The following is a 121896-nucleotide window of genomic DNA, read 5'->3' as shown; positions in this document are numbered from 1 at the left end:
GTTGAGCATGTGTTTACATTGTGTGTTGCCATGGTTGAGCATGTGTCTACGTTGTGTGTTGCCGTGGTTGAGCATGTGTCTACATTGTGTGTTGCCATGGTTGAGCATGTGTCTACATTGTGTGTTGCCATGGCTGAGCATGTGTCTACATTGTGTGTTGTAATGGTTGAGCATGTGTCTACGATGTTTGTTGCTTTGTATACATATAATGCCAACTCATAATGTCTTTAATATAAGACTTTTAATGCACATAAATGTATAACTATTATGCCGTTTGGTGACATTTTCCATTGTTCGTATGGACATCTGATATAATTCCACCATGGATGTCTCAAAAGGATGGGTCGTTTGCATTGTAAGGCCACCAATGGTATCTGGCGTCAACACAAGTCATAATCCTCCCAGAAGCCCTACATGGGTGTTGGGACCCTTGCTGCCAGGTAGGCCTTGATTCTGTCATTGGACCTGACGTTGTTCATGACCGCCTTGACATTGGGGTACTTGTCAATAATATCATCTGCTACCCTCCCGTCAAGGGTATCGTAGAGAACAAGGTCGCCGAGGCTCAACTGAAAGAATTCGTCAAAATAAATATTTGCACTCTGTTTCAGCAATGGATTAAACAGGAGGCGATGTCCGAAATTGAACGAAAATGCTATTCAGGAATGTAGAAAGAAATGCATTGAGTACTACATGTAACTGTACATAATCGAGTCTGGACCAGACAATCCAGTGATTGACATCATGAGCATCGATCCATGCAATTGGAATCGATGACATGCATCAACCAAGTCAGCAAGCCTGACCACCCGATCCCGCTAGTCGCCTGTTACGGCAAGCATGGGTTGCTGAAGACCTATTCTACCCCGGGTGTTGCACATTTGCGCATAATGTCATAGAGGTAAATATGAAAACTTGAACCTAATGAGCAAATTGTTTCGCTGCGACAAGTCGGTGAAATAAGCAGGGGTCTCTGACCTTTGGAAAATGGACAGACTTCAGGAACATGCAGAAAAAAGCTTCCAAAAGCCATCCATGAAGATATGAGTACACTAAAGAAGGGTGCCTTGTGGCACTGAGAACTGTATGTAAGAATATTGTGGTGGCTCTTTCATTTTCCGATCGTATTTTGAAGTGACGGATAGGAAAAAGTCATGCCATATCAGTTTCGGTACAATTATGTTAATACTTCCGGTTTTCTAACGTCCATTGTACAGAGTACTGTCCCGTTCTGTAATTACTGTACTGTATGAGACACTATAAATGTTCTCTGGGTCAAACTTCTTCGCCTGCCTCTACAGTGATGTGAAATACATAATTGGTAATTAATATTATACTGACATGGATATTAACTTGAAATTATAACATACCGTCTCCCCAATGCAATATCCTTTACCCTTGGCTGACAATATCTTCTCGAGGTTTCCGACAAATCTTGGTTTTGTTTTTTCTTTCAGGTTCTGTGTCATGTTTGCCTATAAAATAACATATGCATTCGTTTATATTGACATTCTGGCGAGTTGAACGCCACCTGCAACTATTCTTCTCTTAAATCATGGCGTGTCAGCCAAATGTAGGAGGAGTCCCATTGCCATGTGATATATGTCATATACATGGACGTTTACCACTAATATTACGACCGTCTCCTTGGTCTAGTGGATAGAGCATCTGCCCGGAGAGCGGAAGGTCGGGGTTCGATCCCTGTCCGCGTCATACTAAAAGACGTTAAGATATGAGTTTTTGTTGTAACCCTGCCTTGTGCTCGGCATTAAGGGGACTATATCAAGGAGCTGGTCGAGTCTGGGCCAGTATACTGTGTGTGAGTGGGGTATTCATGTTAAACAGCGGCACGGCATCTCAGTTTGATAGCACTATAAAATCGGCATCAGTGCGGATTTGTGCAAGGAGCCACACACACATACATACACGTCGCAATAATCGTGCAATAATCTTGAAAGCGACGTTATACCATTTCACCTCAGCTCACTTTTCACCCACGTTAAACTCCATTTCAGCTTAACTTCACCTTCCTTTAGTAAACAATGATAACAGACCAAGCATTATAATCAGAGCGACATGTATCTCCTTGCGGTGGGGGTAGCCTAGTGGTTAAAGCGTTCGATCGTCACGCCGAAGACCCGGGTACGATTCCAACATGGGTACATTGTGTGAAGCTCATTTCTGGTGTCAACCACCGTGATATTGCTGGAATATTGCTAAAAGCGACGTAAAACCATAATCATTCACTCCTTACAGTGTATAAGACTTGGAACAAATTGCAACAGAATTTATTTCACCACAATGCATTTCTACAAGGTCCCATGAACAACATACTAAAAGTACCAAGCAATCCTTGTTTGGGAAATATGTCTAATTTGCATAATCCAATATGGCTACCAATTATCAATATATATATATCTTCCATGTTTGAGATGAGGTTCAATCTTTTGATGAAAAAAGGCATGTGTTGTGAAATAGCCATATTCTGTTTCTAAAAAGATATGAACTATAACTGAACGTTTTCGACTTTGGATCCTTCTACAAGAGATTGCTGGATAGACATGAAATATCAATACACTGTTGGTCTCTGTTGACATATTTGAGTAATTGGAACTTCTACATTGGGGTAAAAAGACCCAAGGATGCATGGCGAATACTCAGTCATTTGTATAAATCCAATATAACCACCACATATCAATGTTTATCTCGTAAATGACATGTTTTGACAAGTCTAAATATCAATATTGATTCTTATTGCCTGTATCTACCATGACAATAAACACTATAATAAAAACTTGTTTTCTTTAATATAAATACCAGTTGGAAAAACAGTGTGTCGGCATGAGGTCCTCTCAGAATTAATCCAAACCAGTTGTGTCACAAGTAGTCGATGAATCATCTCCCCTGAAGTTCATTAGCGGAAATCCAATATTACCAGCAAATTCCAATATTTGATTTTTTGTTTATTTGTTTAAAGCTGCATTCAGCAATATTCCACCGATATGACGCCGGTCTGTAAATAATCGAGTCAAAACCAGATAATCCAGTGATTGACATCATGAGCAACGATCCACGCAAATGGGATACGATGACATGCATCAACCGGGTCAGCTAGCTTGGCCACCCGATCCCGTAAGTCGCCGTTTACGGCAAGCATGGGTTGCTGAAGACCTATTCTACCCCGTATCTTCACGGGTATTTGAATATAAAACTCAAAAATGCTCATTCAGTTACATGATGGGTGATTCATGATCATTAGTACGTGATGGACAATGGAACAACTGTCAAAGTGAATGCTGTAGCTTGAGGTTGCAGGCTCATTATGTACATGTACCTCGATAGTCTCAACAGGTTTGTCATCCTCTGAGAAGTCTGGCAACTGTTTATTGGTACAGCTTGTACCATGGTATTCCCCGCACACAACACTGCAAGTGAGACCATATTTCCGGCAAGTGCATCTTCGTATGTTACAGTCTTTTTTGAAATTACATCAGATGATGTCCTGAAGTGCTGAAGGTGCTGCAGGCTGATCTGAATGATAGATGGATGTTCCTTACCAATACAGACAGATCACCCTGCAGCACCTACAGCACTCCCGGACATCATCTCTTGTAATTACAAATGAGACTGTAAATTAAAACCAGAAGAAGCACTTGCAAAACATATGGCCTCATGTAAGTGTTGTGTGCGGCGAATGCGATGGTACAAGCTGATGATGGCAAACCCGTGGAGACTTTCGAGATATAATGACCCTGCAACATCTAGGTACAGCATTCACCGTGACAACTGTGCTATTATTCTTCAAGTAATAATGTTCATAAATCACACAATCAAGTAACTGAATGAGCAGTGGATCAAACATTTTCAGATTTATTTTCAAATATTGGTTATATTGGACTTCCACAATTGAAATACAAGGAAATAACTAACCAACTACTTGTGAAACAACTGGTTTTTCGGTAAATTCTGAGAGGACCTCATGTTGACATACTTGTTTCCAACATGAATGAAAACAAAACTTGTTACAGTGTTTATTGTCATGGTAATAAGTAGATACAGACACTAACAAGCAATATTGATATATACATTCGCCAAAACATGTCATTTATATGTGCTGGTTATATTGGATTTATGCAAATGATTGAGTATTCTACATGCATCCTTGGGTCTGTTTACCCTAATGTAGAACTTCTAAGTACTCAAATATGTCATCAGAGACCATCAGTGTATTGATATTTCATGTCTATCCAGCAATCTCTTGTCATATCACACTGTTTTAGAGTTAAAGAATCCACAGTCTAAATTCATATTAAAGAAACTTGGCGGCCATCTTGAAATTGGCGGCTATCTTGAATTTTTGTAGATTTATCCAAAGTCGAAAACGTTCAGTAATTGTGAATACCTTTTTAGAAACACAATATGGCTAGTTCGCAACACAACACATGCAAATTAGACATATTTCCCAAACTGGGATTGCTTGGGACTTTTAGTATGTTGTTCTTGGGACCTTGTAGAAATGCATTGTGGTGAAATAAATTCTGTTGCAATTTGTATCTAGTGAAACCTTATTTTGCCCGGACTATTATTAACGTCATATTAATATAAACCATCAAGCTCTGCTGATTGAGCTTTGTCTTACATTTGGATCTGTATAGTACTCTCACCTTCCTTTCTTTATCCTGTTCGAAGAATTCTCTGACCATTTCTGTGAAGAGGTCATTGCACATGCCGGTGATCTGGTCTATTTCGTACTCTTCTTGGTTGGTAGAGCCATAAAAGCCTATATTGGGGTAGGAAGAAAGAACAGTTTAACCTCCATCATCCATCATCCACCCGATTAACGTAAGACCTGCATCATTTCGGGATTTGTGTCCCAATAAGGATGACAAACGACAATACCAAGAATGCATCTAACTAATCACTTAAAACGAGCACACAGTACATGGAATATATTCAAATTCTCCAAGGAACGAATGACATCAAATGTTCTTCAGATCCTGATTCGTTTAGAGCCAAAGACGTTACGACAAGGATTTACCCTTCCCATTTCACTTTTTTTAGTGTTAAAAGTACACTTTTAGGTATTACCAAATTCTTTGGCAAGGAATTTAGCGATAGCCAAACTCTCTGTGTACACCTTGCCATCGATTGTCAGCACAGGCATCTGGCCAAAAGGAGTTTCTGAAACATATTTACAAAAGTATAACATCAGCAGAGATTTCTATTGAACATAAAAAGGATTTGTCACTTTTATTAAAATTGTAGGCAACCATAATCTAAAGATCTTTTGTTGAAATTACGAGATATGCGAGATTACGAGATATGCTCGCCATAAAGAGTATATGAAACACGCGGAAACATGTATTTTAACGTTTTTCATAAACTACGGTTATAACGAACCTAAAGGACCACTACTTTTAGTTCGTTATAACCGTAGTTCCTTCTGAGCATATGTACAGCATATATACAGCAAATGGACGGGACCAAAACCACAGTTCGTTATATCCGTCAGTTCATTATAAACGTAGTTTATTGTTATATCTTTACTCATGTCCCTGCCATATGTACATTTTAAGACTAAAAAAATGTATATTAATGGGGTTTTCATATAGAACCCTAATTATGCCGGGATTTGGGGCGCAGGTTCCCAGCAACCTATGCATGTTGTAAGAGGCGACTAAATGGTTTGACTGGCCAGACTAAATGACTTGGTGGATGCATGTCATCATTTCCCAATTGCGTGGATCGATGCTCATGATGTCATTATACCGGATTGTCTGATCCAGAGTCGGTTATTTACAGAGCGCCGTCATTTCGCTGAAATATTACTGAGTGCCGCGGTGGTTATTTTAAGACAAAACAGTGAAACATTTATTTTAATGATTTTGCATAATGTAACCCTACCCTACTGATGTCCCTGTCACGTGGACATTTTAGGACTAAACACAGAAACATGTATTTTAATGTTTTTGCATAATGTAACCCAACCCTACTGATGTCCCTGTCACGTGGACATTTTAGGACTAAACACAGAAACATGTATTTTAATGTTTTTGCATAATGTAACCCAACCCTACTGATGTCCCTGTCACGTGGACATTTTAGGACCAAACACAGAAACATGTATTTTAATGTTTTTGGCAGGATAGGCTCACCTTTTCGCGAACACCTGGTGTCATCCCTATTTGACATCGATTCATAAACACATGCCCATGATATATTCGGAATATTACAATTTACGCAACTTTTGCAGAGATTTCTTATGAATATGGAAAGGGGTTTGTCGCTTTTTGCATATAGCCCTACCCTTATGATGGATATTGTAAGACTCCACACAGAAACATGTATTTTGATGTTTCTGCATAAAATAAACCCACCTGACTTATGTCCCTTCACATTGATATTGTTGTTAGACACTAGTAATATACAGTCAAATGCATGTACCAACCATGTAATCTGGATGATGGCACCAGATGTGACCGTTAATGTGTTTGTCAAATTTCAGCTGGTAAAAGAACACTCATGAATGAGTCACGACATTCGCAGTTCACATCATCTATAGCCAATGGACTATGCTGTAACACGTGTTAGTGGCAGTATATAAGGGATTTTACAACTTGAATGGAATTTACAGACAGACAGACAGATTATATTTCAGTAATGTAAGGACACAGGCCCGTAATACACACCAGAAGGGTTTTATTGGCATTCCCGAGCATTCTGGTTTATTAGGACTTGGTTCAATATTTTTCAGAAGTTCAACAATATTGTTCACAGTTATTAATTACACAGGAGATCAACAGAATAAAAGTTACAAAAGTATTGCGAATATATCAATTTTTGCACTATACACAAGCAGTGCAGTAATCTTCGATAAACAGTTTGATGTAATATAAGATGAAAAACGTTTCTGCCGTTCAAATTAAAAAATATTTTGACGACATTTTGTATGCACATTGCCTTCCATGATAACATGTTGATTTGGTTGTAAAATTAAACTCAACAGTGGTTTGGTGGGTTGACGTTTGGGTGGACCACACACACACACGCACGCAGGCACGCAGGCACACACGCACACACGCACGCACGCACGCACGTACTTGCCGTAGAGATTCATCAGATTTACAGACCATTATTTATCTACTGTATAATGTTATTCAGAAAGTCAGACGTTCATGAAAAAAAATGTTTACAGTAATACAGTATTGAATTATCACTGTATATGTTCATCTCGTGTTCGGCTGTATATGTTCATCTCGTATTCAGCAGTGTATTTTCATCTCATATTCAGCTGTCTATGTTCATATTGTATTCGCCTGTATATGGGAATAACGTATATTAAACGATGTTCCAAGAACAGCAGCTTTAAGATGCTAATGCAGAAAGGTGTTCACAACGAGTACAGGCGCCCGACGGGAACTGCAGCAGTATTACCACAGGCACGAGGCGTGTCGATACAAGCACACAATCCAGGAATGTGTAGTATGTCGATAGCCGCAGTGGCCTGATATCTCCCAGAACTTTGGCCACAAACACTGACCGTAACTGGACACCAGCATAAGCTTTAGCCGGTACAGATTTGATAGATTTGAGAGCCACCCGAACAGATACCCGAGAGAGAGAGTTGCTCCCAAGAATGTACGGCGTTATCTCTGTATATTTGATAATAGATTAATTATCAATTATAGAATTATAAAGCGCATCTTATCCAAATACTATCTGCCCAAGAGAGTTTTAAGACCAGTCAAAAGGTTGAGGATTGATTGTATAAATAGATGAGTTCATTGCGGAGAGATATATTGCTGTGTCAAAAAAGTCATTAGTGAAGCAAACGTATTTTAATAGACAGGTTGGGTAGCCTAGTGGTTAGCGTCGACTCGTCGTCTAGTCGAAGACCTTGGTTCGATTACCAACCTGGGTACACCGTAAGACGCCTTTTGTGGTGTCCACGACCGATATGTTCGTGAAATATTGCCAACAGCGGCGTCACATTTCACTGACTCGCTATTTGGCGCATGCCATGATGCAAACAGGTTATTCAATCGTTTATTTGCGAAATCGTAGCTGTGTAACTATAAACGTCAACGTCAGAGATCAACCAGTCTAGATTGTCCACCGAAATAGATTCCACTGGGCATAACAGGCAAATAGGGGTGAAAATTTGGAATGGATCACTGAAAATCAGTGATGACGTGCAGCTGTTCTCTGTGGAATCTGGCCCTCATCACGGACACGACATGAATAAGATTCAGAACATAACAAAGAAACCAGACTCACTCGGTTTTTCGGCCGGCCATGTTTCATGTGTGACTCTCTTGTCTTCAAAATCCTGCCCTTTCAGGGTGAACAAGAGTCGAATGATCTCCGCCCGACCCCTCCCATTGAAGTAAAGAAGCGAGTAGGAAGCCATGGTTGACTCGACTTGCAGCGCAGAATGAGGCAGCGGACTGTACAGCTGCGCGTGTGTGTGTGGATATATATCTATAAACTGCGGCTGTGGGCAGGTTTGTTTGGAGGTAATCAACGTCGCTCTAGATGACGACTGGTGCGGAAAGGCTTATTTTTAGAGAAAAGGAAAATGAAGTTGTGTAGTGTCGGTGGTGGTGGTAGTTGTGACGGTGGTGGTGGTGGTAGTGGTCCTAGTAGTAGCAGGGGCAGCTGTGGTCGTACTAGTGATGTGGCGGTGATATTCTGATCTGGGTAGTAGTAGTAGTAGTGATAGTGGTAGTAGTAATGACAGTGAAAATGACAGTAGTATCAGTAGAATTCCTGGTAGTAGTAGTAGCAACATTTGTGGTTGTTGTTGTAGTCGTAGGAGGAGGAGAAGTATTAGGAGTAGTACTAGTGGTGGCGGTTGAAATTGGAGGAGTAGTAGTAGTGAGTGAGTGAGTTGGGTTTAACGCCGCTTTTAACAGTATTCCAGTTATATCACGGCGTGTCAACTTAATGTGGGAGGAAAGCCCGAAGTGATGCAGGTCTCAGACGTTTCCCACTTCGGTGAAACCCACGAGCACGGGTATGGTGCTGACAAACCTAGAAACATAATCGTGGCGAACCGGAATTCGAACCCACAATCATAGGTTTCTGGCGTGCCCAAGGGACGCAACTCTGCACAGCGAATCGCGGCGCCTTAGACGACGGAGCCAGCCGTGCCCCCTCATATTTAGATCTCACTACGAATGTTATTATAAGACTGCCAGAGGAAAGGCGTGCAAAAGCGTTTTCTTGTATACCTGAATTGAAATCCTATGGTTTCCGCCTTTTCGCGGCGCCTTTGACGACTGGGACACCCGTGCCCCCGAGTAGTAGTAGTAGTAGTAGTAGTAGTAGTAGTAGTAGTAGTAGTAGTCAGTGAATTGGGTTTCACGGCGCTTTGATCAACATTTCAGTAACACGACAGCTTACTAAGGGATGAAAGCAAGTCTTAGACGTTCACTACTTTGATAACATCCACCAGCAAGGGTTTATGGTGCTGACAAACAAGCCATCATTATCAAAGCGAATCTGCGTTTCGAATCCAGAATAACCGACAGATGTTTTGGCTGGCAACATCAAAACTTATTAATCATTTAATTCGTATAAATCGTGATTTTTGTTTTGTAACTTAATTCATTCATTGTTTTATCTAAACTCGGCAAGTACATCCTTACCTATCCCTACGGAAATACATACATGAATTTGTTTCTCATAAACACGGAATTGCCAGCTGATATCTGATATACCAGACAATCTAACATCGTTATATTCATATCTATGCTGTGTCAGACATACTACGCGATTGCGTGTATGGTGTCGATATAATCATAGAAATAGTATACAGCAGAGGCAATGTTACCAATTATTTGCATGAAGATTAAGCAGTTACATCAAGGTAACCTTAGTCTAGATTTCTTAGTCTAGATCAAAATGTATCTAATCACCGCCATGGTGGTAATTATCAGCCCAAATCTCATCAGCAGTAGAGCCTTCATCATCGTCGTCGTCATCATCATCATCATCATTATCATCATCATCATTGCCATCACTTTGTTCCTCATCATGTGTCCGTGCATGTGAAGAGTCTGGACCAAACGAATACGGTTGATAGTTGAAGCTTTGCTGTGTATAGAGGAATATTGTCAGTAGGACTACATACTTTGATCTTAAACCATTCACGTAAGTGAATATTGTTTAATGACGCAATCAGCAATATTACAGCTTCAGGCACGTAAGTGATCGAGTCTGGACCAAAGGAATACGGTTGATAACCTGAGCGACGACCCATGTTGTTGGGGGTCGAAACTTGTTTTGAAGGTAACTTAAGATTTGTCAGTTGTTTTTTAACTGGTACGAACACATCATCCGGCGATATTCTTCTCTGAAGCCAGTTGTATCAAATGAAAACAAAACAGCCCAAGAACAGGTAAATAAATTAGTGATATTGAATATCTTTGGTACATGAACGTTTGGCATAAGTTTTACAATGCCATGATCAAACAGTAAGGATAATTTTTCATTTATCAAAGCAGGTATTCACTTGAAAATTGGATTTTTACTAAATGATTTCAATCTTGATCAAAAACGTTACAAGGTTAAAAACAGTCGCCAAACACAAATATGATACCCGTATCAAATACATTTGTTTTGTCCGCCAGTTTATAAATAAATATACTTCTGCTGCATGGTTAAGCATAAACACATTTACATGAATTCATTTATCATTTATCTTTTGAAATAATTTAATAACATAGGTGTTTCGGGTCGTTTGGCCAACCACTTCGAGATTCTGTCATTAGTGCGGACCTTTTGTATGTTTGCTTGAACCAATGGGAAGCTACCTAACACGTCGGGCTTCACTCGATTATCCAGAGCATCGAACGTCGCGACATCAGCAAACCCAAGCTGAAAAGAAAGTTTGTTTAATATATTTATATAATACTTGTACTATTATTTTGTGATCGGTAACCATCCGTTATCCAAATAACATATTATATCCATAGCACTTAGAAGGGGTACGTACAAGTGAAACCTAAAGTGGAGGAATACTAGACCACACACACACACACACACACACACACACACACACACACACACACACACGCACGCACGCACGCACGCACGCACGCTCGCGCGCGCGCGCAAGGGACATGAACTCTTTCCTAAGTTTGCAAACGTCTAATGACTATCAATATATTAACTAGCAACGGACTAATATTTGGCGACATTTGTTGTCTTTTTTTACAGCATTGAAAAGGTTATGGTTTGACTGCTCAATACTCGGGAAATATCGAAAAATGCTAAACGTCAAGGCCAGAGAATAAGCGGTCCCGATTGTCCGTCAAACAACCATTTAGGTGTAAAATGGCAAAATAATGGTGAAAATGGATGATAGAAAAAAAGTGATGACACCAGGTGTTCGCGAAAAGGGTAATCATGTCCTGCCTTGCTGGAAGCACCCACCTTTCACACCATTTCCGTTTCAAGTTGGTTGTTTGGTTGGTTTGTTGATTAATGCCGCACTGAGCATAGTTCCAGCTATATGACGGCGGTCTGTAAATAATCGAGTATGGACCAGACAATACAGTGATTGATATCATGAGCATCGATCCACGCAATTGGGATCGATGACCGTGGATCAACCAAGTCAGCGAGCCTGACCACCCGATCCCGTTAGTCGCCTTTTACGACAAGCATAGTAGCCTTTTACGGCAAGCATGGGTTGCTGAAGACCTATTCTAGCCCGGATCTTCACGGGTCCTCGGAAATATTGGGGAAAATTGCCGTCCTTGCGCACTGTCACACAATATTTGTCACCAGACAGTTCTACCACGGATCGGCAAAGACTTATGGCGGTGTGTTTACATGGCTGTTGAAATCTGAAGAGTGCTTAACGGTTGGACGTACAAAGATAATTCATTATCGCTGTCACATTAAAGTGTTAGCTTAATCGTGTTAATGGTGTTTGCCACTTTGCTGCGACCAAGGATCATGATAAGACTAAACCGTTTACCTTATTTCCAACATAGAAGCCGGTTTTGTTGTTTTTCAGGATCTTTTCCAAGAACCCCAAATACCGAGGGAGGTTTACCTCGTTTTCTTTCAATATTTCCGCCTGAATAAAGAACACGATACACAATGTAACAAAATACAATTTGGCTTGTTGTAGCCATGACGTGTATGAATGATGGTACTCTCTTTAGGGAAGCATTAAATTATAAATATGTTCTTAAATTAAATTATTCTCAACCGGATTTTACTCGATGCCCCCATTTAACAGTTGGAATGAATGATATGATATATAAGTATAAGCAAACATCTTCGTTAAGAAGTCATCGCAATATTTCGTGATTCTATCTCAACTGGCTACGACTTTAGTTGTAAAAAGGCTTGCTCGTCACGTTATATTTATACACAATTCTAGGTACTCATATCTCTGTGTTCGCACACATGTGTATGCGTTTGTATATGTGCCTGAGTGCATGTCTATGCGTGTGTATATGTGCTTGAGTGCATGTATATGCGTGTGTATATGTGCTTGAGTGCACGTATATGCGTGTGTATATGTGCTTGAGTGCATATATATGCGTGTATATGTGCTTGGGTGAAAGGGGGCTCCTTTGGAATAAGGGTTACCTTTCTCGCTTCGTTTGGCTCTCTCATTGCAGGTGTCAGTTGTGGAAATATGTCCCCGAGAATCCCTATCACCTGGTCGACCTCCAGTATCTCAATGTTGGTTTTGCCGTGGAAACCTGAAGACAAGGAGGGTAACATCAACGATGGGAATGCACACTGTTCATGATTGAGTAGATTAATGACTCCCCGCTATTTCAGTTTTATCACGGCTGTCAGTTTAATGATTGAGGAAAGCCTGTTACGAATCTTTTTTGATGAATAAGTTGCACCATTGCGATCGAGGATTGATATATTATGTTGACAGAATACTATCCTGGCGCTGCTGTAGTACGTACCGAATTGCCTGGCGAGGAAAGCCCCCAAAGCAATACTCTGGCCATACTGCTTGCCATCGACCTCCAGCGCTGGCAGGACTCCAAGCGCAAACCCTTAAAGGAAACATATGGTATTATATACACTGGGGAAAATGGACAAACTTTTACAAATATTTTATCACGTTACATGCCACAAAGTAAGAATTGGAAATTGTGTTGTTGTTTTGTTGTTTAACGCCTCTCTCTCAGCAATATTCTAGCTATATGACGGTCTGTAAATAATCGAGTCTGGACCAGACAATCCAGTGGTTGATATCATGAACATCCATCCACGCAATTGGGATCGATGACATGCATCAACCAAGGCAGCGAGCCTCACCACCCGATCACGTTAGTCGCCTCTTTCGACAAACATAGTTGCCTTTTACGGCAAGCATGGGTTGCTGAAGAACGATTCTACCCCCGGCTCTTCACTGGTCTGGAAATTGTGAAATAAGTGAATATTACAACTCACGGACCACGTTCCATTATCTTTAGACTGCCAAGGGTCAACCCGATAACGCATATCGGACAGGACCAGCATCTCTCATTGTGCTGGTCAGATACAAACAAATGTAAGCCGTTATTTATCTATCTGTATCTACAGATGGCATACTGGCTACTGTTAGGCTAATATGTACTAAACTTCACTCATCAACACCTTTATCATCAATGCTTCGGTCAAACTAAATCATGTAATTATGTCCAGATAGCGTCACTAAAGTTAACAATAACAACTTTATCGTTGGTTTAACCTGTCAATGAGATTACCTGTAGTAGCTAGAATAGGTATAAATACGGACGACAGACAGTCACAGATCTATGGCTGTCTGAAAGCTGACTGTTTATTCACTCAGGTCTTGTGTTGTTGTGTGGGTTGGTCGTGAACAGTGGCACCTCTGTAAGCGAGCTGATTCCCAACTCTCGTTTTAATAGTATCAAACACTAAATGCCATTGAGTGTGTGATTGAAGCATCTTTACGCCAACTATCTGTAAAAGATGTAAACAGCAATGTCACAGTGAGGGTGTGCTGGATTCCGATGTCATTTCTCAATCACAATATTTTTAAAAACCGTTGCATCTGGCGTGAAGACATTAATATCGTATTTATTATACATATTCAGTTGTGATTTGTATTGGCCAGAGATCCTGGCATTGTACAAGGCATTTGGTTTCCATGGAGCCATGTGGCGTCTTCCAATGTTCGATGACGTCATCGCATTTCCGAGTGAATTCGTGTCTGAATCCCAATTACTTCAGAACTCATTGGAATGAGTGCTTCGGATATTTTTTATACAGTTATTTACAATGGAGATTATACATTATACATTATGCCCGGATATTATAGATTTCGAAACCTCCGGCACAAGGCGTCGGTTTCTAAAGAAATCTACGGGTGTTAACTTGCACCTTAAAATAATTCTAATAAAACATAATTATGTCCTAAACATAAACCTGTATGAATCATATGGTAGGTATGTTATGTTGGTGTACTCAATAGTCAGCAATGTTCCAGCTATTTCAGGACTATAAATATTCAGGTCTGGGGCAGACAAAGCAGTGGTGATATTACGCAATGACACCTGCAGTCAGGGTAGAATCTGAAACGTCAACGCCAGAGGACAACCAATGTCGACCATCCTCCAAAACAGACTCCACGGGGTAGGAAAGTCAAAATTGCACTGAAAACCATATGAATAGATCACTGAAAACAAGCAATAACTGCAGGCGCTCGCGAAAAGGGTAAGCACGTCCTGTCCTACCAGCAGCACCCACCACTCATATTTTTTGGATAAAATAGTTAGTTTTTGTCTTTTGCCCGACGGGACGACACCTGTCATAACACAGCGGCTTTCAGACAACCAGACAATCAAGTGATGTACCAGAAAATCTATTGAAAAGATAGCGCATTAATGATTTTTTTAAACTAAAATCTTTTGAATTACGTCCGTGGTTTACAAATGCAGTGATTCTGCTGACTGTAAATAAAGTATCACGTTAAAGAAATAAATCTGTTAGATTTTTTTTAAATATCTCGGCTCAAACATTTTTGTAGTTGACTCAGTATAACTGATAAAAGCTACTGTGTTTGTGGTGAAACTCGTGGACCTCAGTCTACCAGCAGAATCGTCGACACAGTTCAAGTAAACATGAAACGTCTACCCCTGAGAATAACAAGTCTTAACCATCCGCCGAAATATCGGTCACGATTCAATCAAGTCATTGACCTGATCATCGATCCTATCTGTCCCCTCTTCAAGCAATAGTGTGCAATTGGCCCCTTCTTAACCCAGGTCCCCATACAGTTTGGAGATATTCTTCGTCCCATGCTTTCCCGTAGCTTGAATATTGCTGAGTGCGACGTTAAACAACAAATTCCATATACATAACAGAATTGAACAAGCTTACTTTTTAATGCCTTGATCTTAGCTTGCGAAAGCCAACAATCTGCACACACTTACCAATTTCCAAACACTGAGGATTTTGGAATCGAACCCGGGTCTGTGGCGTAGCAAGCTAAGGCTTTAACCATAAGGCCACCTAACTGTCCGCCAATATTCAGCATAACACCCTACCTGGTTTCTCTTTGGCCCTGTTTTCCTTCTTCATTCGTACGTCTTCATATTCCTGCCCTGCGGGCGTTAAAGTACGTTAACCTGTATTTCGGCATCTTGAATGAACCTTCTTCCCAGAGTTCGTAGACAGACACCGCTCTGCTGAGTCACTTATCCCCTGACAGTATTGACCAAGGGAAATTGCAATGCAAGCATGGTACAGATCGCGTACATTAGCCAAACCAGGAGAAGCCTTGCTTGGTCACGGTGTGTTTATTCCCTGAATCTATGGCAAACATGGTTATGAACGATGAAAGTGCAATTTTCGTATTATTGGAAGTATTACGGGTGAAAGCCCGTCTGTTGGTTCCATGTGTTTACATTGACGGGGAAAGCCTGGAAAACGAGGAATGGCGTTGGAAACTTCGAGTAAGGAAACCCTTACACAGGGTGTGTGTTCATCGTCAATACCACGTGCTTAGAGTTCGGCCTATGTAGATGTGTACTAATATTCTTCATATAAATGGTAGTATTCTACATTTATGTAATAGTTTTTTAATATATATTCTGTATATACAGATATGTTCCAGTGTTCTGTACATGAATGATACCATTCTTCATAGATATGCAAGAGTGTTCCAATATGAATGGTAACATTCTACACAGGAATGGCGTTGGAAAACTTCGAGCAAGGAAACCCTTACACAGGGTGTGTGTTCATCGTAAATACTACGTGCTTAGAATATGAATGGTAACATTCTACACATATATGTACTAGTATTACACATATTAATGGTATCATTCTACACATATACGTAACAGTGTTGTAATATAAATATTAACATTCTACACAGATATGTACTAGTATTCTGATATGAATCATAACATTCTACACAGATATGTACTAGTATTCTAATATGAATAATAACATTCTAAACAGGTATGTACTAGTATTCTTTATGTGAATGGTAGTTTTCTTTGGATATATACGAGAGTTCTACATATATAAATGGTATAATTCTTCAGAAATGTATTAGTGTTTTTTACAGTGGTGGTACGTGGTCCTGTGCACAGCTCACAGATCACACATCAGGTGAAATTAAACAACGTCGGTCGCGGGGAATAGTTGGATTGCTGACTGTGTTCTGCCTTGACTCTTCTTGAGAGCTTCTCGGGCTTAAGTCATGGTGTGTCTCTTTAGGCAGGGGACTTTGTTCGAAATATGCCTCTGTTCACGCAGCAGTGAATTGGGTGCCCGGCAGGATTAGGTGGCATTGTGACTGTTAACCTGCTAGTACCTGACAAGGCAGCTTGTGTTCTATCTATACTCCCCAGGGAGCTGAGATAAAAATCGGCTGCACACTGATCCAATGACCGGGCTGAAAATGTTATATAGCTTTGAGCATGTACCTTGTGTCTGGAGCCAAGGCAATACAAATACACACATTATTATAAACTGGTGTTCTGCATATGAATAGCAGTATTAGATAGATATATGACGATGTTCAACATATTTGATAGCTGTCGAATACATGTGTATACCAGTGTTCTACGTATGTAATATAGCGGTCTACTTGTACATGTACATGTTTTGCATTCGTGTTTGATTTTACATTTTCATTTATTACGAAACACATGTAAGTGTTATACAAAAATATTCTATTAGTAATTTATTAAAATGTCAAGTTTCTGTAAGTCAGTGAATTTATTCCGTTGCGTCGCTGTTTCTAAAAAAAATCGCCAAACATGAGTACGGCTGTACATTGAACGAGCGCGGATGTAACGTGAGCTGAGATTAAATGGTTTTTAATGTCGCGTTCAAGATCATTGCACTTGTGTAGCGACGCATGTGTGTGTGTATATGTATGTGTTTGTATGTGCGAGGCTGCTTGTAAACAAGTCCGTACTCAAGCCGGTTTTATAGTGCTAGCCCACCGAGATACCCTGCCGCAGTTTAACATGAATACCATACTCAGACACAGTATAACGACCAGGCTTTGTTTTATCCCCATCTGAGCGCCAGGCAGGGCAACAACAAAAGCATCTTTTGACGTCTTTTGTTACGACACGTCCAGGGATCGAAACACCGACCTATCTCTCCGGGCACGGCCGGAACAAGAGTTAAAAAGAATAAACCCTAGTTTGGAATATATTTATTGAACGATTTACAAAAAATACAAAGTACAAAACGATAAGTCACAATTTGTGGAATACAATGTATCGCGTTATTTGTCATTCGTGCAGTTTGGTATCTTTAGTAACATGCATGGATATTCAATCACAAGAAGTTATATGTCTATGACTAGCCGCTGATGTTGCCATCAATATTCAAATATCTCTGCATATCTTCAGTGGTGTCTCTTCACTCTGCCTTGTGGTAATGTGCAATGGAAGGCACACACGAGCTAACGATCTCTATATCTTAATCGAAAGGTGTCGGAGCTCTTGATGCCAGGTATGCCTTTATTCTCTCATTAGACCTGACTTTGTCCATGATGGCTTTGACAGTGGGAAACTTGTTCATGGTGGCATCGTCCGTCTTGCCGTCGATTGTATCAAAGATGATGAGGTCCCCGAGACTCAACTGAAAGAGTAAAAATGTCAATAGAGATGTAAATTGATAAATTGGGTTGTCATAGAGAGATATTTATCATGAGCAAGACGTATTACATTTCGAAATATATCAAATGTATTTTTATGTTTCAATAATGAGTAATACGCAACGGAGTGATTGAGTTGGGTTTAACGCCGCTTTTAACAGTATTCCAGTCATATAACGGCGTGTAAGCTTAATGTGGTTGGAAAGCCCGAAGTGATGCAGGTCTCAGACGTTTACCATATTGGTAAAACCCACGAGCACGGGTATGGTGCTGACAAACCTAGAAAATTAATCGGGGCGAAGTGGGATTCGAACCCAAAATCATAGGTTTCTGGCGTGCCCAAGGGACGCAACTCTGTACAGCAAATCGCGGCGCCTTATACGACCGGGCCACACGTGCCCCAATACGCAACGGACATAAACGCGAATATAATGTTGTTGGAAGCTGTTTGTGGTATGTTAATGGCATTATTAATCATCATCGTCATCGTTTTAATCGTTAGTCGTCTACAAAACAGACATGTCTGCTTGTAAGCTCACCTTATTCCCAACGCAGAAGCCCGTTCCTTCAGGTGGCGCTAACTGCTCAAGGTTACTCATGAATTTTGGTATCACGTTTTCTCTAAGACTCTTTTTAAGTTGTGCCTAAAACAAAAATAGTAATACATTAACACCGTCACTAAAAGATAACAAGAATTGTATTAATACTAGTAATCTTTCATTTGATAAAGGAACATTATTGTGTTCTGTGTTATAATAAAAGTGCGTGTGCGTGTGGTGTGGTTGTGGTTGTGGTGGGTGGGTGGATGGATGGTGTGGGTGGGTGTTTGTATGTCTGTGTGTAGTGTGGTGTGGCGTGTGTGTGTGCGTGTGCGTATAGTGTGTGTGTGGTTTGTGTGTGTGGTGTGTGTGTGTGTTTGTATGTCTGTGTGTAGTGTGGTGTGGCGTGTGTGTGTGTGGTTTGTGTGTGTGGTGTGTGTGTGTGTTTGTATGTCTGTGTGTGGTGTGGCGTGTGCTGTGTGTGCGTGCGTGCGTGCGTGCGTGCGTGTGTGCGTGTGTGTGTGTGTTAGTCCGAACGTATGTCGGGGATATTGTGCTAGCGCACTGGGATACCTTGCCGCAGTTTAACAAACCACTCAGACAAAATTTACTGACTCCGAGCGACCAGACCATGTTTTATCCCCTTAAAGCCGAGCGCCAGGCAGGGTAACAAAAACTACCATCTTTAAACATCATTTGGTATGCCGCGGGCAGGGGATCGAACCAACGACCTTCCTCTCTCCGGACAGATGCTCTATCCACTACACCACGGAGGTTATCTGTTCCCGGAATTAACTCTGAATGATAGCCTTTAATGTACAGTACACCTTGAGCCAATCTTGCGGAAACCTATGTGACCTCCAGGGGCGGCGGGGTAGCCTAGTGGTTAAAGCGTTCGCTCGTCAGGCCGAAGACCCGGGTTCGATTCCCCACATGGGTACAATGTGTGAAGCCCATTTCTGGTGTCCGTCGCCGTGATATTGCTGGAATATTGCTAAAATCGGCGCACACACATACTCACTCACTCACTCACTCACTTTGTGGACCAAACCTTCTTGTCTTTGTCCTGCTCATGAAATATCTTGCTTCCTTCTGCGGACACGCCACTGCTAAGGCTTATAACTCGGTCAATCTCATACTCTTCCTGGCTGTTTGATCCCATCAAGCCTGCAAGGATAAGAAGCTCCAACCTTTGGTGTCTACATTTCACAACTTTTGGCGGAAACCATAGGTTAGGATTAAGGTATACAAGAAAACGCTTTTGCACGTATTTCCTCTGGCAGCAAATCTTATAATGAAATTCGTAGTGAGATCTAAATATGAGGGGGCACGGGTGGCCCAGTCCTCTAAGGCACCGCAATCGCTGTGCAGAGTTGCGTCCCTTGGGCACGCCAGAAACATATGATTTTGGTTTCGAATCCCGGTTCGCCCCGATTATGTTTCTAGGTTTGTCAGCACCATACCCGTGCTCGTGGGTTTCACCGAAGAGGTAAACGTCTGAGACCTGCATCACTTCGGGCTTTCCTCCCACATTAAGCTGACACGCCGTGATATAACTGGAATACTGTTAAAAACCCAACTCATTCACTCATTCTAAATATGAGTTGATGAAAACACTCGGGAGGTTGATAATAATGGATACGGATCATAAAGCCTAATATTTACCCAATTCTCTGGCGAGGAATCTGTTGATAGCCGTGTATTCAGTGTAATCCTTCCCATCGACTGTCAGAACTGGGAGTTGTCCGAACGGTGTATCTTAAAGGAATTAATGATCAAATGTTCCAATACTTTGTCTATTTAACATTCCTAGGATATATGGAACTGATTTTGAATTAAGTATGTCATTGAATAAAAAACACTTGTATTTGAATATTTACAATCAGTAACGCTTCTTACCAACAATGGATGTTTAAGAAGAAATATTTTAAAATGGATATTAATAAGTAATAACTAACTTTATCCTATTATAGATAGTGTTATGCAGTAAACCAATCCCATAAACTAAATCATGAACCGATAGATATGCAAATGAGGTCGCCTGGCACGAACTACTTTCAAGCTTCATGTATGAATACGATGGCATCTTTTTCAATAAACTATTTACAAACGCTCACAATTATGCTTAAGATAGGGGTTTCCCAGTGTCTCGCTCAAACATGGAGACAGACATGGCTGCAAGTCATTTGGCACTATATGATAAATTGGGCGGTTCACTCAGATATGTATTCATACGTGGTATCTGAATCTACTTCATTGAGCAAAATTTCTTCTTAAACATCCATACATGTAAGAATGACAGATAATAAAGAGATACTTTTTCTCGAGTCTCCGTATCGTAAATATCATATATTAGAAATAACAATATTTATCATATAATGGGTAGGTTTCTCGGCAGGATAAAGCCAACGGATAAAAACGATATCCGTTGGGGTCATATGCGGATAGAGATGCAAATATCAAAGGTCAAGTAGGGACTACTTTCACTGTTTATAAACAAACATGGCGTCGCCCTCATCATTCGGTCGATCGAGTCAGAATTAACCATCGGGAATCTGGATAAACTACAGGGATAATTGCTATCATTATCGACTAACACATCACTTACCCTGTGACGTAATAAATATTAATGCGCGCATTCCAGAAAAACTCGCAATGTTTCGGTTATGTATGTGAGAGAGGGAAAGCGATTTTGAAGCACAGAATTAAAGAATGACATTATATGATAAAGAGGTTATCACGCTTGTGTGTTTGGGGATGGTAAATATCCTGTATTAGGAATAAACACTATGTATTTAGCTCGCCAAGGCTCGCTAAATACAATGTTTATTCCTAATGCAGGATATTTACCATCCCCAAACACACTCGCGTGATAACCTCTATGTATTATGCTGGCATTATGCAATTTAATATACCCAATACATGATACACAGGACATTCAAAAACAAACTCAGCTTTTAATTTCTATCTCTGCATCCTCCACTGTGAAACCTCACACTTACTGCTATTGTTCTGTGAGACTTATCTGCATGTCTGTTATGTTTTATAGCTAACACTCTGAATCACAGTCACATGTAATCTCATGGCTGATTTTTTACACTGACGATCGCAACAAAGATGGCATGTTGTGACCGATTTGTAACATAGGTATTGGAACTCTGGTAATTGTAATTTCACAGTATGTTATGATTGATTTGTAACACTTGTAATTGTAATCTCACAGTATGTTATGATTGATTTGTAACACTTGTAATTGTAATCTCACAGTATGTTATGATTGATTTGTAACACTTGTAATTGTAATCTCACAGTATGTTATGATTGATTTGTAACACTTGGAATCGTAATAACACAAAATGTTAGGATTGATTTGTAACACTGGTAATTGTAATATCGGAGTATGTTATGATTGATTTGTAACACTGGTAATTGTAATCTCACAGTATGTTATGATTGATTTGTAACACTTGGAATCGTAATAACACAAAATGTTAGGATTGATTTGTAACACTGGTAATTGTAATATCGGAGAATGTTAGGATTGATTTGTGACACAGGTACTTGTAATCTCACAGTATCGTATGATTAATTGTTTGATAGGCATTACTTAGTTGACGGATGACAAAGTAGACACAATTTATGGATAGCAACCTCTTTAATACTGTAAAGGCGACGTTTCGGTATAGATCCTTATACCATTGTCTTGTTATCCATAAATTGTGTGTACTTTGTTATGGTATGATCGATGGTAATTGAAATCTCACAGTATGTTATGATTGATTTATAAAACTGGTGATTGAAATCTCACAGTATGTTATGATTGATTTATAACACTGGTAATTGTAATCTCACAGTATGTTATGATTGATTTATAACACTGGTAATTGAAATCTCAAAGTATGTTTTGATTGATTTATAACACTGGTAATTGTAATCTCACAGTATGTTATGATTGATTTATAATATTGGTAATTGAAATCTCACAGTATGTTATGATTGATTTATAACACTGGTGATTGAAATCTCACAGTATGTTATGATTGATTTATAACACTGGTAATTGTAATCTCACAGTATGTTATGATTGATTTATAACACTGGTAATTGAAATCTCACAGTATGTTTTGATTGATTTATAACACTCACAGTATGTTATGATTGATTTATATGATTTATTGGTTACCATGACGTCACAATCAAATGACATCACTAATGGCTCTGCTACTGAAGTTGTAAGTGGTAATTTTGCACTTAAGACACTGCTTATTACTGTCTACAATCTGAAAATGTTGGAAGATTGATGTTTTTATGGTAAATAAAAACCTCGGCAAACCTCGGAGATTTTCCACTTTTATCAAACTGTGTTGATATGTTTGACATCAAAAGACAATTGGGTGAGATTCTCTATTTATAACACTGGTAATTTTAATATCACAGTATGTTATGATTGATTTGTAATACTGGTACTTGTTATCTCACAGTATCGTATGAGTAATAGTTTGATAGGCATTACTTAGTTGACGGATGACAAAGTAGACACTATTTATGGATAGCAACTTCTTTAATACTGCAAAGGCGACGTTTTGGTATAGATCCTTATACCATTGTCCTGCTTGACAAGATTCTAATGTATACAGCACCGCGTCAATGGGCATTTGGTGCGCTTTGAAACGCCTTTTGACGGCACATGTCTGCATAAACGATTAAAAGCGCTAAACTTGCTGCCCGAACCAACAGCGGGACCATTTTTTTCATTACCTACAAGAGTTTCCTCCCTTCATTATTCATTGTGGGGCAATTGAGTGCAAATGCTGAACGATATCGATATCCACAGCGCATATCACATATATGGAGGCATAACGAATGAAATCTTACTTGGCTTCTCTGCTGGCCATGTTTCAAATGTATATAATTTGTCTTCGAACTCCTGTCCTTTTGCTACGAACAGGAGCCGGATTATCTCTGCTCTGAAGTGGCGCAAGACATACACAGGCATTGTCACAGGTGGGTTTTTTCCTACACACGTCGGGGCTACACTGGCTACACTATGGTGGGATCATTGGGCAGCGGCCGACCGGGTTGTGTTTGTTATATTTACACAATGCTGAGTCTGCAGTAGGTCAAGAGCATCTGGAACATCTGAAACCGCTGTAAGCCAAAACAGTATTTTGAAATACTCTTAAAACGCCATATAGGTGTGGGGTGAAATTTGGATTTGTCGTCGCGTTCAAGATCATTGCACTTGTATAGTGACGTGTGTGTGTGTCTGTTTGTACTAGTCTGGACTGATGCTGGTTTGATAGTGCTATGCCGCTGTTTAATTTGGGTTCCCCCACGCCGATATTTTGAACGCAGGTCAACTGACACGTACATGAACACAGGTCAACTCGCACATACATGAACACAGGTCAACACACACATACATGAACACAGGTCAACACACGCATACATGAACACAGGTCAACTCGCACATACATGAACACAGGTCAACACACACATACATGAACACAGGTCAACACACGCATACATGAACACAGGTCAACTCGCACGTACATGAACACAGGTCAACTCACACGTACATGGACACAGGTCAACTCGCACGTACATGAACACAGGTCAACACACACATACATGAACACAGGTCAACTCGCACGTACATGAACACAGGTCAACTCGCACGTACATGAACACAGGTCAACTCACACGTACATGAACACAGGTCAACTCATGAACACAGGTCAACTCACACGTACATGAACACAGGTCAACTCACACGTACATGAACACATATTTGACTAATAGTTTAATATATTTTTTCAACTTCACTTGAAAGGGATTGGTAAACAGGCCTAACTGGCTTATGTAAATACCGCTCCCTGTTACATAATAACATTGACATATTTATGTTAACATCAAAACTTTAAGGTCAAGAAACAATACAAATTACATAATAAGAAGACCACTCATGTTACCAACACTACAATCATATGCGTATCAGCTTAACATATATTACACTCAATGTACAAACCTACAACTATTTTCTACAACATCGTGGACAGACATAACTAATTATGTTGTGGTTTACATCTCTTATTTCCATACAATATTGTTTTCAGATCAAAACCCGTTATGTAGTAGAACATGGTGCTTATTTGACTAATGTTTATGTCAATTGAATTCAAATTCTAGCGAATGGTTTTCGTTAAATCACTACCAGCCTTAAGGCAAGGCTTATTTGTTTGTTTGTTTAACGCCGCGCTCAGCAATATTACAGCTCTATGACGGCGGACTGTAAGTAATAAAATTTGGAGGCCAGACAATCCAGTGATTGACATCATAAGCATCAATCCACGCAATTGGGATACGATGACATGCATCAACCAAGTCAGGGAGCCTGACCACCAGATCCCGTTAGTCGCCTCTTACGACGAGCACAGTATACTTTTACGTCAAGCATGGGTTGCTGAAGATTTATTCTAGCCAGGATCTTCACAGGTCCCTTAAGGCAAGGTACACACTGTAGCCAAGGTGTAGCGATCGATGAGGGCCTGACTAAGCAGTTTCTGTATTGATCAGTCAGTCGTGTGCGGCTGATTACTGTTTCCAATCCAACGGGATACCCTCTGTTTCCAATCGATCACGGTACTTGCAGGTAGTACACTGCAACGATCGTGATGAAGGAGTTGCCCATTAAACAGGCCATTTGTAATTTCTCTCAGCTTAGACATGTATTATTCAGCATTGAACTGGATTATACTGTTATCTCAACGAAGCAGGCCTTTTCAAGTATTACCATCCTCGACTAACATAATTTCAATATGAAAAACAGAAATAACAAGTGAAGAGGGTATACATTTTCATCTTGTGTAAGTCGTGAGACGAGACATCTAGTTTCTGAAATGAACATATCTTACAGGGAAACCAGTTGTTAAATTTACTTAATAAAAAATATAATAAAAAGGAGCCCTGAGACTCTCTTCATTTTCAGATACTGAAACTGCAGTAATCTAGACTTGCCAAACATATCCTGAGACTTACATAGCCACATGACTCATGGACACATGAAGGACATTGACCGTAAGAGTGACCATGTGTGTATGTGAATTTGTGCTCTGTGGCATAACGGGGTACGGGGGAGGAGAGGGGGGTTGCATTCGACTGAGGTGTTTTAATTCACTGCAGAGTTACGTCCGTTAGCATTGTCCAAGTCGTCTGAAGCGTCGAAAGGCGTGGCAGAAACCTGGCAGTGGGTTCGAATCCCAGATTAGCCCCGATACGGTTTCTTGGTACGTCAGCACCATACCGTGCTCGTGGGTTCCCCAAAGTGGTAAATGTCTGAGGCCTGCATCACTTCGTCGTACGTATATTCTCCTCCCACGTTAAGCTGACATACCGTTATATGTCAGCTGCTGTCGCATTCTGTTTGTTTGTTTGTTGTTTAACGCCGAAATCAGCAATATTCCAGCTATAGGACGGCGGTCTGTAAATAATCGAGTCTGAACCAGACAATCCAGTCATTGACATCATAAGCATGGACCTGCACAATTGGAATACGATGACATGCATCAACCGAGTCAGCGAACCACACCACCCGATCCCGTTAGTCGCCTCTTACGACATGTATGGGTTGCTGAAGGCCAATTCTAACCCGAATCTTGACGGGTCTGTCTGTAGTATTCTGACTGATGTCGTATCAGTGGTATCAACAGCGATTCATTAACGCATGCTTTAGATATAATTGGAATTGTACGATGGACTTGTACATGTAGCTTTTGTCGCTTCTGTATACATATTTGGATGCATCTGTTGACCTCGCAGCAGCACGCTATACCTTTCCTGATTTTAGCCGGTGTATCCTGCCTCAATAATGATGGACGGCGCTCGGGATGAAACATTTATTCAAGAAGACAAACATTACAGCATATACTCCTCAATGTTTGCTCAAGTTTTGGCGATATAAGAAAAGTAACTAACAAATGAAGATGACTAATTATATAACAAATGACACAATGACTGTGTAACCCGTATATGACATCATGATGAACGGACAAAAGCATGCATTCAAGGGCACAATGTGCAAGAGATGCTTCGTGTTTATGTGGAATTGTGACGAAATCGTTGCACATCATTATCAGAGAGCACAACAACATTTGCTACTGAGTATTGCAACACCTCAATGCACTTATGCTCCCTCTACGTCAAAGACGTCGTTTGAGGACCGAATAGTTGGTTAGATGCATATGCATCCTTGAACTTTGGTCAACACAACGTCACGCTGCAAACGTCAGCAAGGTATGGAATCTATTTCAGACGTCTGCATCAGCTACCCAACGGCATGCAATTGGTCGACATCTCTCCAACAATGGGAAGACAGGTTTCTCCTGATTGCAGTGGGACGTCATCACTTCGTGACTGCCACCACACCCAGAAATGATCTGCCGAACCCCAGGGGCGTTAACGTTTCTTCTAAGACAGTGCGTAAGTCTCCATGAGGCTAATCTTCTGTCATTTGAATCCCACTGCCCCGACAACACAGGCAGGCACGTTTGGATTTGCCTGAAGATCACGTCAATTGGAAGACCACGACTGATGAATCGAAATACTGTCTGGCCCGATTGTGGCGTAGACAAGGAGAAAGATTTCAGGATCCCAACATAGCCGAATATGATCGCTATGGAGGCGGCTGAATAATGATTACGGGAGAGATCAGTAGACCTGAAAGAACTGATCTCCATGCAGGGGGCACGATGACATGTGTGCGCTACAGGGATGACATTCTGGAAGTATACTGGAGACCGTATGCTGGTGCAGTCGGACCGGATGTCATCCTCATGGACAATACCACACGACCTCATCTTGCCATGGTCGTTGCCCACGTAGAGCAAGAGACCATTGTCCGCATGGAGTGGTCAGCCCGGTCACCAGGCCTCACCCCTATCGATCACATATGGAACGAGCTGCAGCTGGCCCTCTGACGACGCCCAGGCCTTCCGACAACTCTGCAGGAACTCAGCAATGGTCTTATTGAAGAGTGGGAAATCTTCCCCTGGCAACGATCCAGACACTTATTGGGGTTATGGGACGACGGTGCCAGGCTGTGATCGCATCACGTGGATCACATACGCTCTTCTGAGAGTTGTTTTACCTTTCAGTTCAGGTCAGATACTCTCATTTTGACGGGTGATCTGAATGATTATTGGTCAAATGTTGGCATTGTGTGGCACATGACAACGTTCATTAAACATGTCTTCACGTAATATTGTCTTTGGATATTTCAACAGGCACACTATGGCGTATTACCTTTTAAAGTGGTGATCCATAGGACACTTGAGAAGTATAGTTGTAATTAAAGAAGGCCAACACAAGACGAAGAAAACAAATTGCATGTTTGATCATAATACACTTTATGACCATGCATATATTACTACATGGTAATATACACGGCTACTACAATCAAGTTAAATATGTTTTTGAATTCAACATTAAGTCTTATATCATATTGACATTCAATACCAAATGTCTTCCTTATCCTATCGGTGAGATAAGCGGGCAATGTCAACGACACCTGTGAACTATTAAATTCATTGTTGACATCGGGAAAGTAACAACCCGAACAAGTAAAATATAAACTTTACACATAAATATGAACTAAACCAAATACATGTACACTGTAAACCATTCAACAATGTTATAACCGTGGATTTACACAATTACAACCTTCTAAATTTACTACCCTAAATAAAAATTATGCCAGCATTTACATTACTTCATTAACATGCCTTTTAAAATACACGTTAATTATACACATTAGCAGACAGAGCAATGAATATACCTCAAACCTGAGACAAACTGCTCACAAGAACCCAGTTCAATTGTAATGAACTATAGAGCTCACAATGTGACCACAGCAGAAACACCATCGAAGACTGGCGAACAAATGAAAGTGCCCATTGGGAGCGCAAAGCTGAGTGACAAGAGGACTACTCTGCCGAACTATATATTCACTCTACCAACCAATCCCAATGAAATCTTGAAGTGCTTGTAAAAAAAAGAAGCTGGGTGTGTTCATGAGATACACTTCACTACCAGAAACAGAACGAAGGTTGTGTTTTATGAGATCTGTTCAACGTTGAGCACCTGGTTGACTGAACATGAAAAGAATAAAACAACAACGAAACAAATTGGCTGCTTGTTTGTTTTTTAACTCTGCTACATGATTACCTTCTAGCTCATGAGATCCGAGGTCTAAGCTTCTGTATGTCTAGATCTAAGCTCCTGTGAGTCTTGACAAAATGGATGTCTATATTTGTTTATGTCACGGACCATAATAGGAATAAAAGCGACAAAACTCTTTCCGTATTCATCAGAAATCTCTGTCAAAAACAGAGTCGATTGTACGATTCCGACTATATCATGAGCATGTGTTTATGACTCACTATCAAATAGTGATGATACCAGGTGTTCGCAAAAAGATGCGCGTATCTTTCCCCGCCGATGCCACTCGTCAAAAACACATGCAAAGGCAAGTCAATTGTTCACATGAAAAAACATGGAAACATATGGTACAAATTAAGTCAAAATAGGGAATTGCATCGGTCATCATTTTTGTCACTGATGTGTCCCGTTTGGAAATATCCTCCACATAAAACCACGTTGTCAACCATAAAACTCTTTGAAAGCTTCACTGAGGCCATGAATGTTGTAACCTTTATCAAACAGCTTCTGAGCAAGACTTGTATGGCGTTCTTTGAAATCCTGGCAGAAAGTACATGCTCTACCCTACTTGCCCCCTAACTCGTACCCTTAGCCCTGAAGTGTGACCATTCCATGACATCCAAGGGTAGTGATTCTGTGCTTCAGGATCGACATCCCATGTGTTTATATACAGTAACTGGCATACACTTAGCATACATCATAGATGACAGTTGGGACCTGGATATTACTTAAACTCCTTTGGAATAAAGGTTAAGTGACATTATTATTGTTCAAGATCATTGTATTGTGCCTGTGTGTGTGCGGTTCAGAACATAGGTCAGCGTCTCAAACCAGCCTTGTTTATAAGAGTTTTATTCAAGCATTGCTCTATTTAATTCTGACCCACTCGTTCACAGTTGTTAGGAATTGTCTGTGGTAGCTATTTATTTTTAGATTTTCATCCAAATTGTCTTAAAAGTGAGAGGGAAGGCAAGTTGCAATATATTTTTATTTGTTTTAAAAAAACTAGATGTTTAAAGTATTTGTGAACATTAAATGTCGACTGATATGGTTAACGCGAAGCATGAATGTTTGGTAGGAATACGTATATGAATATTATGACTGTATTTCATAAGTAAAGAAAGAGTGTTAGTGAGTTGGGTTTAACGCCTCTTTGAACATTATCTTGCACGCGAAGTTAAACCCCAAATAATTGATGTATTATAGCCCTATCTATAATTATAACCAGTGGGTCAAATAACAAGCTCTCGAATGTGTTGAATACGATCGGGTGACACACCTGAAAAACAAATAAAACATGTCAATTCTGTGTTTGAGTTTACACGGTAAATCACTCGTCACGATGACTTGTTCCTTTCCACAAGCGGGTGACTTTTGTCACGTACCCATGACGGAGATAGTGCCCAAATAAATGCACGCCTACCCACGAGTGTCTCCAAACAGCGCATGACCTCCACAGCGTGTGCCCACCTTGATTATGAATCTATGGTGTGTGATGTCGTTCGAATACTAGAACGGCCCCAGTTGTAAACCAGTCAACTGCTCTGTCCCTCTTAATTCAGAGAAGAGAATTCAGATGCAGTTAATATTTAAAAGTGAGTGAATGCTATTTAACGCCGCAATCGAACAAAAATGTGTGTGATGTCGCTCGAATACTAGACCGGCCCCAGTTGTAAACCTGTCAACTGCGCTGTCCCTCTGAATACAGAGAAGAGAATTCAGATGCTGTTAATATTTAAAAGTGAGTGAATGCTATTTAACGCCGCAATCGGAAAAATTCTAGTTGTAATTTTATCTGGATCGTCAATAGCCTACTAACAGAATGTTGCTAACGGGTAGGGATGCAACAACTGATTGAGTTAAGGATGCATTGCAATAGCTAAGCTCATAGTGTAATATAGTGACGACATGTTGAAACAACATTACTACATCTATACAATACTATTGGTGATATAAAAAGATTTCAAGGGAAGTGGGATAGCTTAGTGGTGAAGCGTTGCATGATGACACCGAAGAAACAGGTTCGTTTCCCGTATGGCTACAATTTCAATTGACAATTACCCATTTAATCAACCGATAGTGGCTACATGTCATAGGCTATTAAATTCAAATATTAGTATGTAAGAAAATAATAATATTCACGTGATTTGTTAACCTCAACTATTCTAAATTATTTCAAACTCAAGCCCGAGAACATTTAATTCTATTTATTACACAGCTTAACAGCAGTCTCCTGCTTTGACATACATGCGTGTATTGATTCTCTCTTCCGTACATGTACACCGGCGGTGTTTACCTTGTTTTCATTAAAACTGCAGAGTCATCAGCGTTCATGACTCAGCATGGTTACCTCGAGATCTTAGTTGCGAGGGAAACAGTATCTGTCAATACTCTCAAACATGTCCGAGTCATGGAAACAGACGCGCCTTGTGTCCTTGGGATCAATAATAATCTAAAAGTACTTTCCTAAAAGTACAATTTATGGAATTTAAATTATCCAATATGACTTGCATTTAATGTAATAATATGCTTAGCACGTTTGTTGGGGTGAGAAAAACAATGAGATTTGTTTGTTTGCATGTTTGGGATGGATCAATAAAGAGTGAATCGTCGCTTTTAACTGTATTCCAGTTATATCACAGTGTGTCAGCTTGACGTGGGAGAAAATGATGCATGCAGACGTTAAACCAACGTGCTCTGGGTGGTGCACATCTAGAAACATAATCAGGCCGAATGAGAGATTCGAAATCACTGTCAAGTGAACAGTCAATTGTGCGTCGAATTATCGGTTGTATGGTCCGGGTAATTTCCTTTAATCTTCATCATTGCTTGAATGGAATCGGATGTGTCGAATCTTCGGTTATCTCGAACTCCAGTGCCTATTGCTTTCACCAAAGTTGTACAGGCCTTACATTAGCATCACTGCGAACATTCACTCCCCACGAACATAAATACATCCTTTTACTCATGTCTACGCCCGTTGTTTAATTGTCAATTGAGATTACCATTTTCAACTGGTTTAAAGGGTAGGTACAGAAATTGTTAAATAATAAGTTCAAATTGCACTATATTTTACAGTGATTTTAGATTATTGTCTGAGGAAAGGTACCAAGCGTGTCTTGGTTATGCCCATGAGCTGTTGGATATATTCTCTTCAAACAACGAAACGCAATTCGGATATGTTTGGCCATAAAAGCAAATTTAGCGGACAAAGAGATGCAAAATGGAGAGGTTAAATGTGTTATAATGTCAGTGACAAATTTCCCGGATCAAAATGCTCACAACAAGGACATGCAAACCATTAGTCGGGAAACACGTACGATTCGGAAAAACGCACCCAGTGCATTAACAAAATGGCCATGGAGCTGCACACACTGCAAGGGTTAACACGTGATAGGCAAATCTCCGGACGACCAAGAGTAACCATCCCCGCCCAAGATCGCTACATCCGACTGTGCCACCTACATGAAACGACGACCACAGCCAACCGCATCCCAAATACCCGGACTGCGCAGAATCTCCGACCAGACCGTACGAAACCGTTTAAGAGCAGCAGGTTAACGAGCAAGACGTCTTGTTCGACGCGTCATATTGAGTTGACAACATCGTCAACAACGACTGCATTGGTGTCGTCAACACAGGGTATGGCCTCAACTGCGATGGGGAGATGTCTGGTTCAGAGACGAATCAAGATTTCTCCGTCGAGGGCTGGAAGAGCACGGGTCTACACACGTCGGGAGAACGTTACGCCGGAAACTGCGTAAAGGAAGTGGACAGGTTTGGTGGGGGTAGCGTAATGATGTGGGCGGCTATCTCTCATCATGGCAGGACAGGTTTGGTCCATATCCAGGGCAATCTTACGGCTCAACGATACATCAACGGAATTCTCCTACCGCACATCCTCCTAATTGCAGCCAACGGCAACGGTGTATTCCAGCAGGACAACGCTCGACCGCATACATCACGGATCACAAGAGCCCGACTACACAACAACAACGTTGATGTTCTCCCCTGGCCCTCCAGATCCCCGGATTTGAACCCGATAGAGCACCTGTGGGATATATTGGATAGACGGCTACGCCGTCAACCACAATCCCAGACGTTGAGGCAGTTGGCTTTTGCGTTGCAGGCCGAGTTGGCTACCATTCCCCTGGATATGATTCGCATACTCGTCTATTCCATGGGCAGGAGTTGTCGGGCCGCTATCGATTCCTAACGGGGGACATACGCGTTATTGATGGTAGCTGACCTTCACCTTGGACTCTTCCTATGTACCGATAACTGAGATGACTACAATCGCCAAGTTTTCTCTCCCCCACATTTTGGCTCAATTCCTCGTATAAATGTATTTCCTACCTCACACAAATCTGGTTTTGCGTTTCTTTTTTTTAAGAGTATACTTAAACTTAACTTAAACTAAAGACTAATCGGTTGCGCCTCTTTAGACATGTTTACACAGTCCTCTTCTGTAGACATGCGGCTGTTGTCATAAACAGACGTTTTGCATGTCATAGTTTACCCGTGTCGCCGTTCAAAACTCTAATCAATATTAACAACACGCCACGAGGAACCGATATCGAAAACGTCTAGCTGTATTTGTCAACGATCACGTGGTTTGTTCACTGGGTGACAGAGCACTTTTGCTCCTGCGTTTATATAGAGTTGCAAAACACCACCCGCATGCACACAGAGAAGCGTGGTAACTCAAATTTGATTAAGCAGACAATATGGCTACCAAGTACAAGCTGACCTATTTTGATTTCAAGGCGAGAGGAGAGCTGACCAGACTGATGTTTGCCCTGGGTGGTCAGAAGTTTGAAGATTACAGATTCCCACGTGAAGATTGGCCAAAAGAAAAGTCAAGTGAGTTTGAGTTGAATCCCGTCCATTATATAACAACCTTCTCGTTGGTCTGAATCAAAGACATTTCATTCGTTGCCTGTGCATGAGACACTATCAAAGTTCTGACAGGTTCATTCCTTTCTATAAACAAAAAAAAACATGGGGTCGAATCACAACCTAGATTCTACCACAAGAGTACTCATGGGTTTCACCACAGAAGTAATTTTCTGGGACTCACATCACTGATAAAACTTAAATACTTAAATACTAAACTCACTCACTTGCTATATCCTGAAATGTGCATCTCTACTTATCGAGACTGACACAAATTTACTGTGTCACTGGCTTCGCTTCAGTTGACTGCTGCTAATGGTTGACTGCTTCAATAAGTTGACCACTTCTATTTTGTATACAGCTTCTATTTAGTTGATTACTTCTATTCAGTTGACTGCTTCTATTTCGTTGATTGCTTCTATTTAGTTAACTCCTACCCATTTAGTTTACTGTTGCTATTTAGTTGATTACTTCTATTTAGTTGGCTGATTCTATTTAGTTGATTGCTCCTGTTTAGTTTACTGTTGCTATTCATTTGACTGCTTCTATTTAGTTGGCTGATTCTATTTAGTTGATTGCTCCTGTTTAGTTTACTGTTGCTATTTATTTGACTGCTTCTATTTAGTTGACTGCTTCTATTTAGTTGGCTGATTCTATTTAGTTTACTGTTGCTATTTATTTGACTACTTCTATTTAGTTGACTGCTTCTACTCAGATGATCAGTTCTATTCAGCTCCAGTCGACTGGTTAGTTTTAGTTGACTACTTCTACACCCATTATACACCCATTATACTAGCCCTACAGATTCCTTGGATGAGGTCGGCTGGCCTGTGACGAGTTGGGTTTTACGCCGCTTTTAACAGTATTCCAGTCATATCACGGCGTGCCAGCTTAATGTGGGAGGAAAGCCCGAAGTGATGCAGGTCTCAGACGTTTACCACTTCGGTGAAACTCACGAGCACGGGTATGGTGCTGACAAACCTAGAAACATACCACATGATTAAGAATTGAATTATATACCATAAATATCATGTATAATATCCACAAATATGTGTATGTAAGACGCATTTGCAACATGAATTAAGAGTTTTTCTCAATGTGCTGGTTTTCCGGCTGTGTTTCAGAAACTCCATTTGGCTGGATTCCCGTCCTGACTTTCAATGGGAAGTCCTACTGTGATAGCATGGGAATAGCCAAGTTCGTGGCCAGGGAGTTTGGTATGTTCATAGCAAGAGAGAGGATAAGTTATGATTGGTGTACTCCTCACTGTTTGTTTGTTTGTTTGGTTTAACGTCGAACTTAGCAATATTACAGCTTTGTGACGACGGTCTGTAAATAATCGAGTCTGGACCAGACAATCCAGTGGTTGACATCATGATCATCGATCCTCGCAGTTGGGATACGATGACGTCCATCAACCAAGTAGGCGAGCCTGACCACCCGATCCCGTTAGTCGCCTTTTACGGCAAGCATAGGTTGCTGAAGACCAATTCTACGGGCGCCGTACTTTAATGCGCACAGAGGTCACTCTAAAGCTGTGACAAATGAAGTAACTGAAGACAGATACAGATATGTCAGTTGATCCAAAAAAACGAAACAATGTTCCCATATCGCAAGCAATTTTACCTCCACACTCCTGAAACTGCAAAATTAATGTAAAAAAGGGCAACAAACACGTATTTTTTTATGCAGATTGTGTGTGGCGGGTGTTGCCAGTAGAGCAGGACATGCTTACCCTTTTCGCAAACACCTGGTGTCGTCACTGATTTTCAGTGATCCATTCCTATAGTTTTCACCTTATACGCCCAATGGAATCTGTTTCAGCAGATAATTGAGACTGATTATTCTCTGTCGTTGACGTTTGTTGTATATTATGATTGTAGTCTTATCTAGGGATTACCGATGACACCAGGGAGTATAGATCATCTCATATTTCAGGTAATGGTGGCGAGACTAGTCTTCAGATGTTGGAGATTGACCAGGTGACAGGAATCGTTGTGGACACACTAGCTGCACTCAGCAAACTCCTTTTCGCAGAAGAATCCAAAAAGGTACTTCGTTTTGACATCAAAGTAGTTATGTACTGAGTTCATATGCATATTTATGTTCCATTTGTTCAATGTACTGTAAACTACGGTTATAACACTGCAAACACGAAAACGTCGGTTTTTTTCGTATATGGTCATTGGACGGAAAAACGACTAAAAATTCATTAAAATTGATTAATTGGTCAGCGTCTAGAAAGTGTCCAGAAAAGGGTCGAGTTTTTCAAGCGTAAAATGGACGGAAAAACGATGCTTTTTGCTCCGCCTTGTACAACTGTTAACGGCCAATCAGATGGCGCTGGTCCCCCGACGCACGTGATACTCAAGGCTTCCTTTCGGAAGCTTTAGGTTTCGTATTTCTGGCATGCCTTGCTCTAGTATCTGTCGCGCGCAGTGCAGCGAGATTTGCTGATAAGCTAGTTTTAGGATATGTAATATGTTAATGGAATTCAGACACGCGCCAAGAAGTCAAACCAAACAATGTTACTAAGTTTATTGTGGTAACGGCTATGTACAGTTACCCTATCGGATAATGGGTTGTGTTTCATTTGGTTATAACAATAACTAATTTTTTAATTTGAAGTTTACAAGATATACGACTTGGACGCGAGGTCGGTCACATGACGTTCTTCACGTGACTGTATTCTTGAAAAGGCGCAAACACTGACTACTTCCACATTCCTGGGGAAAACCCTTGGAATTTCCTGGTACGAATTCATACAGAAGCGTGGTTGCAAGCCAATTTAAGGATACCCTCGCTACAAACCATCCCAGAGAGAAAAAACACGAAAAAAAAATCCAAACTGTCGCAGTGACAATTTACAGAAATCTATGAATTTACCTTAGTATCTATTTGACACATCTTCACAATCATCTTTCAATGATCGGCCAATTGATCAGTGATGCCAAAGGCTTGAAATAGCCACAGGTTAATTAAAAACTTCGGAAATATCTCCCGACACGTTTATCGTGTCGGCCATTTTGACGTATTGTACTTGATGTAAATGTATTACAACGCTCTGTCATTGTAATTGACTTACTGAGGTAATTCTGTAAAAGATCTTCTCATCTAATGAGGATATTGTTTGGAATATATTTCTTGTAAATATACTAAAACATATGTTCCTCGCTTTGGGGGAACTATTTTATTCCGGGGTGGCCCATTAAATCTAGTAGTAAGTCAAGGCACCATGCGTGATCTGTTATTTTATGTGTTTAAATTACGATTTGGGGCGTTAATAAAATACACTGACGCAAGTATATTCTATTCAAATCAATTGGATAATTGAATATGCTTTCTTTTACATATTACATAACATCACTGCACAAAATATGAACAGTTGCAGTAACACACTACGGTAATCGCATTAAACATCTTTTTTAACTGTACAGTATTTCAGTATTTCAGTTATATCATGGTGTATCAGACTGATGTGGGATAAAAATCCGAAGTGGTTCAGGTAATCCAATGGGTGTTCGGGAAAAGGTGAGCGTATCCTGCCACACAAGTGGCACCCGTCACAAACACATGCAAGGACAAGTCAAATGTTCACCTGAACAAAGCACGGAAACACACAATGATGCCCGTCCTCACTTTTACCGAGCATGTAAATTATTTTGTCCGTCAAAAACATGGACGAGTATAAACAATATCTTCATTCACGTAATACATGTCATACATTTGACAAAATGTGTATTGACTCGGAGCTTTATTGTTAATCACAGCGTATGCAGTTGAACTCATCACCCGCCCCATTATTGATAACCCTTGATTGAAGATCTATGCAACACTCTATCTTTTAACTGGCATGTCAGACTTCTATTTCATAACTCAGTTTTATTTGCACGGATTACTATGGAAGGGACATTGTCTCGTTGTCGCATTGTCGCATTGACGCCTTTACAAAAACAAGCAAAACGTGTCAAAATTAACAAAAGCGCGACAATTGGCCATTTGTCGCATTGTCGCGTGTTCGCATTGTCGCTCTTTGATAATCCTTTTCTTTATTTTACAAAAGGGCGACGATGCCGTAACGCGACATTTTCAAGGTCAAAATATGTCTCGTTGTCGCATTGTCGCCCCATCCCAAATGTGTATAAAAGGCGTAAAGTTCAGTTATTGTTACAGTTAGGAAGTTCAACCTGATAAATGTACGTCTTGAAATGAAAACACAAGTCCGTCCGCGAGTCCATAACGTTTTATTGTGAGCTCGTCTCTAAAAGTGCTTAGTGTTCAACTCCCAGTTCCAAACACGTAGTACCTCCTCAATAATCCACATACCTCCAGTGCAGTGGTCTTCCGGAAGATCTTACTCTTGACCGTATTAGACAACTGACGAGTGCACGCCTGACCTGTGACCTCGTTGCAACCCTCGTGATGTGTTTGCCGAAGGGAGAGGTGTAGGAAGAGTGTGCTCCAGCCCAGCGCAGAGCTCGCGACACACGACATACTGAATGTTGTATACAGTGTATTGCAGTTGATATACTGTATACTGCATGTGATACTTATTTGCGGAAATTTCAAGATTCAAGATTCAATTTGCATATATTTCACTGGAATACTGCTGAGAGCGGCATTAAAACAAATTGTTTTCATAATGGAGCGCTGCAGTCATTTAAAATAGAACCGTTTACATATGTACATGTAGTACCAACTCACTCTATTTGTTTCGAATATTCAGCAGAAAATATATTATTAACCAGGCCTTTGGGAAAAGATATCAGATTTTTATAAGCAACCACATAGGGATGATAAAGGACCCCTCGCTGATTAGGTTCTTGTTTACTTAGGAGCAGAGTTGGCCATGTTAGATGATATAACCAAAATCCGGGAGCTCCGGCGGGGGTCAAACTGGTCTTGTTAGTGTATGGTATGAGCTGTGACGTTGACCCAAGAGAATAAAGTAAAACATGAGACCAACTCAAGTCTATAATGATTGGGAAAGTCTAGATTTCCACAGCTCTAGCCTGAAATTAAGAATTGTTCTATGCTCTTGTATTGTTTTCATTTTGTAGACATGGATGGACCAACCAGGAAAGAAATTGATGGAATATTAATATCACATGTTACAACTGATCCAGTTAAATTCATCACACAATAATAAATTAGTATTTGACATTACGGCATTTGATTATTAGGGCATGATCATGTACATGTTCACTGTAGTAATGTACACACCAGTCAACTTGATTATAATTTTTATCAAAGTGTAGCGCGGCATCAACGATTACTTTATGATATCCTCACTTGTCATCGATGTATTGACATCGAACAATGGACGGCAATTCGAAATTCTTATAAATAGCTTCAATAGGGACAGCGCCGGTGTCAGTACAATTTTCCTAGTTAAAATAAGTATCTACAAAATATAATCTGAAGTCGACAAGAACAATATTTTTTTATTAATGCTTACTTTCATGGATAGAATTAAGGCAATCTAGGCTTGCCAAATCGTTCTAGACTTGAGCTGGATTCCTTTTAAATTTATTCTGTATGGTCTGGGAGACGAACGGGCGTCAGTATCGCATGGAGAACTGGGGCAGCCTTAATCAGTGTAATCGGATATGTTGTGGAGTTTCGGTTTTGGGCTGTTTGCTGAATATATAGAATTGCGAGTTATGTATACTCTGTATTCTTTCGTCATGGTAGCATATATATTTTCTATGTTGCTTTTTGAATTATCCACAAATAATAAGAACTACAATGTAAACCTCTCTCTGGAGATATACAATAATACTACTGAAGGGCATATCTGAAAAATGGGACTTCTCGACAAATATTTCTTTCTTAAATACTACCCGTTACAGGCATTCTGATCATTATATCATACTTTGTACAGTTTAAAAGTCAAATAATGGCAAATTGTGTATCTTTCTACATTTTGAATTAATTATATTTTCTGAAATAAAACTTTAGCATCAGATAGTGATATACACGAATATGATCTTATTTTAATATATTCTTGTGAGTAGGTAACGAGAGATCTAGGCAACTCACTAACGTAGCCATTTATGAAAAATGAAATATTAAAAGTTTAGGGGTTTGAACATGCACATTGAATGACAGGGAAGAAAGCAACGCAATGATTAAATTATGAATCAAATTATGTTATAAATATAACAGAATATTTAGAAAATATAAGTTTAATTTCTCTTTGTTGGAAGGTGTTTAATAATTATATAGATTTTGTTTGATTGTTTGTTGTTTAACGCCGCACTCAGCAATATACCAGCTATATGACGGTGGTTCGTAAATAATCCAGTCTGGACCAAACAATTTAGTTATTAGCATCAAGAGCACAGATCTACGCATTTGGGATACGATGACATGCATCAACCAAGTCAGCGAGCCAAGTCGCCTTCGTACAAGCATGGGTTGTTGAATGCCTATTCTAACCCGGATCTTCACGGGTATTTTTTTAAATAATAAGGTACAATGAAATTCTGTATATGTCCATAATAAGTGTGTATAAGTTGATGGATAATATGTCCATACACGCCAAGTAAATGGTATATGCATTAATTTAAATGCAAATGATTCAATGATGAGTTCTTTCACAAGTCCATATTTCAAGACATGTATTTGATATTCATAATAACTCCACAAAAGCTACACAATGGCAACAAAACGGTACCAGCATCACAGATACCAATAATACATGAGATACATATAATTACTATAAAGTTAAAACATGTATCTAAATAGAAAATTAGAAGGATAGACTTCCGACATTTTTCGTATTTTGTTTTCGTTTGGAGAGAGAAGTTGTGATTGGTATCTGATGGGTGCAAACAGGTGTTCCCTTCCGCCCAGGCCTTGCGGCAGTGCTATAGCCCAAAATGAAACAAGCCTTGTTCAACAGGTTCAGACTGAAATTTCCATCCCACTTGGGCTCCTTTGAAATTTAAATTATAGTTTCTCGTGTCGATATGTGTCAGAAGAAATGAAATATTACAGCACTGGTGAATAGGTTATATGCGCATGTCAGCGTCGATCCTATAATATCCTTTTATGCAAAATACATATATACTGATGAATTAAGGTAGTAATACTACGCAAATATATGTCCAGATGCATACATCAGTATCATCTCGTGATCTTAATTCGTGCTTTGAGTCCTTTTTCTACCGGAGATTCTGGGGTGTTACATCACACCAGAAAGCCAGGTCCAAATTCAAGTCATAATTTCATGGTCCGTCTTGTATGTTGGAAACCAATATCGCAATATGGCTAAATATTGCTGAACGTGGTATTAACCCGATTACTCACATAATTATTCCACTTTCTACAGTCATCTACGAACACTATCTTTAAGGAAGTATATCTGTATCATCCAAATGTCCATACATATATGTCCACATTTATATGTATAAAGCAAGTCGTCCTGCACTCTTCCTTAAAAGATAAATGTTAAGTATTTCCTCTGTATAGATTTTTTTAATGTAATATCGTTTCAATGTAATGCTGATGCAGTAAACGTACCACAGACCTAATGCTAGAATAACATCTAATTTCTGAAATGAACATATTTTACAGAAAAAAACCAGTTGTTTAAACAATAGTTATAAAATATAAGAACAAGGAGCCAAGAGCCAAATATTGGGCTGTGTTGGACATATTTGTTTCGGGGTCTTATGACAGACAAACCTGATGCCTTTAAGTATAAAGATAAGTAAGTATAGATGTTGTACATATTCAAATATGTTCGTGATTAACCAAACCTTGAAAAATATTGAAAGATGAGTGGTAACTATTTATGCCATTATTTCAAATTAGAATGAGAGCACTTCTGGAAAGCATGGTACTTTAATATACGTATCTTGTTAACCCGATATTGTTTTTTAAGTAAGAGCAGCATGTATATCGAAAGTACAGGTTTGGTGCGTGACTTATCACACAGTACTTTCAGAAAGTGCGCATATTCTGTGCATCGGCAATAAATAACATAAGACGATTCATACGGGTAAATACGATTTACTTCAGAACTTGTATAGATTATTTAAGGTTAGGGGGAAATGTATGTAATTAACAGAACTTTGGCCGGGTTTGAAGGATTTGGGTCCTGGCTTGGGCTTTGTGTTGGACGTGTAGACGGCATTTCAAGGTTTGACGTATCAATGACAAAAATGATGTCAGATGCAATTCTCTGCCTTTTCGGGTGAACAATTGGCTTGCCTTTGGATGTGTTTATGGCGGGTGCCACTAGTGGATCGGAATGAGCTCGCGTTTTTGCGAGCATCCAATGTCATCATTTATTATGATGAATCATGAAACATGCTCCTGATGTTGTCGCAATGGTGCAGTTGGCGCTACTTTTGGCAAGGGTTTCTCATGATAATGGAAATGCTTATGTTGCTTTTGTTGACCGATACACATGAAAAGATATAATGTTAGTGTATATGGTCATGTAATTAAGAAACAAACGACGAGTGGGAGTTGTTTATTGTACGATAAACAACGCCAGAGACATGTTTATTTCTATATGAGATATCAACATTACGTACAGCCTCTTTGAGGGTGTTAAATTAGGAAAAAATACACGCTTTACAATATTTACCCGTACTTAAATAATGATGATTCCTTGAATAGAATCCGACAGCGGCCATGCTAGATAAATCCATTTTAGGATTTGAGTTTGGTCCCGCATATTCTCACAATTTTCTCGTCAATCATCTGTACCTTTTCTCCCAATAACAATTGTCATATCACTCTCACTTTCGGATTCTCCAGCAACATCGCGTAGCTATCATATATCATCAAATGCCAATTTCTAATTGCTTTATCATGATGTATCCGTGTCATGTAGCAATAACATACACAAATATCGTTGACTTCGACGTTGAATAGTGTCATGAAATATGCTTATCCTCTTGTTGGCAATATTTCTGGTTGATAAATCTAACATATTCTTACTTTAAGAATAGCGACTATACATTATTATATCCCTTATCAGGTCTCTGTAACATTTGCAAAATGATACAAATATAAAAATACAACTGAACCTAAATCTAATGTTTTAATATCCTTACGTTGCTGAGTGCAGCATTAAACAACAAACAAACAAAACATAATATCTTTAAGAATTATGTTAACAATTCCGATGCTAAAAATAATCTCACAATCTCCATACCTCTTTCTCTCTATGAAAACATAATAACTTTTTTTTAATAATCTGAAGGAATAATAATGGCAATACTATCATAATTATCATCATTATTTATGTTACTTATCCTCAAGTGAAGTAGTCCTCCACACTATACATTCAGTGAAGAAGCCCATGAACATATGAACTATGTAACATACATTCATGGAAATTAGATGAACAGTTGAAGTTAGCAAATGATATTATTCGGTCGAACGTCTATCAGCCATCTATTCTATTCATGAAGAACATTTCACGTGGGACCAACAGAGGGAATTATGACTATCGACTTGCTAATTATTTTTTTATATTAATGCCAGCTCAAACGATCTATTGGCTTGATTTATTGTTATGGTATCCACAAAATAAGTAGGATCCGATTTTGTCCGTTTTTGTTGAAATAAAACTGAATTATATTTGCTGTTTACATATCAAAGTTTGCCAAATTGTTACAAAATGTTTGCCCACAGCAAGGCTACGTATCCCCAACATATTGTACTAGGGACAGTATCACTGGACTGAGGGAGGGCGGTATTCCTCCTTGTGGGTCACCTGCTTGGCAATATGGGACGGGAAATCTGCAGGGGGTGAGGGCAGTTAAGTTGATGGTACAGACAGATAAGAGAGATCATTTTACAAATGTGAAACCTCAGTCCACAAAGGAAGAGGCGAAAGCTGAAACTTGGTGAGGTTTACAGAACAAAGGCAGTTATTTCTAGTTTCTTACTGACTCTCGAAGATACATTTAATAAAACAATTAATGCGTGTGTGTGTGTGTGTGTGTGTGTGTGTGTGTGTGTGTGTGTGTGTGTGTGAATTGTACACCATAAAAATGGCTACGTATGTGGTTGGGGTAGATATGTTAAAAGCCCGGCCAGTATGACCTTTGAGTCACTACAGTTTCAGTCATTAAAATGCGTAAAACAGTATTTGAGTGAAAGAAAACACTATAAGTTAGTGAAACAAAAGATTCACATTCTTCTTTCCCCACCATTATGTCCACGTCAGCCAGCATGGATCCATGCGCATGCTTTCATACATAATCCATCCTCCCACCATTCCCCAACATCCATCGAACTATAACTATATCCGCCCTCATGTATCGGTATTCGTGCTTTCATACATACATACACCCCCCTACCATTCCCCTACATCCATAGCAGTATAACTATGACTATAACCGCCTTCGTGCATCCGCACTTATGTTCACGTTGCATTGCATATGCATCGAATTACACGTTTAAAATATCGTAAATATTTTACACCATGTCCATATTATATATCAGCAAACATAGAGTATTATAACGCAATAGATTTCATCCGTCAAAACATCACAGAAAGAGGGGCAGCCTGGAATTTTACAATGGCATCTGAATACACTAAGACGTTCAACTGGTCAGGAGGTGAGACTTGCGGAAGATTACGGTAAACTTCAGTTACAGATCTCCATTACGAATATCGAAGTATGAATAAAGATCACAGCTTGCTATGACGTGTACTTCATTCCTGCAGAATTAGCAATGTCCTTAGCTCTAAATTGTATGTCTAAATGCTTATGTAGACAAGGACCCAAATGTATATAGGCATGACCATATTATATTCTACGCAAATATCACCACATTTAAAAAGAAAGCTAGATTGAGTCTTTGAAGGGCATTAAGAACTGATACACACAAGGAAAAATATTTATGGATGTCAACGGAGGAACACTGCGTTTCGGAATATATACTTTCTCCTTCATCAGGTGAATATTATTAAATGCTATGAGGCAGAGAACATATATTTGTACCTGTAAGAACAACAAAAGTAAAAAGATAGCAAAGAAGGGAACGCAACAAGGGAAGCCAACAGATAACTGGCGCTGATTTACCCGCCTTCCGTTTGCCCATTGTCCATTTCCCATTACCAATCATTCATAAGTTAAGTTTTGGCTTTAATTTGTCCATTGATAATCAACCATCAACGTCTATTATCTCCACCCTAAAAATATGTAGTGTACTGAGAAAGTGGTATCCAAATATAATATGTGTTACTGTTGACAACTTTCTTAAAGGCATTGTTGGTTCAAAGCTTTCGGCCATAGAAGCCGTGCCATTTTTCTCTTGTCAGAGGAGAACACAAAGTATACGTCATCTGGACTACCATTTTTGGTTCGGTGGCTGGGTTAGATCGCCAACTTTGTGTTCTGGCGATTGGGTGCCCCACTCACAGTGTGGGTTCAAATCCCGGACGGGACTCAACCCAAGAAAGTACGAGAATCTGTACTTTACTCCGAAAGTGTTATCCCATTTATAACATTTGTTGTCAAGAAAGCACAATAAATGTATATTCGGCTTTGGATAGGTAATGATATCACAGACATATACGGATATTGATGATGACTTGGAGGAGCTTCGTAGCGCACGTCTTCTCAATTCAGGGATTGGTAAATCCAAATATGTGTGTGCGCGTGCGTGCGTGCGTGCGTGCGTGCGTAAATGTGGGCCTGTTGGATGTTACATAAAACATTCATCTTGAGCGTGATGGTAGTTCGAGTTGGATAAGCATGTTAACTATATGATCTTCTTTAGGCAGAGAATGCCGCGCATGAATGTATTGATGAAATTCCTAGGTACATGGGGCCTTTTCGTCCCCAGGAATACCCACAGTGGAGACTTCAATGGGGATAGGGTGAACACAATATGCTGCCTGGTAGATTGTGTGTCATCAGACCGGACAACGTTGGTCTTTGACTGATTGTGGCGTAAAACACACTTATTCATTTACTTATATCGGAAATTGAATGTTTATCTTAATTGTTATTGTTGAACATGTAATATATTTTTATAAAGTTTATCTTATAAAGTTGTAAGCTTCTTCACAACCGTGTAACTATGAATTGACTTTATTGGGTAATCAAAAAAGAGAAAGGACCTAAAATAGCCAAATTTCATACGATTTCACTTGTCCACCATCTTGGATGCAAGGCGAAAACATTTCAGCGCGTTTGAAGCCACTGAGAATGCCCCCTGCAGAGTTGGACGAACATTCTGCGGTGGCGCGGCTGAGTTGACTAGAGGCTATCAGCAGTATTTACTGTCCAGGTTATTTAGGTCCGTTGTTTGTGTGTGTGTTTGTGTTTGTGTGTGTGTGCGTGTGTGTGTGTACGTGTTTGCGTGCGTGCGTGTGTGGGGTGGGGGCGTGGGGGTGAGATGGGGGGAATAGATGATATATTTAGCAACAAGTAAGGTCATCTTGAGTGGGAGGGTATTCGCAGATGGATTAGCATATGAACTATGGTTCTCTTTAGGCAGAAAATGAGGATCCACGATGTTCGACCTGGTAGAAGTGTGTTATCAAACCTCACAGCATTGTTTTTTTGACTGACTGTAGCGTCAAAACAAACTCATTCATTTACTTGAACTGAATGTTCATCTTAATTGTTATGGATAGTCACGGAGCCATGATCCAGAAAACAGGGTGTCATTAGATAGAAATAAACTAAGTAATAATAGGATTACCAGAAAAACGGGGTTTTACACACAAGCCAATAAACTTCGCTCATTAACACCAGATTAAGTCAGTACAAGATTGAAAACTGCCCCATAATTATGTATGACATGCTTGTCGGGTATTGCTACATATATATGTGAAAACACAGTTATTAAAATGAAGAGCAAAACTGATGAAAGTTACCAATAAACGTGTATAACTGTTATATCGTCACTGCAAAAATAATGATTGTTTGTCTTTAGTATTAACATTCAAATACGTTATATCTGTATTAGCGATATTGTCTTCGTTCCCCCGTGATTCAATCGTTAGCCGTACTATCTCGTAGTATAATAAATTGAATTTCTGAAGACATCACGATACAGTTTTTACGATGCATCACGTCTGCACTAGCGCTTGATAACAGCCTTGTGTTTGGGTGTTTCAGTGGTTTAAATTGCTGCTCTTGATATTGTTGATTAAACTTTGATACTATGAACAATATAATGTTATGTGAGAGGTTGACTTTAGAACGGTAACATACTAATAGTATATAGGATGACATAAACAGAACAATGAGAAGTTCGTCCAGATTAGTGTATAGGCAACATTTAATAATTAAAATAATTACATTCAACAACTCCCCTTTTAAGTCATTTTTCCTGACTTATAAGTAAATGCAAGAACAATCGGCCGGAATACATTGTATAGTTCTTGTCCACTTCTATATGACTATATAGCATACAATAAGCTATCGGGTCCCGTTTAGATCGGTTTGGGTGGCAGCCTAGATAGCCATAGAATAGTTTCATCTTGGAATCTCCCATATCACTGGGGATCCTCTTCAATTTAAATGGAGTTACTTGTTACGATTCCGAACCTTCACGTGACTGTGTTTATGAATCATTGTCAAATAGTGGTGACATTAAATCTAGGAAACAATACGCGAAATCGTGCATGCACAGAACGGAAATTTGGTCAAGGCATTAAGTAATCAGCATGCACAGAACGATTGATTTCAGTACTTCCGCTTAGCGCTTCGAGTGCAGCGTCAAACGCGGGCCTGTAATCTAACACGCGAGGACTGACCAATGAAATCTGAGAAGTAGAAATACCGGTAGACGCTGTTGCTTGATTGACAATGTCAATCAAGAAAGGGAGGAGCTTAACGGTATCGTTCTCTCCCAGTAAATTCCGATGTCAAATAACGACGTTATTTGGACGGAAAAACGATGGTTTGAAAACGTCCAAATAACGTCGTTTTTCCGTCCAATGACCATATACGGAAAAAAACGACGTTTTCGTGTTTGCAGTGTAACGAACTGAAACGGACCTCTAATTTCAGTTCGTTATAACCGTTGTTTATTATAAACATATAGAGCACATGAACAGCAAATGGTCGGGACAAAACAAATAAGTTCGTCATATCCGTCAGTTCGTTTTACGCGTGTTCGTTTTAAGCTTAGTTTACCGTATGTGCGTGTCCATAAGCCTGTGTACAGGACAGTGCGTAGGATTGGCCTTCAAGTTTAAGTCCGGTTAACATAGAGTGCAAAAGTCATTTAAGAAATACAGTTGTTTAATTTGGCTGCAGACTGACCCAATACGTTTTAAAACATAAGCATTTTATATGAATAAGAAACTTCAAATTCGAATTCCGAGTGGCAATTTCTTTTAGTCGGAATCGTATAATGGATTTTTTATGATTATGAAAATGTTTTTTTGTCGCTTTCTTACACAATAATAGTGAAATATCTCGAAAAATATTGACGTGTGGCTGATCTGCATTTACAAATGGTTCCTTGTGTGCACACCTTGATCAATCTGTAACCATTGTAGTCAATAACATAATTATTATGAACACAACAGTTATAAAAAAATGCATGTGATTAAAGTTTGGCATTAAGTATATTAGCATCTAATTACCTAAATTAATTTTATCTGAATTATCCACCTATAATTAAGTTCAGTAATGTGCATCAGATCTTATTGATTGTTTTACTGACAGGCTGAGGTGCACAAGCAATCGTACGAGGAGACGTTTCCAAAGTATCTGCAGGCCCTGGAGAAGATTCTGACTGAAAACGGCACAGGGTTTTTCGTGGGCAAGAAGGTATGTTGTACACAACGGCAAGGGTTTTACCTGGGCAAGAAGATGTGTTGGACACAAGTGCAAGGGTTTTACGTGGGCAAGAAGGTATGTTGGACACAACTGCAAGGGTTTTACGTGCATAAATTTGCAATTGATGTGCTGCTGGAGTACGCCACGCACTACCTTCCTTATGTGACGAGTTCATCGGTATCTTGAGATGAAGTTGGAGCAAGTGGGTTTCGCTCATGTGGCGTTAGAAAGTGTTCTGAAAATACAAGAAGACCTACTCGCCAACTAGGCATGGATGTCTACACAGTTGGTGCTCTCCCAAAGAATATCACCATTCGCATAGTAGCCGAATTTCTTTTGCACCTCAGACTGGTCACGGAATTCAAGCAGGGTACTATAGAGAGTTAAAGATTTTACTTTGCCTATGTTCTACAATATGTGGACGCTATATGGGTACTCATCAAGTTTTAAATCAACTCATGAGAGACCCGTGAAGAACCGGGGTAGAATAGCTCTTCAGCAACCCATGCTTGCTGTAAAAGGCGACTAAGCTTGTCGTATGAGGCCTCTAACGGGATCGGTGGTCAGGCTCGCTGACTTGGTTGATGCATGTCATCGATCTCAATTGCTTGGATCGATGTGCGTGATGTCAATCACTGGATTGTCTGGCCTAGATTCGATTATTTTACAGACCGCCGTCATATAGCTTGAATACTGCTGAGTGTGGCGTTAAACAAACAAACAAACAAACAAACAAACAACTCATGAGAGCCTTCCAACTTGAGGACATCAAGACCCTTGCATCTTTCCTAAACGGAACCTGTCCATAGACCTATCCGCATTACTGAACGCTTGAACCAGTTATTGAAGTTAGGCTCCTTCAAGTCTCAAGGAAAATAGATTTCCTTCTTGCCATGGCAACAACGGTGCACTAGATGCCTGATCCTACCCTGCCCTCTGGTGTACTCTGGCTATGCTGTAATAGATGTAGACATGGTGGTTTCACTGACATGAAGTTGATAAGAACACTTCAAAAGATGGGGTTAAAAGATGCTACTGCCGACATAGGGAATATGGAATGAATGAGTATCTGCTACAGTCAAAAGTATAAATCTACTGCAAGAAATCGAATCAGGGAAGACAAACATGTGGTTGATAACATGAACAACCAACTAGGTCACACTTCATAACATCCTGGTTAAGTCGGCTATTTTAGCAGAAATATAATAATGTGGATAAGAAAATAATGTTAATACGAATGAAATGCTACATGTTTTCATATACCACAACATGATGTTTATAAAATACCAATATGATCTCTGACGAGAAACTTTGAGATGAATGACCGCTTACATCTTGTTTCAATGTTACAGATCACTGTTGCCGATGTTGCCGTGTTCGATTCCATTTCTGAAAGGATTGAGGACAGCCTATTGTCCAAGTACCCCAAAATTAAGGCTAACCTGAAGACAGTGGCAGCAAATGATAGGATAAAGGCATATATTGCAACGAGGAAACAGACGAAATTTTAACAAATATCGCAATATCTGCACCCTCGTTGTAAGGCTGGACTACGATCGTACTTTTCTCCATAAGGTCATCTTTTCATAAACAAAACATTTTTTAAAAAAAGAAAGAAATAACACGTCATGTTTTGCTAAACGTCCAAACACACTACAATCGATTTCTTATCGCGATCGACGCGATCCAACGTGTTGAAAATTATTACGGAGCCTGTTTTGATGCATCGCAAATGTTGCATGGGGAGTTCTATTCATTCAGATTTTTTCAAATAAGGCACCGTCTCCAAGTGACGTGCCCAGCTTTCTGGGTGTATAAATGGTATATTTACCGTTCTGTGTGATATTAGTCTGTCTCCCAGACCTTAGATATTAAATATAGAAAAGAACCCAACTCAAGTCGAGAATAGGTTTGCAATTCTAAATTGATTCAGCTCTAAATTGCCTAAAATTAAACATTTTTCTGTTTTTGGCTCCATTTGTTTTTTATTTTAAAGATATTATATTTATAAAAAAGATAACTTAATTTCGGGACTAAATGTTAGTCTAGTGTGATATATGTGATACTGATATCAACTGTCATGGATTATATTGTCACGTAAATAGTTTATACATTTTTCCTACTGTATAAGTATTTTCTCTTTTAAGATGAAAGTTTTCTTTTTCTTCTACTGTGACAGTTCTTGTTATGTCCCTTTCACCGTAAACGTGTGCGACTTCAAATATAGTCTGTGTCAGAAATCGCTGTTCATTACGTACGCATGACACTGAATGAACGGGCGTTGTGTGAATCTGGCCTACAGCACGCTCAAGGTTACACTAGGGGCATCACCTTGAGGAAAAGATATGATAGACCAGCATCATTCTCAAATCACTTGTGCATCAGTAAATCGCACCCTCCGATGAGGATGCTGTAACCTGGGGTGTGTGATTTGTCATAAAGTGAATATGCTATTTTTATCACTGATCATGCACATATGTTTTGTTGCAAATGAAAAACATGAAATAAAATGTGTTGTATAAAACATATGCTTTTGTTTTATTGACAAGAGACTGAATATAATTTATTGCATTTAAAAGGGTGTGGGTTTTCTGATATTTTTGTTGTTGTTGTTGTTGTTGTTTAACGCCGCACTCAGCAATATTTAAGCTATATGAAGGCGGTCTGTAAATAATCGAGTCTGGAGCAGACAATCCAGTGATTGATATCATGAGCATCGATCAACGCAATTGAGATCGATGACATGCATCAACCAAGTCAGCGAGCCTGACCACCCGATCCCGTTAGTCGCCTCTTACGACAAGCATAGTCACCTTTTACCGCAAGCATGGGTTGCTGAAGACATATTCTACCCCGGATCTTCACTGGTCTTTTCAGCTGGTCTGGATTCGAATCCACAACTAACCCCAATCATAAACCTTAGTTTGACAATTGCACACCAAAACTGTTGTTGAAAGCGGCGTTACACCCATCCCACTCACTCACATTTACTGATTATACACTGTTTAGTGTCAGGTTATTGCACTTATAGAGCGACGTGCATGCGTGTGTGCGTGTTTGCGTGCGTGCGTGCGTGCGTGCGTGCGTTCCGGCTTAAATTTCAACTGACGATCTCATGCAGGTCCTAACTGGCAAACATTGGGTTTTTTTCTATTATCATCACCACCTATCATCAAAAAACATTAAAAAATATATTTTAATAAAGTGTGAGATCATATACACAACTTCCAAGTTTAGAGGCAGATGGGATTAATCTCGGTATCCCATCATATACTAGAGTATACAATACGCCCCTGACACAGCTCAGTAAAAGGCTTTATTTGTTTGTTTGTTTATTGTTTAACGCAGCTCAGCAATATTACAGCTATATGACGGCGGTCTATAAATAATCGAATCTGGACAAGTCAATCCAGTGATTGACATCATGAGCATCGATCCACGCAATTGGGATACGATGACATGCATCAACCAAGTCAGCGAGCCTGACCACCCGATCCCGCTAGTCGCTATTTACGGCAAACATGGGTTGCTGAAGACCTCTTCTACCCCGGATCTTCAACGGTCCGCAATATAAGTACACACATTTTATTTATTTATGTTGAATCCTCAAATGTGGGGGATGGGGTGGGGTGGGGTGGGGTGGGGTGGGTTGGTGGCGTTGCACGTGGTGGTATTTGTGAGGTGGGGATCTTTTAGCAAGTAATATTTACAAACATATAACCGAGCTGACTTTTTCCATACAGCAGCCGCAACGAGGCTGTGTCTATTTATAACCGTTCACGCACTGATACAATCATGTGACTTCTGCTCGCGCCAGACGAGCAACACGTTTTCCCGCGAGAATAGACGAACAGGGTGCAAGCTGTGTCTCAGGTCAGAAGATTCTGTTGTGCGAACGACGCTCGTGTGTAAACCCAAAATATGCCTACATACCGATACAGATACTTCAACGCAAGAGGACTAGGCGAGGTATCGCGTCTGTTGTTCGCGATTGCAGGAAAAGACTACGAGGATGTGAGGTTTACCTCTGAAACATGGCCGGCGGAGAAGCCAAGTAGGTTACTTGTGTTGTCGTTATGAAATACCATGCATCACTCATTTGAACTTTGGGAGCAGATTCACCTTATGCTGTTTTTTAGGTTCATTGCTACTCAGAAACAATTTTATTATTTCTTGACAATTTTACTTTGGTATTATTTTATTTGTATAATCCCTGCTAAATTGCTGGTATTAATAATGAGACAAGAATATGGAACGGCTAAGATTTATCGCAGTAAAATGCATTAGATATCGTTTAATTTGAATAACATTCTGACTTTTGTTTAAGAATTTATTAGTTAAACATTTTGCTTAATCGAAAATTTGGATTCGAGATGTTGCTCGTAGAATTCTAGTTACACTTTTTGCTATTCGTGTTAATTGTATAATTTTGAGATTTTGCATTCCTTTGGGCATGTGAATATGTAAGGAAATGATAATTTGGATATGGTTAAAGCTGCTTGTACAAATGCGCATGACAAAGATCCTAAAAAATAACTTCAAGAACAACTCTGCGTAACTACACTACTCAAAATAAGTTGAGGACCACCCGACCCTTTCTTATTAGTATAGTTCATCTGACATGCCTTGACAAATTAACTATAGTAATATGAAAGAATTAGGGTGATCCTTAACTTATTTTTGGTAGTATACATAGTCTTTCCTTTAAGCTTGCTCGCTTGTATTTCTAAATACTGATCGCATGAAAACACCCGAAACATTAACTATACTGCAGTCACTTCTCAAAAGTACTGTGTTTTGCTTGTTGTAATTTGAGGTGAGGTGGGGTGAAATGGGGTTTAACATCGCGTCCAAGATTTTTGCACTTATATAGCGACGTGCATGCGCGCGCGTGCGCGTGTGTGTGCGGCTGCTTGTATCTGTCCGGACTGATGCCGATTTTATAGTGGTAACACATGTACACTGACATACCATGCCGTAGTTTAACATGAATACCCCACTCAGACACAGTATACTGACTCCGAGCCGACCAGTCCTTGTTTTAGCCCCTTAATGCCGAGCGCCAGACAACAAATACCATCTATTTAACGTATTTTGTTATGACGCGGCCGGGGATCGAACACAGACCTTCCGCTCTCCGGACGGCTGCTCTACCACCAGACATCGGAGGCGGTCTATTGTAATTGAGACATACATTTCTGTTCTCGGACATGTGACAGAATTTGGGCAGCACACGAACAGATGCAAATTAGTTGTCACCTCAAACAGCATTTTTATGCAAAAATGATTTTTATAAATGTCTACTCATTCAATTAAAAAAAATATCCAGGCCATAAATATATCAACTACTCAAAGAAAAACATATTTAACCAATGAACATGCGTATTAGTACAAACGCAATAGCTCAAAAGTGTATCTGGAAAATGGACTCTTGTTTAATGTCGACCCCTTAATTTACAGATACACCACTGGGACAGGTGCCAGTTCTGGAAATTGACGGGAAGCCCTTCTCTCAGAGCAGCGCTATTTCAAGATACCTTGCCAGGACTTTTGGTAAGGATGGTTCATGAAATAATAATATTTTCATAACCACATCTCCAACTTTTAAATGCCGCTCAAAGATCTTGGTGTGCCAAGCCGTAGGAAAACCGACGCTTGGACGGTATTACCATTTAATAAATTACTTGTTTAAACAATTATATCCCCTCGTACAAAGCCTAGTGGCAATGGGATTGTTAGTTGACACAGGATGTATGACAGTATCGCGAACATACGTCCGTCCGTCTTGTTTCGCTTCCGGAGCATTAATTTATAAACAGTTCAGTTGTTCCTCTTGAAAGTTATGTGTATGCAAATCGGGCAGCTCAGTGCTGAATTGGTGATTTTTCCTATGGAGGAAGGTTTGAAATGTTTATATTTCGCGTTTCCAAGGCCAAAAGTTGAACTTAGTGTATGAAACGGAGAATAACTCATATTTTTAAGCATTTCGACCCGTGGAGATCCGGGCTAGAAATGGTCTTCAGCAACCCCTTGCTGTAAAAGGTGACTAACGGATTCGGATGGTCAGGCTCGCTGACTTGGTTGATGCATATCATCGTATCCCAATAGCGTGGATCGATGCTCATGATATCAATCACTTGATTGTCTGGTCCAGACTCGATTGTTTACAGACCGCCGTCATATGTTTGTTTGTTGTTAAACGCCGCACTCAGCAATATTCCAGCTTTATGACGGCGGTCTGTAAATAATCGAGTCTGGACCAGACAATCCAGTGAATAATATCATGAGCATCGATCCACGTAATTGGGATACGATGACCATCCGATCCCGTTGGTCGCCCCTACGACAATAAGGCTGGAATATTGTTGAGTGCGGCGTTAAACAAAACAACAACAAAATAAGCATTTCAATATTTGATTGTTAGACTTCATCTATGCATACGGTATGAGCTGTACTGGTGCATTTATTTTTCACGTTTTTTATATGTTTTTGCATGGCAACAGCTGCTGTGGTCAAATGCTGAAATGGTTTCCTAAGTATAAGTGTTAAACATTATATTGTATACGACACACGTCAAGTGACGTGATACATCACTGTTGGGAATCCAGGTTAAAATAAATCCCCAGCAGCTGTACTTCATTTTGGGTTGAGGCAGCGCTTGGAATGAACACTCGATGACTAATAGGTTCATTATCGCGTGAACTTGCCCGTTGAGACTGCATTCACTATACGGCAGTAATTTTATGCTTATGAACATCCGACCCGTGAAGATCTGGGGTAGAATAGGTCTTCAGCAACCCATGCTTGCCGTAAAAGGGACTATGCTTGTCGTAAGAGGCGACTAACGGGATCGTTTGGTCAGGCTCGCTGACTTTGTTGATGAATGTCATCGATCCCAATTGCGTTGATCGATGCTCATGATATTAATCACTGGATTGTCTGGCCCAGACTCGATTATTACAGACCGCCGTCATATGGCTGGAATATTGCTGAGTGTGGCGTTAAACAACAAATCAACCAACCAATTATGCACGTCCTGCTCTTCTCTACACACTCCAACCTAAATTTGGCGTCTCAGGCGCTGCAATTCTCCGTGCATGCCAGAAACCTATGGTTGTGGGTTCGAGTTCCTGTTCGCCCCGATTATGTTTGTTCTAGGTTTGGCTCGTTGATTTCCCCAGTGTCGTCTAAGACCTGCATCACTCCGGGCTTTCCTCCCACATTAAACTGACACACTGTGATATAACTGGATCACAGCTGCGTTCAACCCAGCTCACTTGCATGCAATGTATATTTAGTCATGAAAATAATGTACCTATTTGTGACGTAGGGCCGATGTAATCGGTTTGAGAATTCCATTCATGTCATATTTTTTCACGAAAGATAAGGTCTTCACCAAGTGCTTGTCTGCATAGATTTCGTCATGTAGAAAGTACTTATTTCGTGCATCGACCTTTGTATTGTTACGTAATTGTTGGTGTATTTATTTCTGGCTGCTGTTTATGTCAAATTCACAGAAAATGTATGCGACTTCACATAGGTGTGTCCTAGAAATCGCAAGTCATTACGCACGGCGCCAAGTTAACCACCGTAGCATGTATCCAGCGACAATGAAGGGGTTTAGACTGTCATAGTGGTAAATTGTTTGTGAAACGTGTATCCTGGGTGTAGGAAGTTTTTGTGGAAGTAGAGCTACAAGACTTACCTGAGTATATGTGGAATAAACATCATCATCATCATCATCATGTCCCAATCTATGGCGGTAACAGCTGTAAGCACCAATATGCGCCACATCAGATCTGCAAATCTCATACGTATTGCATTGAACATGTTTTAATATTACGCGCAAAAATCAATGTCACCAACAATGTATTCATTTCAAAATCCAATGACAATTGCGTGAGTAGGTTGGGTTAGGCTAAGTCGTGACCGGTGTTAAGCCGCTTTCAACTCAGACAAGGAAATTGCCAACCTGGTGATAGCAATTTCAAAGCGCCAACTTACTTCCTAAAGTTAATTTTGATTAGTATGATTACCTTTTCAATAATACTTAGGTACAATATGTGAAGTTCATTTTCAGGTCCCCCGCCATAATATTGCTGGAATATTGCTAAAAGCGGTGTAAGACCCGACTCTCTCACTTCAATATGATGACTGAGGGGCGGTCGGGTAGCCTAGTGGTTAAAGCGTTCGATCGTCACGCCGAAGACCCGGGTTCGATTCCCGACATGGGTACAATTTGTGAAGCCCATTTCTGGTGTCCCCCGCCGTGATATTGCTGGAATATTGCTAAAAGCGGCGTAAAACCATACTCACTAACTGCAAAGCTACAAATAGTGCACTACACCTTGTAAGTGAGTGAGTGAATTGGGCACGGTGGTCCAGTTGTCTAAAGCGCTGCATTTCGCTGTGCAGAGTTGCGTCCCTTGAACACGCCAGGAACATGATCGTGGGTTCGAATCCCGGTTCGCCCCGATTGTTTCTATGTGTGTCAGTACCATACCCGTGCTCGTGGGTTTCACCGAAGTGGTAAACGACCGAGACCTGTATCACCTGGGGCTTTCCTCCCGCATATGGCTGACACGCCGTTATATAACTGAAATGATGTTCAAAGCGGTTTTTAACCCAACTCATTCACTCAAAAGTTCGGGGCTGTTCGGGGATTAAAGCGTCCACTCGTCACGCCGAAGACCCGGGTTCGATTCCCCTGATGGGTACGATGTGTGAAGCCTATTTCTGGTGTCCCCTGCAGTGATATTGCTGGAATATGGCTAAAAGCGGCGTAAAACCATACTCACTAACTGCAAAGCTACAAATAGTGCACTACACCTTGTGAGTGAGTGAATTGTGTTTAACGCCGCTTTTAACAGTATTCCAGTTATGTCACGGCGTGTCAGCTTAATGTGGGAGGAAAGCCCGAAGTGATGCAGGTCTCAGACGTTTACCACTTCGGTGAAACCCACGAGCACGGGTATGGTGCTGACAAACCTAGAAACATAATCGGGGCGAACCGGGATTCGAACCCACAATCATAGGTTTCTGGCGTACCCAAGGGATGCAACTCTGCACAGGTAATCGCAGCGCCTTAGACGACTGGGCCACCCGTGCCCCCACACCTTGTAAGACTATGGTTGGATGTTTTCAGGGTACTATGGCAAGGATGACATGCAAGCCCTTGAGGTGGACCAGGTTCTGGGTATCGGCCAAGACGTCATGACGGACTTGATCAAGTCTGTCTATGAGAAGGATGAATCTAGGAAGGTAAGGATACCGTCTAATCAATAGATACGCACGCATTTCTCTCTGGAAGGAGGAACCAAATAATAATGTTGGAACCTAAAACCAATATTTTTTCAGAAGAACCAACTGTCCAGTCCAGCGAACTGAAAATGAATTTGATATTTCTCCATTCTTTTTCGGGCCCATCCAAGTCCTTTCAAAAATATCAAATCATCGGTCCCTATGTCGTAATGGTGGGGAATATGTAAATACGGATGGCCCAGTCCTTTAAGATGCCGCAATGCGCTTGCAGAGGTGCCATGTTTCAGCACCATACCCGTGCTCATGGGTTTCACCAAAGCGGTAAACGTCCAAGACCTGTATCACTTCGGGATTTCCTCCCACATTAAACCGACACCGTCATATAAGTGGACCACTGTTCAAAGCGGCGTTAAACCAAACTCACTCACTGTGGTCTTGGGTTCGAATGCCTCATTCACCCAGATAGAGCTTTGGTTTGTTAGCACCATAAGTGCTCATTTGCTTCTTCAAATGGTAAACGTTAAAGGAATGCGTCAATCGGGCTTTACTCCCTTAACTTGACACGCTATCATATAGCTAAAATAGTGTTCAAAGCAACATTAAACCACATTACAACTGAGTTGAGTTTGTTTTGAATGTCCACGGCCTGAAGGGGCATGGGTGGCCGCGACTAAGGCGCCGCAATTTGCTGTGCAGAGTTGCGTCCCTTCGGCACGCCCGAAACCTGCGATTGTGGGTTCGAGTCCCGGTTCGCCCCGATTATGTTTCTAGGTTTGTCAGCACCATACCCGTGCTCGTGGTTTTTACCGAAGTGGTAAAAGTCTGAGACCTACATGACTTCGGGCTTTCCTCCCACATTAAGCTGACTCGCCCTGATACAACTGGAATACTGTTAAAAGCGGCGTTGAACCCAATTCGCTCAATCACTCACTCACTTACTCACTATACGGCCTGACCAGTGTTGGTGTATGTTCTGCTGCAGGCAGAGTGCGCCAAGGCAAACAAGGAAGTGAAGTTTCCTGTATACATGGGAATGTTTGAGAAACTTCTGAAGAATAACAAGGAAACTGGTTTCTTTGTTGGAGAATCGGTAAGATAGTATTTACTCAATAATGATGATAATAATGATTGTGATGATGCTTTTTATGTCGGCCAAAACTCTATAATTGTGTTTGCGAAACCACCATTACCGCGATCAGTGTTCACTCGATTTTCATTCTCAGCTCCCAGGGGAGTATACAAAGATGGGTATTGTTGCCACCACGTAGCCACCATCTGTCAACCAGCCCTGCATCCATTTAGCTCTCTGTCACTTCAATACGACAAAAATAGTATTCATGACAATTTTCCATAAATAAATGTATATCACCATATATGAAAAAAGGGATGGGTATTAATACATATATCGTCACAAACTATGTTCCCCATGCTTGTGGTTAGTGGCCACTGAATGGGGATCGGGTGGTCAAGCTCTGTGACCTGGTTAATTGCGTGTCATCGTCCATCGTACCCGAGTAGACTAGTTTGTCGGTCACAGATGTGATATTGCGGACTGTAGCGTTAAACAACATTCACGCGCCTCCATTATTTCTGGGCCTCGACAGGCGCCTTAATTCGCTATGTAGATCTGTGTCCCTTCGCCACGCCACAAACCTGTGATTGTTGGTTCGAAACCCGGTTCGTCGCCATTATGTGAGACCTGCATCACTTCGGGCTTTCCTCTCACATTAAGCTGAAACGCCGTGATATAACTGGAAAACTGTTAAAAGTTGCGTTAAAACCAACCCAACCCGTGAAGATCCCTGAAAATATATAGCGGTCTAATATTCACTCAGTCCGACATACGCATAAGACAGGTATTACTCAGAGGCGCCAGATTATTAATTTTATTACCCAGAGGGTTAGAAATAACCGAGTTAAAAATCGTATGTGTACTTGTGCAATATCACTTCAGGCGCACCAGTGTATTGTTTACGTCACCCGAGTGGCAACGTTGGCGTCATTCGAGTCTTATTGTGACGTAAGGTCGGAATGACGTCGTTTGGTTAAATCAGTATGTGTGCGTTGCAAAGCGCCAATCGATGCAAGCTTGCAAGCTGTGTACAGCGATTCGCCTTACAACTTTCGCTTCGTTCTCAAACCAAAATGGCGACTGAATTTGACAGCGGAACACGAAATTCTTGACTGGATCAACGAGGAAATGAACAAATGCAGCTAACACCCCATCATCCTCTGTCTGCCCCACATCTTCAAAGTAGTCATAAATTTCATCAGTTCGTCATCGAGCCTCTTCTATTACGTTCTTCATTACGTCAAGGCAACCAAGCGGTAGTTGCGCCGCCATTTTGGAAGAGTGCGCAAGCTCTTCGAACTGTTGCAGACCCCGGGATGAGCGATTAGTTTGCTTTCTCTAAGCGATTCGTGGCTTGCAACGCGTCCTTTGACACACATGCTCGTATAAAAGTCTCTCTGCATATGCTTGGTATTGATGAGTTGTAAATTTTATTTTCAGATCACTCTGGCCGACCTGTATGTGTTTGACCTCTACGAGAAGATCAAGTCTATGGTGACGCTTGATGATTACCCCCTGTTCAAGAAGTGCATTGACCATGTCGGCAGCAACGAAAAAATCAAGGCCTGGGTTGAGAAACGGCCCGTAACAGAAAACTAAATCGTTTCTTAAACGTTGTCAGGCCAAGCACGTCTGCTACGAATACTGTGGGCATAGTTAAAGATATGAAATTATTCCGTTGTCCATTATCCTGTTAAAATGTGCATGATGTGATGTATTTGTTGCAGCTTTCAACGGTTTGTTTGTTGCAGCTTTGTTTGTTTGTGGTTGACAGTCATCTACACTTTATTTTCTCAATTATTTTACAATGTGGGGCGGCCAGGTAGCCTATGGTTAAAGCGTTCGATCGTCACGCCGAAGACCCGGGTTCGATTCCCGACATGGGTACAATGTGTGAAGCCCATTTCTGGTGTCACACGCCGTGATATTGCTGGAACCTTGCTAAAAGCGGCGTAAAACCATACTCACTAACTATTTTTCAATGTATGGACACAGTTGAATATTAAAATGATTATCACTTGGTTCGATTTGTACATTTATTGAAATAGTAGGGTTAAATAGTTCGTTAAGATAATCCACCTATTTCACAATGTCCTATATCATTAAAATCAGCTCTTAGTTCTCGCTATCGCTGAACAAGATCTGAGGACATCCCATTAGGGGTGAGACCCGTGAAGATTCCGGGTAAGAAAAAGTCTTTAGCAACCCATGCTTGCTGTAAAAAGCGACTATGCTTGTCGTAAAAGGCGACTAACGGGATCGGGTGGTCAGGCTCGCTGACTTGGTTGATGCATGTTATCGATCCCAATTGCGTGGATCGATGCTCATGACGTCAATCACTAGATTGTCTGGTCCAGACTCGATTATTTACAGACCGCCGTCATGTAGCTGGAATATTGCTGAGTGCGGCGTTAAACAACAAACCTACAAACCAACTAACCCGTGGACAAGTCGCAAACATTCTATATTGTCGCCCTCATTCCAACGGTTCACGAGTCCTGTCAGGACCCCCTAGGGATTGCGAGGTAGAATAAATCTCTGCTACCAAAAGTTTGTCATTTGAAATGACAGGTGGTTATTTTGTGGGACATTGCTCCCGCTATTGGTTTGCCTGGTCCAGACGCGATCACTTTCAGGTCGCTTGGATGTAACGTTAAAATTGCTACCTGCGGCCTTAAACAATATTCAGTGTTATTTCCATATATCATCCGCACACTTGCACGTGTCAAGGAATACGTTTCTCTAGTTTATGCAAAAATAAAATACGTTGGTAACATTTAACAGTTTCGCGAGTTAATATATATCCCTGTCCAACATCCGCTCTTTTAAACGTTAAACGACACAACTGATGTTTGAAACTTCATACATAGAACATGGCTGCCAGCGGTATAGATACAATACCCGTCCTTATAGCGGGGATAGGAGTGAGTTAGTCGATACTAACACTTTTTTCGCACCGGACACCAGCCATGGACTTCACAAATTGTACTCATATAGAAATTCGAACCAAGGTCTTCAGTATGAGAAACGTAAATTTCCCCACCGACTTGTTGCAAGATATAAGTTAACTCAACTTTTGGTTAACGAGTTAAAACATGCCAAGGTGTACTTGATAGAAATATGGGCATATCTGTTTGTTTTCAAGCCGCTCGCATCGCCGGCACAAGTGTGTCTCTGATATACAGTTACGCGGTGAACATGTATTTATTCAACATATTATTATCTTTTAGAAACACAGAAATTAAACAAAACCCGTTTATCATATTTTGCCTGTTTAAAGTGTGTTGATGTTTTATAAGGCTGAAGATGGACCCCAATTGGCTTTCTGGAGATTTTGAATTCTTTTATTTATATTTTGAATGCCTACATATCAAATTCCAACTCCGCCAGGCAATTAGTGACCCTTCGCACAAGTTATGAAGCACTGCCTGGTTGTATTCCCTCCCAACATTAGAGGTAAGGCAGTTTGGTGGGAAAGAAAGTTGAAGTCTGTCTGGGTGGCATCCAACTAGCTATATATGTCTGTATGGCATCCAACTACCTATGTCTGTATGGCATCCAACTACCTATGTATGTATGGTGTCAAACTAGCTATGTCTGTATGGCATCCAACTAGCTATGTCTGTATGGCATCCAACTACCTATGTCTGTATGGCATCCAACTATCTATGTCTGTATGGCATCAAACTAGCTATGTCTGTATGGCATCCATCCAACTACCTATGTCTGTATGGCATCCAACTATCTATGTCTGTATGGCATCCAACTAGCTTTGTCTGTATGGCATCCAACTACCTATGTCTGTATGGCATCCAACTACATATGTCTGTATGACATCCATCCAACTACTTATGTCTGTATGGCATCCAACTCCATATGTCCGTATGGCATCCAACTACCTATGTCTGTATGGCATCCAACTACCTATGTCTGTATTGCATCCATCCAACTAGCTATGTCTGTATGGCATCCAACTATCTATGTCTGTATGGCATCCAACTAGCTATGTCTGTATTGCATCCATCCAACTACCTATGTCTGTATGGCATCCAACTAGCTATGTCTGTATGGCATCCAACTAGCTATGTCTGTATGGCATCCAACTAGCTTTGTCTGTATGGCATCCAACTACCTATGTTTGTATGGCATCCAGCTACCTTTGTCTGTATGGCATCCATCCAACTACCTATGTCTGTATGGCATCCATCCAACTACTTATGTCTGTATGGCATCCAACTCTATATGTCCGTATGTCATCCAACTACCTATGTCAGTATGGCATCCAACTACCTGTCTGTATTGCATCCATCCAACTACCTATGTCTGTATTGCATCCAACTACCTATGTCTGCATGGCATCCAACTATCTGTCTGTATGGCATCCAACTCCCTATGTAGGTATGGCATCCAACTACCTATGTCTGTATGGCATCCAACTACCTATGTCTGTATGGCATCCAACTACCTATGTCTGTATGGCATCCAACTCCCTATGTCTGTATGGCATCCAACTCCCTATGTATGTATGGCATCCAACTACCTATGTCTGTATGGCATCCAACTACCTATGTCTGTATGGCATCCATCAAACTTCCTATGTCTTTATTGCATCCAACTACCTATGTCTGTATTGCATCCATCCAACTACCTATGTCTATGGCATCCAACTACCTATGTCTGTATGGCATCCAACTACCTATGTCTGTATGGCATCCATCCAACTACTTATGTCTGTATGGCATCCAACTCCATATGTCCGTATGTCATCCAACTACCTATGTCTGTATGGCATCCAACTACCTATGTCTGTATTGCATCCAACTACCTATGTCTGTATTGCATCCATCCAACTACCTATGTCTGTATGGCATCCAACTACCTATGTCTGTATGGCATCCATCAAACTACCTATGTCTTTATTGCATCCAACTTCCTATGTCTGTATGGCATCCAACTACCTATCTCTGTATGGCATCCAACTCCCTATGTATGTATGGCATCCAACTACCTATGTCTGTATGGCATCCATCAAACTACCTATGTCTGTAAGGCATCCAACTACCTATGTCTGTATGGCATCCATCCAACTACTTATGTCTGTATGGCATCCAACTCCATATGTCCGTATGTCATCCAACTACCTATGTCTGTATGGCATCCAACTACCTATGTCTGTATTGCATCCATCCAACTACCTATGTCTATGGCATCAAACTACCTATGTCTGTATGGCATCCAACTATCTATGTATGTATAGCATCCAACTAGCTATGTCTGTATGGCATCCAACTATCTATGTCTGTATGGCATCCAACTAGCTATGTCTGTATGGCATCCAACTAGCTATGTCTTTATGGCATCCAACTACCTATGTCTTTATGGCATCCATCCAACTACCTATGTCTGTATGGCATCCAACTACCTATGTCTGTATGGCATCCAACTACCTTTGTCTGTATTGCATCCAACTACCTATGTCTGCATGGCATCCAACTATCTGTCTGTATGGCATCCAACTCCCTATGTAGGTATGGCATCCAACTACCTATGTCTGTATGGCATCCAACTACCTATGTCTGTATGGCATCCAACTACCTATGTCTGTATGGCATCCAACTCCCTATGTCTGTATGGCATCCAACTCCCTATGTATGTATGGCATCCAACTACCTATGTCTGTATGGCATCCAACTACCTATGTCTGTATTGCATCCATCAAACTTCCTATGTCTTTATTGCATCCAACTACCTATGTCTGTATTGCATCCATCCAACTACCTATGTCTATGGCATCCAACTACCTATGTCTGTATGGCATCCAACTACCTATGTCTGTATGGCATCCAACTACTTATGTCTGTATTGCATCCAACTACCTATGTCTGTATTGCATCCATCCAACTACCTATGTCTGTATGGCATCCAACTACCTATGTCTGTATGGCATCCATCAAACTACCTATGTCTTTATTGCATCCAACTTCCTATGTCTGTATGGCATCCAACTACCTATCTCTGTATGGCATCCAACTACCTATCTCTGTATGGCATCCAACTACCTATGTCTGTATGGCATCCATCAAACTACCTATGTCTGTAAGGCATCCAACTACCTATGTCTGTATGGCATCCATCCAACTACTTATGTCTGTATGGCATCCAACTCCATATGTCCGTATGTCATCCAACTACCTATGTCTGTATGGCATCCAACTACCTATGTCTGTATTGCATCCATCCAACTACCTATGTCTATGGCATCAAACTACCTATGTCTGTATGGCATCCAACTATCTATGTATGTATAGCATCCAACTAGCTATGTCTGTATGGCATCCAACTATCTATGTCTGTATGGCATCCAACTAGCTATGTCTGTATGGCATCCAACTAGCTATGTCTTTATGGCATCCAACTACCTATGTCTTTATGGCATCCATCCAACTACCTATGTCTGTATGGCATCCAACTACCTATGTCTGTATGGCATCCAACTACCTTTGTCTGTATGGCATCCAACTACCTATGTCTGTATGGCATCCAACTACCTATGTATGTATGGCATCCAACTACCTATGTCTGTATGGCATCCAACTACCTATGTCTGTATGGTATCCAACTACCTATGTCTGTATGGCATCCAACTACCTATGTCTGTATTGCATCCAACTACCTATGTCTGTATTGCATCCATCCAACTACCTATGTCTGTATGGCATCCAACTACCTATGTCTGTATGGCATCCATCAAACTACCTATGTCTTTATTGCATCCAACTTCCTATGTCTGTATGGCATCCAACTACCTATCTCTGTATGGCATCCAACTACCTATCTCTGTATGGCATCCAACTACCTATGTCTGTATGGCATCCATCAAACTACCTATGTCTGTAAGGCATCCAACTACCTATGTCTGTATGGCATCCATCCAACTACTTATGTCTGTATGGCATCCAACTCCATATGTCCGTATGTCATCCAACTAGCTATGTCTGTATGGCAACCAACTATCTATGTCTGTATGGCATCCAACTAGCTATGTCTGTATTGCATCCATCCAACTACCTATGTCTGTATGGCATCCAACTATCTATGTATGTATAGCATCCAACTAGCTATGTCTGTATGGCATCCAACTATCTATGTCTGTATGGCATCCAACTAGCTATGTCTGTATGGCATCCAACTAGCTATGTCTTTATGGCATCCAACTACCTATGTCTTTATGGCATCCATCCAACTACCTATGTCTGTATGGCATCCAACTACCTATGTCTGTATGGCATCCAACTACCTTTGTCTGTATGGCATCCAACTACTTATGTCTGTATGGCATCCAACTACCTATGTATGTATGGCATCCAACTACCTATGTCTGTATGGCATCCAACTACCTATGTCTGTATGGTATCCAACTACCTATGTCTGTATGGCATCCAACTACCTATGTCTGTAAGGCATCCAACTACCTATGTCTGTATGCCATCCAACTATCTATGTCTGTATGGCATCCAACTACCTATGTCTGTATGGCATCCGACTACCTATGTCTGTATGGCATCAAACTACCTATATCTGTATGGCGTCTAACTACCTATGTCTGTATGGCGTCTAACTACCTATGTCTGTATGGCATGAGGTTTGTTGTGTACACTGATAGGTGTGTGAACCTATAGACCACGATTCACTGTGCAGAGTTGCGTCCCTTGGGCACGCCAGTAACCTATGATTGTGGGTTCGAATCACGGGTCGCCCCGATTACGTTTCTAGGTTTGTCAGCACCCTACCCGTGCTGGTAATCGTTTGAGACCTGCATCATTTCGGGCTTTCCTCCCACATTAAGCTGACACGCCGCGTTATAACTGGAATACTGTTAAAAGCGGCGTTAAACCAAACTATCTCACTCACTCACCCGATTCTTTCCTGTCTCTATTGTTAATCTGTCATGGGGTGACATATATAATAGTAATATAAAAGAATCGGGTAATCCTTAACATTCTTTTAGTCGTATATATGTCCGTTGGCAGAGATCCTTCTTTTTTTTGTATCAATAAAGGTGTTTTTTACCTCCGGGTTGGAGTAATAACCGGTTTCGGTGGATGGTGTTTACCATAACATTTGTAACCGAGAGTTACGCATTGGCGTAGGTTAAAACGCGAAGTCACGGTGACGGCCCATTCAGTTGTGGAAATTTCCATTTACACCCAGAGCCACTGACCTTTCAAACATTTCAGCAATGTGAAGTAGGTCAGGCGAGGGGGCTCAATGACAACACACTCATGTCACTATCTTTGTTCGGGTGGATTGTCGCGGTCTGCGGGCGGAGTTTCGTCCTAAGCCCCGGGGTTTATAGAAATAAGGGGTCACGGGTAGCCCAGTCGTCTTAGGCGCCGCACTTCGCTGTAAAAAGTTGCGTCCCTTTTCTGTGTCATGATCCTGTGATCGTGGGGTCGATTCCTGGATTTGCACAAATTATGATCATTGGTTGCATGGTTAGCGTCTTGCATATGGAATACTGTAAGGGACATTCTCGCGATCTCGACCTTTGGAAACAGCTAAATATGCGAGATTGCGAGAATGTCCCTTACAGTATTCCATACTTGCATGTACCCCTGCTCGTGGGATTATCAAAGTGGTATAAGTATATATTGTCCCTGAAATGCTTCAAAAAATATGTTGAAAAAATAGAGATTGCCTCTGAGCTTATGAGCACAATGAGTGTACGAGATGCATGTTTGTTTCTCTCCAAGTGCTATGTTAATTTTGTGTCAAAATCTGCAAGTTTGTAGAAATATTACCAACTGTGGGAACTCGATTACGATACGTTCTACAGAATGCATCAGTCTTACATAACCCGACCATACTAAACCAGACTTTCAGTCAGGTGAGCTAAAATACAATGTGAACATTATACATGTTATATATATCAGTCACTCGAATTTTAATTTGTATTGTCAAATGTAACATTTATGTCCAAATTCGAATCCTGCTTTGAATAAAAGCCACAAAACCCTTTCCGCAATCCACTGCACGATTCCGACTGGGAGCATAAGCATGTGTTTTTGAAACAGTCAAATAGTGATGGTACCAGGTGTCTTGTGCACGTACCCGCTCCACATATTCAATCTGTCCAGAAATAAAAACAGGTCTCTACTCCAGATAAACAACGGTACATGAATGACATGGGTCGGAATATTCTGGTCCATATATACGCACCACCAAAAGAAACGCGAATACCATACATTTTGGTTAATATACGAAGAATTACTGATATTCAAGAGATGTTAGATTGGTTCGACGCACAAGCGAACATACTGTTATGTTGCATGGACTGACGCTCATTAACGCATCACATGGGACGTCATAGACCCATGACTCGAGATACACCATTTGTCTCGTGCAGGATTAGCGTGTAAAGTTTGGAAATCACGTGCAGCACCTCGTGATAAGATTAAAGACACGCTGTGGTAACACTTGACTGAATGTTAGTTTTGTCATTAAGGTGAGGTGAAATTGGGTTCAACGTCGCGTCCAAGATTATTGCACTGTTTAGCGACGTGCATGCACGCGTGTGTGCTTGTGCTTGTGCTTGTGCTTGTGCTTGCATATACTAGTCCGGACTAATGCCGATTTATAGTGCTAGCTCACTGAGATACCATGGCGCAGTTTAACATGAATACCCCACTCAGTCACAGTATACTGACTCCGAGCCAACTAGTCCTTGTTTTAGCCCCTTTCTGCCGAGCGCCAGACAGGGTAACAACAAGTACCATCTTTAAACATCTTTTGGTATGACGCGGCCGGGGATCGAACCTGTCATTTAGTGTCACACATGGGAAACATCTTCTTAACGTACATATTTCTCTACGTGTTCTATGGGTCGCGTTTCTTTTGGCGGTGCGTATATACGGCCCAGAATATTCCGACCCATGTCGTTCATTCATAAATGTACTATGAGGCATGCGTGACGGAACACTTGCTTTGCCAGACTCCACGCTGTTGAAAAGAAAATAGCTAAAAGTGCTGAGTCATGGGGATTAGATCACAGTTAGGTTTGAGACAGTACATGCTCGAAGCTGCCAAGCACTTTTAGTACGCTGGATTCGGGGGTATAAACTGCTGGACATAGATAAGGGAACGCTTAGTTTTAGCCGCCGTAAAATGTATGCTGTCATAGGTTCCCAGCCTTGCCTACCAAATACTTGTTGGAAACAATGCACACAAACACATCTCAACATTTAATCCTGACGTGTGTTGAATTTGTATGCGCGCTATTACAAGTGTACTGTCAGTAAATCTTATTTCCCTATATGTTTCACTGTTCCCTTATTCGTTTCCATCAGTATATTTAGAGGATATTCGGGAGTCAGAAGTGTGGTACGCGGTACGCAAATAAAATCGTATTTGGTATATCTAGGTACTTATAGCAAACTTGTATTATGGACAAGCTGTAAATGGGCCAAGTTGCCCGAACACCTGTAAAACGTTTAATGATCAATCAATCAAACAGATTCAACATTGAAAGAAATCGTAGTGACCAAGGTCGGCTTAACCTCGATTATCCAGCTATATTTAATCCCCATGTTATTGTAAATAATGGGGTTATATGTGTCATAAACAATGAAGTACTTACACACTGGTTAAACGGGAATGGGGATTTGAGTTTCTTTAATCCGCAAATTTCATCACATCAGTTGGGTGTGGGTATCGATAAGATGCAATGTGCGACTGACTCATCCCACTTGCTCTGAATAGCCTCCATCAGGTGACAGCTGGCTTTTTATCACCTTGCGCAATCCAGAGTGGTGTCCCAGATCTTGGCCCATGTCAACTGTGGCTGCGGTTCGCTATATGTGCCGCTTGTATTAACTGAACCTCGGTGTATTGTGCGAAAAGTTCTTTACCCCGAGTACGGAGTGCAGTGGTGGAGTCGTATGTTTGGGATAGTTGTATGGTTTCTTTTGTGGAATATTGCTGATTCATTCACGTCTTAATCTTTTATAGTGTGTGTGTGTGATGAAATACTGTGATATATTTGACTACGATTAGCCTACATGTAGCTGGTTCAGTGAGGATGTGGTTGTGATAGCAACTCCATACATATACCATTGTTATTTGTTTAACGCTGCAATATCGCATCTCTTTGCCGGCGGTCTGTAAGTAATCGTTTCTGGCCAAGACAATCAAATGATTGACAGCATGAAGATCCATCTAAGCAATTGGGATATGATTACATGCATCAACAAAGTCCCTGACTTAAAGATAAGCAGATCAATACATAACAAATGGAACATTTCTTTTCTCGTGACCTGACACATTTGACATTTTAACTGTCGGCACCACTCGTGAAATATGAACTTTGTCAATTCACTCGCTCAGATAAACATGTAATTTGACCCAAACTAAAGGTCAAATAATCTCTACATATTAAAGCAACGGTTAGCGACATTTGATATTTCCATATTCGTTTTACACCACCATTGGAATAAATAAGTAAACATCATATTTTGATAAGAATCTGAATATAGGTCGGCTGATTGTCCCATTAAAAATACGCACAACTGCAAAATATCGCCGTCTGTCGATGCTTTAACGCGATCGCACTAACACTTATGCCTGGATAGTGTAGTTCAGGGGTTTCTCCCGAGTGTACTCTTCAGTCTTCAAGTAGGACAGGGTATTCAGTGACTCGACACTTTTGTCGGTATGAATGACAGAAGGCATGTCCCTATCGGTACAAGGGTCAAGGCTACACGGTATCTTTCCTCAGTGACGCGACGTTCTCGTTGTACAGGTCAAGTTGGCCTTGGCAGACACTATTGGCAAACTAAACATAATGCGAGAGTACTTTCCAACATGATTTTTGTTATTCGGTTACTTAGATAAAGAGGATTTCTTCAATTGTATTTGATAATTGGTTGGTTGGTTTGTTTGTTTGTTGTTTTACGCCGCACTCAGCAATATTCCAGCTATATGACGGCGGTCTGTAAACAATCGTACCCATTGTACCCATGTGGGGAATCGAACCCGGGTCTTCGGCGTGACGAGCGAACGCTTTAACCAGTAGGCTACCCTACCCCCCAATTATTGTGGAATGATATCTTACGTGGCGTATTAAGGGTTTTGAACAAATAGTTAGTCAACTTTCTAGTCCTATTGATACACAACGCGTTATGAATATTGGGTTTTGATTTAAACATAAATTTATTCACATAATGCGAAAATGTTTCGCTACAAGTTATGAATACAGAACCATGCCCGTCGATTGTCATATGTCCAGACGTTCAGGGGAATAGTAGAGTACAATGTGTATGGACAAGGCAGTTTGATAAGACTTATGGGTTGAACTGTTAACTGCGGGAAACAGCCAGTCTTCGTCGTATTCCAGCAAGAGTTACTTCCCGTGGTTAATTGATTAAATAAACGGACATCAGTTTATTCTGCACAAGGAAAGGTGAAAAAAAAGTACATGGTACGTCCTAAAGTTGGAAATTATTGCAGTTACTTGTATAAATTTACCTTTTTACAAGAAGAAAGTGTTCATTTTTCAGAATGGAGATTCGTTATTTGTAATCAGGATGGGGCTTTTGTTCGTTTTATTGTATTATCTTAAAATTATATCTTGTACGTTCATCGCAGGAAACACGTTTAGTCATCTTCCAAGGGCAAGGGAGATAACTCGCGTCAAGGTAGGTTTTAGTCATTTAAGTCCCTTACCTCGGGAAGCGTGAGTGAGTTGGGTTTAACACCGCATTTAACAATATTCCAGTTATATCACTGTGTGGTGATAGAGGGAGGGTCCAAGTGATGAAAGTCTCAGACGTTTACCACTTTGGTGAAACCTACGAGCATTGGTATATGGTGCTGACAAACCTAGAAACATAATCGGGGCGAACCGGGATTCGAACCCACAATCATAGGTGTCAGCTGCAGGTGTGCCCAAGGGAGGCAACAGCGAATTGCGGCGCTTTGGGCGACTTGGCCAACCGTCAACAAGATAGTTTGTCATATAATGGGGAGGTTTCTATGCAGGAGAAAGCCAAAGAATAAATACGGTATCCTGTTGGGACATTTTTGGATACATACATATGTAATAAGAGGTCAGGTAGGTACTTTCAGAATTTACAAACATGGCGTCGCCCTTGTCTCTTGGCGATCGAGTCAGAATTGACCATCGGGGATCAAATTACTGGGATAATTGGTATCATTATCATAATAATAGTCTAAGATGCCTAAAACAATTGTCTAACGGATCCTAAACAAGTGTCTAACGGGATCGGGTGGTCAGGCTCGCTGACTTGGTTGATGTATGTCAGCGTATCCCAATTATCATGATGTCAATCATTGGAGTGTCCAGTCCAGACTCGATTATTTACAGACCACCGTCTACTGACTCCCAAACCTGAGTCTGAGACCTGCATCACTTCAGGCTTTCCTCCCACAGTAAGCTGACACGCCGTGATATATCGGCGTAAAACCCAACTCACTCACTTGGGTGTACTAGAAACCTTTGATGCAACGTGATGCCGCATTGCCACATTAGTTTTATTTAAGATATATAATCGGCATATCTTTAAAAAAAATATTGACTCGTTTTCCTCCTCAAAAAGATTTATTCTTTGCTTTAACTACGTGACGAGGTCGCCATATTCCCTGTGCACAACCTTGAACTAGATCTACGCTCCCCGCATAAGGCCTACGTGATTTATCTCGGTGCAGTTAAACTTAACAGAAAACAAACTATCTAGGTCGATATGTAGGCTCATCACATGTATAATATTTGAAAAGTACACTAGTACTTGATCAGTTCACATGATTAATGTCGTGGCGCCTTTGTTGATCAAGGTGAATTTCTGTTTCATTTCAACTACCATGTATTAGTAAGGGAGAGGTTGAGTGTTTGTCCGTTATAGAGGTGTGTGCGTGTGCGTGTGTGTGCGCGTGCGTGCGCGCGACGTTGTGCGTGTTATGATGTTTGTTTGTTGTTTACGCCGCAATCAGCAATATTCCAGCTATATAACGGGGGTCTGTAAGAAATCGAGTCTGGATCAGACAATCCAGTGATTGACATCATGAGCATCGATCCACGCAAAAGGGATCGATGACATGCATCAACCAAGTCAGCGAGCCTGACCTGTAGACCTATCCTACCCCGGATCTTCACAGGTCGTATGTTTTGAGATGAGGTTGGAGGGGGTGGGGGCATGAAAACATGCAGTGCCGTAGCCAGCCGGGGGGCAGGGAGGGCAGTTGCCCCCCCCCCCCCCCCCCCACCCCCCCCCCACCCCACCCACCCTAGATGTTTTTATAGAAAACAGTTTAATAAATATTTGAACAAATATTCTCCCCCCCCCCCCCCCCCCCGTCAAAAAAAGTTAACTTGACATGTCAGTGAAAAAAGGGGGATGTCGCCAAAATTATTTAGGGGTCGGGGTGGGGCATGAAATATTGGCAGAACTTTCCATCTTTTCAAATAAGAAAATCCTGAATTTGGATGTCATTTAGGGACTGATATTTTATTAAAGTGTAGGGGTGGTGTGCTAATCGCGAGTGGTGTCATGAAATATGTTTAAATGTATGTGTGCGTGCGTGCGTTGATGAAAATTGTAACTGAACAAGGGAGAGGTTGTCAGCTAAACACGATATGTCCCATGACCAATCTCATCAAACTGGTTGCAGCGATGATCCCGGTAGGCCGGGTAAGGTTGGTGTCACGCGCTGGGAAAACGCTTGATGAAACTTCTCAAGCTCCTCACAGCGATATCCCGTTCGCAGAATTCTCTATACTATCGCTGCCACTAGTCAAAACTTCCCACTGTGATAGGTGGCCACAACCATGCTTGGAGTTGAACTCGCAACCGAATGACCGTTATGTTTACAAACAGGTGACGACTGTCGTGACGCCGAATACACTCACCCCTGCTAAAATACTTTCTTTGTTTGTCAAAGACATAAACAAAAGTATGAAAGTTACTACACTTGGGGTTAGAGGGCAGATTTCAAGATTCTTGTAATGGCCGCGCCCACAATGGTGGCAGCGATGTTACCGAGAGTGTAACGAAGGTGTCACGCGCTGGGAAGGAGCAGGGAAAATTCCAGCCTGCGACATAGTCCACTTGTAAACTGGGCCCCGTCTCTCAGATCGCAAGTTGACCACGCGCATAGGGAGCCGAAAACCAGTGCATATGTACACTGGTTCCATTGTTGGTACGAGTCACAAGCTTTGCGCTTTTATTAGTTTAGGTAGACAGGAGCCCAGTGAAGTATAGAGAGCTCCGCGAACGGACTATCGCTGTGAGGAGCTTGATGCAAATTCTGATTGGTGGTCTTTTTCTCAGCTGAGAAACATGCGACAGAGGTCCAAAGACGTAGAGTAAATACAGTTATAATAGCAGCCATGGCAGCAGAACACCCTTATATACCAGAAGACCTGAAATTACCTCACTATCGTCCGAACGACAAAGGGGTCGTTGAACTCCTGTCAGTATTCTTCGGTGTCGTCGGAGTGTTTATAGTTTTGACATGGGTTTATTCTGGAACAACGAAAAATCCGAGGTTTACATTCACACAGCGTTTAGTGTTATGTTGGTTTGTGCTCTGTGGTCTAATCCACACTTTCCTGGAAGGATACTTCGGTGTATTCCATGACGTTCTTGCTGGCGATATGTCCTTCCTCGGTCAACTGTGTAAGTACGGTCAAAGGGAGGTAATTTGTAGAATTTGGGAAGAGTTGTCTCCTCTTATCACGAATTATGATTTTGTCAACACATATGTATCATACATGTATTATGTTTGTTTAGAGGGTTTTTTTTACTAATCTCATCTACAAGAAATGAAATATGTGTTTAATCCAAGAAATATTATTAATTAGTATGTTTTCATACATATTTTTCATTGGGACATGAAAAACGATGAGTCAAGTCATACAAATGAAACTTAAACTTGGGTGCTGACACTTCAAGAAATACCACGTTATGTACTATGAATGCAAAATATCTAAACAATGGTTGATATATTGTCATATTGTGATAAGTATTTATACTGTGTATATGATGGTTAATTGAATTATTACATCAACAATGCTTTTTTGTTTCAGGGAAAGAGTACAGCATGGGTGACAGTAGATATATGAGGTTTGTTTGTTTGTATGTTTGTTTGTATGTTTGTTTGTTGTTTAACGCCGTATTCCAGCTATATAACGGCGGTCTGTAAATAATTGAGTCTGGACCAGACAATCCAGTGATTGACATCATGACCATCGATCCACACAATAGGGATAGGATGACATGCATCAACCAAGTCAGCAAGCCTAACCACCCGATCCCGTAAGTCGCCTCTTACGACAAGAATAGTCGACTTTTACGGCAAGCATAGGTTGCTGAAGACCTATTCCAGCCCGGATCTTCACGGGTCCCCTATTTTGAACTTACACACACACAAAATGTTCAAGAAAATATTTTGTATGTCTTATTGAAGTGAAAAATATTACATCATCAGCATTACATCCAACACCCTCACCCCAACTTCTCAGAGTTGACAGTCCATCTACCTGTCTGGATCTAATGTGAAGTTTAAGGAGTGATTAAACATCCTCACAATTAAAGTTTTAGCTCTGTGGGGAAAGGTGAGCTACTGTACCTCTGGGTTTGGTACCTATAGTTTTGAGGCCTGTATAACCATGATTACATGTTTTAATGGTTGTCAAGGGGCCACGGGTGGCCCAGTCTTCTTAGGCGCCGCGATTCACTGTGCAGGGTTGCGTCCCTTGGGCATGCCAGAAACCTATGATTAGGGGTTCGAATCCTGGTTCGCCCCAATTATGTTTCTAGGTTTGTGCGCACCATACCCGTGCTCGTGGGTTTAACCGAAGTGGTAAACGTCTGAGACCTGCATCACTGCGGGCTTTCTTCCACATTAAGCTGAAACGCCGTGATATAACTGAAATACTGAGAGTTAAAAAGCGGTGTTAAATCCAACTCACTCATGGTTGTCACACATTTGTTTTTTCAGTTCTGATGCATTCGTGGTGAGCATGGAGAGAATCACAGCCTTCGTTGACGGACCTCTGAGTTTTGTGACGGTGTTGCTGTACTTCCGGAACAGTCCCTACCGCTACATCATCCAACTCGTGGTCTCCCTGTGCCAACTGTATGGAGACACTCTGTACTTCATGACGGAAATATTTGAAGGCTTCTCCCATGGCTATATGTTCCATCCCCAGTATTTTTGGTTCTATTTTGTGACCATGAATATGTTTTGGATTGTTATACCCTCGTGTCTAATATGCCAGTCCTGCTACAAACTCGCCAAATCCCAAGCTCAAGTGGATAAGCTGAAAGCCAGTGAATACAAGGCAGCTATGGCTAGGCATGATAAGAAGAAGAAGCGATAATGTTAATGAATATAGGTTGTTTCTGTGTGTGCATATAGGGGCTCAACTCTGAGATCTGTTACTGATCTTGGACAAGGCAGCGTTTGTATGAACCATGGTATTGTGTATCCATATGTCACTCTTACTTTGAGGGGGCTCAGTCTTGTGTGTCCATATGTCACTCTTACTGTGAGGGGGGCTCAGTCTTGTGTGTCCATATGTCACTCTTACCATGCTTACTGTGAGGGGGCACTGGTGGCCCAGTCTTGTGTGTCCATATGCCACTCTTACTTTGAGGGGGGCTCAGTCTTGTGTGTCCATATGTCACTCTTACTTTGATGAGGGCACTGGTAACTCAGCAATTCACTGTGCAGAGAAACCTATGAGTGTTGGTTCGTTTACCAGATAATGTTTCTTGAACAATACCCATGCTCGTGGGTTTCACCAAAGTGAAAACGTCTGAGACCTGCAACACTTTGGGATATCCTCAAGCATTCAGCTGTCAGTATTAAACCCAACTCACTCACACCTACTTTGAGTTAGACTTTTTTTGGTTTGTCCAATTTTTGTTTTATATCAAGATCTTTCATCTGTGTACAATACAGTTGGCAGACATTGGTAGATTTTGCAATATCACTATGTAACTGTTATGATTATGATGATGTTGTAGTTTGGTTCAGGATAAAGTAACTTGTCATTTATGAATTCTTAAAAAGGACCAAATGAAATCTTATGATGTCAAGTAGTCTCCCTGAATCTTGAGAATAAATAAAACAATGAATCCGACTAAAGTCCAGAATAATTTGTCAAGTCTAGATTGCCTTAGCCTGAAATTATGCTTTTTCTGGGCTCCATTTGGATTTTATATTTTATTTTGTAGATATGTTTTTAAGTAAAATAACCTTATTTTTGTAACCATGGTAACTAAATGTTAGTATAGGTGCCAAGAAGTATTTTTGTTTATTAGTATTAAGCACAAATGTTTTTATTTTTTATATTTTGTTCAAGTTTTGCAATATAAATGATAAATAATTACTTCTGACATTAATGAGTTAATCTTGTTCCATGACAATTCTGTAGAAGCTATTTATCTGTATAAGTCAATCCACACATATATTTTCAATTTGGGATTTCTAGTGGATCTGAAGTCCATTGATAGATGAATGACTCTTTGCCATATCATGTTTATGCATAGTCTTACATATGCCTCAGTATCCTCAGCAACATTTTGTGCACCAGGTACAATGTTTTGTTTGTCTTTGTCTCTACAATGTGGTGACCAATTTAACTGACTGTTTTTCTTAGTTGTTGAGGGGGCACAGGTGGCCCAGTGGTCTGAGGCGGCGTGATTCGCTGTGCAGAGTTGCGTCCCTTGGGCATGCCAGAAACCTATGATTGTGGGTTCGAATCCCGGTTTGCCCCGATTATGTTTCTAGGTTTGTCAGCACTATACCCGTGCTTGTGGGTTTCACCAAGGTGGTAAACGTCTGCGACCTGCATCACTTTGGCTTTCCTTAAGCTGACACACCGCGATATAACTGGAATAATCTTAAAAGCGGCGTTAAACCAAACTCACTCACTTAGATGTTGAGCCCCTGTTGTTTATCCATACAATTACAGTAAATGTATACTGGATTGTTTAATCATTATAGGATACACACACAGTTACCTCATCTGTTTTTGTTTTGTTTCTTTAGAGTCACATTAAAACCAAATAAATATATAATTGAAATAAATGAAAGGAATTACTCCTTAAGTTCATTGCATACCCAAAACATTATTTAGCAGTCCTGTGAAGTATCTGTTTTAGGGACTGCCAACACGTTTTATGAGTGTAGGAATTCTCTGAGATTTATTCAGGTTTGTTATTCTGTGTTAACCTGAAAATAATTCCTAAACACAGGGATGGAAATAAGCTATCCTGGACCAGTTTTGTTAATGTTAAAGGTATCCTAAGGGCTGGTAGAATTTCAAACATTTTAGAGAGTACTGCTACATGGTATTACTATACCGGCTATAGTCTGTTGCAATATCGTACCGATGAAATGCAAATTAGATATAAATCCAAAAGTAACGATTCGTCTTAAATGGCATGAAAGTTTTTTATTTGTCCATACTTGATATACTCCATTGTGTGTTTTTACGATATCAAAATATTGATTTGTATTTATCATGCAATGTTTTCAATACATTTCAAACTTTAATTGATGATTGATAATTGTCATAATTTAATGTTTAATTTATAGAAATAAAAGTGTATTTATTAACTTTGGTGTCTGATTGTAGTCATGTATATATGTTATTTGTTTGTTTTAATGCCACATTCAGTAATATTCCAGCTGTATGACAGAGGTCTGTATATAATGGAGTCTGGACCAGACAATCCAATGATGAACATCATGGGGATCAATCTATGCAATTGGGATATGATGACAGCAACCCAGTGGCTGCCTACCCAATCCAGTTAGCCTCCTCTTATGACAAGCATCTGACCCAGATCTTCACTGGTGTATTATTTGTTAAATATCAGCTATTGGCTTAGTATTTCATCCAAAACAAAATACAAACTCATGACTTGAAAAATAAGGTAAATAATTTATTGAATATTTTGCATAAATAACATGTACATATTTGTGTACAACGCAAATGAGCTTGCACACTTTAGCCCATCCTTGAGTTTCTGAGGATAGTCTTATCTCCATGTTCAGTGAGCCAGATCATCAGAACACAACAAGGCATCTGGTCGAAAATGGCCACTCTTCCCGGACTACGTTCTCATATAGGCTTATAAGATTGATTGGAGATAAAATGCCTGGCATTTGTGTTTTCACTTTGCAATGTTGTGTCCAGATGATGAAGGCTTTCAACAGAAACACATGAAGACAAAACAAGGATGACTTGAGCCTTGAGAGACACCATGTGGACAGTGATAATGAAGAAACATTCACAGGATCAGTACGGGTGGAAACTGAACAGGCTAACTGTACTGTCTAGATACAATACTAGCTTAGTAACTGGTCATTTGTTATAGGGAGAGATTGGTTGGCTAAATGCCCTCCTCAATCAAAAATCAGCCCTATTTAATGGTTAGGTGAAGTGTGTGTTTTGGGTGTGTGTGTGTGTGGTTGGGGTTGGGGGGTGAGAGAGAGAGAATGGTCTTAAGACTGTACCACCTCCGTGGTCTAGAGGTAGAGCGTCCGCCCGGAGAGCGAAGGCCCTGGGTTCGATCCCCGGCCATGTCAAACCAAAAGACGTTAAATTGCTCAGAGTCAGTATACTGTGTTTGAGTCGGGTATTCATGTTCAACTGCGGCATGATATCTCAGTGGGCTAGCACTATAAATCGGCATTAGTCTTGACTAGTACAAGCAGCCACACACACGCGCTATATAAGTGCAATAATCTTGAATGCGACATTATACATAATTTCACCTCACCACTGTTAGGACTGTTTCGGGGGCACGGGTGGCCCAGTCGTCCGGGGCGCCCCGATTCGCTGTGCAGAGTTGCGTCCCTTCAGACGTGCCAGAAACATGACTGGGGTTCGAGTCCAAATTCACCCCGATTATGTTTCTAGGTTGGTCAGCACCATACCTGTGCTCGTGGGTTTCACCAAAGTGGTAAACGTCTTGAGACCTGCATCACTTCGGGCTTTCCTCTCACATTAAGCTGACACGCCGCGATATAACTGTAAAACTGTTAAAAGCGGCGTTAAACCCCACTCACTCACTCACTCACTAGGACTGTATCCTATTTTGCTGCCCCAATACACACCTTTATGTAACATTTTTTTTTTTTTTTTTTTCATGCCCCCACCATCAATTATAAATTGCCTGTCCCTAAATAAAGTTCAAAGAACTGTCATTTTTTCATGCCTGCCACCCCTTGTTGTGATAAACAGTGCCAACCCTCCCTCTCTTTCAGTGTCTTATTGTCATGACCCCCTCACATCCACACCCTCTCCATAATAGATGACCAGTCGCTTCATCTGCCCTAATGAACCACCAACATTAGAAGTCGTCAACTTTTCCATTAGAGAAACTAATTTCTGCATTGACAATATTTAATAATTGTACTTTTTCAATTCAGTTTTCCATCTAATAATTATTTTTTATATGTATACTAAATCTTCAATGCAATATGTTTGTGTTTCCCAGGGAAATAGTCTGTCACAAAGCCATAACAACAGTGCAGAGAAAAACAAACAAAAACATAATATATCTACAAGGATATACATGAACAAGATGAATAATTTACAAGTATATCATAATATACAAGATGTAAGGTCGACTGACCAACAATGAGATATCTAGTTTCAAGGCTCTCCATTGAGTTTAAGGCAAGTGATAATGTGTCAGCTTGATGGATGTATGTAGTAGTCATGTATTTCATCCTTCAGAATAACTTCAGAAGGGACATTTGATGGGAATCAAAGGGGCTATTTCACATCAACCTCATATAAGACAAGGACAAGAAAAAGATCTGTAGCTAGTTATCGGCAGTCAGTAACTTTCTTATCGTTCTCCAATCATGCTTACCCTTTTCGTGAACACCTGGTGTCATCGCTGATTTTCAGTGATCGACTCATAATTTTCACCGCAATTTTGCCTCAATCTCATTAAAATCAGACCTCAGTTCTCGATTCCGCTAAACAAAGATCTGAGGACATCCCATTAGGGGACTGAATCCATACAATCTAGACCATCTATTAGCCATTCCCGAATGTTCTTTTGATCAGGTTTCAAATCTGTAATCGAGAATTTGGCAAAATATGTTTCGAAGCGTAGTCGCCAATTTGAAATTAGTGCCGTAAAGCACAAGAAAGCTGCCTTCTGATTGGTCATTCCATTGGTCAGTCAAAGTTTGCGCAAGGTGAGTCTGACGTGACCCGTAATGGAATGTCCTCAGATCTTTGTTTAGCGGTAGCAAGAACTAAGATCTGATTTTAATGAGATTGATTTTGCCTTGTATGCCCATTAGAATCTGTTTTGTCGGATAATCAAGACTGGTACTTGTCTGGTTGACGTTTTGACGTTTTATTTTTACATTCTATGAGTGAGTGAGTCCTGACAAACATCATGGACACTCTGACATCATGGACATCATAGTTTTGTTTGGAGCCCAATTTGAATGACACAGGGATACAAAATAGCTGTCAAATCACATGACACTCATTAGCCAGAGAAAGTAAGTGATAGTGAGTGAGTAAGTGAGTGAGTTTGATGCCGTTGTTAACAGTATTCCAGTTATGTCATAGCATCTCAGCTTAATGTGGGAGGAAAGCCCGAAGTGATGCAGGTCAAGTGAAACTCAAGATGCTGCATCTGGCGACATTTATGAAAGCTGTTTCATCGCTTAGTTTAACCTATCTTAAATTCACAAATCTTTACAAATTACTGTTACTTTAATTAGCTACAAGATGACTTCTCTTCAAATGCTTACAATATAACTGAACAGAATTCATTGACATCGCTTTGAAGATAGATCTGATTTCAATCATCATATTTACCACAAATGATGAATTAATTGGTTGTGGTCTAGTAATAATAGTGGTCCCAGTGACCCAGTTGCAGCATTGCCTCCCTTGGGCACGCCAGGAACATGTGATAGTGGGTTTGAATCCCGGTTCGCCCTGAATATGTTACTAGGTCTGTCAGCACCATACCCATGCTTGTGGGTTTCACCAACGTGAAAAACATCTGAGACCTGCATCACTTTGGGCTTTTCTCCACATTAAGCTGACATGCTGTTATATAACAGGAATACTTTTCAAAGCGGGGATACGGGTGGCCAAGTTGTCGCGATTCTCTGTGAAGAGTGCTGCCCTTGGGCACGCAAGAGACCTATGATTGGGAGTTCAAATCCCAGTTCGTCCCAATTATGTTTCTAGGTTTGTCAGCACCATACCCGTGCTCGTGGGTTTCACCTAAGTGGTAAATGTCTGAGACATCACTTCGGGCTTTCCTCCCACATTAAGCTGACATGCATTGATATAACTGGAATACTGTTAAAAGCGGCGTTAAACCCAACTCACTCACTTACTCCCTGTTCAAAGCAGTGTTATACCCAACTCACTTTATTAATAATAGACTCTACTACCGAACACAGGTCTCGTCATCCTGTCAAACATTATACATTTCTGACCATTTATATCAGACCTTGATTAAGATTGCTACCAACATGATCATATATTTCTGTAGAAATATCAATAATGTTCGTGAACATGATGCAAACCTTGAATACTGGAAGATTGGAAATAATATTGCATATATGATTTTAAGAATTTGTGACGTGTTCTAAGGGGAGGTAACTAGTTCTATCGGCTAGGGTATTAGTGTAAGGACTGTTATGGAGTGTACACAGAGGTCTAACACTAAATGCAAGATCTTTCTCACGGTGAAGGAAAAAACTACAACTTGTGAAATTACCTGAGGTTTCTGTGTCAATTTGGGGGCACTGGTGGCCCAGTCGTCTAAGGCGCCGCGATTCGCTGTGCAGAGTTGTGTCCCTTGGGCACACAAGAAACCTATGATTGAGGGTTCGAATCCCGATTGCCTCGATTATGTTTCTAGGTTTGTCAGAACCATACCCATGCTCATGGGTTTCACCGAAGTGGTAAACGTCTGAAACCTGCATCACTTCGGGCTTTCCTCCAACATTAAGCTGACACGCCACGATATAACTGGAATAATGTTAAAAGGGGCGTTAAACCAAACTCACTCACTCACTCGTTCACTCTGTGTCAGTTAAACTTAATTTCTTTCAGATGAACACAATATTAATTATTTTGAAGATTCATTGACAGTTCCATTTCTCAAATGTCTTCACTGTCATTATATAAATGTCGTCTCTCGTACATAGAGAATTAACCTTACACATCACAATTTATGCACTTACTGGATTCTTTCACAATGTTACAGTGGCAATGCATCTTTGATCAAAATTACGAAGCTAAAGAATAAAAAAAATAAACATGTTTTGTTGTCAGAATTTGAGATGAAATGTCTGGCCATTCTACATTAATATTGCCAAACACTGCATTGATGCTAACTTGAAAGGACGACTATACTCGAAAACAACAAGACTGCTGGAAAGAGTGAGTGAGGAAATAAGGTGAGTTAAAGAATATGGAGCATATGTCTGCTCGTGCTTGGTCGGCCATAACCATACAAAAGTAGAAAAGTGAAAGGCACTAACTCATAATGGATGATCCCATCACTGCTAATACTCCTGTAAACTTGATAGTGATGAAGTTTGTTCTACATCATATACCGTTTCCCCACCCTGCATCCCCTACTGTTACAATTGATAGAAACTGTTTTATATTCATAATGTGTTCTTTGATCCCAATCTGACCCCACCCCAAAAAAGCAACAACAAAACCAGCACCTAAATTCAAATAAAACTAAAACCCTTATTTCACCATTGTTCTTTGTAGACCTTATGTATGAGATTTAGAGTAAATAAATTTGATGGCAACATGAACACATGAAATATTAATATGATGTCCATCAAGTAGAATGAACATATTGAATGAATTTGTCTGTGGCATGAAGAGAAGCACCAAAGCATTTCCAAGGAACCCTGGAATGAGGAACACGACACCCGGTCCTGTAATACATCAACTATCAATGGTCACAGGTTACCAATGTTCATAGCTGTTTACTTTTCTCATCGTCCCTGCATCAAATATAATGTATGCACTGTTCCTTCATTCATAAACCACTGAATGTAAGATGTCTATGACTATACTACTCAAAAGAAGTTAAAGAACACCTGATTTTTAGTTTGACTATAGTTAGTCTGTTCTGTTCAGGAACTTCCCATGAAACCAAGGTTTGAACAGGAGAGCCACCGCTCAAGCCGACAACAGAGATTTGTGTCCTTGTTTTTATCATTCCCTCAGTCTATCTGGCCTTGAGAGGTTAACTATAGTCATAGGAAAAAATCGGGTGTTCATTAACTTATCTTGGGTAGTATTTATGATTCTGTACATGTCTATACACATAATTCTAAAGATAAAATTACAAACCGGTAAGATATGATTTGAAGGCTTAAAACAATCCACGCAATGTACAACCCTGACAGAATGTATCAATGTAAGAATGTAACAATAGCATCTGTAGCAGGCATCCATGTAAGCAAATAACGATAAATCTACTACACTAGAGTCAAGGTCATATAAAAACTGCAAACAAATCCACTACAACATACTAACACACTCACACAACCAAGATAAATAGAATACATTTTCAAAATGTTCTTTGCACAGTCTCTAAGCTGCTCAAAAGCTTGAACCAATATACATAACTACAACATCAGACTGTGACTAGAAATATTTTGAAAACGTAGCATCATATTCATATGAATAAACAGATATGGGTTCTACATGATTTATATATTATGTGAATATCACTGGAAGTAATGTCAAATGCAATGTTTCACTGTCTGATGACAAAATAAACAATTTTCAAACAAAATATTTGTAATCACAGTGAGGCTTGTCTCTTCCTGATCATTGACGGCACCTTACCAAAGCTCATACCCCCATTACAGAGTTTAGGACAGTTCCTGTAAATGGCCTACAGAGGATTAAATCTGCTGTATCTGCCAGTGTTCTTACAATAAGAAATTACTCTTACAGAAAGGTTGAACAGGAGATTCTCTATTGAAAAGGCTTAGAATTGAATACAGTGAAAGATAGATTTTCAATGAAATATACTATAACTTCACATTGTGTTGGCAGAGTAATTCGTAGGTATTTATTTGAAATCTGGTTTGATCTAACAGAATGATTTACAACAAATAAAACTCACCATGTCAAGCTAGCTGCAGAAATATTTACCTTCCCATGTAACCCTGATATGAAGGATCAAATATTGTTCCCCCAATGTAAACCTAATGTCAAGGATCAAATATTGTTTCCCATGTAACCCTGATTACAAAGATCAAAAATTGTTTCTTATGTAACCCTGATTACAAGGATCAAATATTATTTCCCATATAACCCTGATGACAAAGATCAAATATTGTTTCCCATGTAACCCTGATTACAAGGATCAAATATTGTTTCCCTCATGTAACCCTGATTTCAAGGATCAAAATGGAGAAATGGATGTATGAGCCGAGTGAGGAACAAAACAAAACAAAATATCCATGAAACTCTCTAGATAGTCAGCGAGTTTAACCTGCTCATTATGTTACCATGTAAACGACAACCCTACATGCTGGGTATAGAGCTGAAACAGCCACATCAAAACACATTTCAATCCCATGTCCTTGTGAATGTCTAATTGTACAACATGGCCCTCTTTCGGTGGCACACTTTGATTAGGATATTCACACTATTGAACTTGCAGTGTGTCTGGTTCTGTCATCACTTTACAGGATGAATAATGGATCATCCTGCAAATCGATTCAACTTGCGTGTTCAGTTCAAAATATGTTTTGCAGAGTCTGTTTTGGTGTTTGTAATGCTAAGTGCACTTCAGAGTGTCTGCAAGGCTCATCTTCATCTTGTGTGCATGACTTAATTCATCATAAGTGTCTTCCGGCCAGGAAATCACAAAGCTGCTTGCACCATCACATGACCATGCCAAGACTCCAGAACTGACATTAGTCTTGAATCAGAGACAGTGATCCTCCTCTCACAAACAGTCTTGCACCATCACATAGCAGAGCTCCGGTCATAGACCTCTGGAAATAGGCTTGTTGGTTCACCTCAGTTCCAGCAATTGTTCACCTGTACTTCATCTGTTATCTATGTCGGTCACTAAGTCCTTTACATGTTGATCAGATGTGTGGGAAGTCAGTCCCGCATCAGTAGAACTGTCACCTTGAACATGTTGATAGCAGAAGTGTGAGAAGTCAGACCAGTTGGCAGAATTGTGACCTTGAACATGTTGATAGCAGAAGTGTCGGAAGTCAGTCCAGCATTGGTAGAACTGTCACCTTGAACATGTTGATAGCAGAAGTGTGGGAAGTCAGTCCAGTTGGTAGAACTGTCACCTTGAACATGTTGATAGCAGAGGTGTGGGAAGTCAGTCCAGTTGGTAGAACTGTCACCTTGAACATGTTGATAGCAGAGGTGTGGGAAGTCAGTTCAGTTGGTAGAACTGTCACCTTGAACATGTTGAAAGCAGAAGTGTGGGAAGTCAGTCCAGTTGGTAGAGCTGTCACCTTGACTCTTTTTTTCCCATTGTATTCTGCACTTGGTAATAACATCAGTTTGTCTTTGTGAAAACTCTTTCTTCCCACTGCATTATCCACTTGGTCAAAAAATCAGTTTGTCTCTGTGAAATATCTTTCTCCTTACTGCATTCTCAACTTGGTCAAAACATCAGTTTGTCTCTGTGAAAACTCTTTCTTCCCACTGCATTATCCACTTGGTCAAAACATCAGTTTGTCTCTGTGAAATATCTTTCTTCCCACTGCATTCTCCACTTGGTCAAAACATCAGTTTGTCTCTGTGAAATATCTTTCTCCTTACTGCATTCTCCACTTGGTCAAAACATCAGTTTGTCTCTGTGAAATATCTTTCTCCTTACTGCATTCTCCACTTGGTCAAAACATCAGTTTGTCTCTGTGAAATATCTTTCTTCCCACTGCATTCTCCACTTGGTCAAAACATCAGTTTGTCTCTGTGAAATATCTTTCTCCTTACTGCATTATCCAGTTGGTCAAAACATCAGTTTGTCTCTGTGAAATATCTTTCTCCTTACTGCATTATCCAGTTGGTCAAAACATCAGTTTGTCTCTGTGAAATATCTTTCTCCTTACTGCATTATCCACTTGGTCAAAACATCAGTTTGTCTCTGTGAAATATCTTTCTCCTTACTGCATTATCCAGTTGGTCAAAACATCAGTTTGTCTCTGTGAAATATCTTTCTTCCCACTGCATTCTCCACTTGGTCAAAACATCAGTTTGTCTCTGTGAAATATCTTTCTTCCCACTGCATTCTCCACTTGGTCAAAACATCAGTTTGTCTCTGTGAAATATCTTTCTCCTTACTGCATTATCCAGTTGGTCAAAACATCAGTTTGTCTCTGTGAAATATCTTTCTTCCCACTGCATTCTCCACTTGGTCAAAACATCAGTTTGTCTCTGTGAAATATCTTTCTCCTTACTGCATTCTCCACTTGGTCAAAACATCAGTTTGTCTCTGTGAAATATCTTTCTCCTTACTGCATTCTCCACTTGGTCAAAACATCAGTTTGTCTCTGTGAAATATCTTTCTCCTTACTGCATTCTCCACTTGGTCAAAACATCAGTTTGTCTCTGTGAAATATCTTTCTCCTTACTGCATTATCCAGTTGGTCAAAACATCAGTTTGTCTCTGTGAAATATACTTCTCCTTACTGCATTCTCCACTTGGTCAAAACATCAGTTTGTCTCTGTGAAATATCTTTCTCCTTACTGCATTCTCCACTTGGTCAAAACATTAGTTTGTCTCTGTGAAATATACTTCTCCTTACTGCATTCTCCACTTGGTCAAAACATCAGTTTGTCTCTGTGAAATATACTTCTCCTTACTGCATTCTCCACTTGGTCAAAACATTAGTTTGTCTCTGTGAAATATCTTTCTCCTTACTGCATTATCCACTTGGTCAAAATATCAGTTTGTCTCTGTGAAATATCTTTCTCTTTACTGCATTCTCCACTTGGTCAAAACATCAGTTTGTCTCTGTGAAATATCTTTCTCCTTACTGCATTATCCACTTGGTCAAAATATCAGTTTGTCTCTGTGAAATATCTTTCTCTTTACTGCATTCTCCACTTGGTCAAAACATCAGTTTGTCTCTGTGAAATATCTTTCTCCTTACTGCATTCTCCACTTGGTCAAAACATCAGTTTGTCTCTGTGAAATATACTTCTCCTTACTGCATTCTCCACTTGGTCAAAACATCAGTTTGTCTTTGTGAAATATACTTCTCCTTACTGCATTCTCCACTTGGTCAAAACATCAGTTTATCTCTGTGAAATATCTTTCTCCTTACTGCATTCTCCACTTGGTCAAAACATCAGTTTGTCTCTGTGAAATATCTTTCTCCCCACTGCATTCTCCACTTGGTCAAAACATCAGTTTGTCTCTGTGAAATATCTTTCTCCCCACTGCATTCTCCACTTGGTCAAAACATCAGTTTGTCTCTGTGAAATATCTTTCTTCCCACTGCATTCTCCACTTGGTCAAAACATCAGTTTGTCTCTGTAAAATATCTTTCTCCTTACTGCATTCTCCACTTGGTCAAAACATCAGTTTGTCTCTGTGAAATATCTTTCTCCCTACTGCATTCTCGACTTGGTCAAAACATCAGTTTGTCTCTGTGAAATATCTTTCTTCCCATTGCATTCTCCACTTGGTCAAAACATCAGTTTGTCTCTGTGAAATATCTTTCTCCTTACTGCATTCTCCACTTGGTCAAAACATCAGTTTGTCTCTGTGAAATATCTTTCTTCCCAATCCATTCTCCACTTGGTCAAAACATCAGTTTGTCTCTGTGAAATATCTTTCTCCTTACTGCATTCTCCACTTGGTCAAAACATCAGTTTGTCTCTGTGAAATATCTTTCTCCTTACTGCATTCTCCACTTGGTCAAAACATCAGTTTATCTCTGTGAAATATCTTTCTTCCCACTGCATTATCCACTTGGTCAGTCAAAACATCAGTTTATCTCTGTGAAATATCTTTCTCCCACTGCATTCTCCACTTGGTCAAAACATCAGTTTGTCTCTGTGAAATATCTTTCTCCTTACTGCATTCTCCACTTGGTCAAAACATCAGTTTGTCTCAGTGAAAACTCTTTCTTCCCACTGCATTCTCCACTTGGTCAAAACATCAGTTTGTCTCTGTGAAATATCTTTCTTCCCACTGCATTCTCCACTTGGTCAAAACATCAGCTTGTGTCTGAGAAATATCTTTCTTCCCATTGCATTCCTACGACTGAGAACTTCATCAATGTCCTCTGATTGCAGTCTGGTAACAGATGAATGCATCCAAGCCTTCCCCTTGATCAATCACGCTACAAGTGACGCTACAAGTGGGTCGATGCTCCCATGCCTTCTTTGATGAATCTATCAACGGGCTGATCTGTCCATGCCTTCATTGATGAATTTAGCAACAGGTCAATGCATTCTAGACTTCCTCAGTAACCTAGCAACAGGCTTGTATTCAGCCCAACATAAACCTAGACTATTATCGATGCCTTCTTAGATGAATCAAGCAACAGGTTGATTCATTCAAGCCTCTCCAATGAATCTAGAAACAGATTAATGCTTCTAGACTTCCCCAATGAATCAAGCAATGAGTCGGTGCATCCATGCCTTCTTTGATGAATCTAGCAATACCTTGATTCATCCAAAACTTCCCAAATGAATCCAGCAACAGTTCGATGCATCCTAGACTTCCTTGGTAACCTTGCAACAGGCATGTGCTCCCTTAAACATACACCTAGACTACCATCCATGCCTTCTTTGATGAATCTATACATACATTGATCCATCCATGCCTTACCCGAAGAATCTAGCAACAGGTCAATGCATATATACATTCTTTGAGGAATCTAGCAATACCTTGATCCATCCAAGCATTCCCCAATGAATCAAGCAAGAGGTTGATGCACCCATGCCTTCTTTGATGAATCTTGCAACACCTTGAACCATCCAAGCCTTCATTGATGAATCAAGCAACAGGTCGATACATCCAAGCCTTCACCAATGAATCAAGAAACAGGTTGATACATCCAAGCCTTCACCAATGAATCATGCAACAGGTTGATACATCCGAGCCTTCTTTGATGTATCTAGCAACAGGATGATCCATCCAAGCCTTCACCAATGAATCAAGCAACAGGTCGATACATCCGAGGCTTCATCGATGAATCAAGCAACAGGTCAATACATCCTGCGTGTGTTCCCTCCAACATACACCTAGACTATCAGTGACTGCCCCAAACAGATTCCTCACTGAAGAAGAATAACATTTCTTTCCAACATTCTACAGGTCCATGATCCCTAATATTAACGTCCTCACAGAAATCATCACCTCATTAAGGCTCAGTGAATAAAAACAACAATTTTACAGTATGTACATTATGGAAGGCCAATTGTTTGACAAAATCTGACTTTTCTAAGCTCTTAGTCAGCAGTGTTGAACACATCCTGCCAAAATGTTGCTTTTCCTTGCACACAAATACAGTAAATGTGTAATATCCGCTTTGGGGACAAGACCTTGGCATCAGGAATGACCCTGACATTGATTTATCCACATAGAGGACTATAATCCACACATACTTCATGAATGTTGAAACATCTTATAGTTAAGCATGCATGCAGTCTGTATGGAAACTGAAAGAGTTGATCTTTGGAGAACTACATCACTTGATTTGAAGATCAATCATCTTGAACAGGTATAGTTAAACAATATATCATTAGTATTAACAAAATCAGGTATAGATTCTTTATATTAGTTTCCATTATTTCAATGCAAATATCCTTCCACTCTTGAAGAATCAAGCAAAAACAACAGCTGGCTATAACAAACATCCGTTACGTTCACACGTCAACACTTCTTGACACTTGAGGAACTGGCTACAATATCACTTTAAAAACACTTGTTGATCCTCAGCAAATTTGAAGATGTACAGGCAACATTATCCATGGATAGCTAGACGAGGGTCTGTTGTGAATGTGTTGACATGGACTCAGTAGGGATGGATGAGGCATGTATTCCATGGCCAAACTCTTGTTGGTACGCTCTTGTGTTTCAGCCATTATCAAGATTCCTGTATCCAAGATGGCGCCTGGCTAACTTCTTGCCTTTTCCTTCTTTGCTAGGACAGAAAACTTTTTAAAAGCAGTAGCGCCAAAAGTAGTGATGATACTCGATGCCTCCTTCCTCCACACGTGTTACCCTCCTGCAAAAACATACAAGTCTTAGAGAAGGTGAATGACATTCTTATCATTATCGATTATCAGTGTATATGGTCACTACCCAAGTCATGTTCGATTGACACACCAGACCAAAAGTAGGTGTCCAATCAAGTTACACTGTTTTTTGGCCAAAACAGATACCTCTTGTACTTGTCTTGTCATGTTGAATACTGTCTTCAATACAACTGTGATTGACTGATTGACTGACTTTAGTTAAACATATTGGGGCCTATTGAACTCCTTTAGTTAAACACATTGGGGCCTATTGAACTCCTTTAGTTAAACACATTGGGGCCTATTGAACTCCTTTAGCTAAACACATTGGGGCCTATTGAACTCCTTTAGTTAAACACATTGGGGCCTATTGAACTCCTTTAGTTAAACACATTGGGGCCTATTGAACTCCTTTAGTTAAACACATTGGGGCCTATTGAACTCCTTTAGTTAAACATATTGAGGCCTATTGAGCTCCTTTAGCTAAACACATTGGGGCCTTTCAAGTTCCTTCAGCTAAACATATCAAGACTCATCAAGCTCCATTAGTTAAACACATCGAGACCTATCAAGCACCTTTTGTTAAACACATTGAGGCCTATCAAGCTCCTTCAGCTAAACATATCGAGACCTATCAAGTTCCTTTAGTTAAACACATTGATGCCTACTGACCTCTTTTAGCTAAACATATCGAGACCTGTCAAGCTCTTTTAGTAAAACACATTGGGACCTATTAAGTTCCTTTAGTTAAACACATTGATGCCTATTGACCTCCTTTAGCTAAACATATCAAGACCTATCGAGCTCCTTTAGTTAAACACATTGAAGCCTATCAAGCTTAATTGGCTAAACATATCCAGGCCTATCAAACTCGTTTAGTTAAACACTTAGAGGTCTGCCTTGTTTTTTAACATAGGTCTTTACCAAACACTTGTTCAAAAGATTCATTCTGATAGGATGTTGATTCAAGAGCAAAAGTATTTCACTGCTTAGCTATGAATTGTCAACAATCAACAATCATAACAATGACTGCATCTAAATAACTTCATCAAGTGAAGAAACAAGGCAGCACTCTGTCATATTTCTGTCTGTCTACTTGAAGACGATAAAATGAGATATAACTAACATGCAATGTTTAATTTTAATTCACCCTGAAAATAGAGCAAAACTATTTTTCTCCGGGTGAACGCTCTACCACTAGACTATGGAGGTGGTCCCCTATTTATAGGCACAAGAAATCAGCTCCAAGTCTGAAATTCACTTACCTCTATTGTTGAGTCGTAACACTTTGTCTGTCTGGGTGGATGTGACAGTTTGGACACTCGCTTACACTTCTCCTCTTCTGAATGTGATCAGTGTTAAGGGAAACTGAATCCTTTTTAGTCTGCTCTCACAACAAGCATGGGGTACTGGGACTATTTGGACCACCCAATCCTCTGTAGTCTGTTCTTACAACAAGCATGGGGTACTGGGACTATGTGGCCCACTCAATCCTCTTTAGTCTGCTGTTCAATAAGCATGGGGTACTGGGACTATATGGACCACTCAATCCTCTTTGGTCTGCTGTTCAATAAGCATGGGGTACTGGGACTATATGGACCACTCAATCCTCTTTGGTCTGCTGTTCAACAAGCATGGGGTACAGGGACTATATGGACCACTCAATCCTCTTTAGTCTGCTGTTCAATAAGCATGGGGTACTGGGACTACATGGACCACTCAATCCTCTTTGGTCTGTTCTTAAAACAAGCATGGGTTACTGGGACTATTTTGACCACTCAATCCTCTTTACTCTGCTCTTACAACAAGCATGGGGTACTGGGACTATTTGGACCACCCAATCCTCTTTAGTCATCCATTACAACAAGCATGGGGTACTGGGACTATTTGGACCACCCAATCCTCTTTAGTCATCTATTACAACAAGCATGGGGTACTGGGACTATATGGACCACTCAATTCTCTTTAGTCATCTATTACAACAAGCATGGGGTACTGGGACTATTCGGACCACCCAATCCTCTTTAGTCATCTATTACAACAAGCATGGGGTACTGGGAACGATGCTGACCCAGAATACCCACAGGCACACCACATAAAGGATATATTTAATCTTCTCTGGAGTGATGGACGTTTCATCCCCTTCTCCACAGCTGCAGTTGGCAGCTGCCACCACCAGGATCATGTTTGTGTCGCGGATCCAGCGCACGATGTACGTCCTGTGACATTCAATTCGTGGAGAGAAAAACACAGACTGTTAGTATCACAGATCCAAACACAAACATGTTTACACCATATTTCGTCTTGTCCACGATACCTGCTAAGAACTGTTGCTTGATTATTCCAAGATGATGTATCAGAGTTAGTTTGGAACTTTGAGATGCATCATGCATACTATAGGTATGACTATGACTTGAGTATGCAGAAGCAGACAGGACAACCCCTTACCGAAGCATGCAGGTTTAATATACTTGAAAATCATTATATTATCTAAAATAGTTTTACATTTGAAATAAACAAATCATAATTCACCATGGGGCTATGTTATTTCAACCTTCTTTCAATGTCAAAATGATTCTACAGATTTGTCTACAGGGCAGATAGTTATTTTTTCATCAAACTTTTTCATTTAGAATAGCATAATTTATACTGAGTGACATTTTATGCAAATTGAAAGTCTAATCTATGAGTGTCTGCTGTAGCAGTGCTGAAATAAATATAGAAATGAAATAAATATTATGGAATGTTTTCACAAATATATTTGATGACAGGAAATCAATTTCTTTTGCCTGTTCAATTTATAAGAAACTCAAATATGTCGCACATATATCCTCTTATATCATCTCGAGAAAATGTCAAGATGATAATTTGTATAGGTTATGATAATTTTGAAAATATTTTATCTTCTAAATCTCACAAGGAGGTGAAAATGTTCCATGATCCATATGAGTGTCAAAGCTATGAATAATAATCAACCACAACTAGCTATGACACTAACTGTATGCCCATGCTGCAAAAAAAGGAACATTTCAAATGTGCATAAAGTGAATTTTAGGTGAGTAAAAGTTGAAAATTCAGCTGAGTATTTTTTTATCTACAAAACAAGCACACACTTTAAAAGAGCCTGGACATTACTTTTTATTCACAATATGAACAATGGATATCATTTTTAAATGAACAAAATGTTGTTTGGCTAATGTTTGATAAAAAAATGTCTGGAAATATGGCTGCCAAATTCAGCCAAAGGGAGATAAGTCATTCCAACTTACCTGCCCAATCACGTCCTATACACAATAACAGGATCTTTTCAGCTATATCTTGTCATCATAGAGACATAATAATCAGAAATGCCTTTGTTTGTCCAGTATCTTTTAAAATATGAATGCCCTAGCATGAATTTTCTACTGTAGACATTTTCCTAACACTGTCTATCAAAACACATCTATATTATAAATACATAAGAGGCATTCAGTCACTATCTATTCCAAACACAGTTGTGTATTTGCAGAGTGCTTGTTTTCATATACACTGTAAATGTTTAATCCTTATTTGAAATTTCCTTTTTTCTATTCTAAAAAACACAAGTATACCATTGCACTATATTGCGCGAGCAAAAGTTGAAAACAGTGATTGTCAGTAGTTTGAGCCAGTGAATAGTTCCAATGGCTATGGTTTAGTTTCAACCAAAAGAACACAAACCTCAATGTACTACCGTCAAACAAATATGCTTTATGTTTTTAAAAAATAAATTTCCTAAAATAATTAAAATTTAAAGAGTTCATGCTCGTCAACAATGCTGTTGAGAATGCTGTTGAAAAATCATTCCTCAAATTTAAAATGATTTTATAGCGTATTTAAGAACTGAAAACTTGAGCATCAGAAAGCAGTACCATGCATGTACATGCAAATTATCAACAACTGGCAGCAGCTACACAGATCTCGATGTAGGACTTAGTTCTCTTTGCAATGAACATATTAACAATGACTACTTTAACAAAGTCACTATTGAACCACCTAGCAAAAGAAATATTGCAAATGGAGTAGTTCTAATACAAAACATTTGAAAAATCATGAAATACTTCAACATCAACGGTCTAAAGATTAAAGGACCAGTGTCTAAATTTATTTTGACTGAATTCTTAAAGGTATTTTTTAAGTAAAAGATTGATTCAATCAAATGTTTAAAGATCTTTACAGAATAACAGATTCAGTTGACCCTGAAGGCACAACTGTATGTCTGCCGTTCTACTTTTTCAAATAGTTCTGAGTTGATGCGAAATGTAAGATAGAAACATGAATAGAACATCACATCCAGATCTTACAAAGTTAAGTCCAAGCTTAAACAGTGAGGTGTAAACATATCGCGACCGAAATGGCAGCCATGTATATACTTACCGCTGTTTCCAAATATATAGAAAACTGTAATATCCAATTTACAAAACTAGTCATAGGGAAAGTAGCACAAAATGCTGCCATTCTGCACTAGTGCAATGGTACAGTTGCGTTTTAAGTACCAAAGGTATTGAGGAAGATAGTATGAAAATTGCATTGAACAGTAAATATGTGTTGTAGGATAATAGTATGTATGATGTATAAAATTTGTGAAAAATCAGCTTGTCAGTGTGCTATTATCTGCAGTGATCGAGGCACATGGGGCAAGACAAATTGGAGCAAGATTTGCAACACTTCTACACTCTCTGAAACAAAAGTACTCAACAAAGTATACTACCCAAAAGAAGTTAAAGAACACTTGATTTTTTTATGACTTCAGTTAATCTGTCATGACATGACAGATTAACTAAAAATCATATGTAGAATCGGGTGTTCTTTATCTTCTTTTGAGTAGTATAATATGACAGATTAACTATTGTCATATGAAAAGATCTGGGCCCTGTTCCACAAAGCGATCTTAGTGCTACGTTGATCGCAAGCCTATGTATGAAAAAGTATGGGAGTTACGATAAACTTAGCACTAAGATCACTTTGTGGAACAGGTTGCAGGTGTTCTTTAACCTCTTTTGAGTAGCATATAGGACTTGAAAAACATCAGTACCAAATTGCAGATATATCAGAGCAACTTATGAAGTGATAATCAATTATCATTTGCTGAAACATTTCAGCATCTATAAAGTATTTAATATGGAAAAAAGTAAATTCTGCCCTGCCTGCTGATAAATCAATGCCCTAGTCAATACTTTGACACACATATGAAATTGTAAGTTTTTGTAAACGTTTATGAACTTTCAGAAGAGATAATGTTTTAGAGTTTCTATTTTGTATTAAATTTCATGAATCAAACAGCTGAAATATAATGATTGCTGTGAAAAACATTCACTTTTCATTCCAATATATTGCAACTGTTTTATTTAATAACAAAATAAATGCATGATGTATTATTTTTTATGAAAATCAATTTCAGCTGACATATAGGTCCATGAAATAAACATATCATTAATTTAATCACACATCTGTGACGATGTTATGAAATGCATTTTTTCTATCAATTTTATAAGTATGCAAAATATTTACAATCAGATTTCAATCAAAAGCAAAGTTTCATCACCAAAATCATTCGGGGGAGAAAAGGAAGAGTTTGATGTTTCTGCCAGAACACACTAAAAAAACAAATTATCAGAAATTAACGGTTCACATGGAAGTCAAGCTGACCAATATGCTTTTTTTTAATCAGTGAAAACCAGATTAAAAGAAGTAGCTCAGATAGGAAACTAAACCTGTATCACAATCCAAACAAATATTTCAAGAGTTGAAAATATTAATGATACCATACCAAAAAGTGATTTTTCAATTAAAAAAATACAAATATATAAGCAATAGGATGATGAAATTGCAGGTTTTTAGACAAAAACAGGAATGGGAAGTTGTAGAAAGGTTGCAAAATTCTTCCAAGATGTCTGCCATGTCATGCCGAGGTTTCTATCTCCACTGCAGTTGAACTAAACAGGGCTACGAGAGCTAATCAGAAACAATTGGAGCACACTCACATGCAGAATGGATGGGGCGGTCACATGACATTGCACATATCACAAGAAATAAGCACGATGGAACAAAGTAGTTTCTTAAGGTCAAAGATACACAAAGCATCCACTGAAAAATTCAATTTCTAAAGTGAAATAATATATAATTCCAAATTTCAAAAGTAAATTTTGTATCTTAAATGCTAGATTTTGTAATCTGTAGACAGTCATAACTATATTAATATATTTTTGATAATAGGTTAAAAAACAGAAAATTTGCCTGTTACGCTCTGTAAATGTTCTTGGTTATCCAATATGAATGACAGAAATCAAAATACAGAGGGTGAAACAAAGAGCTTCCATCTAACTTAATCCCTGTGTGATTCCGTCTAACTTAATTCTCCTGTGATATGACCATGTCATGGATTATCTACTTATCTAATGCCAAACAATATCTTCGGCATTTTAGAGTTTCCTCGAGACTACAACTGCAGAAAAGAGTGTGTATCATATTTTATCATTAGACCATTCAGCTGACACATTCTAAAGTCAGTTTTATCATTCTACCAACAAATCATGGACTCCTCACATTCATCATCTGAAAAGTATTCAATTATTCCCTCATTTTTGATCAGTGTGTGTCCTTTTTCCCATTTTCTCTCTCACAACTGTGTGTGTCCTTATCACATTTTCTCTCACAACAGTGTGTGTCCTTATCACATTGCCTCTTTCACAACAATGTGTGTCCTTATCACATTGCCTCTCTCACAACAGTGTGTGTCCTTATCACATTTTATCTCTTCCAACAATAGTGTCACAACAGTGTGTGTCCTTATCACATTTTCTATCTCAACAGTGTGTGTCCTTATCACATTTTCTCTCTCACAACAGTGTGTGTCCTTATCACATTTTATCTCTTCCAACAATAAGTGTCACAACAGTGTGTGTCCTTATCACATTTTCTCTTTCACAACAGTATGTGTCCTTATCACATTGCCTCTTTCACAACAGTGTGTGTCCTTATCACATTCTATCTCTTCCAAAGTGTGTGTCCTTATCACTTTTCCTCTTTCACAACAGTGTGTGTCCTTATCACATTCTATCTCTTCCACAGTGTGTGTCCTTATCACATTGCCTCTTTCACAACAGTGTGTGTCCTTATCACATTTCCTCTCACAACAGTGTGTGTCCTTATCACATTTCCTCTCACAACAGTGTGTGTCCTTATCACATTTCCTCTTTCACAACAGTGTGTGTCCTTATCACATTTCCTCTCACAACAGGGTGTGTCCTTATCACATTTCCTCTTTCACAACAGTGTGTGTCCTTATCACATTTCCTCTCACAACAGTGTGTGTCCTTATCACATTGCCTCTCACAACAGTGTGTGTCCTTATCACATTTTATCTCTTCCAACAATAGTGTCACAACAGTGTGAGTCCTTATCACATTTTATCTCTCAACAGTGTGTGTCCTTATCACATTTCCTCTTTTACAACAGTGTGTGTCCTTATCACATTCTATCTCTTCCACAGTGTGTGTCCTTATCACATTGCCTCTTTCACAACAGTGTGTGTCCTTATCACATTTCCTCTCACAACAGTGTGTGTCCTTATCACATTTCCTCTCACAACAGTGTGTGTCCTTATCACATTTCCTCTCACAACAGTGTGTGTCCTTATCACATATCCTCTCTCACAACAGTGTGTGTCCTTATCACATTGCCTCTCTCACAACAGTGGGTGTCCTTATCACATTTTATCTCTTCCAACAATAGTGTCACAACAGTGTGTGTCCTTATCACATTTTTGCTCTCAACAGTGTGTGTCCTTATCACATTTTCTCTCTCACAACAGTGTGTGTCCTTATCACATTTTATCTCTTCCAACAATAAGTGTCACAACAGTGTGTGTCCTTATCACATTTTCTCTCTCAACAGTGTGTGTCCTTATCACATTTTCTCTCTAACAACAGTGTGTGTCCTTATCACATTTTATCTCTTCCAACAATAAGTGTCACAACAGTGTGTGTCCTTATCACATTTCCTCTCACAACAGTGTGTGTCCTTATCACATTTCCTCTCTCACAACAGTGTGTGTCCTTATCACATTTCCTCTCTCACAACAGTGTGTGTCCTTATCACATTTTTTCTCTCACAACAGTGTGTGTCCTTATCACATTTCCTCTCACAACAGTGTGTGTCCTTATCACATTTCCTCTCACAACAGTGTGTGTCCTTATCACATTTCCTCTTTCACAACAGTGTGTGTCCTTATCACATTTCCTCTCACAACAGTGTGTGTCCTTATCACATTGCCTCTCTCACAACAGTGTGTGTCCTAATCACATTCCATCTCTTCCACAGTGTGTGTCCTTATCAAATTTTCTCTCACAACAGTGTGTGTCCTTATTACATTTCCTCTCACAACAGTGTGTGTCCTTATCACATTTCCTCTTTCACAACAGTGTGTGTCCTTATCACATTTCCTCTCACAACAGTGTGTGTCCTTATCACATTGCCTCTCTCACAACAGTGTGTGTTCTTATCACATTCTATCTCTTCCACAGTGTGTGTATTCCTTATCAATGTGTTTATTCTGCAACATCTATTCAAGGGCATCTCCTGAATCAAGTATTTCAACTCCTGGTCACAACACATTACAAGACTATGACTGAGAATCGGTTTAAATATTAATATCTAACCTGTATTCTCATACAAGTTTCTCCAGTCTTGAAACAAAAAGTTGCCTACACAGCCATGTTGTTTCTGCTATGGACCAACATTCCATCATAGAAATCATCACCAGTCAGATTTCACGTTTAGTTCAGCTAATGTTCTTTTTCTCTTTTCTTTTAATATCATATGCCACATTCAGCAACTATCAAGGCTGCCTGTACATAACCAAGTCAGGCAAAACAAACCAGTGGTTGATATTATGAACAACATCCCATACCGTCATGCATGTAACCATCGGAACCAATTTAATCACCTCTTACAACAAGCAATAGCATTCTGGGGACCCATTCTAATGCGATCAACCAAGTCACCATGCCTGACCATCAATACCAATTTAGTTTGTGAGGAGCTATATGTTACCACTATTTGGACTAGTAAAAAACCCTGTCTCACCCTAGTAATAATAATGACTGCATGTACTATCTTACCTTGGTAATAATACTAACTGAGTGCAAGTACTATCTCACCCTAGTAAAAATACTCACTGATTGCAGGTACCATCTCATACTAGTAATGATACTAACTGAATGCAAGTACTATCTCACCCAAGTAATGATACTAACTGACTGCAAGTACTATTTCACCCTAGTAATAATACTCACTGATTGCATGTACTATCTCACCTTAGTAATAATACTGACTGATTGCATGTACTATCTCACCTTAGTAATAATACTAACTGATTGCATGTACTATCTCACCTTAGTAATAATAATGACTGCATGTACTATCTCACCCTAGTAACAATACTCACTGACTGCAAGTACTATCTCACCCTAGTAATAATAATGACTGCATGTACTATCTTACCTTGGTAATAATACTAACTGATTGCATGTACTATCTCACCTTAGTAATAATACTGACTGCAAGTACTATCTCACCCTAGTAACAATACTCACTGATTGCAGGTACTATATCACCCAAGTAATGATACTAACTGACTGCAAGTACTATCTCACCCAAGTAATGATACTAACTGACTGCAAGTACTATCTCACCCAAGTAATGATACTAACTGACTGCAAGTACTATCTCACCCTAGTAACAATACTGACTGCAAGTACTATCTCACCTTAGTAATAATACTGGCTGATTGCAAATACTATCTCACCCCAGTAATACTACTGACTGACTGCAAGTACTATCTCACCTTAGTAATAATACTGACTGCAAGTACTATCTCACCCTAGTAACAATACTGACTGTAAGTACTATCTCACCCTCATAATAATACTAACTGATTGCAAGTACAATCTCACCCTCATAATAATACTGATCGCAAGTACTATCTCACCCTAGTAATACTACTGATTGAAAGTACTATCTCACCCTCATAATAATACTGACTGTATGTACTATCTCACCTTAGTAATACTACTGATTGAAAGTACTATCTCACCCTCATAATAATACTGACTGTATGTACTATCTCACCCTAGTAATACTACTGATTGAAAGTACTATCTCACCCTCATAATAATACTGACTGTATGTACTATCTCACCCTAGTAATACTACTGATTGAAAGTACTATCTCACCCTCATAATAATACTGACTGTAAGTACTATCTCACCTTAGTAATACTACTGATTGAAAGTACTATCTCACCCTCATAATAATACTGACTGTATGTACTATCTCACCTTAGTAATAATACTCGCTAATTGTAGGTACCATCTCACCCCAGTAATACAACTGATTGAAAGTACTATCTCACCCTCATAATAATACTGACTGTATGTACTATCTCACCCTAGTAATACAACTGATTGAAAGTACTATCTCACCCTCATAATAATACTGACTGTATGTACTATCTCACCCTAGTAATACTACTGATTGAAAGTACTATCTCACCCTCATAATTATACTGATTGTATGTACTATCTCACCTTAGTACTAATACTCGCTAATTGCAAGTACTATCTCATACTAGTAATGATACTGATTAAAAGTACTATCTCACCCTCGTAATAATACTTACTGCAAGTACTATCAATATTCCAGCAACAATGAGTCAATGCTTACTTAGCATGATGCGTGATTCCTGAGTGCAGGAAAGATGGCAAAATCTTTGCTATGTATTTCTGACAAATTCAGTATTATTTCAGCCATATGTTGGTCAATATTCAGGACAGCATGAAATCCATCAGGGTATGATTCTACACCAATGCATCCATCTCAATGCCATAGTGACAAGGATGCAGCTTTGTTGATGGTTAACAAAACTAAATAGAAAAAAACATGGCAATTCTGTGTATTTCCATATATACTTACTATAAATGAGCAATATCGAAATGTATAAAGGAATTGAAAGAAGATATCTATATAAACATTCTAATACATCATGCATTCATAATCAAATGTATTTTTGACATATGCAATTTTAGTTACATGCCACCACATGAAGTTATATTCCATTTTCTCTTTCAAACTAACTCTAACATACTTAGAGGATAATGCAAAGTGTGAAATACTTCTAAGCTATTCCAATGCAGCATGCCTGTCCAAAATGCTAAAGATACAAATATCTTCATCAGAAGATGGAGTCCATACCATGACCTTTATCATGTCGTTGTAAGAACACATAACTTACTCACTCTTCATCCACAATGTAAATAATCATACGCCATTACTCTAAGTTTTATTTGATTGGCTCATGAAATGATTGAGTCCTTGTCAACATAAATATCATGTTAGTTAAGATAAAGTGAGACTAAGTTTATTATTAAACATTGTCAGTAATGGGTAAAATAAGTTGCTGAAATATTAAAAGAATTAAATCCAAACAAAACTCAAAAGTGTACTTAAACCTACACTGTTATACTTCAATACATGAGATTAGAAAGTATTAGGATACTAAATGTAGGACAAAGTAGGACCACTAGGACAAAATACTCCTGTGCTATAAAGTACCCACCGATTGTGGCTCATTCGACTGCATCCACAGCTGGTGATGGATTTGGTCAAACCGTTCCTGTTAACTTTATGGAATGTTGAAACATTGAGAGCATACAGACGAACAGTCTTGTCACATGCTTCGAAGTCTACGACATAGTCAACGTTTGGACGTTCCTGAGTTTCAGGCCGCACCATTAATCCAATGTAGAACTGGAGATCAGGATCGGCAATGTCCTTCATGTCTTCAAAGTCCCCACCTGCAAGGTGGAAGCCATATTGGGATGAGAATCATTGTGGACCTTCTATTGACTATGGCTTAAAAAAATAAAAGAATTGGTTTTCAGGCAAAGTTTTTTTGAAAATATATATGTGCTGGCGGGTGGAGTCTTTTTTTTTTAGGTTGTTCATACTAGTATGTAACCAAATTAACAGTTGTGTAAACAAATAAACAATGTGTACAATCAACCTGGGAAAGGCCTCCCTAAATAAATGTATTCCTTGATGAGTAAAATACTTGAATAGTGGACTAGGAATATTAAAGGATTTTATTTGTTTTTGCTTTCAAAATGGAAATAAAAACGAAACGTGTAACGAACTATATAATGATGAGGCTGTGAACCAAGACCATTATTTTTTTTAGACCTATATACATGAGATGGCGTTGTGAATTGTAGAAATGTCACATTCAAGATTACAAGCATTTATATAGTGTTCATGTGTGTGTGGCTGCTTGTACTAGTCAGCACTATAATGCAGATTTTATAGTGCTAGCTCACTGAGATACCATGACGCAGTTTAACATGAATACCCCACTCAGACACAGTATACTGACTCAAGGGCGACCAGTCCTTGTTTTAGCCTCTTAATGCAGGGCAGGGTAACAACAAGTACCATATTTTCAACATCTTTTGGTATCATCTTTTGGATCGAACCCACGCCCTTCCTCTCTCCAGGCAGATACACTGTCTGCTAGGACATGGAGGTGGTCATACACACTGAGAAAACTGGACCATCACTACTGGCAAATACAGGAGAGTGAGTTTGGTTAAACGCTGTTTTGAACAGTATTTTAGTTATACCACGTTGCATCAGCTCAATATTGGAAGAAAGCCAAAAGTGATAAAGATCCAAGACAATTACTATCTCGGTGAAACCCATGAGCACGGCCATAGTGCTGACAAACCTAAAATCTGGTATACAATCATACCATCAGAGGTTCCTGGCAAGTCAAAGGGACATAACTCTGCACAGGGAAGAGAGGCTTCTAAGACAACCTGGCCACTCACAATGAGCTTCGTTATGACCTAATTTACAAATTTAACTGCCATATTTCTTATAACAATGGGGGACATGGGTGGCCCAGTCATCTAAGGTGCTGCGATTCACTGTGCAGAGTTGTGTCCCTTGGGCATGCCAGAAACCTATGACTGTGGGTTCGAATCCCAGTTCGACCGATTATGTTTCTAGGTTTGTCAGCACCATACCCGTGCTCATGGGTTTCACTGAAGTGGTAAACGTGCGAGACCTACATCACTTCGGGATTTCCTCCCACATTGAGCTGACACACCGTGATATAACTGGAATACTGTTAAAAACGGCGTAAAGCCCAACTCACACACTCACTCACACTTATAACAATCCATTGTACAAAGTTTTCACATTTGTCACAAAGATAAACCACAGACAACACAGGGTCATATAAAGTAATATATACTACTTATATAGGTTAAGGATCACTTGATTCTTTCATGTAACTATCGTGTCTAGACTGAAATAAATTGTAAGATTAGGAGGATGTGAATGTGCAACCTTGCCGTTTTATACAAAAAGAATACTGTTGACATAGCCTCACATATTTTAGAAGATCCATCTCACTTTTAAAATGTTGTTATTCTGTTAACAATCTGGATGGAGATATCTATTTCCAAAAGTTAAATCTAAACGATCCAGGACCTCTTTTATTCAAGATTAGCATTCACTTTTAAACAAATGTTAACTCTTAGTGTTTTAACCTAATATCTGCAGCACTTGATTTGTTTCATGTTCCCTGTTACGTCCATGCCTTAAATGTGTACTTGTATTTGTTTAATCTCCTCGATGTATTATGTCTTGTGTAACAATTGTGACACTCTGATGTAAAAACAATTCCCCTACAGGCAATAAAGCATATCTTATTTAATGTTTGTTATTCTGTCATGCCATATGACTATAGTATGCTCAAATATATTTCATAAATTATTTTAAAATATAACTTTGTATAAATAACTATATTGTAAATATATTAATTGGTCTCGTCGCTATATGGCTGAAATAATGCTGATGCGACATTAAATTTTAACTAACTCACTCACTCACTCATGCCATGACAGATTGAATATAACGATATGAAAGAATCTGGGGATCCTTAACTTTTTTGAGTAGTATAGTTGTGAATGACCTATCATGCAGTATTGGTAGCAATGGAAATTCTGCAGATTATACTCTGAAAATGATAAAAAGACATCCCACATACCTCTGACGTAATTAACACTATTCAACAGACTATAAAAACTCCACTCGGACAAAAATCTGAAACAAAAAGAGATATATAAGTGGTAAAGGAGGTTGTGCTGTAGATGACAAATCCTTTCAAGCAATACTTAGGCATTTAACATGAGCTGACTTTGTCCAGGCTGTGTAAAGGTGGGGTGAAATGGGGTTTTACCTTGCTTCCAAGATGCACTTCTAGAGCGATGTGCATGCACGTATGTGTGAGTGGCTGCTTGTACTAGTCCGGACTGATGCCGATTTGTAGTGCCAGCACACTGAGATACCATGCCACAGTTTAACATGAATACCCCACTCAGACACAGTATACTGACTCCAAGCCGACAGGGTAACAACCTGTTGACAGGGTAACAACAAGTACCCTCTTTAACGTCATTTGGTAGAACGCGGCCTGGGGATCAAACCCCAGACCTTCCGCTCTCTGGGCGGACGCTTTACCACTAAGTAACAGAGGCGGTTCCTGCGTAAAGGCCTTTCAAGTAATATGTACAGCAATATCAAATTTGATTTATGAAATGTGGCATTTTTACAGTTTTTAATAAGTTCATGAAGTATAACAACCTTTCAAACAATATTGCAATAAGATATTTCGTTTGTTGTTTAACACTGCATTTGGCAATAAAACAGCTCTGTGGCAGTGGCCTGTAAATAATTGAGTCAGGACAAACCAGTGATTGATATTATGAGCAACAATCTACACTGCCTGAGTGCACTGACTAAATAACAACCAGGTGACCAAGCCAGACCCACCCATCTACCAAGGTGCCTTGTATACTGAACAAAAGAAGTTAGGGATCATGAATATTTTGGGGGATATTTTTATGAAGTGTGCTCAGTCTTCACTATAAAAAATATCCCCCAAAATATTCATAATCCCTAACTTTTTTAGCTCAGTACACAACAAGCATAAGTTGCAAGGTAAGCTTCAACATGGAATCCCCACAGTGATATGGCAAAGAGATCATTGGTCAAGACTTTATGATGACCACACAGTGTTAAGGCCTAAGTACAAACTGGACATTAACCAATGATTAAGTATATTTGTTTGTTTATTTGTTGTTTAACGCCGCACTCAGCAATATTACAGCTATATGATGGCGGTCTGTAAATAATCGAGTCTGGAACAGACAATCCAGTGATTGACATCATGAGCATCGATCCACACATTTGGGATACGAGGCATGCATCAACCAAGTCAGCAAGCCTGACCACTCGATCTTGTTAGTCGCCTCCTACGACAAGCATAATCACCTTTTACGGCAAGCATGGGTTGCTGAAAACCTATTCTACCCCGGATCTTCACGGGTCTATGCTAGTATAAGCTTATATATGAGTAGTGGTACAAAATGTATGACGGATATTGGTGGTTTCAGGGACTGATGTACACCTGCTCTGAGGCCCAAACCTGGACCAAGTCTGCAACAAATGTTACTAAAAATACCCCAATTGGAATCTGAGTATAACATGGCTGGATGTAACGAACTACAAGGGACAGGAGAAATCAGTTTGTTATATACGTTGTTCGTTATATGTTTTCGCTCGAAATGTCCACCATCTTAGCTAAAACAAAACACAAGACACAAACACGTTTATACACGCGTCCTTCTGCATCTACCAGGATTCAATTAAAAAGTACCCAATGATACAACTTCAAAACATTTTTCAAAAATGTTTACTGCAATACTCGTAAGAAATTGTATTGAAATTATTACTTTATCATAATAATATGTTCCAATATCATGTTATTCTAGTTATAGCTTTCACTATATATATTTAAAATTATAAAAACCATAAGCATAGCACTGTGGTAAAAAGGTGATTGCTATTGCAGGATTACGTATGGAACAATGTAATTGATGAGTTGACTTAGCAATGTTTGTTTTAAAGACAAGATTAGTCCAATTACATGGACAGGTAAGATTAACATAATGCAAGTTTAACAAGGATGAATCGTCACCAGTGATTGTGTTGATTCGCTGCTGATTGCGTACACCCAATTGTCAGTGACACTTGACACTTGATTTCTCAGTTCGCTATACACGTCACTAATGAGTGGTATTTGGGCTTGTTGGTGATCAGATATCAGTTCGCTTTATACATTAGTTCACTGTAGAGAGTTTGTTATATACGTAAATGTTATATGATAATATATATAGGAGATAAATCGGGGATTTTTTAACAGCCCGTTGTATCCTTTTTTTCGCTCTATCCATGTTCGTTATATGCATGTTCGTTATATATGTGTTCGTTATGTCCGTGTTTGTTATATCCGTGTTTGTTATATCCATGTTCGTTATATCCGTGTTCTACTGTAATAATTCCTAATTTGCAATTCATGTTCTTATAGTCATAACTAATACCAAGGCTTTTTTAGGTGACTTGTATTTCACTGATAGCAGGGCCATCTAAGAGGGAGAGACTTTTATATAACTGCATTGAATGCAATATACAAATATAATCTTAAAATACCTCTGAAGGTAAGAAAAATCAAACTTCTGAAAATCCCAGTTTTGAGAAACATAGCCATTTTTTCCAAATTTACCCATTTTAGTTCAGAATCCTACATTTATTCTTGGGGTAAGTCTAGTAGTGAGGTATGTGCTTGTGCAAAGGACCAGGTTTGACATCACAAATGAAAAGTCTGACCCTTTTGGTAAAGTGGCGCCTTTATTAGTTCAGACTAATTATATTCTTTGTTTTGCAGACTCACCAGTCTATTTTTAGACATTTAAACAAGAAAGAATTTCCTCAACAGGAAATAACTGCATCAGTAACTTGTATGTCAGAGGTTATCACTAAACTGCCATTTTAACTGTTCTCTCTAGCAAATATTTGCAGTACCCAAAAACTAAACACTAAAGAGGGGCCTGTCTATATTACACATACTTACATAACACTTTCCGCAATAGTCCACATTAACCAACTAAATATTTTTGACAGTGGCTGAAAAATAAAAAAAATATTCAATACACAGTTTAGAGGTAACAGACAATGGACACATGAACCAAAGGATTATGAGCATACTTATAAAAAACATATTTCCAATCATTTCATTTCAAATATAATCTTAAAGTAGGAAGCCCAGTTATCGTAATTCGCCGTGCAGAGTTGCATCCCTTGGGCACACCAGAGAACTATGACTGTGGGTTCGAATCCCGGTTCGCCCCAATTATTATACCAGGTCTGTCAGCATCATAACCGTGCTTGTGGGTTTCACCAAGGTGATAAACGACTGAGACCTGTCTCAATGGCCAATGTCACCTGGCCACTCACAATGAGCTTTGTTATAACCTAATTTACAAATTTAACTGCCATATTTCTTATAACAATGGGGGGCACGGGTGGCCCAGCCGTCTAAGGTGCCGCGATGCACTGTGCAGAGTTGTGTCCCTTGGTCACGCCAGAAACCTATTATTGTGGGTTCAAATCCTGGTTCGACCGATTAGTTTCTAGGTTTGTCAGCACCATCCTGTGCTCATGGGTTTCACTGAAGTGGTAAACGTCTGAGACCTACATCACTTCGGGCTTTCCTCACACATTAAGCTGAGACGCCAAGATATAACTGTAATACTGTTCAAAACAGTGTTAAATCCAACTCACTCACTCACTCAGTTGTCAAATTGCTTGCTTCTGACAAACGATGTCACTCATATACATAAACTGACTTACATTTGTTAGCAATGGTGCAGCGCTCTCTTGGTCACTCGCATATATTTTACACATCCCTTGATAGTCAGTGATGTTGGCTCTGAAGAAAAACAAGTCAATAAAGAATGTATAACCGATATGTTCATGCAATACAACCTTATACAATCAATGTACAAACATCATAGAGATATGTTGTGCAGATGAAGTTCCTCTTACCACAATCACTAAAATATTCAAAGTTTCCATAAATAAAAGAACGGAACAACTTACGTGTTATAAATATTTTCTCGAATTAATTCTTCTAATAAAGAGTTGTCCACCATCCCGAAAAATTTCCCTGTCTGTAAAATAAAGACACATTCAACATCAATGGCACCAATCCATTCAAAAGTGATGTGATTTCCTTTTCACAGCTGTTTGTTTATGAACATATAATACTACAGAAATTACACATAAATTCAGTGATTTCATTGTCTATACATTGTTGCATTTTTAAACTTCTAGCTAATACTGCTGGCTTCAACTGAAATTCTTTGACATCACATGTTCATTAACACCCGTATATCTGAAAATGTTTATTTCTGAATTTAATATAATTAAATTCAATATTGATCAGGTTTTATCAATGGCCATACTAATCTTTCCATCTAAAAGTCCCAAAGTTTTAGAAAACAATATTAACTCCTACTCTTTTATCACTACGGATATTTCCCCATGAAGATCCGAGTTAGAATTCGTCTTCAGCAAGCCATGCTTGTCGTAAGAGGTGACTAATGGGATGGGTGGTCACCTCACTCACTTAGTTGATGCATATCATCGTCACTCTATTGTTTAGATCGATGCTTTTTTTTTTACGTCAATCACTAAACTGTCTGGACCAGACTTGATCATTTACCGAACGTCATCATTTAGCTGGAATATTGCTGAGTGTAGCGTTCAACAACAAACAAACAATGACTATTTAACTTATTATACTTACATCATTTCCATCCTTGTTATTGGATGCCATTACAAAGCCACTGTGGTCTAGGAGGTAGCAGTTCAAATACTGGCAACAAAACATTATGACATGTAATACAGAACAAATTCAATTGTATGAAGGTTGCAGATGGCAGATGGGATCTGTATCCTCGAAAAATCATTTTTTGTATGCCAAACCTCAAACAATGATTCATATTGAATCTTCACGTTAAACCACTGACTACTACTTACTCTATACTTTTATCATTTCAAACAGAAAAAGAACAATCAAACCAGAGAGATGGCTACCAGGGCAACTGACTCCTGGTCTAGAAGGATCAAAGCCAGAGCAAAACAATATGACAAGAATCTGCCCTGCTACCACTGAAGTAGAGAGATATGATGTCTACCAGCGCAATCGACACCCCCAAAATGTGTTTCATACTTTATTGCCCTTATTTCTATTATCCAAATCAAAGGATCAAAGCCTTGGAGAAACAATATGACAAGAATCTGCCTAGCCACCATTGAACCAGAGAGATGACCTCCAAGGCAAAGGGCTCTTGGTGTAACGGATCAAAGCCTTGGAGAAACAATATGACAAGAATCTGCCTAGCCACCATTGAACCAGAGAGATGACCTCCAAGGCAAAGGACTCTTGGTGTAACGGATCAAAGCCTTGGAGAAACAATATGACAAGAATCTGCCTAACCACCATTGAACCAGAGAGATGACCTCCAAGGCAAAGGGCTCTTGGTGTAACGGATCAAAGCCTTGGAGAAACAATATGACAAGAATCTGCCTAGCCACCATTGAACCAGAGAGATGACCTCCAAGGCAAAGGGCTCTTGGTGTAACGGATCAAAGCCTTGGAGAAACAATATGACAAGAATCTGCCTAGCCACCATTGAACCAGAGAGATGACCTCCAAGGCAAAGGGCTCTTGGTGTAACGGATCAAAGCCTTGGAGAAACAATATGACAAGAATCTGCCTAGCCACCATTGAACCAGAGAGATGACCTCCAAGGCAAAGGGCTCTTGGTGTAACGGATCAAAGCCTTGGAGAAACAATATGACAAGAATCTGCCTAACCACCATTGAACCAGAGAGATGACCTCCAAGGCAAAGGGCTCTTGGTGTAACGGATCAAAGCCTTGGAGAAACAATATGACAAGAATCTGCCTAACCACCATTGAACCAGAGAGATGACCTCCAAGGCAAAGGACTCTTGGTGTAACGGATCAAAGCCTTGGAGAAACAATATGACAAGAATCTGCCTAGCCACCATTGAACCAAAGAGATGACCTAAAAGTCAATACTCCATGTGTTTCAGGATCAAAACCTTGGAGGTGAGGTGAGGTGAGGTGAAATTGGGTTTAACGTCGCGTCCAAGATTATTGCACTTATATAGCGACGTGTATGCACGTGTATGTGTGTGTGTGGCTGCTTGTACTAGTCCGGACTGATGCCGATTTATAGTGCTAGCTCACTGAGATACCATGCTGCAGTTTTAACATGAATACCCCACTCAGACACAGTATACTGACTCCGAGCCGACCAGTCCTTGTTTTAGCCCCTTAATGCCGAGCGCCAGACAGGGTAACAACAAGTACAATCTTTTAACGTCTTTTTGTATGACGCGGCTCTACCACAAGACCACGGAGGCGGTCTCAAAACCTTGGAGAAACAATATGGCAAGAATCTGCTGCTTCAGCCAAAGTAACTTTGTGTCTTCTTTTTTAGACAACTTCTTCTTCTTGCAAAGAAAGAGCCTTTATTGAATAGTGCCATAACAGATGGTGAGGAGTCAAGGTTGTTTACATTTAGCCAGGATTTTGGCAGACTGCTCAAATTGCAGATGATAAAAAGCCAAACATTTTCCCTTGTATGGAAAGAATCTTGATTTAAAAAAATGACATGTCCAGGAGATGATCTGTTTCAGTCAAAATTTAGTTTTGCAATCACATTTGTAATCAGCTACTGACAATGAAATCAGATGTAATCAGCTACCTACCTCTGTGTCGTTACATGTGAAGTCACAGCTGCCAGATGGACACTCGGTTGTTATGTTGTGAAACATCTCTGAGAACTTATAGTGCTTCATCTGGAATCCCACAACGGCAGCAACAGCTTCCTTTCCACCACGCTTCAACACCTCTGGTGACGACATGATCACAGTGGTGGACTGCATTGGGAACATCCCTAAAGAACAAACAAAAATATTTTAAAAGGTTTTTGTGACAAGTGTGTCACTTGGTAAATCTGACTTACTTAGAGCCTAAACTAGTATTTGACAGTTACGCTTTGTCATCTTGTTGATCATTGCATTGTACTTCAGCTGATCTGACACAACTAAACTAGTATTTGACAGTTACGCTTTGTCATCTTGTTGATCATTGCATTGTACTTCAGCTGATCTGACACAACTAAACTAGTATTTGACAGTTACGCTTTGTCATCTTGTTGATCATTGCATTGTACTTCAGCTGATCTGACACAACTAAACAAGGATTGGACGGTTACAATGTTTCATCTTGATTATGTCAGGCGGTCGGGTAGCCAAGTGGTTAAAGCATTCGCTTGTCATGTCGAAGACCCGTGTTCGATTCCCCAAATTTGTACAATGTGTCCATTTCTGGTGTCCCCTGGCGTGATATTGTTGGAATATTGCTAAAAGCAACATTAAACCATACTCACTCACTCACTTGATAATGTCACCTCATATGCTTGATTTGTTACTCATGCTATCAGCCACTTGTTTGTCTGTCCCAGTCAGTCCTTTACAGGCTTCTGTCGGCAGTGAACTATATTCACTCACTAAAGTATGGGAGGGCGCCTCTGATTACCTGATTTCCTGAGAGCAAAGGTATAGTTGTAGCCATCTTGCCAGCCACTGACAGCTCGCTTGTAGTAGGGTTCCCCTATAGTCTTGGTGCTTGATGAAGCAAAATCACTGGAAATATACACAACATATATCTCAGCATTGTTCTACTTAATGAAATCTCAGCATTGTTCTACTAAATGAAATCTCAGCATTGTTCTACTAAATGAAATCTCAGCATTGTTCTGCTTAATGACATCTCAGCATTGTTCTACTAAATGAAATCTCAGCATTGTTCTGCTTAATGACATCTCAGCATTGTTCTACTTAATGACATCTCAGCATTGTTCTACTTAAGGACATTCCTGATAGTTCTACTTAATGTCATCTCAGCATTGTTCTACTTAAGGACATTCCTGATAGTTCTACTTAATGACATCTCAGCATTGTTCTACTTAAGGACATTCCTGATAGTTCTACTTAATGACATCTCAGCATTGTTCTACTTAAGGACATTCCTGATAGTTCTACTTAATGTCATCTCAGCATTGTTCTACTTAAGGACATTCCTGATAGTTCTACTTAATGTCATCTCAGCATTGTTCAACTTACAATTCTGTTAAGTTTTCTGCTTCTTCCACCTGCAAGAAGCGAGTCAACCCGACACTAGTACCAATGAAGATAAAGTCAATTCCATATCTGAAAAAGAAAACAGTTGAAATATAACAGATATCAAGGTCATGGTGACTTAACAATCAGGGGCAGGTTACTCTATTCAGCTGTATAAGTACCCTCACCAGCCAGTTACTAATGTCAAAGCCATGAGGACATTTTGAATTTATGCATACATGTTTTTACATTGGCAGAAATTGTATCTGCTTTCCATATAAGAATCATCCGAATCCTTTCCTTTGATTAAACACCTTGAAACACATGTGATTCATGTTTTAAGGTATTCACTTGCCATCTCTATAGCAGTAATGAACACTGTGTACGAGAGTTATCTCCTCTTGGCAGCTGGCTGTTCAAATTCAGATTCTATTTTGGCATTTCCCTGCGTCTAGTCACTATCTGCTCATGTAGACTGTGTCTGTGTCATGATATTTAATGACATTCTATGTAGGATTCACATACTTACTTTGCATGCACTTTTGTGTAGCATTTTTTCATATCTTTCTGGTCTGCTATACCATAGCATGAGCGGTAATCTTTTCTGGAAAAGCGAATTGAAATCATGAGTTAAAATGTTTTTTCAAAGTTTTCATAGTCTTTGAAAGGCATTTAGAAGTGATACACATAAGAAAGAGAATCTATGGGCATCAAGATCTTTATTATGACGAACACAACGTTTCGGAGTATATGCTTACTCCTTCATCAGGTGAACGAATGCCATGAGGCAGAGAGCATGTTATATGTACATGTTAGAACAACAAAAGTAATAAGATAACAAAAGGTGGAAACTAACAAGGGGAGCGAACAGATAATTGGTGCTGATGGGTGATTAGCAATAGGCAATGGAAGCCAACACTTTACAGTAATTAGCGCTGATAGTTATGGACAACCAGATCCAGGTCTGTTCTACTTACTTGACATAAGATCCAGATCTGTTCTACTCACATGACATAAGATCCAGACCTGTTCTACTCACTTGACATAAGATCCAGATCTGTTCTACTCACTTGACATAAGATCCAGATCTGTTCTACTCACTTGACATAAGATCTAGATCTGTTCTACTCACTTGACATAAGATCCAGATCTGATCTAATTACTTGACATTAGATCCATATCTGTTCTACTTATTTGACATAAGATCCAGATCTGTTCTACTTACTTGACATAAGATTCAGTTTTTTCTATTTACTTGACATAAGATCCAGATCTATTCTACTCACTTGACATAAGATCCATTTCTGTTCTACTTACTTGACATAAGATCCAGATCTGATCTAATTACTTGACATAAGATCCATTTCTGTTCTACTCACTTGACATAAGTTCCAGATCTGTTCTACTCACTTGACATAAGATCCAGATCTGTTCTACTTACTTGATGTTAGATCCAGGTCTGAGTCTGCCCCGCCCGAGGTAGTCCTTCTGCCCCTCCCAGATCTTTGTATAGTTGTAAGTCTGGATTGCGTCATACACCAACAGTCTCACGAGATCAGGGTCACCTGCAGACAAGTGGGAGTCAGTGAGTCAGGTAAGCAAACAGTGAGTGAGTGAGTGAGTGAGTTGGCTTTGAACAGTATTTCAGTCATGTCTCAGCATGTCAGCTTAATGTAGGAGGAAAGCCAAAATGATGCTGGCTGCTTGGCTGAACCTAGGTTTGGTGCTGACACAATTGATCATGATCAGGGTCAATCTGGGATTCAAACCCAGGACCATAGGATAATGGCATGCCTTAGGGGGCCAACTCTGCACAGCAACTTGCAGCACTTGGACAACTGTTATTCTGTTATCCTGAAGAGGGTTTTAGTAAGCAGCAATGTTACACTTATTGCATCCGATACATATTATACCTTTACTTTACAGATCTTGGCCAGTGGCGGTGCATGAAATGTTTACAATCTTGACACAAACATGTGGCAGTACCCAGGGGGATTCTGGGCAGAATGAATCCTCAGCACCCTAAGCCTGTCATATGAGCCAGATAGCGGGGATCTGGTTACACTGTGTGGCCTAGTCACGATATGGCTGAAATATTGCTGATGTGACTTAAAATTTTAACTCACTCACTCACTGTGTGGCCTGACAAATGGCTAGTTCCTGTGTGGCTTGTGCACTTTTAATACATTTTAGTTGTTACGTTCCTTTGTGGTTGTGCACCTATAGTGAAGATGATGCATTCTTGTGTGGTTGTGCACTTACATTTTAGTTGATGCGTTGCTGTTCCATTGACAATATCTTGGAGCTGGTACTTCCTCAACGTCTGCATCTGACCCGAGGTTGCATTCTTGCAGAAAATCCTGGACACAATATTTCAATATTTTCAACATTAATTCCATGAGCAGCACAAGCATATACAGGATTGTCATTCTTCTCAAACCTCTTGGTAAATCTTTCATCTACTAATTTATGAAACATCACTAAATGGCCAAATCATTGTTCTAAAGCAAATTATTTTACATCCAAACATCATGGCTGTGACATATTCGAACAATCCCTCCCACCCACCACCCAGTGGTTTGATGTCTTTGTCATCCAATCACAAGTGATGTTATGAACAGTCTCCATAGACATGAAAGTGGGATACATTGTGAGTGGTTTGAGCTCCATGACTCTTTAAAAGACTAATGTTGCTCCTGTTCCCTCAAAACATGGCAGACGTCCCCAAACCTCCGCAGCAGCAGCAGCAGGAGGAGGAGGAGGAGGAGGGAGGGGTGGAGGAAGGGATAGGGGTATACCCTCTCCTGTTCCTCATCCCCCATCCTCCAAATGTTACTTTCCCTTTCAATGACTGTAGATTCTGAACTTTAAAAAAGACTAATCAGCTCCTAGTATATGTTTATAACTGGTCCACACAAAAAATACAAATGACTCACCAGGGGGCTAGCAGAAGAGTCTCGTTATTCAGGTACTCAGCTTCAGCCTCTGAAAGTACAAACTTCATCATCAGTCACTTTAACATCCTAATAATATATTTATTTGTTTTGCTGCATTTAACAGCATTATACAGACAATAATAATGGCAACTTAGGGTTTAGCTCACAAAAATTACTGTTTGTTATCAGAATGCATCCAAAATAGATCATAAAAGGATCCAAAATGTTGGAAGACCTTTTCAGGAAAGGCCTTCAAGATGAAAAGTTCATTGCAGAGCATGAAAACAGTGAAAAGACATTGATCAGTTATGAAGCTGAAGAAACTTATATGTTCAGACCATAAATCACTCACGAGTATGGAGAAGATTGTACTGGGGCCGAAGTCTTATTTCTCCATATCCTTTGGGTATTACTAAAGCAAGGCTGCAACAGCAAAAAGTCACACATTGTACTTATGCATTAAACAGCAAAGGAGTATCATGTCTTGACACTATGAACTGACAGCCTTGGACAACATATTAATTATTAAACAACTGTCCGTAACACTCTCATATCAGCACACATCATACAAGAAGCACCATAGGGCCACTACATATTAAGCAGGCTAATACTTGATTTGAGCAGGCCAATACAGGATTTAAGCAGGCCAATACTTGATTTGAGCAGGACAATAAGGCTTTGAGCAGGCCAATACGGCTTTGCTGGGCAAAACAGGATTTGAGAGGGCCAATACTGGATCTGAGAGTGCCAAAGAGGATTTGAGAGGGCCACTACAGGATTTGAACTGGCCAATACAGGATCTGAGACGGCAAATACAGGATCTGAGAGGGCCAATACAGGATCTGAGAGGGCAAATACAGGATTTGAGAGGGCCAATACAGGATTTGAGGGGGCCAATACAGGATTTGAGAGCGCCAATACAGGATTTGAGAGGGCCAATACAGGATCTGAGAGGGCCAATACAGGATTTGAGCAGGCCAATACAGCATTTGAGAGGGCCAATACAGGATCTGAGAGGGCCAATACAGGATCTAAGAGGGCCAATACAGGATTTGAACAGGCCAATACAGGATTTGAGAGCACCAATACAGGATTTGAGCAGGCCAATACAGGATTTGAGGGGGCCAATACAGGATTTGAGCAGGCCAATACAGGATTTGAGCAGGCCAATACAGGATTTGAGCAGGCCAATACAGGATTTGAGGGGGCCAATACAGGATTTGAGCAGGCCAATACAGGATTTGAGCAGGCCAATACAGGATTTGAGGGGGCCAATACAGGATTTGAGCAGACCAATACAGCTTTTGTGTGTGATCGCATTCCTTACATTGCAATCAGAACAAGGCGATAGGATGCAGTCATCACACATCCTTATAGCGTGGATCTTGTTTTCCTATATCTGTAACAGTGACTATGCTTGTCGTAAGAGGCGACTAACGGGATCGGGTGGTCAGGCTCGCTGACTTGGTTGATGCATCGTATCACAATTGTGTGGATTGATGCTCATGATGTCTATCACTGGACTGTCTGTTCAAGACTCGTTTATTTACAGATCGTCGTCATATAGCTGGAATATTGCAGAGCTCAGCATTAAACACCAAACAAACAACAACAACTGTAACATTTTTAGTTTTTTCCTGATCTCCTTAACTGGTACTACTTTATTATACAAATATATATAAGCAATATATAAGCAATATATTTTCATCCCTTACCTGAAAATATTTGACACTTTGTCAAAGTAATATAGATTTGTCCTCTTTCTGTAACGTTTCTGAAATAGAAAAAAGAAAATCCTTCTACAGTGGTAACAAATTTAGTTTGTGCTTTTTCAATATATGGTATAGAAATGATTTAAAGGGCCCAGCTTATTCCAGCATAACAGTTAAAAAGGGTTTTCTGGACCCATGGTCTATGGCCAGAAAGGACACAGTTGTTGAAGGCGTTGTACAGAGTTGTGTCCCTTGATTGTGGGTTCGAATCCCGGGTAGGCCCGATTATGTTTCTAGGTTTGTCAGCCCCATACATGTGAGCTCATGGGTTTCACCAAATTGCTAAACGTCTGAGACTTACACCACTTCGGACTTTCCTCCCGCATTAAGCTGACACGCCTTGATGTAATGTAAAACCGGTAAAAGTGGTGTTAACCCCAACTCACTCATTCCATGGCCAGCAACAAAAGTAAGGGAGAGAGGCTATTTGATGTCTATGGGTCATAATAGCTAAAATGGATAGAATTATCATTAAACCGCCCACATGTTATCAAAAATGAGCAGGCCACTGTAACTTGATAATGCCCTCATATTTCTTGACGACGGGCCATTATCACGCCCATTGTTAGGTGACATCATAGGATAGGGATAGGTGACGTCATGTTCAAAAGTGACATTATCTGGTTTGTCCTATGACTTTTCCATATTTGTAAAAGTGGGTCAGTGACATTCGTGTTGATAGCAGTAAATGTCTGAAAACCGACATTGTTGTTTCTTTTTATTTGATAACAAATTCCATCCATTTTAGCTATAATAACGGTAACGTTATTTTTCAGGGCATTATCATTTGCAGAAACCCTCGGTCTTTTCAACTGCCCTCCTTCGTCGGGCAGTTAATGGAAGTCCTCAGGCTTCTGCAAATGATAATGCCCTGAAAAATAGCATTACCCTTATATTATTGACAGGGCTGGATCCATGATTTTGAAAAAGGCAGGATGTACCCTCCCCAAGACATAAGGTGCCCCCTCATCTTCATCTGCATCCCAATGTCATATGTAGATATTCATGGCATACCGAGATCCGTGTTAAATAGAGACAGGTGAAACACAACATGTTCCCAGGTGTACAATGTATATACGATACTGCACACACTTTGTACACATCATCTTACCATGTCATCGTGCTCTGTCACCAGTATCTCCATACTGGCATAGGTGTGATCCAACATTCCCTGGCGGAGCTGAAATGATATCAAATAAACATCAAAAGATACCACATAAACGTCACATATCACATAAACTTCAAATGATTTCACATAAATGTCAACTGATATTACATCAACTTCAAATGATATCACATAAATATCAAATGATATCACATAAACTTCAAATGACATCACATATACTTCAAATGATATCACATAAATATCAAATGATATCACATAAGCATCAAATGATATCACATATACTTCAAATGATAACACATATTCTGTAAATGATATCACATAAACTTCAAATCATATCATATTAACATCAAATCATATCATATTAACATCAAATGATGTCACATAAACTTCAAATCATATCATATTAACATCAAATGATATCACATAAACATTAAACTCTTGAAAAAAAAGGAGGTGTGCATTTGTAATCATCAACATATAAGCTAGATGAATGCAAATACTCCATGATGGTTAGTATACCCAATTACTTGTGACATTGACTGATATTGTACACTGGAGGCATTGTCTGCCAGTTCCACCTCAGTCAAGTCATCTCACCTCTTGAATACTGAGAGGCATTGTCTGCCAGTTCCACCTCAGTCAAGTCATCTCACCTCTTGAATACTGGAGGCATTGTCTGCCAGTTCCACCTCAGTCAAGTCATCTCACCTCTTGAATACTGAGAGGCATTGTCTGCCAGTTCCACCTCAGTCAAGTCAACTCACCTCTTGAATACTGGAGGCATTGTCTGCCAGTTCCACCTCAGTCAAGTCAACTCACCTCTTGAATACTGGAGGCATTGTCTGCCAGTTCCACCTCAGTCAAGTCGACTCACCTCTTGAATACTGGAGGCATTGTCTGCCAGTTCCGCCTCAGTCACGTCAACTCACCTCTTGAATACTGGAGGCATTGTCTGCCAGTTCCACCTCAGTCAAGTCGACTCACCTCATGAATACTGGAGGCATTGTCTGCCAGTTCCACTTCAGTCAAGTCAACTCACCTCTTGAATACTGGAGGCATTGTCTGCCAGTTCCACCTCAGTCAAGTCGACTCACCTCTTGAATACTGGAGGCATTGTCTGCCAGTTCCACCTCAGTCAAGTCAACTCACCTCTTGAATACTGGAGGCATTGTCTGCCAGTTCCACCTCAGTCAAGTCAACTCACCTCTTGAACACTGGAGGCATTGTCTGCCAGTTCCACCTCAGTCAAGTCATCTCACCTCTTGAATACTGGAGGCATTGTCTGCCAGTTCCACCTCAGTCACGTCAACTCACCTCTTGAACACTGGAGGCATTGTCTGCCAGTTCCACCTCAGTCACGTCAACTCACCTCTTGAATACTGGAGGCATTGTCTGCCAGTTCCACCTCAGTCAAGCCATCTCACCTCTTGAATACTGGAGGCATTGTCTGCCAGTTCCACCTCAGTCACGTCAACTCACCTCTTGAAGTCTGGAGGCATTCTCTGCCAGTTCCACCTCAGTCAAGTCGACTCACCTCTTGAATACTGGAGGCATTGTCTGCCAGTTCCACCTCAGTCATGTCTACACTGTTGTAATCGGGTTTGAGGAACATCTCACTGGAACCAATCTCCCTCCGATACTGCAACAGACAAACAATGACAACAGGCTGGAACATCATGGCTCAGTGTACATAGCGACACCTTGTAGTTAGTTAGATGTGAGTAGGGTTTATCACCCTTTTTGAAAAACATGCCAGTATATTTCTGACCTTGCAGTCATCAATTTTGTTTGTTTGTTTGTTTGTTGTTTAACGCCACACTCAGCAATATTCCAGCTATATGACGGAGGTCTGTAAAAAATCGTGTCTGGATCCAGTGATTGACTTTATGAGCATCAATCCATGCAATTGGGATACGATGACATGCATCAACCATGTCAGCGAGCCTGATCCCCCAATCCCATTAAACGCCTCTCAATACAACCATAATCGCCTTTTACGACAAGCATGGGTTCCTGAAGACCTGTTCTAACCCGGAGCTTCATGGGTCAGCCTGTCCACTAGACCATGGTGGTGGTCATATACACTGAGAAAACTTGACCATCACTACTGGCAAATACAGGAGAGTGAGTTTGGTTTAACACTGCTTTGAACAGCATTTCAGTTATATCACATCACGTCAGCTCAATATTGAAAGAGGGCCCAAATTGATGAAGATCCAAGACAATTATCATCTTGGTGAAACCCATGAGCAAGTAAAATTCTGTATGTGTAATAAAATATAGGTATTCAATACGTATTTACCAAAAAGTAAGAAAAATATATTTGTAAAAACCATCAACAAAATATCCGAAAAGATATTTTAAGATTTTTGTTAAAAAAATTGAATGACAATAATTTGTTCAAAAAAGTGGAAAAAATGTTAAAAGTTATCAATAAATATATAAAAAGCACTCTTTTAATGACAACAGTATGTATTTATCATTAGGCCACTTGTTAAGAACGTAATGCTAAGTATGGCAATATGGCCCTTGCCATCTCCTAAGACATTCTGGTCACGAATATGCAGACAATCCAGCTCAGGTCAAAAGAGAAAGTTTACTCTGGAAACTGCGGGTTATATACTAGTCCATTGATAGATGGGGGTAAGACAATATTAAAAAGATGCCAGAAGTAAGTATC

General features: G+C 39.9%; 6 protein-coding genes, 1 long non-coding RNA gene and 1 pseudogene across 7 annotated transcripts in view; 3 read left to right on the top strand and 5 right to left on the bottom strand.

The window, feature by feature from the left end:
* Positions 1 to 222: 222 nt before the first annotated feature.
* LOC124136344 (glutathione S-transferase 1-like) lies at positions 223 to 8523 on the bottom strand. The gene is made up of 5 exons (XM_046502248.2): positions 8278 to 8523; positions 5089 to 5181; positions 4665 to 4780; positions 1371 to 1475; positions 223 to 569 (listed from the first exon to the last, which is right to left on the bottom strand). Exons 1-5 carry the CDS (start codon positions 8408 to 8410, stop codon positions 411 to 413), a joined length of 606 nt encoding a protein of 201 aa, XP_046358204.2. The 5' UTR covers positions 8411 to 8523; the 3' UTR covers positions 223 to 410.
* Positions 8524 to 10405: 1882 nt separating this feature from the next.
* LOC124136379 lies at positions 10406 to 15576 on the bottom strand (annotated as a pseudogene).
* Positions 15577 to 17658: 2082 nt separating this feature from the next.
* On the bottom strand, positions 17659 to 23780 carry LOC124136411 (probable glutathione S-transferase 6). The gene is made up of 5 exons (XM_046502339.2): positions 23536 to 23780; positions 20326 to 20418; positions 19712 to 19827; positions 18661 to 18765; positions 17659 to 18105 (listed from the first exon to the last, which is right to left on the bottom strand). The coding sequence occupies exons 1-5, from the start codon at positions 23654 to 23656 to the stop codon at positions 17944 to 17946; spliced, it is 597 nt and encodes a 198-aa protein (XP_046358295.2). The 5' UTR covers positions 23657 to 23780; the 3' UTR covers positions 17659 to 17943.
* A 9761-nt stretch (positions 23781 to 33541) lies between these two features.
* On the top strand, positions 33542 to 60904 carry LOC124136380 (glutathione S-transferase 1-like). Its single transcript, XM_046502308.2, has 10 exons — positions 33542 to 33738; positions 34896 to 34988; positions 35710 to 35822; positions 48438 to 48542; positions 49904 to 50053; positions 52467 to 52605; positions 54012 to 54104; positions 57697 to 57812; positions 58795 to 58902; positions 60325 to 60904. Exons 1-10 carry the CDS (start codon positions 33603 to 33605, stop codon positions 60481 to 60483), a joined length of 1212 nt encoding a protein of 403 aa, XP_046358264.2. The 5' UTR covers positions 33542 to 33602; the 3' UTR covers positions 60484 to 60904.
* A 282-nt stretch (positions 60905 to 61186) lies between these two features.
* LOC125383212 lies at positions 61187 to 65865 on the top strand. The gene is made up of 2 exons (XM_048401433.1): positions 61187 to 64058; positions 64413 to 65865. Exons 1-2 carry the CDS (start codon positions 63949 to 63951, stop codon positions 65251 to 65253), a joined length of 951 nt encoding a protein of 316 aa, XP_048257390.1. The 5' UTR covers positions 61187 to 63948; the 3' UTR covers positions 65254 to 65865.
* An 8067-nt stretch (positions 65866 to 73932) lies between these two features.
* LOC124136345 (3-beta-hydroxysteroid-Delta(8),Delta(7)-isomerase-like) lies at positions 73933 to 78525 on the top strand. The gene is made up of 3 exons (XM_046502249.2): positions 73933 to 74573; positions 74984 to 75020; positions 75898 to 78525. The coding sequence occupies exons 1-3, from the start codon at positions 74285 to 74287 to the stop codon at positions 76277 to 76279; spliced, it is 708 nt and encodes a 235-aa protein (XP_046358205.1). The 5' UTR covers positions 73933 to 74284; the 3' UTR covers positions 76280 to 78525.
* An 8145-nt stretch (positions 78526 to 86670) lies between these two features.
* LOC125383211 lies at positions 86671 to 92528 on the bottom strand. The gene is made up of 2 exons (XR_007222703.1): positions 92446 to 92528; positions 86671 to 91170 (listed from the first exon to the last, which is right to left on the bottom strand). It is a non-coding gene; the product is annotated as an uncharacterized LOC125383211 (long non-coding RNA).
* Positions 92529 to 93215: 687 nt separating this feature from the next.
* Positions 93216 to 121896, bottom strand: part of LOC124136412 (voltage-dependent calcium channel subunit alpha-2/delta-3-like) — a 320630-nt gene continuing 291949 nt past the window's right edge. Inside the window, exons 17-34 of the mRNA XM_048401558.1 lie at positions 120751 to 120855; positions 119202 to 119270; positions 118034 to 118092; positions 116671 to 116741; positions 116319 to 116367; positions 115645 to 115742; positions 114824 to 114947; positions 113912 to 113986; positions 113386 to 113472; positions 112799 to 112905; positions 111967 to 112154; positions 109972 to 110040; positions 109263 to 109333; positions 109014 to 109092; positions 108235 to 108287; positions 105310 to 105365; positions 102817 to 103054; positions 93216 to 93399 (exon numbers count right to left, since the gene is read on the bottom strand). Coding sequence (XP_048257515.1) covers positions 93216 to 93399; positions 102817 to 103054; positions 105310 to 105365; positions 108235 to 108287; positions 109014 to 109092; positions 109263 to 109333; positions 109972 to 110040; positions 111967 to 112154; positions 112799 to 112905; positions 113386 to 113472; positions 113912 to 113986; positions 114824 to 114947; positions 115645 to 115742; positions 116319 to 116367; positions 116671 to 116741; positions 118034 to 118092; positions 119202 to 119270; positions 120751 to 120855 — 1782 coding nt within the window. The remainder of the gene's footprint in view (positions 93400 to 102816; positions 103055 to 105309; positions 105366 to 108234; positions 108288 to 109013; positions 109093 to 109262; positions 109334 to 109971; positions 110041 to 111966; positions 112155 to 112798; positions 112906 to 113385; positions 113473 to 113911; positions 113987 to 114823; positions 114948 to 115644; positions 115743 to 116318; positions 116368 to 116670; positions 116742 to 118033; positions 118093 to 119201; positions 119271 to 120750; positions 120856 to 121896) is intronic.

The sequence above is a fragment of the Haliotis rufescens genome, unplaced genomic scaffold (genome assembly GCF_023055435.1).
Source record: "Haliotis rufescens isolate VD_foot unplaced genomic scaffold, xgHalRufe1.0.p SCAF_22, whole genome shotgun sequence".
Classification (NCBI taxonomy): domain Eukaryota; kingdom Metazoa; phylum Mollusca; class Gastropoda; order Lepetellida; family Haliotidae; genus Haliotis; species Haliotis rufescens.
This window is presented reverse-complemented; position numbering and strand designations above follow the sequence as displayed.

What these genes read in the sequence shown, in the direction of transcription:
- LOC124136344 (XM_046502248.2), bottom strand. Translation starts at nt 8,410, where the DNA reads ATGGCTTCCTACTCGCTTCTTTACTTCAATGGGAGGGGTCGGGCGGAG. An exon ending in AACAGGATAAAGAAAGGAAG is followed by an intron (nt 1,476 to 4,664) that starts GTGAGAGTACTA and finishes GTTATTTTATAG; the next exon opens with GCAAACATGACACAGAACCT. An exon ending in GATATTGCATTGGGGAGACG is followed by an intron (nt 570 to 1,370) that starts GTATGTTATAAT and finishes GAATTCTTTCAG; the next exon opens with TTGAGCCTCGGCGACCTTGT.
- LOC125383212 (XM_048401433.1), top strand. Translation starts at nt 63,949, where the DNA reads ATGTCTGTATGGCATCCATCCAACTACTTATGTCTGTATGGCATCCAA. An exon ending in GCATCCAACTACCTATGTCT is followed by an intron (nt 64,059 to 64,412) that starts GTATTGCATCCA and finishes CTCCCTATGTAG; the next exon opens with GTATGGCATCCAACTACCTA.
- LOC124136345 (XM_046502249.2), top strand. Translation starts at nt 74,285, where the DNA reads ATGGCAGCAGAACACCCTTATATACCAGAAGACCTGAAATTACCTCAC. An exon ending in GTCCTTCCTCGGTCAACTGT is followed by an intron (nt 74,574 to 74,983) that starts GTAAGTACGGTC and finishes TTTTTGTTTCAG; the next exon opens with GGAAAGAGTACAGCATGGGT. An exon ending in GGTGACAGTAGATATATGAG is followed by an intron (nt 75,021 to 75,897) that starts GTTTGTTTGTTT and finishes TTGTTTTTTCAG; the next exon opens with TTCTGATGCATTCGTGGTGA.
- LOC124136411 (XM_046502339.2), bottom strand. Translation starts at nt 23,656, where the DNA reads ATGCCTGTGTATGTCTTGCGCCACTTCAGAGCAGAGATAATCCGGCTC. An exon ending in ATTCCTCGCCAGAGAATTGG is followed by an intron (nt 19,828 to 20,325) that starts GTAAATATTAGG and finishes TTATCCTTGCAG; the next exon opens with GCTTGATGGGATCAAACAGC. An exon ending in AGCAGGACAAAGACAAGAAG is followed by an intron (nt 18,766 to 19,711) that starts GTTTGGTCCACA and finishes TTTTTGTTTTAG; the next exon opens with GCACAACTTAAAAAGAGTCT.
- LOC124136380 (XM_046502308.2), top strand. Translation starts at nt 33,603, where the DNA reads ATGGCTACCAAGTACAAGCTGACCTATTTTGATTTCAAGGCGAGAGGA. An exon ending in TCGCAGAAGAATCCAAAAAG is followed by an intron (nt 35,823 to 48,437) that starts GTACTTCGTTTT and finishes TTTTACTGACAG; the next exon opens with GCTGAGGTGCACAAGCAATC. An exon ending in ATGGCCGGCGGAGAAGCCAA is followed by an intron (nt 52,606 to 54,011) that starts GTAGGTTACTTG and finishes CTTAATTTACAG; the next exon opens with ATACACCACTGGGACAGGTG.